Genomic DNA, 144,179 nt, shown 5'->3' on the forward strand with positions numbered 1-144,179 from the left:
TAAAATGCTAACATCACTATACCCCATGCTTCAAGCACTAAAATACACACGAACAGCCAATGAATACTCATTAAATACAGGCATTTGTTTGGTGCTCTGATGAAACAGACAGTGGAAAGCTAACTTAGTGAACAATCAATTCCTCTAAAGAACTACCAATCCGTAAAAAAAGAAAGGCGCAAATAGAATAAGATCAGAAGTCTCCAGGATGAACCACGTATACCAAAACTTAGAGGCAACAAATACATGAATGGGTCAAACAGAATAAGTTCATATGTACCAAAAGAGAATACAGGGGGAAAAAAAAAGAGAGAGCTTAGAAAGCAGATCACTCAGACATCTGTAGTGTAATAATAATTATTACAATGAACATACATAGTTTGTAGGGGCATGCAAGCAGTAATTTTTGAGATAAGGTTGAACATTGAATACTTTTCGCATAATGAAAAGCCAAAATTTAACAAAGCAAATTATTGATTTTCCTGTCATTACGTAGAGGTGAAACTGTATATTTATGTTTCTGCTCAGTTGTAACGGCATTGTGTGGGTCCGTTTTCATAATTTCTTTTGCTCTATGTACTATGACATGCTGCAAAGAGGTCTAGAGGAAATATGGTAACCCCCCCAAAAAAGTGGTTTAGACACTAAAGGCAAATAATAACTCGACGTAGACTGCTTAAACACCCTTCCAAAAACATCACAACACTAGTTCCATGCCAAGAAAGGACTTAGTTTACATCTGAGAAAATTGCATCTGAAGGGTCCGCACAAATGCCCTTTTAGAAATTCAAATCTCCCGCCACACAACCGGGGAAGTGGTGCCGTTGCATATGCCATCACCGCCCGAAGCTGCCATCAGTGAGGTAAACGGCATTCGATAAATGGCGGCAGCACCGAGCCAAGACAGAGCAGTGGATTCGCCGCAGCAGCTGCTTTTTGGTCAAATGGTGCGAACCGTTTGGGCATCCTACGACATAACATGGACGTTATATTCGCTGCTACTTGCAGTTTGTGCAGATTTCGCGAACCAGCAAAACCAGTCCAGCACTGCGCGATAACGAAACTGCTGAAACGCTAAAGTGTGGGCGGTGCAGAGTAGAGCAAAAGCAAACCCTTTCAACTGCCTGCATCGTTGTCAAGGGTAATTTCAATGAGTTCTTTTTTTCTGAAAATAAAATAGAACTGGAGACGTAGCATTTTATTTCGCCTTATAATACAATACAACAATGTTTTTTGCAATGAGTGGTTGAGTACTAGTGACATAATTAAGTGAGGAGTGCTTTCGTCATTGGGCATGTACTTGAATGTCCCGGCAGAGTCAATCATGTCCTGCATTTTCTTTAGTTTTTCAATTATTAAGGCTCTGTTGGCGATAATATTGATGCCTTAAAGAGATTCTCAAGCACTAATCTATCCCTTTCGCTTGGCTTAATATTTGCTGCAGTGTCCCTTCAAGAGCACATGGAGACATTTGTGTTACCTGCTGCTATCCAGCATGCTACACGCCTGTAGATTTTTAATTGGCTCCAGTTCAACATGGTTGTCGACCTCCCCTGAAGTATCATGGTGCTGTGCTCTCGTATGTCTGCTTAAGTGATGAGACTGCTTAAAAGACCTAGAGCAGACAGTGCAACTGTATGGCCGGTCACCTGTATGAATGCGCTCGTGCACCTTCATGGCACTCTTCAACGAGAAGCTCTGGAGGCATGAAGGGCACTGATATGGCTTTTCACCTGTGTGGGTGCGCAGGTGGGATTTCAGGCTGGCCTTTCGTAAGAAGCGCTGAAGGCATGTAGGGCATTGAAATGGCTTCTCACCTGTGTGGGTGCCCATGTGCTCTTTCAGGTAGGCCTTACGTGAGAAGCTCCGAAAGCACGAAGGGCACTGAAATGGCTTTTCACCTGTGTGAGTGCGCAGGTGGGTTTTGAGGTAGGTCTTATGTGAGAAGCTCTGAGAGCATGAAGGGCACTCAAATGGCTTCTCGCCTGTGTGGGTTCGCACATGGCCTTGCAGGTGGGTCTTTTGTGAGAAGCTCTGAGGGCAAAAAGGGCACTGAAATGGCTTCTCACCTGTGTGGGTGCGCATGTGTTCCATAAGGTTGCTCTTTTGTGAGCAACTGTGAGAGCATGAAGGGCACTGATATGGCTTCTGGCCTGTGTGTGTGCGCAGGTGGGATATCAAGTTGGACTTATGTGTGAAGCTCTGAAGGCATGAAAGACACTGATATGGCTTCTCACCTGTGTGGGTGCGTAGGTGCTGAGTTAGATAGGTCTTTCGTGAGAAGCTCCAAGAGCATGAGGGGCACTGAAAAGGCTTCTCGCCTGTGTGGGTGCGCAGGTGGACTTTCAGGTGGGCCTTTTGTGAGAAGCTCCGAGAGCACGAAGGACATTGAAATGGCTTTTCGCCTGTGTGGGTGGACAGGTGTTTCAAAAGGTTGCCCATTTGTGCAAAGCTTTGAGAGCATGAATGGCACTGATATGGCTTCTCGCCTGTGTGGGTGCGTAGGTGGGCTTTCAGACTGGCCTTTTGTGAAAAGCTTTGAAGACATGAAGGGCACTTAAATGGCTTCTCGCCTGTGTGGGTGCGCAGGTGCTCTGTCAGATGGCTTTTTCCTGAGAAGCTCCGAGAGCATGAAGGGCACTGAAAAGGCTTCTCGCCTGTGTGGATGCGCAGGTGTGTCATAAGGCTGCCCTTTCGTGAGCAGCTGTAAGAACATGAAGGGCACTGATATGGCTTCTCGCCTGTGTGGATGTGCATGTGTCTCCTAAGGTTGCACTTCTCTGAAAAACTCCGAGAGCATGAAGGGCACTGAAATTGCTTCTCGCCAGTGTGGGTGCTGGCATGTGTTTCCAGATGAGACAGTTTATCAGTCGTATAGTCACATAAGTGACATCGGTGGAGGTATCCTTGCTTTGAGTTGTCACATTTGGCAGTTGATGGAGAAATAGAAGGCCCAAGTGCTGCACAAATAAAACAAAAGTAAGCAAAAGTTAATATGCAATGCCAAAACACAACACAGAAGCCAAATTTACTGGCAAGCTTTATTTTCTTTTTTTGTTTATTTGGGAAGTCTTCAGGGTCATTTCAAGTATGAAACCAAGAACTCCTAATGGTCCTTTTTAATTTACCCAATATTTCTGCACCTGAATACTTCGTGACCCTGTTTGAGAAGTCCACCAATAAAAAATTATTTTTTAGAAATGCGAAAAATGACAAAGTGAAGGAGTGTTTGAAGACTTTCATGGATTTTTACGACCCTTGCAGAACAGTTTAAAAATACTTTGATTGAGCTCGCTCTCTCGTCCTAAATGAGCACTCGAGGAACAGAAGCCAGATTTGGCACTACTTGCAAAACTTGTTACAATTCGCTGGCACAACAAAATTGTCTCATAAGAGATTTAATCAGTGGGTTTTTTCTTGATTGCATGCTGAACTTTGGCAATGTTTACGTAAGTTGAGAGTGCAAGGAGCCAGCCAGAAAATAGCGTATTTTCCCCCGTATAACCCACCGACATGTAAAACCCGCACCCTCTTTTAGAAAACGCTAAGTGTGGATGGCTGGGCTAGTTGGCTGTGAATAGCATTATGAAGCATCGTTCCAGAGCACAAAAAAACATGGACGAGCAGAGAAGGACAACAAGAACAGGTGTTCTTGTTGCCTTTCTGTGCTCACCCGTGTTTATTTGTGCGCTGGAACGTTTCACATTTTCAGAATAGGCCAGAAAGAAAAAATTTCACCTTCTCACGTCTGCTCTTGCTCCTCCCCCTTACATGAGAACTGCCTCTTCTCCCCCGTCTGCTATACCATTCTATCTAACTTCCCTCTGGACTCGCACATTAGTAGAAAGATAAGCAGTGTAATCTCTGCAATGCTTTTGAGGGGGATCACGGATAATTACAGCTGCTAAGAGGCTAATGTGGCGACGCCCAGGGAACTGCAAAGAGCATTGTTCACATTCGACACGGTGGCGTCGAAACGAGTTTCTTGTGTCGCCTTTCCTCTCTGCCTCGCTCCTGTCAGGCATACGCCCACTCTGAACCACCCCTGATGCAGTGTGCCAAACAACAGCAGCAGCAGCAGCAGTGGAAAAGTCGAAGGAAGAGGCAAAGAAAGCTTGTCATTAAAAAAAAAAAATTGCGCGTATAACCCACAGAAACAACTGCATACAACCCTCGGACAGTTATAAAAACAATATCCATTTGGAGATAAACGACTTGCCCATGTTTTATCTTCAGCCAGTGACTCGGTCCCACTATATTTAAAGGTGCTACTGGACCACTGATCACAGCTTAACATGATCAAAGTTCTACTTTGCTGGCACTGTATGCACTATTCGCTAACTGCTAAATGCAAGATGGTGATGCATACAGAGTAGGAGAATGACCGAAAATGAAGAAGGGGAGAACGGAGTTTCGACACACAGGCGTGGGAAGACAGTGGACTTCCCCAGGAGATAATGAAAGTTTGATTAGTCCAGAACCTTGCCCTGAAGTGTGGCTTTGTGGCAACACACGCTGTGCTGTCATGAAGCCAGACCTCAAACTGAAGTTCCTGTGATCCGCACCCTGGCCCTGACCTTACTGTGAAATTGTTACAATTTTTGGTGTGGTTTATACACACCAAAATATGGGAACTTCTTTACGAGTGATCTAGCCCTTCTTTGCCCAAGAAGACTGCTTGCTAATCTGGGCACTTCTCAGTGCCGTCCTTACAGGCTTAACAAAGTATGACATCTTCAGCTGCAGTTTTGTATAAGGTGAAACAATTTGACATGCACTCTACTCCGCGTGCTCTGCTCAGGTGTTCAATGCGAGAATACCTCATTATTGGTATTGACACATGCACTTATTTATCCTTCTCTCAGGGACTGAATTTCACCCACTAACATAAAGTTAGTAATCGCTGCCTGTTTTTCAAGCAGCTTTTTGGGTGCTTCCATGGATTCTTTTGTGGCGATGCTGCCTTACCTTCCATGCTTCCTTTTCTGTGACATGTGGATGTAGTCGATGGTGTACCTATGGGGCTTTCCCCGACACCTCTCGTGAGCTTCACTTTTGACTGATGTCATCGCCCTTTGACCAGTCGCCATAACCTGTGGTCAGCGGCATCTAAACCGGATGCTATGTCTTCGCAACAGCACCTTCCTTCAGTGGGCAGAACAGCGACACTGGAATGTTGCTAAATCGCTGCCTGTTTTTCATGCAGATAGTTATATTCAAGGTGCCTATAGCTACAGGGCCGATGACTGCCTTTTGTTGCTTCTGTTTTGCCCGAACAGTGTTGTTACTTGCTGTTTTTGTATTTTGCACCGTTACGATAGCCTTCTCTTGAGTGGGGACGTTGTACTTAACCATGGACCTAGTGGGGTGCCTTCAGCAAATACATCAAAGTGAGACTAATAACACTACTACAAGTAGCAGTCACTGCTCAATGAGTTTACCTCCAGAGATGGCTAATCTTTTTGCACAGTTGTTGGCTGGTCAGAAACAAATTGCAAGCGACACTGCCAATATTAAAGGGCCCCTCACCAGGCCCCACAGCAAGTTTTGGTTATATGCTGGAAGTTGTTACGTGTCCTCTAGGGAGCATTCTGCCGCAGAAAATTTTCAAGTCGGCTCATTAATAGCCGAGATAGAAATATTTCAGTGCCACAAACCCATGATTTCTGCAGGCGGGCTTTACTCCCAAGCAAGATGCCCTTTCCACTTGCCTCGTCTAGCCCTCGCAAGCGAAATTCCTTCCCTGCGTTCTCCCACACCAAACCTCGAGGATCGCGTGACGCATTCTTTTTTTCTCTTCACTTTTGTTTACCTGCACTACGCATTTCCGCTGACCGCATTGCGTGCGAGCTGTTGTCTCGTTCACGCAGCGCACTATTTTGCGTGCTGTGCACAAGGAAACATGAGTGGCGGTATAAGTCAGCGCTACACGAATACTGAGGCAGAACAAGCGGATTGCAGAGTGTGATCACGCGCTGGAACACGGTAGAAAATGGCATAGTTTCGGTACCTGCGCACGTGAGCACACGACCGTAGGAACAAGCAGACGAAGTGGAAGTGCATCTCTCTTGCTTCAGTGCCAAGTAGAACAAAAAACACGCAGACATTCCGTTTGTGTGTTTTATTACTTCTCTAAACTTCAATTCGCCAATGCAAGCAACAGATCAGACAGATAACAGATGTTGTCTTGAATAATTTTCGAAGTCACGTGTCACCACAAACGATGTCACACTACAGACACGATTACGCAGGCGCAGGAGCCCGACAACTTCACCGTCTCTCTCCGGGCAGATTTGCCGCGAGTGAAGAGGGAAATGGCGTTCGGATTGAAATTTCAGGCCTTTCTGCGGCGCGTAGTGATGCAATTCTTTGCAAACACGATCGTTGGCGCGCATTGTATGCTCTGCGCTTGTTAGCTAAAAATGGCCAGACCTTGTGAGGGGCCCTTTAAGGAACTTTTTAGTTTGCACTTCAAAGCCCTTGAAACACGTGTACCTTCGCTCGAATCTTCTACAACAGCTGTTGATTGTAGTGATGTGTATGACACGCTTAAATCCGAAATCGTCTCACTTAGGCGAACTGGTCACTAAACTCCACTTTATGATATAAAAAACTGTTCACGCCGGAACAATTCTCTTTTGCACGGTTTACCAGAAACACGCAATGGAAATACTGTCTCCTTACTGTGTACTGTAACACAGGTCCTAACAGAACATCTTCAGATAAAACGTCCAGATATTGAGCGCTGCCATCGTGTAGGCAGATCAAAAGAAGGGCGACCATGTCTCGTCATAATGAAAGTTCTTTAGTTTAAGGAAAAAATTCGAGTTAATAAAATTTTACAAAACTGAAAAGCTCTGGTTCATACATCACCGAAGACTTATCACCAGACGTCCGAGCCTTAGGAAAGAAACTGTGGGACACAAATGCAAGTTTCTGTGATAATGGATCCAGAGTAAAACTACGCTATGACCACGCCTACACTGATGACGCACACTACACATGGGACACTCGTGGTACAGCCAGCTTAAAGCGCAATTCTTGTCATGTTCCTACAACACCCTTTGTTTCTAAAGCCGAAGCAACTTCTTGTTGACTTCTGCCAAGTACTGGTAATCTAAGTATTTTGTATTTCAATGTTAGAAGTACTCGTAACAAGTTTGTGCCTTTATTTGCTCTTGTTACGTCATACTCTCCCCATGTAGTGGCCATAACAGAGACCTGGCTGCATAATGGCGTGTTTGACTGAATTTAGCCCACCCAGCTAGAAGCAATATGGAATGACCAATCAAGTAGCAAGGTTGTGGTCTTACACTGCTTATTCACTCAGACCTAAAATTTTCTGTGTTCCCTGACACACCTAATGTTCAAGTTGCTTGGCATAAGTTCTATTTAAACGAACTGTCTATAATTATTGGTGTATGCTGTCGTGTGCCCGGTTCCTCATTAGAAGTTTACAGAGACTAAGCATGTTCATGCAGGAACACGACTTCGGCACCTCGGACTTTGTGTTCACGGGGGATCTTAATGCACCGGGCATTGACTGGCGAGCCCCGAGTTGCACTGGTCGTGACCTTTCTATTTGTAGGGAACTTCCTTCTCTTTCATTATCTCTCGGTCTTACTCAAATCGTACAAGCTCCAATCCACAATAATTCTCTCCTAGACCTGGTCTTTCTCAGTTGTCAGCTTGTCCAAACTGGTTTTCAGTGCAATATAATCAATGGCATCTCTGACCACAAAGCTGTGCACATTTTCCTTCCCTATTAAACTGCAGTCTAATATTACACAGTTGTTCAACTTCTTTCATGCTGGTGAAACATCTATAACAGACACTTTATATTCTAACTTTGATTCCTTCCAAGTACTTGGTCTACATGGTAATGACACATTAGTCTATGCATTTTAGCGCTCTGTAAAACTGTGCATTGATGATTTTGTTCCCCTGAAGAAAGAGAAATCCTAAGATACCATGGAACAATTGCTGTATACAGCAAACATCACGTTGTGTTTGTCGTCTGCGTCTGTCCCGACAGTATCATTCACTTTAACACTGCTAAGGAAGAGCTGTGTATCGAAATGCAAAGAGCTAAAAACCTTTATTTTCAAGCTGGGCTACCAGGATTATTACACTCTCACCTGCACAAATTCTTGACTTCTATCACACCAACTAAAACTGCTGCAGTTTCCTTTATATTAGATGGCATGGCTAATTCAGACCCCTCCGATATAGCTAATGCTTTTAATGTCTACTTCCAATCAGTGTTCACGCATGACAACAACTCTTTCCCACTGTTCACGAATGCTAATCCTGTGCTCTCTATCAGCGATGTGGTAATTAGTGAAAACAGTACCAGAAACTTGATTCTCAATTTAGACACAAAGAAATGCATTGGTCCAGACAATATTCAAAACAGCTTTCTGGTAAGATACTCTCTCTGGTGTTCATGTTACTTAGCGGTCATCTTTCACAAGTCCTTGACTTAGGCATCGTGTCTCAGTCCTGGAAGCTAGCCAGGGTCCTGCCTCTGCATAAATCTGGTGAAAAGCAATCTTTTTCTAACTATAGACCTATATTGCTTACCTCCAATTCCGGTAAGCTACTGGAGCATATCATACACAAGCATATAACAAGATACCTTGAATTGAACAACCTTCTCTCTAACATACAACATGGATTTCGTCGTGGTTTGAGCACAACACCACTGGTGGAATTTTCACATGACATTACTAAAAATCTTGATATTGGCAATCAAATTGATGCGTTATTTGTACACTTTTCCAAAGCTTCGACACGGTTATACACAACAAGCTACTAAGTAAACGAAACATAATTTGAAACAATCACCAACTGATTTGACTGGATAGCTAGAGTTCTTAATTCTCACTCTAAATTCATTTCATTTATTTCCACTTCGTCCTCAACTGTAAATGTAACATCACGTGTTCCACAGGGCTCTGTTCTAGGACCTTTGTTACTTTTACTATGTATTCATAAATGACCTTCCCAGCGATATTAAGTGAAAAGCCTGTCTTTATGCCAACGACTGCTTCCTATACCAGGTAATTTCGTCTCCTAGTGTCACACCTTAATTCAGGATTCCTTCACCCAAATTTGCACCAGGCGTACGGACTGGCAGATGCGCATTAACTTTCAAAAAACCGTAGTAGTGTCATTTAGGAACAGCTATTTTCCTTCACAGCATGTGTACGCTTTCAACAACACAATAGTTCTTCGGGCACAGGTGTACAAATACCTTAGAATTATCTTCACACACAACATGCAATGGTCACAGTATATTGGGCAGGGAACTCTCGCTCGCATCCCCAGCTCTCACTTTACACCAAATTTTTTAGCGTTTTTTACCGAGTGCTCAACAACAATTGTTTGCATCGGATCCGTGAAGGCATCAGGATTATATCAATACCATATTTGACCACAGTGAGTGATTTCCCACAAATTTACTGTCATTTTCTTCTCCTGAGAGGCGGCACCCTCGCTAACCCTAGGCTTACTTTTGCCTGCAGCTGGCCTTTTGAAGGCCCAGTATGCTTAATTTGAATTAATTGGAGGCCACAACCTCCCATATGAATACAACAATCAAACCCCCGCCCTCAGTCCCCAGCAGCTGTGAAGCATCTGACCACGGCTACGCTCAGACCTGTGACGGAGCAGAGGGTGCTAAGAATCCCTGGATCCGGACAGGCCGCCATTGGAATCTGAACCTGGCAACGTTTAACGCTAGAACATTATCTAGTGAGGCGAGTCTAGCAGTGCTTTGGAGGAATTAGAGGGCAGTAAATGGGATATAATAGGGCTCAGTGAAGTTAGGAGGACAAAAGAAAAGGAAGTCGAAAGCTTCTATGAAGACGTGGAATCAGCGATGGGTAAAGCCAAACAAAATACACTGTACTGATGGGCGACTTCAATGCCAAGGTAGGCAAGAAGAAAGCTGGAGACAAGTCACTGGGGGAATATGGCATAGGCACTAGGAATAGCAGGGAAGAGTTATTAGTAGACCTTGCAGAACACAATAATATGCGGATAATGAATACCTTCTTCCGCAAGCGGGATAGTCAAAAGTGGACGTGGAGGAGCCCGAATGGCGAGACTAGAAATGAAATAGATTTTATACTCTGCGCTGACCCTGGCATCATACAAGATGTGGACGTGCTCGGCAAGGTGCGCTGCAGTGACCACAGGATGGTAAGAACTCGAATTAGCCTAGACCTGAGGAGGGAACGGAAGAAACTGGTACATAGGAAGCCAATCAATGAGCGCTAAAAGGGAAAATAGAGGAATTCCAGATGAAGCTACAGAACAGGTATTCGGCTTTAACTCAGGAAGAGGACCTTAGTGTTGAAGCAATAAACGACAATCTTATGGGCATCATTAAGGAGTGTGCAATAGAAGTAGGTGGTAACTGCGTTAGACAGGATACCAGTAAGCTATCGCAGGAGACGAAAAATCTGATCAAGAAACGCCAATGTATGAAAGCCTCTAACCCTACAGCTAGAATAGAACTGGCAGAACTTTCAAAGTTAATCAACAAGCGTAAGACAGCTGACATAAGGAAGCATAATATGGATAGAATTGAACATGCTCTTAGCAATGGAGGAAGCCTAAAAGCAGTGAAGAAGAAACTAGGAATAGGCAAGAATCAGATGTATGTGTTAGGAGACAGAGCTGGCAATATCATTACTAATATGGATGAGATAGTTCATAGAGATTTGTACGGTACCAGTGGCACCCACGACGACAATGGAAGAGAGAATAGCCTAGAGGAATTTGAAATCCCACGAGTAACGCCGGAAGAAGTAAAGAAAGCCTTGGGAGCTATGCAAAGGGGGAAGGCAGCTGGGGAGGATCAGGTAACAGCAGATTTGTTGAAGGATGGTGGGCACATTGTTCTAGAGAAACTGGCCACCCTCTATACGCAATGCCTCATGACCTCGAGCGTACCGGAATCTTGGAAGAACGCTAACATAATCCTAATCCATAAGAAAGGGGACGCCAGACTCGAAAAACTATAGACCGATCAGCTTACTGTCCGTTGTCTACAAAGTATTTACTAAGGTAATCGCAAATAGAATCAGGAACACCTTATACTTCTGTCAACCAAAGGACCAGGCAGGATTCTGTAAAGGCTACTCAACAATAGACCATATTCACACTATCAATCAGGTGATAGAGAAATGTGCGGAATATAACCAATCCTTATATGTAGCCTTCATTGATTACGAGAAAGCGTTTGATTCAGTCGAAACCTCAGCAGTCATGGAGGCATTACGGAATCAGGGTGTAGACGAGCCGTTTGTAAATATACTGAAAGATATCTATAGCGGCTCGACAGCCACTGTAGTCCTCCATAAAGAAAGCAACAAAATCCCTATAAAGAAAGGTGTCAGGCAGGTAGATACGATCTCTCCAATGCTATTTAAAGCCCCTGCATCCACGCGCCACCGCCGCTTTCTTAAGTAGCGACAACCTTTGTTGTGCGCCGCCTTTTCCCCTCACACCAAATCCGGTTCCGGTATTTCCGGTTCCGGCATTTCCGGTTTAAAAATTTCCGGTTCCGGCGATTCCGCTTTCTGGAGTTGCGCTGCAGGAATTTCCGCTTTGACTGCTGTTAGACGACGGTGAGACGCCCGCACGTGCTTAGCAGAGCTGTGGCAGTCACCTTAAGAAGAATGCAAAGGGGACAAGCTGTTGTATTCCGCTGAAGTAGTAGTTCGCAGTCACGGTTTTCCAAATGCACGAAAAACGGCAGTGCTCTCCAAGCGCCCAGGCACTACATTCCACTCTACGTTGTCGCTCGTGCCACAACCGGTCGCAGGTTGACGTGAAGCAGCGAACACGAGCAGATCGCTGGTTACAATAGGCGGTGGTTCTTGGATGGAATCGCATTCACAGTTTCAACCGCAGCTGGTGCAATTAAAGCCTCTCCAGCGACGCGAAAGTAAACAACGCTAAAAAACAAAACGTCACTTCCACTCGGAACAGGAAGCTGCAGCTACGTAAGTTCCGCTTGGCGCAGGAAGTTAAGGGGGTGAGTGGGAGAGGACCGTAGAGGAGGAGGGCAAGTTGGCAGTACTTAACCTGGTCGGCGGAAACGTGTATGGAGGGGCTTTAATGCTATTCACAGCGTGTTTACAGGAGGTATTCAGAGACCTGGATTGGGAAGAATTGGGGATAAAGGTTAATGGAGAATACCTTAGTAACTTGCGATTTGCTGATGATATTGCCTTGCTTAGTAAGTCAGGGGACCAATTGCAATGCATGCTCACTGACCTGGAGAGGCAAAGCAGAAGGGTAGGTCTAAAAATTAATCTGCAGAAAACTAAAGTAATGTTTAACAGTCTCGGAAGAGAACAGCCATTTACGATAGGTAGCGAGGCACTGGAAGTGGTAAAGGAATACACGTACTTAGGACAGCTAGTGACCGCAGATCCGGATCATGAGACTGAAATAATCAGAAGAATAACAATGGGCTGGGGTGCGTTTGGCAGGTATTCTCAGATCATGAACAGCCAGGTTGCTATTATCCCTCAAGAGAAAAGTGTATAACAGCTGTGTCTTACCAGTACTCACGTATGGGGCAGAAACTTGGGAGGCTTACGAAAAGGGTTCTACTTAAATTGAGGACGACGCAACGAGCTATGGAAAGAAGAATGATAGGTGTAACGTTAAGGAAAAAGAAAAGAGCAGATTGGGTGCGGGAACAAACGCGAGTTAATGACAACTTAGTTGAAATAAAAAAAAAGAAATGGGCACGGGCAGGACATGTAATAAGGAGGGAAGATAACCGATGGTCATTAAGGGTTACAGACTGGATTCCAAGGGAAGGGAAGCGTAGTAGGGGACGGTAGAAAGTTAGGTGGGCGGATGAGATTAAGAAGTTTGCAGGGACAACATGGCCACAATTAGTACGTGATCGGGGTAGTTGGAGAATTATGGGAGAGGCCTTTGCCCTGCAGTGGGCGTAAACAGGCTGATGATGATGATGATGCTTAATTTATTACTCAAGATGGAGTATCATGTGGTGGGGAGAATATCTCTGAATATCTCTGAAAAAAAATCCACATGGGGGATGGCATAGCTGTTCCGAGAAAACTATAATGGCGGGGAGGCCAGTTCTTCTACACACCACGTTCCTCCATCCAGCTTCTGATTGTGTTAACTCGTTTAACTGTTTAACTCTGCTTCCTGCACGCTCTGATCGCATGTTGTTAACAAGCCGCAGCTGTCGGCATTCAAGAATGACACTGCCATAACAAGTGCAAAGAAAGGTCACGGGCGGGAAGTGACATACAAGCTCTGGCGAGGCATCGCTTTAGTTGCCCCAAAAGGCGCCTTTTAAAAAATGCGGGAAGATTGCCATAGAAGCATCTCAGCTTGAGAAATCCAGAAGAAACGCTGGAGCGAGATCGCCACAAGCATCTCGCCACGTACTTCCCACTGGCTTGCACAAGAAAACCGCATGTACGTCAACCTTGCTTGCTTTACGTAAAACTTGCTGACATTCTTCTCTAAGGCAACCAGGAGCTCCACATAGTGAAGTGGAAGGTCCCTCACGAAAACAAGCCCATGAGGGACTGTATGATCTACAGGACCTCCCGCAGGGACAATGTTGAGGCAGCCTGCCCCACCACGTCAGAGCTGCCTTAGTGGCCATCACGTTCGCGACGATCACCTCATTGGTTTGAAGCACTTCGTTTCCAAATCTATAGCAGTGCAATTTCTTTTCAAGAGCAATGTTGTGCATTGCCGATGATCAGCGAGTGGATCAGGCATGTTATTTTTCGACAGCAAGTCAAACGAGGCTGAGAAACAATGTGGCTAGGAACGACTTCGAAGCAACAAACAAAGACAAGCATGGGCGACTTAATCCGTTAGCAGAATTGCGCAGTATGAGGGCCATAGAATAATGAACCAACTGTGAGGGCTGAGTGAGCAATCTGGGAGCAGTGCCATCAGCACAGCTGGTGTGGTCCATTCGTGTTTCGGAGGGTGGCATGGCAGAGAGCTATGGGCGCAGCCCATTCCTGTTTGGAGGGGTGGAAGGGCAATGCGAGAGATGCATGTGAGGATGGTGTGCATCGCTCATGGAGAGAAGCATGCAGTGACAGTTGGGGTGGCGGGCGATCGTGCAACGGCTCGCAGTTTACTTTTTTTCTTTTCAAGGATTTCGCATTTCATCACCTTTTGGCATTAACACCCAACAGCCAGACTTCATCGTTATAACCGATAATGCGGCATGGGTAAATTGTAATAAGCGGGTTATTTCCCCATAGAAAACACACAAACATTGGCGTTGCAGCAGCTTTTTATTGTTATAACAAATATCTTGTTAAAACCGGTATTGTAAGTGGGTTTGACTGTACTAGCACCACCGACGGTGGGCGCGATTCTCAAGGCCGCCTTAACCACTCAACCCTCTCTCAGCCTAGATATGGATAGTGTGGAGCGTTTCCTAACAAGAAGCTGCTTCTGCAGCAAAATTTAAGAACCTTCGCAGCTAAGCACCAAATCATAGCTATTCAGGAAGTTGCATCTGGTACCCCCATCAAACTTGCGGGTTATCTATTAGTATCTTCACCCTCATGAGGTAAGAGAGTTGCTACCCTAGTCAACAATAGGTACAATTGCTTCTTCTGCGACCTCAGTGCAATTGGTGATGGCATCGAGTATGACATGACCGAAATCCTCATGGACCCACCCAGAAAGGGCCTCAAAAGAAACAGCCTCTTTATCTTCAACGTATACTGCAGTCCCAGTTATCACAGAGCAAGAGCAAACTCTCTCCTCAAGAGGGCCGTCAGCCTGGCCAGAGGACGCGCCCTTGTCGTTGTCAGCGATTTCAACGCTCCACACAGGATGTGGGGGTACACCCATAACACAATCAGGGGACGCGAGCTGTGGCAGACTGCAATGGAAGCGGACTTCACCCTTATAAGCGATAAGGATTTCCCCACTAGGAGAGGCAACCCCACATGCCGGGCACTACCCCAGACCTCTCTTTCATCAAGAACATGGCAGAGGTCAAGTGGGTCAACACAGCTCTAGGCCTTGGAAGTGACCACTACGTCATCGAGGTCTCCCTCACGACTGCCCGGTGTAGGACAAGGAAATTCAAAGTGATCAACTGGGACGTTTTCCACAAGATCATCCTTTTCTGCAAGATACCCCTCATGTAGAGCCCCGTTGGGAACCTTTCAGGTTCAAATCAAGATTTTAAAAAATCAGAGCCGAGCATGCACTGACGGCTGAGACACAGATTTTGAAGGTTAGTGCAAAGGGATCAGGGATGATGCTGCGGCGGTGGCCAACAAGGTCGTCACCGACCTTGACGTTGACAAGATGGACAGCAGGTTGACCCACCTGATGGAAGTCAAGCAAGCCCTCCTCACAAGATGGAACGAGAGGAAGCATAACAGGAGGCTCCTCAAGGTTTCCAAGGTTAACAGGGAGATCGAAGAGCACTGCAATAACCTGTGTAAACAACAACGGGAGGAGCTCTGCAAATCTGTCGAGGGCCAGCTCAGATCTGGCAAGAGCTAGGGTCTGCTCAAACACCTTCTCGATGAGGGCAGCACCAGGTCCCAGCCTGAGACGATTCCTCGCGCAAGCCATGCACCTTGTTACCGACTCTACCTCAGATGAGTTGATTGTCAAAAGGCTCACAGGCCGTGGATAGCTCTGCCCCCACCCAGTTCCCAGACTATGCGGGGTGTGAGGTGCCGAAGTTGGACCAGGACTTTACTGCAGCCGAGATCCGACAGATCCTCTTCTACTTCAACGGCGAATCCACCCCTGGCCCGGATGGCATCACTAACAGGATGCTCAAGAATCTCGATGATGAGTCGATTGACTTCCGCACTGAAAGAATTAGTGAAGTTTGGTGCAGTGGACAGGTCCCCACACAATGAAACACGGCCTGCATGACACTCATCCCCAGGAATTGACAATCTAAGACCAATTTCCCTGACATCCTGTGTCGGTAATGTCACAGAGCATGCCCTGCTCAACCAGCTCACCGTGCACATCGAGACCAACGACATGTACACCCACAATATGATTGGTTTCGGAGCCAGCTTCTCGACGTAGGGTGCCATGAAGCTGATAAAGCATTAGATCATCGACCGGAGCAGAGGAGATACCAGAGCCATCCTTGGATTAGACCTGGAGAAGGTCTTCAAGAATACCTCACACGAATTCATTCCCCAGTCTACTGCCGGCCTCGGGCTCGGGAAGAGGGCCTACGAATTTATCCGATCCTTCCTTAGCTAGAGAAATAAATGCAAAGCTCAAGATTGAAGGATACCTTTCACAAGAGATCACCCTCAGTTTACGTGGCACACCTCAGGGCTCAGTCATCTTGCCAACGTTATTCAACATTGCAATGATCGGACTTTCCGAGGAACTTGCCAAGATTCAAGGACTTAACGATACCATCTACACAGATGACATCACCATCAGGTGCATTAGCGGGAGCGACAGCCAAGTTGAGGACACTATGCAGAGCGCCATCGATGCGACCGGGCACTTTGTCCGCCCCACTGGGCTCAGATGTTCTGCATCCAAGTTTTAACTGCTTCTTTACAAGAAAAGAGCCAGAGGCAGTGGCCATCGTGATTGGAAACCGGCATCCAAAAGCGAAATACAACTTTTCATTGATGACAGGTCCCCTGTGCCCAGAGTGGACTTGCTCCGAATATTGGGGATGTATATCGAGTCTAACGGTGCCAATGGAACCACACTCAGACAGATCCCTTCCAAGACGGAGAGTGCTCTCAGCCTCATCCGGAGGCTCGCCAACAGGCAATTAGTCAACAGGCACCACAGAATCAAGGAAGACAATCTCATCCACATTATACATGCTTTTGTGCTCTGCCACCTTTCATACTCAGTGACCATGCATAATTGGCATGTTGCAGATAGGAACAAGATCATTTCCCTCATCAGCAAGGTCTTTACGCTCGCCCACAGCTTACCTGTAAGCACTCACACCGAAAAAGTGTTCAAGCTCGGAGTCCACAACACGCTGGAAGAAATAATCAAGCCGCAAGAGCGCTCACAGCTACTCAGACTATCCGACACCCTGGCGGGCCACAAGATACTCAACGAGATGGGCCTCCACACTGCCAACCAGTGCCCCAACGCCGTGTGGATTCTAAGCGCCATCAGGCCTCAACTGCACATCGCGCCCATTCCCCGCAATATGCACCCTGCACAAGACGTCGGCAGACATCATGCCAGGGGTAGAGCTCTACTCGAGTATGTCCGTAACAACCACATTGAGGCAAGCTTCGTGGATGCCACAACTTATGTCCAACAAGAGGCATTTGCCATCTCCATCGTTGACTCCAATTGCAGGATCACTTGCTGAGCTATAGTACACACATCGAAGCCCGTGCTAGCCGAACAGGTAGCAATCGCATTGGCTGTACTCGATGGCCACAGAGAGACAATATATAGCGATTCCAAGGTGGCCATTAAGGCCTACCGAACCGGGATGGTCTCCCCTCAGGCCCTCTGCATTCTCCAAAGCATCAAAAGTACCTCTCTCCATTCTCTCACTTGGTTTCCCACTCATTTGGGGTTGATTGATGGCTCTCCCTCTAACCCTAACGAGGGCGCGCACAAGGCTGCGTAAGGACTCACTGACTGTGCCGTCTCCGCAGTTCCCCTGCTCTGCGGGGAACCCTTGCTCACATTCAATTAAATCACCAAAGACTACCATCTGCCGAAGCGGGTATTCCCCCTCCCGCACCTTGCCTTATGCAGGGCGCAGGCGGTGACCCTTTGACTTTTACAAGCCAGTGCGCATCCTAACCTTGCGGTTCTTCATGCTATATACCCTTAAAGGTATCACAGTGCGGACTGCCCTGCCTGTGGACTAACGGCAACAGTGGACTATGTGCTGTGTGTGTGTGAAGCCATTGGCTCTGCCTTCAGCAAGAATAGGTGGGCTGTGCTCTTGGGCAGCCCCGAATTCAACAAACAAACCCTGGCCATCCAGAGTGCCTGCGATCAGGCCATCAAGCTAGGTATGGCAGACCCTATGTGGGACTAGCCGGGTGGCGTGGGGTCTCCCCTGCACCTTCTCTGGACCGAAATAAAGTTCTTTCACCCACTCACTTACTCACTAAAAAAATTAGGTTACTCAAGATGAACATAATCTAAATTTCCAAAATACACTGAATTATTAACGTATAAAACACTCATTCATCCTGTATTAAGGTACGCTTCATGGATCTGGAAGGAAGACTGTTTGTTTCATTTGTCATCGCTATAATAGTGATTTTTCGCCCTCGTCCACAATGAATTCTTTTAATTTATTTGTTCTATGCACAAGGCAGCATATTGATTCCATGAAGCCATTACATTCAATTATTGAATCATCTTGTCGAATATCTGCTGATGTCATCGCATATGCCAACGTTTTTACAACTAGACATTGTAACACCCTCAACCTAAGGCTTTTCTTTGCGTGCACTAACATGTTGAACCTAGTTATTTCCCAAGAGTTGTTGACTGCTGGAATGAGTTACAGAAGGTTCTGTTTGTGAAATGGCACTGTCAAATTTCGTAAAGCACAGGTGTGATAAGATTGTTGTCCTTTTTTTTATTTATTTATTATGTTCAACTACCTTTTTGTCTGTTTCGTGTACTTGTTGTACAGTAAAAGCTCATTAATTCGAATTCCACAGGGATGCTACGAAAATTCAAATTATACAAAATTCAATTCAACACAATACAGAATTATACAAATTATCCAAAGTCAGATAAAAAAATGCTCCATTAAGGTGTGTGTATAGTCCGACATAGGATGAGCACGCGCACGCACACACTATGTCATGTTGGCGAGAACGTCTATAGTTCGGAGCACTAGCACAGCCAGCGTAACAAGACGCGGCCAACGTGGCCCTACACGCTCGACGTCGAGATGGCTCTGGCTCCACCCGTGTGCTCGCCGTGCTGACTGCGCCGACCCACAATGCATGGCATGGCCCACGCCGCTTCAACGATGGTTGCAGGCAGCTGTTCAAAGCGGTGTGCGCGTCGAAGTCTGGAGGGGACGGCATTTAGGCTGGCGCAGCGCAAGCACCATAGCGTGACTAGAGCCGCATTCTTGAATGCACTCTCGAAACACATCGCAACCTGCTGCGACGTTGGTCTCCGTTGTACATTCGTAGATGCACCGGCTGCATGCTGCCGAGTTTCAATATACACATAGGTAGGTGGCATCCAAACACGTATCCCAGTGATGCTTTCCTTTGAGTAATAGCCACGAATCTCAAAGGCTATGCTTCTTCGTACTGCGAGCACCGAGAAACATCACGGCTGCCGTTTTATAGACATTACCCGGTGCCGCTTCTCGGCAGAACACCTCATAGATGAAGAGCATAGCCTCCAAGATGTAACATGAAACAAAGAAAGAGAAAGAGACGTAGCCGTACGAAGTATTGATAGTACACTTGCTAACTAAAATACTAAGCATGGTGTCAGTGCACACAGCAAACATGAACACATCACACCCGATGACTAAGGACATTCGCTGTCAAAACGATGGCGCGAGGAAACATGGCCACAGCAGTGAGCGAAGTGACATTTGTGCTGCCTATCGCTTCGACGCAAAGTGAGCGCCGAGAACACACAGCACGCACAAAGCTACGAGCCGCCGACGCAACTAGACTAGGTACGCAACTAGATGCGACGTAACTAGATACGGCTAGAGTACACCCTAATACGGCCGTGCAACTGCATGCATCCACTACATGCACAGTTGCAGCCGAAGGGAATGACCCCCCCCCCCCCCCCCTCTTTGGGCCTCACAACGTTGGGTGCCGCACATGTGGGAGAAAATGGTGCGCTTTCTCTTCACATTCGTTCCTTTCGTGCGGGCGTGGTTGAGCTGCGATGGGTGGCTCCTCTCGCCTTTTTACTCGCACATACAGCGTAGGGCGCCTAGCGACGGTGTTATCGCCCTTGGACTTTATACGGAACCTCATGGTGACGTCGACACCCACACCAACAGCAGAAATGCACTTGGAGTGTCCATATAGTTGCTGTCACAATAAATGAAAAAGGAAAGCACGCAGCACCACATTTTTACCTTGGAGGTCTATTGAGAGAGGGAGAGAACTGACCTGCAACAGATGGTCGCAGATGGAAAGAGCAAAGCTGTGCAGCGACGATCGTTGCCAATGTGCTCGCGCACCACTAGCACTATCGCTATCCACAATGGCGCGGAGTTCGCATTATCGGTGGCGGTGCAGATATTAGTGCAAATTAGCGGGATGTGTTACATGTAGCTTTCAATACATTGTTGGACGGACCGTGGCAGTAACTTCGAATTATCTGAAATTTTCAATTAACGAGTTGTGAATTAACTAGCTTTTACTGTACTCCACTTCTGCCATAGCCCTCAATAGGGCTGCAGTATTTGAAAAAAAAATATCACCCAGTGCAAGACGCGCCTGCATGACTGGAACCTACAGAAATGTTAGTGATGTTTCTATGTGTTGTGTGTTGTCATCGAAGCTTGTCTAATCTGATTGTATACGTGACACGAATTGTATAGTACTTTCAAGTTACTCTGGAAACTTCGATGACTCATGTATAAAAGATTTTCGAGGATCGCCGACTGTGTTCGCTGCTATCGTTCTCTGAGTGCAGCCTGTTTTGAGACCACATGTTCACCCAATAAAAGGCTACTTTCGTCATTCACAGTTTTGCTGCTTTCCTCACCGTCACTACTACGTCACAGTATAAATCAGTGCTACAGTCATAAACACAGAGACAGACATAAGCGAATCAAAGAGCACAATCGTGGATTAGAAGCAGGTAAATAAAAGGCAGATAACTTTCTGCACGAAACGACTGTACAATGTGGGAATTAACAAGCAGACAAAACGGAAGCTATGCCACGGAGCAAAACAAAGACTCACAGACATTCAATTTGTAGGTTTTATAATTTTACTAATCATTTAGTGAAGCAACAGATCAAACAAATAGCTGATGTTGCCTTAAATAATTCTCGAAGTTACGCATCACTGTGAGTGACATCACAGCACTGCAATTGACGCAGCCACACTTGTGAGATTAATGCCAACTCATCAGCTAAGAATGCAGCGCCTGTGAGGTGAAGGGCATACAGTGTTTGGTTTGAAATTTGAGCCCTTTGTGCAGTGCTTAGTGGTGTAATACTTTGGAGACATGTTCGTTATGATGCATTGTATACGCTATTTTTGTCAGTTCAAGAAAACCAGATCTGAGAGGGGCCCTTCAAAGCTGCGCGTGTGCGAAAAGCTCTGTAGGTGGAAGTGCCAATGAAGTGGCTTCTCCCCGAGGTGCTTGCACTTGTGTGCAAAGCGTGCGGACAGGATGCCAATAGCATAGTCACAAGTGTCACAATGGTTGAGGCCGCTCTGCTACAACTACGACTGCTTTTGTTTCCTTTTCGACATGCAGGCTGCCAACATTGGCGGTCAATTTCGGCTTGGCTGCTGCTACTTCATCATAGGGCCCGTCAACTCGAGAATGGCTGCCATAGTGAGCACTTTGGGCCTCACTAAGCTAACACAGTTTTATATTTGTTCTCTTATTTGCATTATTTACCTGAGCCAGATAACCACAATAAACAATGAAACCACATGAATGTGCTTTGGCGTGTAGGCTGCTAAGAGTGGCTGTCAATTTCGCGTTGACTACTGCTTTTTTGTGTCAAGCTGGACAGTGGCTGCCCGAATAAGCATTTTGGGCATTCGTGGTTAAGCATTCAGGGTTAATAATTGTATTTTCATTCAGATTTTCCAGCATCTAAGCACGTTTTCATGCCAGTACTTAAATTGAGCACAATCTGTGCAGGATGTTGCTTTTTCAAAATTGAGCTTCCATTAAAAGGAATATGTCACCAGATGAGCTGCTTATTTATTTGAGAGGTCATGGGAGAATGGTTGGCTGCTGCAAACCCACCGGCAAAATTTTCGTAGCCCTAGGGCTGTTCTTTCGTTATTAAGAAGCTGTTATGCTTTGTCGAGTGGCTCAATGCCGGACAGCTCGTAGTCAGAGTCACTTTCTCCAATGTCATCTTCACCTAGTTGGATGACGATGGGTTGGATGTGGTCATTGCCAGATGTGTCCAGTCTGAACTTTGCATCCAGGTCCATCAAGTGGTGAATGTTCTTCCTCCAGTCTTCCACCGTTACGTGCTTGATTTTCCCCCTCAAGATGTCTTCGACCGTGGACAGCTTCAAGTCTCTGTTTTTTTTCACCTTTGCCCACAGGAACTCGATAGGATTAAATCTGAAGTGGCATGGTGGGAGCCTGAGTACAATGCAACTGGCCCTTTCAGCTGCATTGTCTATGATCTAGCTCAGAAAGCGTGACTTTACAGATGCTACCAACTCAAACAGCTTCTTTTTCACCATCCTTTCACTGTAGGTGACGTTATTGCTTTTGAGCCACTCCTGTATTTTTTCCTTCTTCCAAGCTGTCATCGGCAATTTCTCTTTTTGTCGGGTATGGTAAGGTGCGTTGTCCAAAACAATGATGTTACCAGCTGGCAATTTCTGCAGAGTGTCATTAAACCATCCCTCGAAGCGACTGCCATCCATTTCTTCTTTTCTTTGGCCTCGAAATACATCCAAGCAGCTGTCGACGAAGCCATACTCACTGCCAATGGGCGTCACAATCAAGTGCTGGCCTTTTCCAGAAGGTTGTTTCAGACCCGTTGACAGGCCGTTTGCTCGAGCGTACAGGCGCCCATGCTTCTGCACCACGATGTCTGTCCACACAATCAACCCAGTGTGTCCCGCGATCACCCACGTCTCGTCCAGGAAAAAGATCTTTCAGCCTTCCTCCTGGTAGCACTCCACATCATGAAGGTGGCGATTTCGCCATTCAGCGATGTCATCCCGGTCGATAAGCAGCGAATTGCAGCTCCTCTCCTCATGCTTGAATCCGATCTCGACAAGCAGGCAACGTACAGTAAACCGCTTCAGTGATGGGAGGTCCGTACACTTCGAGAACTCGTTAGTTATCTTTTCGACCGTCGGTATCTTGTTGCGGCTAAAGAAATTGTGCACACATGATCTCAGTGCGCACAATGCGAAGCTGTCATACTTAGTGCTGCATCTTTTTTACTCTGCATTTCGTCGGCGCTTTCGCGAGGGTGTCGACAGTTTGCCACCTGAGATATGCGACGGTTTGACGTCCCTCCTCACCTCGAACACTCTGCTTTCGCCGACACTGAGCGTTTCGGTGACAAACTTGGTCGTGTCCTCCACGCTGCGTTCAAGCTCCCTGTTACGCCAATACGTGTAGCAGTGGAGAATCATGTTGCATGAATCGCTAATCAGGATGTGGCCACTATTGTTCTTCTTGTCGAGGCTTCTTGGTGGTGTGGACATCGAGGCGACACAAGGTTCATTCGGCAACAAAGGATCGCATTTCGATGTCACCTCGCTGGGCACCATGGCGGAAAACTCGCACAGAATGCCTTGCACGAACTGGCGAGATTGCAGGCTTGCAAAAAAGAAAAAGTCAAAAGGAAAAAAATTTGTGGAAACACAAAAGCCAAGACATATAAATTTTATTCTGTTTAAAACCAAGAGTATTTACTTAAAACAATGAATTAAGCATTTTTGTACCTTTCCTGCCTCGACCGTATTCTCGCCCCAGGTTTGTAATGGTTGCGATAAATGCATTGTTTTTCATAAATACTTGTTCAATAGCAATCGATTCATTTTAACTCAAAAAATGTGTAGTAAATGTGCTGTGTACATGTAAACCAGCACAAAAGCCATGCAGAGCTGCTCTTTTTACTTTTGTCACTTGCAATGAAGTTAAAGAGCAGACAACGGGCAGCGTTGTAGAAGGCACGGGGTTATTATTCTCCTACGATCCGGCATGTGCTGTAGCACGCGAGAGTTCTACTAAATCAGTCATCAAAATACAAAAGTCTTTATTTATACCAAGAACTGCTCATTTCAGAAGCACGATTTATTGAGCAAGACTATTTTAGTCGAGGAGGCAATCGGCTGTCGCGCTTTGGTCATCTGGGCGGGGCCTCCCCCTTTTTCTAAAATTGCACCTGACTATACCTCTCTAAACGAAATTGGCAATTTTTATTTTTTTAATTTTGCGTTCTCACAAGGCCGTTATCTCCACATTTAAAAGTCCTTTAAAGATGAAGCATCGGTAATTTTGATAAAAGAAATGCTGCCTATGCACATAGTTGCTGGCATAGCTAGTTTATCTGCTCTGGCAGACAACTTTTCAAATAGAGTTGGCAAACAAAAATGTTTTTTTTATTTGATGATTTACGATATATATTATTTACATTTAAGATTTGAGCGATCATATTGAAGAATGCTAATTTTGTCTGATTCTTCAAGAACAGTTCCCTAACATGTTATAAAACGTTGCGCGAAATAGTAAGTCGTCGGCGTAGTCAGCACAAGTGGTCAGCAAGTGGTCAGCACAGCTGCCACTGCAATTGTCTCTGCAAAGCGGCTCACCTGGCTAACGTGTTTTCTCATTGCTACCAACGGCACTGGGAAAACTAATCGTATTGTCATTTATGAGTGATATAAACGTGCATACGTTGATTGTGTTGATGAATATAGGTGCTTTATTACGAGCTGCGAATGGATCGCAAGGGCCGATGGCCTCAGATCTGACGGCCAGCAAGCTAGGCCTACACCGTTTCCCAGCAATTGCCAGCTCACCTGGCTTGCTCGTTCACTACTGTAAGCATTGATAAACGGCAGAAGTGACCCGAGTTTGTGCGCACCTCTGGATGCTTAGAATAGACCCCACTGAAGAGCAGCCAGACTTGCTCGTTTCATTTAGAGCATGCCTGGTATAAACAAAACCCACCGAGCTTAAAGCAATCCAATGATCTTCCACCAAGACTAAGTAGCCCGAAGCCTGATGCTGTGCCGACTTTTACCCCGCCTTGTGTCCTGCTCCGGAACATGCTTCATTCCTAAAGCTCCCTCGATGAATGGTTTGTACTACTTGTAGCAGTGTGTACGCATCACGAGTTTATAGAGGAGGTCGTGGTGCGCATATTATTAACTGTCGCTGGCTGAACTTTTCAAGTCACTGCTTTGTAGTGGATCCATTCAAAAGTGGTTGGCCATGTCTAAATACAGCGGTGACTCCCACCTGCAGGAAACAGCCGCTGCACTGGAGGACGAAAACGAGGATGACGGTGATGGCGAGGACATCGCAAAGCATGTGCATGCATAGCAGACAAACTAACAACACGAAGATTGTGCGCCAGCGGGCACACGTCACAGTTTTGTGATCGCGGGCCCAGCTGTGTTTACATTCCTTCTATGGCCCATCTCGTTGCTCTCTGAAACCAAAACTTGGACTGCTCGCTAAAAACAAAACTCCAAATAATTACCTGTAGCACTTTGGAGCAAATGATGTTTCGAGCCGTGATTACTGGGCCATTAGCTACTTATTGCAGCAGAAAAAACAAGATAGAACATTTTTGTGTCAGTACTTCTTTAATGCAGCTGCTGGTTGTCGCCATGACGCTTTGGATGGTGCAGAGAAACGGTGTTTGAGCACAAAGCTATCAACACCCAGCACCCAGTCTATCAACACAAAGACTTCGACTTCCTTAGAACCGCAGAAAAAAAAAAATTTTTGAAAATGTGAAATTTGGAGCAAGTCAACCATTTCTTGTACATCCCCTGATATTATCTCAAAAATTTTTTTTCGGGCAATACAAATTTTTGTGCCATCCCAAGAGATTCGTGTAGAGATACTACTGTAGATATTTGCACTGCTGAAATGTACTGCAGCTTTGTTAGATTTTATTTTTGCATTTGTTTATAGTCGTCGACCAATATGAGATTGTCTCCGGAAAATCCGGCATTCCAAAAAAACGAATTCCCACAAGAAAATGTCACTTTATTTACCGAGCGGCTTAAACAACTCGACAACATGTTTCTGCAGGGTGCTATGTTGTCGTGCCAATGGATCAGCTTACACATTAACAAAGCTCATTACGTGGGTTAAATTTCCCGTGAAAAGAAAAACAAATCTTTTTTATCCAACGTTTGCTGTGGGATGACAATGGGTCAACAAATAGGCGGTTGCCCCTGTATGTAGTGTGGGGCACCAAAACAAAAATGGTGGCCGGCGGAGCAAGCCAAACACACCGAACGCGATTTTTTTCTTCTCGTGAGTACATTACGTGCATTGAAATAGTTTCTTCCATATCAGTAATGAATAATATCACTAATATCGGCAGGTTTGTGGCAATAACATAGCCATGTCCACTTTGAGGGGACAGAAACAGATGGGCGCGCTTAGCTGCCAGTGACATAGGAACACATGGCGGGCATGCTGCGGAAACTGTGGCATTTGTCTTCACTGCTATCCTAATACGGCATGTTTCCGCTAAGGGTGGATGAATATCTTAGCTGTGTTATAAGCGTCAGCATATGAATAGGGTACAATTCCAAGGTATCAGTGTAAACGTGGCTACTATTGTAGCCGCTTGCGATTTGTTGTGTGCAAGGGCCAATTGATTCGGTGAGACATTTTTCAACCATGAAAGGTGAAATCATTCTGTCTTTTCAAGGTTTGCACTATGAATTACATGAAATCAAGGGACAGTTTCTTTTCGGTGGCAAAAAAAATTCTACTTTTCTGCAGTGCACCCTCTTTTGTTTAGAGGGCAATCCATCAATCAGAGGAAGGATAGATCCATACATATTTATTTAATTTAGGAGGCCATACCAGCTGTACACCATCGAGCCCAACAAGGGAACGCTACAAGACTCGAAGGAAACACAGACGCCAGCTGTACATAGCCGATATAATACGAGGTGTGACACAAAATAAACGAGACTAAGTGTGTAGCTTGAAAAAAGAGTGGAGTTGGCAACAATTGTTTTGCTGACTTAATCCCACACTCCTTCTCTATTCATGCCTCCAGATTCGACGGAACCGATCACGCCAGTTGGGAGTGCTGCGTCATTGAGTGAACATGTGCAACTGCATTCTGCCAAAAAAATGTCTGATGTAAAAAACCGAGCCATGAATCAGCATGAAGTTTCTTGTGAAACTTAAGAAATCAGCCATGCAAACATTTCAAATAATAAACGAGGCTTATGGAGATGTAACCTTGTCTGGTGCACGTGTGTTTGAATGGCATAAGCGGTTTTCAGGGGGAAGGGACAGTGTGGAAGATGATGAACGCGCTGGGCGCCTTAGGTCAGCGATTACAAACCAAAACATTGCCAAAGTTCGTGATGTGATCAGTGGTAACCGAAGATTAAGTGTTCGTGCAGTGGCGGAGCTGGTTCACTTGGACAGGGAAGCTGTTCAACATATTTTAATGGACGAATTACACATGACGAATATTTGCGCGAAGGTTGTTCCAAAAGTTCTGTCCGTTGACCAAAAACAGTGCCGTAACGACGTGTGTGCGGACATGTTAGAACGCATTGCAAACGAGCCAAATTTGTTGGAATCTGTTGTGACATGTGATGAGACTTTTTTTTTTCCTATGACCCAGAAAGTAAGCGCCAGTCAATGCAGTGGAAGTCTCCAGGATCCCCAAGACCCAAAAAAGCACGCATGTCAAAATCAAAATTCAAGGCAATGTTAATCGTCTTCTTCGGTATTAATGGAATTGTAATGATTGAGTGGGTTCCCAGTGGTGAGACTGTTAATCAATACTACTACATTGAAGTACTAAAAAGACTTCGTGAAAAAATTAGGAAAAAAAAGGTCAGAGTTGTGGAGTGATGGATGGCTGTTGCACCAGGACAATGCACCCGCTCACACGGCCCTATCTGTCAAGCAGTTTCTGACCAGCAAAAATATTACTGTGATGGGGCATCCTCCTTATTCACCTGATTTGGCTCCATGCGACTTTGTTTTACTTCCTAAAGTTAAATCTTGCTTAAAGGTAACCCATTTTATCTCGGTTGAAGAGATTCAGGCAAAAACGGAGAATCTCCTGAAGGGCCTTCCAAAAACCTCGTTCCAGAACTGTTGCCAGCAATGGCAGCACCGAATGCAGAAGTGTGTGAATGCTGAAGGGGACTACTTTGAAGGTGACAATGTCACAGAGAACTGATTCAGTAAGTACAATAAGTTATTGGACCAGTCTCATTTCTTTTGTGTCACACCTCATATAACATATTAGACCTAAGTTTGGATAAACTACACCAGGTAAACCCTTGCTGCCTGGAAAATTGGAAGTAAAACAAAGTGAGTAGAAGACAGGAAAGATTGAAAGTATGAGAGAAAGACGAAGATTGGCGAGGAGGACAGGCAAAGGCAACTACTGATTTCCCCCGGATGGCTCAGTCCGGAGGTCTTGTCTACGTGAAGCCCAGGCCAATGAAGTGTCTTGCCTTCGCCAAGGGGCCTTAAAGATCCAATCACTCAGTATCGGCTCGACCCCCAGGATCCCCTTTTCCGCGGATATGGCTAAGCCACGCACGGTTAGACGCGGGAGGGTCCGACCCTCGTGCACTCAGGTACGCGGTGTCGCAACACACCAAACACTTGCTGACGCAGATGTCTCGGCGGGGTGTCATTTCCATATGCAAATGTTCGATGAAGTCAGCAGATACAGGGGACTGATAAGGCTCGCTAGAGTTGCAATCATTGCATGACAACGGCATTTCATGTTGGATCGTGAAACCAGCGTGGCTCTGAATTGCATTCTCAGTCACAGCCTCTGTGCATCTAAAAGCGTGCCGCCTGCAGGGATCAAGTCAATGTTGTAGCTCTTGCCACTGTCTATGCATAGCACCATGCGCCTAAGCACACATGACCAAGTGAGCTGATTGAGAGTCCGGATCCGTTGGTCCATCTGCTGCAGGAGTGATGTTTCATTTGACTGCAAGAATTCCGCTTGCATAGTTTTGAGGTCCTCGACATGGCCATGCGCAATGCAGTTGCCCATTGTAATTAGAACTGCATCCTGGGCAGTCCAACTTTCTCTCCAGCTTCTGAATACATATTTTGAAATGATGTTGCCTGATCCACACCTTCTTGAGGGCTTCATACAGAGCTTCAACATGCACACTCTTAAAACATCTCGGATTCTTTGATTTACTGATAATAAGTGTCGGAAGGTTTTCAGTTCCTGAAATGTTGCTGCCGACGAGAAAGGTCAGCCATTCCTTGCTGTGCTTGCTACCATGGCAAGGGTCCCGGTGAGTGCAAGGGTTTTTTCAGGTATAAACTGATAAAACAGTCCGGTTTCATCGCAGTTATAAGTGTCTCAGGACATGAACTGCTGGACCAATCACTGTAGCCTACCACAACGATAACTTTCAACAGACGACTCATCTACAGTGACATTTTCACAACACATCTTCTTAAAGCTTAAGTTGCTTCTCTTCTTAACATTTCGGACTCACCCATTAAAAAATTTAAAACCCTCAATGTTCATCTGGAGCGCCAGGATTTCTGCCTTTTGATTTAGAATATCACCGGACACCGGCACTTGCAGGGTGATCATGGCTTTCAGCCACATCAGAAAAAATTCAAGTTCTGGGTGGGCACCTGGGCTGACATTCTTCGGTCGGGATCCAGGAAATTTCTCTGCAGCTTCCCAAATCTTCAGCTTGTTTATGTAGTCTCATATTGTCTGCTTCAAGATTTCTCTCTTATTTTTTGCCACTTCCACTTGCGACCGGCCATCTTGCAATTGCCTGGTAATGGTCGCCTTTTTTTCTATCGTCAACCTGCTATAATTTCCTCCCTTTGACGCATTTGTCAAGTAGGAGGCAGATTCATTGCAAAGGTGATTGAATTACTCACTAGTGTCTCATTTTGCAAAGGGAAAAGGCTTCACTTTTCGCATCAGCAAAGGTGGATGAGCTTGAAGCACATTGTAACAAGAGTGATGAAGAGGAATAACTATCCGCTGGGATAAACTGGCGGTACAGAAGAGGTCCCATCGGCCACTACAGTCTGCAAACACCGTGAAAAACTGAAGCTACCATCGATGGCAGAGGACCAAAACGAGTGTATGGCCAGCGGTCACCTCAAGACACCGACTGGTCCATTGAAGTGATACCAGGTGTGCGCCTCAGGTGCCCAGTGCATGCTGCTCACTGCCCAATGATAGTGTTGCACATGCCTTGCCCTGCCTAGTCATCACCAAAGATGTGATGTGGGATGTCGCAACCCAAAGCTGTCCCAGAACAAGGATCCTGACAGTTCCCGTGCAGTGTTCGGCTCCCTCAATGAATGAGCATGTCAATAAAACAAAGCATGTGTTTTCTAGTTAACTGTATGAAAGAATTTTGTTCACCCTAAACACACAGGTAGACTTACATTCCGCATTGATCAATAATCATGTTCTTACATGTATCACTGATTTAGGCATAGCTACAGACATCAGGGCAAGAGAGCTCTGGATTAAGCCATGCAATCTAAGCTGCTTCAATGTGCTCAGCAGAGTGGAATTTTTGCATATTGCCCCAATCAGTATGCAGACAAGAATCACAAACTTGCTAATTTGTCCTCGACAGCAGAATGTCACACACTTGAACAAGTCGTATCAAGGTAGGCAGACTTGGCCATTTACCACAATCACACAAACAAGCAAATCTTTGTAAGAGAAGTGGCGGTCACTGCCCACCTGGAGTAGAGCTTAACTGTTCCAGAGTCTCCGTAGTCTGTGCACTCCTAGACTCAGTCGTTGCTTTGAACAAGCACTCGACAGACTTGTCAGCCAGAGGCAAGCTGCACTGCATGCCAACCTCGACCTGACAGACGACCTTGGAAAGGGCGTGGCATTGGCATTCCATTTTGGCAGTGATGCTTTCAGCTAGGCTCATCGCATTTGTAAGGCCTGCACAAAATAATTGGGGTGATTGTAGTCCTGTTACATCGAGAAGAGGTAAATACATCAATGAAAAATCTGCAGAGGCAGATTACAATGCATAGCCATGAAACACGAAACAACCCATTCGGTGCCGGATTCCTAAAGGGCTACAAGGGACACTCCACATTGGATACCTGAAAGCAGGGCACCCTCTTTTTCTGTGGAAGGCTTACGACAGCAGAACATATCTTGGACACTTTTTCATGTCATACATGCTAAAGCTATTGGTGTAGTCCAACTAATGAAAGTGGTTGCAAGATCCTAAGGTCATCGCTGTCAGCCTATTTAATGTCCACTGTAGGATACCCAATCGCCCCATGTCTTATGCCAGCTGATACCATCCCGTGCTTGCAAATTTTCTATTTCGTCACACTACCTAGTTGTCTGCTGTGCATAATTGGACATCAATTCCCTTGGTACTCATTCTGTAACCCTGATAGACTGTCTTTTAATGCAATAGCATTCTTTAAGAACTTGACCCTGTTAGCAGTAGGTCTGCATGTATGTATGTGTGTCTACACCTAACCTGGTTTCTGCCAACTTGGGTCACTGGGTTGTCTATGGTAAAACAGGTAGAGCATCTGGCTGCTGTGCTGAGGGAATTGGGTTCAAAACCAACTGTCGAACCAACTTGGGTCACTGAGCGTGTAACATAGTCTATTTGCGGCTCTTCAACAAACCTTTTTGATGCCAAGTTGGGTCACTGGATTACGTACCCCACTTAAATGACCCTGGCGTCCTCTCCCACTGATCTCCAATTACCCTTATTCTGTCACCTACTTTTACCCTGACTGTGTCTAGGTTGGCTGGCCTGTTTCCTCTTACCTAATTAGGTCTTTCTCTCTTCAAATTAAGGACTATCCTCGACCTCATAACATATGATCACTGCATTTGCCCTACCTAACACTTCTACATCCTGCACTACGCTAGGGTCGGCACTGAGCATGAAATCTACTTCCTTTCTTTTTCGCCTATTAGGGCTTTTCCAGGTCAACTTCCCTTTAGTGCGCTTCCGGAAGAAGGTATTCATAACATGAAGGCAATTCCTCTCCGTGTACTCTACCAAAATCTCTCTTCTGCTATTCCCGAAGTTGATGCCATAGTTGAAAGTCGCCCGTCCTGCCGGCCAATTTCCCCCCACTTTTGCATTAAAGTAACCTATGACTACAATACACCGAGTTTGGACCTTTCTGGTTGCTGATTCAACATTCTCATAAAACTGTTCTATTGCTCCATAATCATCACTATAGCTTGAGGAGTAGGCCTGTACTACCTGTAATCAATGTAATCATAAGAGAATCTGTTACAAGTTTGTTAAGATGACTGCTATGCCTTTATTAATGCTGTTGAGTTGTAGTGACGGTGAACAACCAAAGTGGTAAAATGCACTGGGCAAACGCTGTGCCCAGCAAAACCAGTAAAACAACACAATGATAGTGGCACGACCACTCACTGATCGTCAAAATGTCATCTGTGGGTCAAGTGCGTCGGCTTTTATACATGACTCGTCAAAAGTTCCAGTTGTATCACTGGTGCCTTCATGCCTTCCAGAAAGCACTACACAATTTGTGTCACACATACAATAGACAGGTTTAGTTTAGTGCACGCTATACCAGTGCTTGTGCTATAAAATAGCTGGTCATCAGTGCGCATGCGTAGAATGCTGAACAACTCATAGAGTGTAGCATACAGAGAAAGGTGCGTCTTAAGCTGCGTGACAATATTGTAAGAGGAATCCCGGCCACAGCGGCCGCATTTCGATGGGGGCAAAATGCAAAAACACCCCTGTGCTTAGATTTAGCTGCACATTAAAGAACCCCAGGTGGTCGAAATTTCCGGAGTCCTCCACTACGACATGCCTCATAATCAGAAAGTGGTTTTGGCACATAAAACGCCATAATTTAATATTGCAAGAGAGATTGGTCTGTGAAAAAAAGTTATTAAAAAACAAACTATTTATATAGATGCAAATACTGTAGAATTCATTAATGTTTCTTGCTGTTTCTTTATGAATTAGAAACCCTACCCCATATTCCCTCTTATCTGGAAGACCTCTGTAGCAGAGGACGTAGCCGTTAGTCAGTTCTGTATAACCTTCCTGTTTTTCTAACCTCATTATGGAAAATGATATCATGGGCAATGCCTGATACCTCAAAGAGCCCCACTAAGCTAGCCTCACTTGAGAGGGTTCACATGTTAAATGTTGCCAGGTTCAATATGCAGTGGCAGCCTGTACAGATACCGACATTTCTTAGCACCCTCCGCCGCTTTGCAGGTCTGACTGTCACCTTGTTAAAGGGAAGCTGAAAGCGTTTCCAGAAAAAGTGAGTGAAGAGCAGTACGTCACGGTTTTCAACCCTCTGAATTCGAATATCGCGTCGAAATTGAGCAAAAGAAAGTGCAAACAGATTTTATTTTGACGAAAAGTGCAGCAGCAGATACAGGGCAGCTCGCGCGCCTCGTTTCCGCCTGTGATTGGTCGGGCGCCTCGTGACGTCAACAATGGTGTTCGTCCGGACCGACTGCTGTCGCTATACACATTGTGGGGTTCTCCTCCCGTGCTCTTGGGACAAAGGAACGACAACACAGCAGTGCAAACAATCACAAGGGCATTTATTGCACCTTTCATAGATCAATGCCTGCTAGCCGAGTTGCTATCCACAAAACATGCCGATGGGCGCGCAACAAATCTAGAAGTCCGACTCGCTGCGACCGGATAGCGAGCGAATATGTTCGCCCCATGCTGGACCCCAACGCCTGGTCGTTCGCGCGTATGGTCACGCGAACGGTGGCACGTTCCAAAGCGGCCACGCGAGACGGTCTCGCAGAAGCATGGGTCGGCGCATGCGCAGCACGGCACGGCTGTACTGCTTGCTGTCCCGAACCCAAGAGAGAGCGCGTTGTCTTCCGGCGCCCAAGTAGCCCGACCTGTCGGCGGCGTTAGCAGTGCAACACTCGCGCCATCTCTCGTACTGCGCCTCAACCACTCCAACCGCCGCGAGCGCCAGGCCACGCCGCGAAGCCGGATTACAGGAGACGCGCAATGCGGGAAAAACATATCAGGGGACGCGCGAGAGTCGCGCATCCCCACAACTTGAAGCACGGTGCAAGGTAGTTTCGTGCTATTTTGCTGAGACGGTCATGGAAAATTTCGAGAGCTTGTGTTTCTCTGTGGAGTTCGGCGCTAAGTCCAAACCCCACGAGAGCGATTTTGCGTGCGATTGCGACGGCTTCGAGCGACAAAACAGGCCGTCGCTTGAACAGATCGCACGGTGTTGTCGCTCGATCGCTCATTTCTAGAAATCTAGAACTCATCGCTCATCGCCCGGAAGTGCTATGAGCTACTAGCCAATAGTGCGAAGCAGGAACTGCATGTGCATAACTCAAATACTACTGTTTGTCACACGAAACGAGCAAACTATTGAATTTTACATGTGCAAGAATAAGAACCTAGTGCAAGACCTTCAGAAATATTTTATGCTCCTTTTTACAGTATAAAAAGTCAACTTAAGTTGATAAAGCACGCGTCGTGCTAGTTTCGGCGCGTATATTGCTGCCCTCATACCGTGAAGTCGTCGCTCAAAGCCGTACGCTCGTGTGGAGTTCGGCTTGTAGGTGGCGAGTGAACGCGACAGCCATCACCTCGCTTGTCGCTGTCGCATGCAAGATCACTTGTATGAGGTTTATACTTGTACATGTACTTGTCCCTACATGTGCGAGCCGATTACAAAGAGCCGGCCTCTCCAAGAAGCAATAAATGCCGGTGCAAGCAGTGCTTTCCATGCGAACGAAGGCGAAGTGTTGGCATCTCCTTGTGTTGGAAATGTTCTTTGGCGAGTAAGTTTTTTGCTAAGCTGCACTTGGCGATCCAGTGAGTACGTTTCCGGGCTAACAAGTGTAGTGTTATGTTCCTGCGTGCGTCCTCGTAGAACGTAAGCGGTGATACAATCTTCGGCATTTGTGCACAGCCCCAAAGCTGTCTGCGATCTACACAGACGGTTTAAACGCGGTAAAAGTTTACCAGCTGTTGTAGCACGTGTAGTATAGAACCTTCATCAGCGCCCCATCCGCACGCTACTCGTAACCGGCGAATTCCGTCGGCTATGTGAGATGGTCGGTTTCTCTATGTGTGCGAGAGAAGGGGGAGCGCAGCGTCCTGGCGTGAGCCGGCTTTCCAACACATGCAAACTTTACACTTGCACTGCGTTATGGTAGCTGCATGCAGACTGTTTCACAACACACGTGCGAATAGAAAATTCGCGGTGCTTGGCGATGAAACCTGCGTCAAGGGTGGGACATAAACATGCACCTTCCATTCAGCGTGCTAACACGAAGGAGAACCCAAAGCACGCATTACTGATAAACTCTGGTAGTAATCGTCGTCGTGTGAGTGGTTAGAGCACAGCACTGTTGTTCTTGAGCGCTTAAAGTTCTTTCGCTTCAAAGCAGCCTTCCACTTATCTGAATGCTTCTTGTCTTGCGGGAACTAATGAAACATCCGAATATCGTCGCGGCCGCTGGTGTTTGTGCAACCATTGGCTGCACAGAATGCCGGCATGATCGGCCTACAAGTTCAATTGATGCTGCGCTTGTCAACTACCACTCAACATACACACAAACAAAGGAAGGTAGGGTCAAGCGAAGCAGATTAGGACGACGTGCACGCAGAAATAAGCACGGTCAGGCACAGTCGCGGAGACTGTGAAGGAATGGAACACCAGTGTTGACGTCACTACGCCACAGTTTCCAGTCTCCGCTCGTATCGTCAGCGTCAGCAGCAGCGCGCGGCGTTCGACGGGGGGCGGAGCTACAGCGCAATTTTAACCGACGATTACATTGCTCCTAAGCGAAAAATACCCCCCCCCCCCCAAATTTTATCTGCATGGTTTATAAGGTTCCCGCATCCGTATATCAGCATCTTATTGAATTCGACAGACTCTTCAGCTTGCCTTTAAGGTGCTTCGAGGCTGTACTAGGCACGTGCTACGCTTCACTGAATCACTTTGATGCCAACTTGGGTACCAGGTGTGAGCACATTTCATATTATTCATCATACCAATCATATAATGAACAATTATGCACCAATCATAGGGTTGCTAGAGACATTAAGTCACCAATTGTTTTTAAAGGATGAATGCACCACCCCTTTTGTTCCTCCTAATGAAGTATTTTTTTCCGAAATGTGAATCCCCAGGGCCGAATATTTTTACTGTAGATTGAAAATCTTCAGAGTGACCAATTTTGGAGAAAAGTTAGCTCAAATTTTTCAGAGTGTTGATAAAGTGACAAAACATATTCTATGCAAGTAAACAAGCAACATTTATTCAAGAGTACAGATAGACTTGCACAAACACTTATCACAATAAAAAAAATAATAGACGGAAATAGACCTTTTTAATTTGGCAGTTAGGTGGTAGTCAGCAATGAAGCAATCTCCATTCGACTAAATAGCGGCCTAGCAACCAGCGACCATGCCCGTGGCGTAATCAAACTGTGTATATTAGTGCATGCAAGAAACCCCGATGTTTGTCTGCCACAAAATTTTTTTCAAGGCAAATATCAAATAGCAAAATACAGTTAAACCGCTATATAATGAAGTATTTAACCTTTCATAACCTCTTGTCAATAGAACACCATGTATACAGAGCCTTAATATAATGAAGTGTGTTTGTATGCGATTTCAAAATAATGAAATGTCGCTTTCCCCACAAAAGAACGCCGACACAATATATGGAAACTGGATGCAGACGGTCAACTGATCGAATTACAAGTGGCTGCTTGTAAACGCACCTCTGAAATCGCATGCGCAAATAGGGCAACCACTGCGATCAGAGTGGAGCCGCATCATGTTTCGTAAAAAGTCAAAGTGCGATAAGATCCTATCACGCACTGAGCACTTCGAGCGAGGGTGGCTTCACAAGTGCAGCCTTGACGTGCGAGCAAAGAAAAAAAAGGAGAGGGGAGCTCGCTCCCCTCTCCTACGATCAAGCGTGCGCGAGGGGGCAGTTGACGCGCGTGGCAATTTCTGGCACGCATCTCGGCTGTGGCTGTGTATGGCTGTAAGGATGGTGGCTGAGTGCATACGTAGCCGCACACCCTGCTACAGAGGTCATCTCCTGTGTGTGCAAAGCATGGGTGCGCCAAGACAGCGTGGCTCATGTAAGCAGTCTTCCTGTACGTCTAGTATTGGGTGGGGGTTGCATAATCTTGAGTTTCGGTGACCCGTTGGAGCGAGAGGCAGACGAAGCATTCGCTCCCTGCTGCCAGCATTTTTCATGATAGCGTCATGATTACGCCGTGAGCTGCAACCACGGAGTGCACACAAAGGCATGGCTGGCTTCGCTTAATTCGTACCGCCATCGTGAAGATAGTCTATGGGGCATGAAACTGTATCATTCATCACCAACTCCCAATGTCACCAGAATTAATTGTTTTCTCAATCAAATCTCATTTTTTGATTGCCTGATATTGCAGAAAATTCTGTGACCCCTTTCTCTGTAAGAAAAGTTGATTGGCTAATGTACTTGTTTGCATAAAATATTGAATTTCAATGCAACAATATTTCAATATAATGAAGCAAATTGCCAATTTTGCCTACTTCTTTATGTGGACATTTAACTGTATTCAACACCATCAATTGGAAATTCAGATATTTACATGACACTAGTATGTATATTGCACCTTGATCCGGGAGTGCTTTGCAGCAGTCCTCAGAAGTACAAAGGCAAATGTGACGGTTCGTTTTAGCCATAGGGATTACAGTGCAGTCATTACAGTGCAGTTCACTTATAACAGTATCAAAAAGATCAATCTTACAACCGATCATCGCTATACTGGACTGCTATAAAACCAAAGAAAGCTGCCAAATATACCTTTGTACCTCTGAACACAAATACACCACTCACGCTAAAGAATAGTCGCTGCAGAAAGTAGGCTTTGAAAAATAAAATGTTTGTTTATAGCCCTAAACAGCACGTCAAGCATTAGGCGTGCTGAAATAGTCAGAAATGTGCGCCTGCCTTTTCGGTAGTTTCGTGTTTACAACTGCAGTGTGCATCAGATCCAGCAGATGCACATACACTGGCAGCAATCCTCAAGTATGCACAAAATCAATGAGGGCCTTGATTGACAACAGTGCATTTTGCATCGTCAACCTTGTTGCTGCGACTGCTGTAGTTACACAACGCTGCCATTTGTAATGGCAATGATCGCCTCATAGGAGATCTCTTTGCAGAACAAGGCAGCACCATCTTCACTCAGAAACTCCTCCGTTGAAGACCCACCTGTTTCACCGTCAGTAGCAATATAGAGGCTAGAAACAGTGACGTGCTCAGAGAGCTTGGTTATTTCAGTGGCTTTCATCATGTTGGTATCACTACCATGGTCAGGTTGGTATCACTACCATACTATTGCTTTGGCAAACAAAGCCTGCCTTATTAAAACAGTAGCTTATGGTGAAAAAGGGTCCCCGACCCTTTTTTCATTGATAGGCATGGTCACTGGGTCCAGCCTTCATGATCACGGCACTCCCAGTTTTCAGAATTAACATCATCGAATACATCAGCTCGTACTTCTTTGAGGCTTGCAAGATTTGCAGCTTCGTCTCAAGCAACACTGTTTTGTGCTTTGTCGGCACTATCATATACAAACAGGACTGTCCGCTGCTTCTGGCGTGCTTACGCGGCAAATTTCCCACATAGTTTCCGCGCTCACTGAGATAGACAGATATTGTAGAAAGGGGGGCGCCACCACCCTGCTTCGCATTTCACTTTTAGCAATTTTGTTTTCTCACTTTCTCTCTCGACGCGTATAAAGCGCCATCGTGATCGACACAGATGCAAGAAAGATGATGCCACTTGTGGCATCCTGTGCCAAATTGCGATGCTCTCTGTGGCTTTTGCATAATTGGCGCATAATGATGTTGATGCACTGCGTGGAATGGTGGCAAATACCAACTTGCAAAGGCAAACTTTCCGCCCTCTCTCAGCATCGTTTGTTTAAAGGAAACTTAGAAATGAAAACGTCAAGCTCAGTCTGCTTTCAAAGCACCACCCAGAAGACATAACTTTGGTGGTTGTATCTAAACTACGGTCACAACATGTCGTGGTATGTTTTTTTTAAAGCAAAGCTTTCTTTGCCCTTTTCTTCGACTTTCCACCTGCTGTTGCTGTCTTGCAAGCTGCGCTAGGTGGTGGGTGAGAGAATGTATGTACATGACAGGAGCGCAGTGACGCAAGCCTTTCCATTGTGTCGCTTGTGCACAGGGCCCTTTGGAGCTCCCTGGTCATCACCAGTTAAGCTTCTTGACAGCTGTAAGTATCTGCGAGTCCCCGCAAAAGCATTGCAGAAACTGCAGTGCATACTCTTCTATTAACATGCAAGTCCAGAAGGGAGATAAATAGAATGCAGAAGATAGGCAGAACATATGCAGTTGTGACACGAGTGAATAACAATCTTGCCACTCTTCACTCAGTTCATGTACAGAGTGTGTCGGTGAGGGCAGGAGGGAAAAGCTGATGTGAGAAGACAAGGAAACACGACGGCACTTGAGGGCAATGTAAAGGTATGGTATGGTAAATTGACGCTATTTATGAAACATAAACATCACGCGCATTTGCCATGTGGACAACTGACACGGGGCGTGCAGACGTCAAGCCCCAATAAATCACTGTAGTGTGCAGGCGACAGAACGAAAGCAGCAGCACGTCAAATCAACGCTTCAGTACTCACAGCAGTAGTTTTGCGGCTATAGCACCGCTCAAGGTCGCAGGTTCAATCCCAACCGTGGCAGCTGCATTTTGCATACTTTTGCACTTCAATATAGATGCACGTTAAAGGATACCAGGGTCTCAAAATTAATGCATAGTCTGCAACTATGGAGTGCCTCATAACCTGATTGAAGTTTTGACACATACAGCCCCATAATTTAAGTAATGTTTAACACATCTGCCACGATGTGACATGCCATGTGAGGCAAAGATAATGCTTCACTCTCTTGGAGGTTACGAACAATGGCGTACAATGCCTCAAGAAACACATCTCCCTGTGTGTTCTGTGTACTATGCAAACAAACAGGAGTGGTGCATGCAAGGTAATGTTTACCATCAACTCACCACCCTCCCATTGGACTAACTGTTAAAGACATTCAACATTCACAATCAACATCACTGCCAATTATCGTCACGCAAAGCAAACAGCACAGAAAACTCTGCTTACATCGATTCCCACAGCACCTGGGATCCGCATAATTTTCCCGATAGCCCCAAGGCTCTCCAAGGTATCTTGATACCCTAAGTTGAGTCATTGTTATAATTGATATATCATTATATGTGATATCGTTATAAGTGGACTGCACTGTATGTGGCATGTGATCATAGATGCAAGCAACAGGCCAATAAACTCTCGTCTTGAGGCAACAAGGTAGCACCCGAGTCGAGACCTTTGCATCAGCAAGCAAGAACTATCGGGGGAATCTAGGGGCTCAAGTTTTACTGCGCAGCTCTCGAGCGCCCATTCCGGGCTTAAGCGTTGGCGGCATTATGCCTCGTAACCGAGTGAACAAGTGCAAGTGAAAGATGAAAGGGAATGCAGAGCGCAGCAGCAGATGAAAGAAGAGCGCGTGAGGAGGAGCGAAGGGGAAACTCATCAAGCGATCTCATCTGCACTTCCAAGCGGGGCCAGGATGACGCAAGGCGTGGAGGGATATGCTCGTCTACAGCATCAGCTGCTGAGATCAGACTGCGGTACCAACGTTTGTGGCATGCTAGGCAGACCACAAGCGAAAAAGATTTAATTTTTTAAAGTTTAAACTTATAAATTCCCGAGACAAATCGTCGATATTGAAGAAAGGTTTTAAACTTAAAGGCTCGAAATTTGCCATTGGGGAAGATTTTTCTCCTAAAATTCGAGACATTAGAAACAAACTGTGGAACAGTGCCAAAGGAAATCGCAACAAGCACAATGACGTCTTGCTCACCTTCGACAAATTGTACATTAACGGTCACGCTTTTGTTTGGGGTGACGAAACCAATAACAAAGTACCCCTAAAAAAAAACGAAGCGGAAGCAACGGAAATGAACAGCCCGCCACTGATGTGGGGAAGAGCTCGATCAAACAACTAACCATCATAAATGTAAATGCAAGAAGCCTTCTAAACAAAATGGAATATTTTGAAAGCCTGTTAACTGATCGTGAACCTGGTATAGTGGCTGTCACGGAAATGTGGCTTTCACCACGTTTCCAGCCGTGTAATTTACCACGGAACTATTCAGTCATTTGCAAAGATCGGTGTTCCCGTGGAGGTGGCTCTTATGATAAACAAAAGCCCCCCCATTTGTTTTACTGCCAGATGGGTCGAGTGCTGAATGCATGTTTTGCAGGCTTCTTTGTAACAATACTACAATTTGTGTGGGTTGCTTCTATAGAAGCCCCTCGTCAGGTGATCAGAGCATTTCTGCCATTCACGAGTTTCTACACCGATATGTTAACTCAACTCTAACATTATCTTTATAGGAAACATTAACCTTCCTGACGTGGACTGGGTAACTATGCATCACACATCATCTTCTTCAAAAATTCTTTTTGAACCTAATGTTATCCATTATTCTTCGCCAAATAATCCTAGAACCGATGCATTAGCAAGGTTCGGCAAACAACATCCTTGATCTCATAATAATCAGTGATCATTCTTCAGGGCACCAAGCACAGACAGAAATTATTGAAGGCATTTCTGACCACAACAAACCGCTATGCCTGTTGCCTCTAGACTGCCCGATAAACATGTGTTGTAATGCATCTATTGTACTCAACTTTGAGAAGGCAGATGACGCCAGCACATTAACCCTTTGAGGGTCAATGACATGATTATGCGGCGCTGCGAACAAGTAAAAAATGGTTGATGCTGTATATTTACGGCACGCCAATTTCCTAACTTTTTCTTTTCTGTCATGTGCTGCCACTATGTGGGAATACAGGGAATTTTTTTCCCATGCCTCCCTCTCTTGGTTTTCGTTGCATGGCTTGTTTTAGCGCTAGTTCGCTCCCACACGTCTATATAATATCGCTCATGCATTGGCGTGCGGGCGGGCGGGTGGCGGTTCGGGTTTTGTTCCGCGGGCGGTTTCGGCTTCTTGTGCTTGCAAAACTGATGGCTATCTCGTTACTAATCGCTCAAAGGGCGACCGCTTGTTTCTCGCTCGTTTAGTGCTCACAGGGGTGCACATAGGCAGGTTGCCGCTGTGCATGCGTTTCCGTTGCTTTTTTCTTTTTTAGACTTGCAAGAACTAATTGCCTCTGGTTGGCGATAAGATAAAGATTAGCGGAAGTCTGTCACACATTTTACTTTTTTGATGGGCACACAATCACACAGTTTACTTGAGTGCACGCACCTACGCAGTTCGATTACGCTATGGATGTACATATTAGTGTAAGAGCAGGAACATTTGAGTCTTGCGAAATATTGTCGTAAGCGCATTTTCAAAGCCTTGAACTATAACAATGCATCAAATTTTTAATTCTTATAAGTTTATTTCCTTTTTTTACTGTTGTTATTCATGAATGAAGAGTACATATACACCAATGCAAAATATTTTTTTCTCACTTTACGGTCCCCCTAAAAAAATTACGGTAAATTTTTTCCAAAATAAGTCCCTAAGAAGAATTGGAATCTGCAATAAAAAAAATCAACCCTGGGTGGTCGCATATGGCAAAAAAATCAACCCTCAAAGGGTTAAACCATTTTGCACACAACCTTCAAGCCTCCTCCGACCCGTCAATCGATGTGAACATAGTCTGGCTTTGTTTTAAGAATATGGTTTCCTACTGCATAACTAATTATGTTCCGCTAAAAAACAAGCAACCACAAAGAACTAGCTAATGGATAACTCGAGAAGTCATCCATGCAAAGCATCATGTGGAAAGGGTACATAACTCTATTAAAAATCATGGATCACGTTCATCCAATACTAGCAAACTAGCATGCGCAGTAGGACATTTTCAACAGACAGCCAAAGACGCCAAGGAACATTATTTTCATGTAATGCTGCCTAACTTTCTGACAAACAGCACTCATCGATTCTGGAACCAGTTCTGCCCTACTTATCGGACTTCTTATCGTTATCGGACTTGTCTCCTGAAGAAAAAAACTAACAACGCTAATGCGTACAATAACTATTTTCACTCGAACTTCACAAAAGATGAAGGGCAACCTTTCAGACTTTAGTAGCAGTCCAACATTACGCATTGATCCTTTAATCAAGGGTATCCTTAACATGTTGCTCACCCTTGACTCTAAAAAAAAAAAAACAGAACAGAAGACATGCGGACCAAATCACATTCCAAACAATTTCTTAAAGAGATATGCAAAGCGGTGCAGCCGATACTTGGGCCTGATATTTCGACAATCCCTATTGAAACCATCCTTACCGGACGACTGGAAAAATGTGAAAATCGTCCCAATACACAAAACAGGAGATACCTCATTGCCCTCTAATTATCAACCAATATCTCTTACTTGCTTGCAAGATGCTCAAGCATGTCATCATTAAGTACCAAACAAACTTTCTTGACACTCACAACTTTTTAATGCTGCACCAGCACGGATTCCACCATGGATTGTCAACCGTCGTGCAGCTTACGGAACTTGCGCATGATTTTACATTTAACATCAAGAACTGTAGCCAGACTGATACAATATTATTAACTTTTTGAAAGGATTTGATTGCGTATGCCACAGTAAATTATTAGCAAAATTACGACGTTTTATTGGTGATGGGGAAATCTTATACTGGGCAACAGATTTCTTAAAAACCAGCCAAAATTCGTACTATTTCAACATATGGAATCTGCGACAGTGCCTGTCACTTCAGGCATCCCCAAGGCTCCGTGTTGGGGCCACTGTTATTTTTAATTTTCATTAATGACATAACCAGAGATATTGACTGTAACAACAAACTGTTTGCCAATGACTGCATTATCTACCAAACAATTAACACCTACGAAGATCATGCTTCGCTTAGCAATTCACTCGACCAGCTAAATGAATGAAGCAAAAAATGGCAAATGCCGATAAACACATCTAAATCTGTTAGCATGATGGTACTAAGAAAAAGCGACCTTATGATTTTCCATACTTTATTAATGGCACAATGCTAACCAAAGTTCACCAGCATAAATACTAAGGCATCACACTAACTCCTGACCTGAGATGGGATGCGCACATTGCAAACGTGACCTCGAAGGCATTACGCAAGCTATTTTATCTCCGAAGATGTCTCCGCCTCGCACCCATGTTGACTAAGCTTCTTGCATATACTACTTTCGTAAGACCAGTTTTGGAGTACGCTAACACAGTTTGGTTTCCCCACTCAGTAACTAATATAATGAAACTGGAAAAAGTACAGCGAAAAGTGCTACAGGTTATTTACAAGTATAAGCACACAGGCTCACACACTAACCTTGTGGCTATTTCGGGTTGAGCGACACTATCATCGAGAGCGAAACAAGTACGGCTCAAATTTTTATTTAACTTGATTCACAACTATTATAAGATAGACCTAACAAAATACATGTTTTTCGCAGTCACGGTCATCGAGACAAACATGTACAGGCTATAACAGAATATTCATGCCACAATGACACATTTACGTACTCTTATTCCTCCCTCGTCAAAAGGGAATGGAATTGCCTCAACCCTTCAGTCCCTTTTGCCGACTCATTATCTCAGTTCACATCACGGTTAGAATCCATATCAAGTAATCAGTAACGCAGTCTTATTCGTATAATGTGCTCTTCAACTCTTGTAAGCCATGCTGATTATCGTGAAGGTATTTAATGTTATTTTTGTTCGCGTTTGCTATTCTTTTCATGATGTATTCACTGCATTGCTGCGCATGTCTCTTAGACCCATGATGTCACTGTTTTTTTGTGTGTGTATTGTTACCTTGTCCTTTTGTGTTTCTTGTTTACCGAATTACCGGATGGTCAGGGGCGTAAACGTCAGCGTCCAGACTGGTGGCGCCATCTGGTGGTGTAAAGCTCAACCACCTAACCACATAGCCAATTACTATATTCTTCTTAGCTGGGGTGTAAGTTTTCGACAGTGGCGCAATTGTGAACACAATTACGCCGCTGCCGAAGATTTGCACCAGCAGTGAAGCAGAATAAAGTAGGTTACTGCAGTTTTAGCTCTGTGTTTGTCTGATTGAACTCTACAACACCAGGCAGCTGCGCCGCTCCAGCCACTCACGTTTACGCCCTCGACCATCTGGTAATCCGCCCAAACCACCCCGGTTTGCCGGAACAGCGGACACGCTAAATGTCTCTAATGGTGGCATGATTTCATCGAGATGACGGGCCGCTTTCGTTGTTGGTGGAACAAAAATGTGAGACACAAAGCGTAGTGCCACGCAAGACGGGCTGTGCGGCGATGATGGCTACGATATGGCGCCAAAGTAGCACATGTTGTCTGTATGAAAACAAAGCGCGCTACTCACAGCATTCTCTTCTTAATATAAACCCATATATTAATAATGCAATATATTGACTCGTGAAATTGAAACACCTACACTTAAACCTTGTTAACATGTACCCACTTAATATGTAATTGTGGTTTAGACGTAGTCGTGAAGAATCCCCCACCCAGCCCCCATCGAACCCCATGTATTGGCTGACTGCTCAAGCGGGACATTGCTATTAAAATAATTTTCATCATTTTTTCCATCAATATTAACGAAACTTTCCGTACTTGTTAACATTCTTGTGCCGATTTCAAATATGTAATTATTTTTTAATAGTCCATTTAGTTCTGAAGATAAATGAAATTCATTGTTCGTCCCTTGCAGAAACAATAGAAGAAAAAAAACACGCTACAAAAATTCATATTGGAACATGCCTAGGTAGTAGAAAACATAAGGAACACAATGGTAGGGATACTTTTTTTTGATATAATCAAATATTAGTAATTATACAGCAATTCAATCTTCACAGTTCCAATTGTGGGTACCTACTGTGTGACCTCAAGCAGAACTGAAAATTCTTAAAGCATAAATTGCAAAATCTGTTCCTACCATTGTGTGCTTTGTACACTCAGCTACGAGTCACAACAAAAATTATGGCTCTTCCTGCCTTGAAGGCAGAGATATTGCTGCCGCAAATCAGCAAGTCAAAAATCTGTGTTTTGAGAAAACAAGAAAAATAAATAAATTCACTTGTAATCAAAAGTGCAGAAAAAATTATGTACTATTTCGCAGTGAAAGTGGCTAAAAGCCACCAGAAATGTAGTCACTCTGACTACGGCCACCAAAATGGTGTTTTCTGAAAGCATTCTGCATGTCCATAATGCTCTTGCACTTGTTTCCAGATGCAACTGCTCGGTGGTGGTTCTTCTACACCATGCGTTTCATGCTTGGTATTCCAGGGTTGAGGTGCAGCTCTTTCAATATTGCTGCAGAGCTCGTCTCGCAGCCAGCATTGAATTTCACCACTGCCCCAGCGACTGCAGCTTGCACGGTGAACAGCGAAGCATGCTGTTTCTTTGGGAACCAGTGCCCATATCGGGGAGTGGAGAGACTCGTTGCTGCTCTGAGTACTGCCCGTAGGCACCGCTCAAGGAGCCTTTCATCAGACAGCAGCTCATAAATGGGCAACAGGGCTTCGCAGACATGTGGAGGCAAATTGTAGTGGTGCTTAGGGGCTGCTTCACCCTTAGTGCTCGCTGCATTTTGTTGGCACCATGAGCTTGGTCCTGGTGGACAATAGCTGTGGTCCGATGCCAAGTCATCTGATGTTGTGTGGTGATAAGCGGCCATGACTGCTCTTTTCATTCCCTGCACATCACCCTTGTGAGTCTTCAGGGCCCAGTCATAGTATCGTGTCAGCTTTTTGATTGGATCGGTAGTCAGTTTGTCTTTACCACCAAGGCTCTCCAATCCTGGTCTCTTATGCTTTGTGATAAGGTTTGGCAAGATTGTGCTCATACGTTTCTGTGCATGGTTTGTAGTCTTCCTTTTCCATTGAAATGTATCCATACACTCTGGCCTCCTGCACCACAAGAAAAGTGCGACTGCCACCATCCGAGAGTAGGGTGGTGTACCACAGGTTATGTCGTTGCAGTGACCTCTGGAAAAGGATGAGGGCAGCTTCAACTTCCATTTCACCGGTCTTCTTGGAGGTGCTTTTCTGAAAGGCGTGGCTCTCCTTCCAAGCTTTATAAATCGGGACATTATCCTTTGGTTCATGCTCACAACCAGCGCAAAAGTTGCTGAGCACCACATAGTCGATGACTAGCCCCGTAAACAGCGCTTATGACAGCGCCTACGTCAATGTGAGCTGAGTGGCCGTGTGTTGTCCAGGAACCGTCGTATGACACGGCAATGTTTCCCGGCTTTCCAAGCTCCAATTCCATACCTGCCAACCTGGCGAGATCAAACATCGAAAGACCTTTTATTCGCGCCAACAGGGGGGGGGGGGGGGGGGTTTCGTTCAAACTTTCAGGCACTGTTCGACGAGTCCTTTTGCAGGACTTTGCAGCAGCAGACTTCGCTCACTTAAAGAATTCCTCGGAGTAGCTTTGCTCAAAACATGGTCCAGACTGACGGCCCTTCACTAGCAGCAGCTGTTGGAGGGTTGTGTTGCACATTGACGAGCGGAACTCAGTCCTAGTTTTTCGCGCCGTGCTAAAAATCCTCTCACACTCTGCGTTGCTATGCAGTATCACGAGCAAGTCCAGCATCACCTTAGCAACTCGGTGAAACACGGTTTTCATTGGTGTTTTTCATTTTTCCAACCAAAGACCACTGCACGTCCCACCTTTCTTCATTGAGAATGTCCTCTGGCAGACTGTGCACCTGTAGTGTGGCAAACTCAGCGTCGAGAGCATCTAAAGCGTCTTCAGCAGATTCAGTGGAATCTCGGGCAGCTGAGGAAAGCACTGAATAAAGAAACGAAGACTCGAGAGCAATGCCTGCGAAATAAATTTCAGGTTGGCCACCTCCGCATTCTTCAGAGTTGCGTTTCAGAATTGCGTCCACATCCATAGCGCTTCGTTTCATCGCATTTGGGAAATATTTTCCATAGAAGAGGCCCAACGTAGTCGTTGACACTAAGGGGTAGGTTGTGTTCCGACGAGGAATCCCGTAAACAGGCACTCCACACGTATAACGCTGTCATCGCACTTGTTCCGGCGAAAGTTCACTATGTTGCCTTGCTGCTCAGCAGTGCGAACATAGCTTTGATGCTCCATCGTGCAAAAACGCTGTTTCAAGTCGCCTTTGACACCACAAGACACGCTGACGCCGCATCCATACGTTGTACAATATGCAAAATGTTCTCCTTTTCTTGATGTCAAAAAGCACAGACATTCAGAAGTATAAGATCGCAAGAACTTCTGCAAATACCTCTTCTTGGGCTTTGATAGCGCCATGGCATCAAGCACACGAGGATTCTAACTTTACACAGTGCACCGCACACAGACAGCCTAGCCAACACATTTCATACACACAAGCAGCAGCAACAAGATGCACCGTGGAAGAAAGCATGCATGAAATGCAAGAGCTACATTGGCTCTGGCTTTGGTCGGCTTACTAGGCACCGTAGTCGCTGCTTAGTCAATGATACCAATGGTGCTAGTGCAGCCGTTGTTGATGATGCTGACGATTACAATGTGGCTGTACATTCTGCGGTGCCGGTTTTGAAAAAATGGTTATTGCACGAACAGAGGCCACTTTTTGGGAGATATAAGACAGTGATCGCACAATCGGAAAGTTCAGTAAAAAATCGGGAGTCTCCCTGGCAAATCGGGAGGGTTGGCAGGTATGCAATTCGTCATACAGTTCCCGAACCAATTGCGTGCACAGTGCTGTCTGCTTCTCGGCAGCAAGTGCCCCAACGGGTGCCAACTTCGTCACATACGTCTGCCACGTTTTGGTGTGAAGACTGCGGTGGAAAATGTTCATTGTAGCAAAAACATCGTTTAGCGCCGTTCGCCAATTCCCGGTGGCTTGCATCGCACGCGTGGCAAGAACGTTCACAACGAACGGGTTGTTCTTCTGGTTGCTGTTCATGCAGGGCGAGCTCCACGCCGACACGATATCACCGCAGCATGTGTACATGATAACAATCTTTATGGCAAGGGCATATTCTCGTTCACTTTTTCCTGCTGTGACGCTACCACCGGATACATTGCACTTCATAAATGACATCAGTTTGTTCACGGAATCCAAACTAATGATAGCGAAGCCTACCTCCACATCGACTGGTGCGGCCACAACATCGTCGGCACGAGTGAGGGAATCCAACTTCTGTTTTGTTGCTGGAGTTGAAGCAAGAACTTGGGGGCAATTTTTCAAGTTTTTTGGGGGCATTCATCTCCCTCTGTAACAAATCCGCACATTGCAACATTGCACTGTCACGCTGAATGTGGCCACTGTTCGTAACAATTTCACTCGTAGGCTGGCTAGGCCTACTTCGGCATTGTCTACGGCTTCGGCATCATCTGCGGTTGGCGGCGGGCTATTCTCGATGCTTTCGAACGAATGGAACGCTTGTGAAAGTTATAAGCCAATTCCTTCTTCTTTTTGCCGAACTTGTGCGTCATGGCGAACTTCCCCGGTACATTGGACATCGTTGCGCACTTGTCACAAACCTAGGACTGAGAACAACGAGACCCGCCGTCGCATCGCCTGCAGAGTGGAGCAGATGACAGGAACGTCGTGCAGCCAACCACAGCATGCGTTTCTGGTCATGTGCGCTAGTCGACAAATCGGATTGCACGTTTGGACTTTTTTTTCTCCCCAGATTTCAACGTCACCGGCGAACCGACGGAGTAACTTATGGCGGGAAATTAAAGAAGGAAGGCTCCTCTTTCCAACGAGACCAAGATGGCTACAATCGTGTGCGTAAAAAAAGAGCTACGTGCCGTGATAAAAAGGGCTGTTTTTGCGTGTAATTCAGCTCATAGTGATGTTATGAATTGATATTGAGAACAAAGTACTCTTCCACGAGTTTCGAAACTTGGTGAAGTAAAGGAATATTACCTGTAGATATTGAAATCATTTTCAAAAAAATAGACTTTTTCAAGATTTTTTCGCCGCAAAGAGCAGCTCATTGCCCACCATACGGTTAGTGTGTACTATTTTCTTTCTTGTTCAACACACACAAGCACAAAATCAGCAAAATCTCATGTGCGCAGACGTTTAATTCTCGAGTTGCGATGCATGCACAACAGTCGCCAGCTATAGTGACGTTAAAACATGGCCACCGTGACGTATCTCCTGCTAATATAGGTGTTGCCGACTGCAGCACACAAAAGAATGGCCTTCGATATTAGCTTCCAGTAACGGAAAAAAGCTGCCAGTACGGGTGCAAATTTGCTGTCGCCGTCAAATCCAATCTAATTCAAGTAGTAAGTGCGCAGAAGCACATTCTTTTTTTCTTCATTCCGCCAGTGTGTTTGCAGTCGTGGTATTGTAGTGTTCAACGATCTTTGCTGCGGCGTGTCATACTGTTTCTTTTTCTTGTCTCGTGCGCGTGAGGTGCAGTTGAACACTGGATTATGCCAAAGCATCACATTCTGAGTGTGAAAGAAAAACTGGAAATAATTCCCAGTATTGAGAATGGAACAAAGAAATCTGCAGTTCCCCGTGAAGAGAACTTGCCCTCGACAACTGTGTGTGGCATGTGGAAACTCATGAAAAGTTGAGGAGCGGCACAGTGACAAACTTGAAGAGGTGCCGTATCAGGGACTCGGGTGTTGCTTTGGTTGAAGAAAGTGCGGAGCTTGAACTTGCTGATTAGTGGTCCCCTTCTGGATGAGGAAGCGAAAACTTTTGCAGAACAGCTTAACTGCAGTGGTTTTGTGGGTAGCAACGGGTGGCTGTCACAATTCAATGTCCACCATGACATACTCGGAAAAGCCGTATGCAGTGAAACTGCTGAAGCAGGCAGAGACGGCCTCGATGAGTGGCAGAATGACCGTTTGCAGGAAGCCTTGGCACCCTACGCTGCTTCAGACATCTGTAATTTTGATGAATCAGCACTTTTTTACTGCTTGCTTCCTACAGGACACTGGCATTTAAAAATGAAAACTGCAACGACGGTCAACACACCAAAAATCGATTATTGGTCGCCTTCGGTGTGAACATGACCGGTACTGATAAGCTGAGACTCATGGTGATCGACAGGTAAGGAAAACCTCAGTGCTTCAAAGGTGCCCATCGGCCATCCAGTGCGTTTTATAAAAACAACAAAAAAGGCATAGATGACTGCTCAGCTTTTCGAAGTGTACATGCGCCAGCTAGACTGGCATTTTGCCGCCCAGCAAAGGAACATACTTGTCGTGCTCAACAACACGTCGGCACATGTCGATTTAGATGGCAAGCATCAAGCTGCTGTTCTTGCTGCCCAACATGACAGTGCTTGCCCAGCCCCTCAATCAGGGCATCATCCGCTCTGTGATGCAGATATACTGGAAGAATCTATTGCATAGAATGTTGCTCGCCATGGATAGCAACAAGACCTACTCAATAGACCTTCTGGGTGCCATAGACCTGCTTACACACTCCTGAATGCAGGTCCTGCCTGCGACTGTGCAGAACTGCTTCGAGTGAGCGAAATTCATTGTGCATGAAGATTGTGCACATCGCACTTCGATCAGCTTCAAGCAAAAGTGATGATGATGACGGCGATATGGAAGTGGACAACCGCCCCTTATTATCTGACATGGTGCATGCTTTGAGCGTCATGTGAACTTTTGCAGGGAAGTGGGGCCTTATGGACAAACTGGCTCACAGCTTTACTGAGTTCCAAGGTGCTGTCGTCGCGGCAAGGCCACTAAGGCGGCAAGAGATCACTGATTTGCTGCATACCTGCAAATAAAGCCTGTCTGAGTGTGTGCGTTTGAAAGAATCGTGACAGTTTTTCTCCGGCCGATAAGTAGGCGCTAAACTGGCATTGGCGGTTAATTCGTACATCGTTTAGTGCGTACCTAGGCATCATTTCCTGCCGACAACGTATTAACAAGGTTTGACTGTATAGAGCTGCGCTTAAATTTTGCATTAGGGAGTATCGTAGTCGGCGAATTTTTGTTAGTAACAAAGACAAAAGACAATGGAGGCAAAGAAAGCATAAAGACCCTTACTTGTAGGTACCTAAAGTGAAGGTGAAGAATGTTGTATACAAGGTAAATGAGTGCTGAATAAGTGTCACGATCCGCCCGGGTTCGTGAACGAGAGAGGGCTCGAGGCACACTCCGTTAGATAGATGCTTAGCAGCGTGGTGGTGATGAACGATGACTGGCCTCCGAGCAGCTGTGCTGGTCGGTGTTTATTGGTGCAGTGACCAATGTTGCCCACCGAGCCTGGCGGGCCAACTAAGATTATGCCCAAGGGGGTGTTACATGCTTGTTACATCCCCTTACCCCCAGTTTGTTTGTTGACAACTAAAAACATCCACATTAAAGTGCAAGGTTCAGCCGCCGCCCTAGTCAGGTCAATAGTGCCTGCTATCCAGGCGAGTAATGGTCCGGTGGCCTCCGCGGTCAAGTACTCTGCCTGGGCACCGGTGTTGACGGGCTGGGTGTGGCAATGCCGGGTGCTGCCTGAGCCAGCCTCGCTCCATCCGGAGGGTCTGCAGTCATCGGCCTTGCGAGTGGTTCCAGACTTGACAGCAGCCCCAACGCATGCCACACCGCTACTCGCAACGCTTGTCGCCTTCGAGGTGGGTGGTGCTCCACTGGAAGCCACTGATGTTGCCGCTAGTCCTCCCGCGGGCCAGAACTCTGAAGCAGCAGCTGAGGGTGCTAGCCAGGTCCCAAGGCAAGGTCTAACATGGTCAGCGTGTTGGTGCCACGTGGCCCTGTCTGGCATGCAGACAAGTAGGGATGAGGCACTGGCAGGAGGCACCAGCTGTCTGACGGAACAGGGTGGGCCAGGATGAAAGTTCCTGGCGAAAACTGGAGCTCCCAACTCCGGCGAAGGCCCGGGACGCCACCCTCGGTCGGCAGCCAGCTTCTGCTTCAGGAGCACTGTGGATTGGAAGTCCCGATGCAAGACGTCCAAGGGTGTCTTGACCATCTGAGCCAGCAGAAGCTCACAGGGGGCACAGCCAGTGACATTGTGGGGCGCAGTCCAGTACTGCAACAGTACCTGTGCAACCTGCATCCGGAACTCCCTAACTCCCTAGACTGGCTCTTCTTGAGCTTGTTCTTGATGGTCTGCACCACCCACTCGGCTGCACCATTTCAAGCAGGGCGGTACGGCGGAACCATCAAGCGGCGGATTCAGGTCTTTGTCAGCCAGGCCAGGTACTCTGTGCTGGTAAAAGCCGGACCATAGTCGGACACGATGACGTCTGGCAAACCCTGGGCGGCCAATACCTGTCACAACACCGCAATGGTCGCGCCTACTGATGGAGTGGTGACAGGTAGAACTTCCACCCATTTCGAAAAGGCATCCACCACCACCAGGAAGGAATGGCCCTTGAAGGGGCCCCCCCAAAATACACATGTAGGTGGGACCAGGGTCTCTGTGGGAACGGCCAGGGGGTGTCTTCCACATGATGTGAGGCCCGCTGATGCACCTGGCAGACTTGGCAGCTATGCACCATGTGAGCGATGTCCTGGTCCAGGCCGCCAGATGTGGGACCGGGCCGCCATGTTGGTCTTTTCGACGCCAGGATAACCCGTGTGCAGCAACTGCCGGACCCTGGACCGAGGACTCTGTCGGATCACCACCCTTGAAGCCCACAGTAGGCAGCCCTGCTGCAAGCTCAGCTCGGCAACCTTGTGGCTATAGGCCTGCTGAACCAATTCCCACCCACGGGACACAGCCTTGACCACCTGAGACAGGACTGGGTCCTGGCTGGTCGCCTGCGATACCGCAGATCTGGAGAGTATCTCCGGGAATGCGAGTTCCAGCATGAACACTTGAGCAGGTTCTAGAACAGCATCTGGCCCTTCTGGCAGGGGCAGGCGGCTCAGGGTATCAGCAGGTCCCAGGTCCTTTCCCGGACGGCAATAATAATAATCATCATCAGCCTGGCTACGCCCACTGCAGGGCAAAGGCCTCACCCATATTTCTCTGACTACCCCGCTCATGTACTAATTGTGGCCATGTCATCCCTGCAAACTTCTTAACCTCATCCACCCACCTAACTTTCTGCCACCCCTTGCTACGCTTCCCTTCTCTTGGAATCCAGTCTGTAACCCTTAATGACCATCGGTTATCTTCCCTCCTCATTACATGTCCTGCCCATGCCCATTTCTTTTTCTTGATTTCAACTAAGATGTCATTAACTTGCGTTTGCTCCCTCACCCAATCTGCTCTTTTCTTATCCCTTAGCGTTATGCCCATTATTTTTCTTTCTATAGCTCGTTGCGTCGTCCTCAATTTAAGTAGAACCCTTTTCGTAAGCCCCGTAGTTTCTGCCCCGTAGGTGAGGACTGGTAAGACAGCTGTTCAAGCACTTTTCTCTTCAGGGATAATGCCAACCTGCTGTTTGTGATCTGAGAATGCCTGCCAAATGCACCCCAGCCCATTCTTATTCTTCTGATTATTTCAGTCTCATGATCCGGATCTGCAGTCACTACCTGCTTTAAGCAGATGTATTCCCTTACCACTTCCAGTGCCTCACAACCTATCGCAAACTGCTGTTCTCTTCCGAGACTGGTAAACATTACTTCAGTTTCCTGCAGATTAATTTTTAGACCCACCCTTCTCCTTTGCCTCTCCAGGTCAGTGAACATGCATTTCAATTGGTCCCGCGAGTTACTAAGCAAGGCAATATCATCAGCGAATCGCAAGTTACTAAGGTATTCTCCATTAACTCTTATCCCAAATTCTTCCCAATCCAGGTCTCTGAATACCTCCTGTAAACACGCAGTGAATAGCATTGGAGAGATCGTATCTCCCTACCTGATGCCTTTCTTTATTGGGATTTTGTTGCTTTCTTTATGGAGAACTACGGTGGCTGTAGAGCCGCTATATCTTTCAGTATTTTTACATACGGCTCATCTACACCCTGATTCCGTAATGCCTCCATGACTGCTGAGGTTTCGACAGAATCAAACGCTTTCTCGTAATCAATGAAAGCTATACATAAGAGTTGGTTATATTCCGCACATTTCTCTATCACCTGATTGATAGTGTGAATATGCTCTATTGTTGAGTAGCCTTTACGGAATACTGCCTGGTCCTTTGCTTGGCAGAAGTCTAAGGTGTTCCCGATTCTATTTGCGATTACCTTAGTAAATAGTTTGTAGGCAACTGACAGTAAGCTGATCGGTCTACAATTTTTCAAGTCTTTGGCGTCCCCTTTGTTATGGATTAGGATTATGTTAGCATTCTTCCAAGATTCTGGTACGCTCGAGGTCATGAGGCATTGCGTATACAGGGTGGCCAGTTTCTCTATAACAATCTGCCCACCATCCTTCAACAATTCTGCTGTTACCTGATCCTCCCCAGCTGCCTTCCTCCTTTGCATATCTCCCAAGGCTTTCTGTACTTCTCCCGGCGTTACTTGTGAGATGTCAAATTTCTCTACACTATTCCCTCTTCCATTATCTATTATCACTGGTAGTGTATAAATCTCTACAGAACTCCTCAGCCACTTGAACTATCTCATCCATATTAGTAATGATATTGCCGGCTTTGTCTCTTACCGCATACATCTGATTCTTGCCTATTCCTAGTTTCTTCTTCACTGCTCTTAGGCTACCTCCGTTCCTGAGAGCATGTTGAATTCTATCTATATTATACTTCCTTATGTCAGCAGTCTTATGCTTGTTGATTAACTTGGAAAGTTCTGCCAGTTCTATTCTAGCTGTAGGGTTAGAGGCTTTCATACATTTTCTTAATCAGATCTTTCGTCTCCTGCGATAGCTTACCGGCATCCTAACGAAGTTACCACCGACTTCTATTGCACACTCCTTAATGATGCCGATAAGATTGTTGTTCATTGCTTCAACACTAAGGTCCTCTTTCTGAGTCTTCTTCTCGGACGGCAAACCAGCTGGTAACTGTAAGCTGCCAGCCTCAAGGCCCAGCGTACCACTCTAGGTGATGCCTGCACAAGAACTGCCTTGTCAGGCCCCAGCAGCCCCAACAGCGGCTTGTGGTCTGTGGCTGCCTCGAACGTCCGGCCCCACAGATACTGGTGGAAGTGTTCGACCTCGAACATGAGGGACAGGCCTTCCTTGTCCCGCTGGCTGTAGCGTTGCTCTGCAGCATGAAGCCGACGAGAAGCAAATGACACAGGGCGTTCTTGGCCATCCTTGTCCCAGTGTGCCAGGACAGCTCCCGCACCGTACGGCAACGCATCTACGGTCAGGACGACAGGCTTGGCAGTTCCGAAGTGTACCAGCACTGGAGCCTTTTTGATTAGCTTCTTGCTGTGCTGGAAGGCCCGGTCCTGCTTCTTCTTCCAGACCCATTGCTGACCATCTCGAAGCAGAAGATGGAGCGGCTATAGATGCTCGGACAGGTTCGGCAGGAAACTCCTGTAGAAGTTGATGAGGCTGAGGTAGCTCTGATGCTCCGCAGCATGGTGGTGATGAACGATGACTGACCGCCGATCAGCTGTGCTCGTCTGTGTTTACTGGTGCAGTGACCAATGTTGCCCACCGAGCCTTGCGGGCCAACAAAGATTATGCCAGAGGGGGCGTCACATGCTTGTTACAAGTATAAAATTCAATAATGTGTAAAATACAGACCGAGGATGCTGAGGCGAATGAGTAGAATTAATTGGAGAGAGAATCTATAATGACCACATTCAGGATTGCTAGCACCGCAAATTTTCAAGATTGCAAACATAGTAGCCTGTGTACAAAACGGGAAGACCAAGATGATTCAGTAACATAATGGGAACAGACTAAGACTTCAGCTTCGTGGAAGCAATTAGATTAACTGTTGTTAATGAACAGCTTAACGAACAGTGACAAGACACAGTAATACAGAGAAATATCGCTGGACATGGTGGGAGTAGTTGGAGGAGAAGGGACAAACACATATGGCATGAGAACGTAATGTCAGGCCATGCTGTGTTGATAACAGTCGAACCCATTTTGTCATAATCCCTGCTTACAAAAGTTGATGGGGGAGTTCGGGCATTTAACTGCAATAAAAACAGATAGTTTAATGAAAGATTCATAATGACGCTATGTTATACAGAATGAGAAATGGGTTGCTGTAATAACGGAGACGAGACAAAATGTTATCAAAGATGCATTTTGGCCTTCGAAGTTATACCACAATGTTAGCAAGCAACAGTGCATGTTCTTGGTATTTTGGTGGTACCTTTTTCAGCAAATTAGAGTGTGAACTTGTGTGAAGAAAAATGTGCAGAGACCATAGATGATGATTGTCAGTGGAAGCAAATAGCCCCAAGGAACAAACGAGTGGGTTAACAAAAAAAGATAAGAAGCGAACAAAAGAACAAAGAAATTGCGTATGAACATTTTCCTAGCCAAATCCGACCCCCAAGCATCACAGGCCACAAACTAACTATGAAAACATTCAAAAGAGCCAAGGAAAGATATTCGCTTCAGAAGATTCCACCGCAGCCACACGTCCATGCCAGAATGAAATGCAGAGTACACTACACTGCTGCACATAAAAGTGGAAAAATTGCAATATGCCACCACACGAACAATATACCTACACTTGCCAATCACAACTCAAACACTGAGACATTTAAGCATACCTGGAGGGCCATTTCTGATATTGAAATAATTTAAGCAACTGTTTCAGCTGACTGGCATTCCCTGTGTGCAAGACCTAACCTAGTGTAAAATCTAGAGAAACGAGAAAAAATGAGGTGGGCTAACTTTGAGTTCTTTTAATTAAAGCCAAGAGTTTATTCAGGGATGAGTTAACTTTCGGGGATGGGACATGTCTCAGGATTTTATGGTATACTAATACTTTCACTGCCGTTCACAGGCATCGCTCGGGGCACACCAACTGCATTGTACAGATAGACACAGTCTTATCACAATGAGTCAGACATTGAGGACGCAATTGACAAGTGATAGTGCACCAGACACAAAATGATGTTGAAAAGCAGCAACAGTAGTGCCACAGGGAAATTGCTTACAGATGAGGACAATCGTTGGTGATTCGCAAGATAATTATTTCTCTACGATTTATTGTCTCGGTACGGCTGCAAACAAATTTTTTGGATTGTTCTTCCACTGTGTCCTTTGTGATGGTATAAGGCATTAAGTGCTATACAATATTCTAAGCCTTTTAGCCTGGACAATCTTATATGTGCATTTAAGGCGTTGTGGGAACTTCCAAAAGATAAATGGCCAGCCTTAGTGACTTAATCTGAACATGCCTTGCCCCCTGTATAGCACGATAGGCATAGGGTGTCATACATCAATCAAACCACTTTTAATTCAATCCTCCTTTACTGGAGCAGCTCAAGTATCACAAACAGCAGCATGCCTTGAGCAAATGGATATACATACCAGATCTGGATTGAGCAAACCAGCAGCGATCAGTATTTGTGGCTATTTGTTGTCAATGAAGTAGAGATAGGCTAGATCTTGATGGGCACAACTAACATCAGGAGGAACTGTAAGGAGGAACTGTAAAGACAGCAGTAGCACAGTAAAACAAATTAGACAAATGACTGTACACACATCCAGGGATATGGGCCTAGAGCACTTCACCAATAACTGCCACAAAGTGAAACATACGTTCCTGATGCAACTGGGGAAAAAGTTCCTTTAGCTGTAAACATTACAAGTGTGTAGAGTTTGTCTGGGTAGTTCGTAATTGATATCCTAAAAACAGCACACTGAACTAATTACTTAACTAATTAAATTTTTCAAAGTAAAATACATCATAAAATTCGTAAAGTACGACTTACACACAACCTAGAGACACGATGGCATCAGATTGTAATTTGACTATACAAGATAAAATTCTGTTATTCAGAAACTGAAACCCCTTTTCCAACTGCCATTTGAGGACTGTCTTAGTAGGAGCGGCGCGATGTGCTCGGTTCCTTGCAATGCCATCCAGATGGTGCTTGGCCTCGCACATCCGCAGCGCCAGCCGTGGGGGGGAAATGAGAAAAAAATATACAGAAAGCTCGCCTTCGTGCATAGCATTCGCTACCAGCATTTTCAGGAAAACATTATGGTTACATAAGCTGCAGTTGCTGGAAAGTCTAAGAAGCAGTCAGGGGATTTCTTAATGCTATTGCGTCCCACTCAAAGGCAAAGCTTAAGTGTCCTCCAAGTTTTTCTTCTTTTGTGTGTGCAAACATGCTGTTACATGAACAAAGAAAGCAACGAACATAGGTATAATGAGCTCATTTGTGCACTCATGCATGTTTGCCTTTAAAAGTACACATAGGCGACAGCAGGGGTCGTATTCTAAAACGTTCGCATTCCGCAATACTATCACATTGGCCACGCCTCCGGCAACGGTGTGTGCAGATTGGCTGTTTTGGCAAAACCAGAAAATAACTAGCACCATCTAGCAGTCCCTGTCTACGTCACTTTAACATCATGGTGTCATTGGGTGCTCTGGACATATATTGAATAAACAAACACGTCTTTTGCCGTTCGGTTGCTGGTGGAGTATAGTAGAGGCAAGAGAGCTGCTCGTTTAAAGTAGTCTTTTTGGTGGCATCTTACATGTGTTCTTTCGAAGCAATATTTGTTGCTTATTGGTTATGTGTATTGTGTTGCCCAGTGGAAGTGACAAGTGTCGGTGGCAGTGTTTTAGAGCAGCTTTCGTCTTTGCTCAGCTCTACCCATCTTTAAAATAAGGTACCGCGCTTACATGATGCCCCTCTGGCAGTGCCCGATGACTGACACACGCACTTAGAAACAAAGCGTGTAGTTTAATAAATCACCTAAATTGTGCTTCGTAATCGCGTGAGTTATAGCACAATTTATTCATTAAAATAAAACAATTACACTCGAAAACAACACACCCGAGCCGCTCTTCACTCGCACAGTGCGCTCGCTGTCTCATGCGATGTTAAGTGTTCGAAAGCGTGTGTTGGAAGTGCATGCTGACGTCATGGGTAAGCGGTCGCTTGATTTATTGAAATTGACTATCACGGCGGCGAAACTATCGCGAAAGGCGAACGCTTAATAACATGGCCCCATCAGGCAAGTGAGTACCTGCGCGCTCACCACGTGCACATAGCATGACACAACTCCACAGCTCGCACATAAGATCTGCTAACAAGCTTCAAATGAAAGAAACGCACTGTCATTAGAGGAGAGCAACAAATGGATAGTTCTGACGCTTCAGCTGGAACGGTCAGCACAATTAAACAGTAAGGGAAAGAAATGCAGCCATGTGCGTGACCACTGCTGTGCACAATATCACAACCATCCCGTGACATCCACATAAAAGACGCATAGCCTAGAGTAATATCAGATAAAGGTGGAGAAAACATTCGCAGCACTGACAGTTCAGTGCATATACAGGTGTTGGCGCGGGAAGAGACACCTTTTCCCCATCGCGACTAAACACACGCCTGTTGCACATTGCGAACGGTGGTACTCTGTGGTTTCAACTAGGGGCAGCGCATAAGAACTGCAGAAGTGCTCATCGAAGGTACGAATCCATGATCTTGCGATCTCTGCAAGACTGCAGCAACCGTTTCGCGCCATCTGAAATTTCGAGACCACGTTACACCGCACGAATTCGCAAACGCGCTTGTTCCTACAATCTCGTGTGGGCAAAAGTATAGGTAATAGTGACACACTCCGAGAAGTACTTTCACCTTTGTTCCAGATGCGTTGAGGTAGCACGGGCAGCTAGACAACGGGGACTGACAATGGAACAGGCCCTGGGAGGCCCGACGACGGCCCCATAAGATAAAAGTGACGGCCCTAGGCTTCCTCCGACAGCAGTCCTTTATTCTATAAAAGCATTGTAACCAAAGTCGCCCGCCTGCAGACGAGGCGTTCATTTGAGGGATCGCCAGTCGTTTATGCGCAGGCGCGAGTAAGAGCGGGCGCGAGAGAGAAAATCTGGGGGCTTATGCTCCTTGAACATATGACTGCCCATACTCTGCCTAGGTACTGCGTGTTGTAGGCGTTTCTCCCTAGGCGTGCCGGCATCGCACCAGACCACACCACACTACTAACTAAACCTGTATGACGTAGCCTCGAACCAGCATGCCGCGCCGCCCTCCTACTCACACTGGTATGTGTGGATTGTCATTTCTCGCCGCGGCAACTTGGAAAGGTAGCGGTTTAATTGCTAATTAGGGAGATTCTAATGTGTTCTGGCTGGGATTTTTGCGATGCCGGTTGACTCAAGGTCGACGGGCTACCACTCTGCTGTATTCGCCTGCAAAAATAACTTTCAGAAGCAAGCGTGAAGTGCATCTAGCAGCGGCGACTTCGTGGACAAAGCCGCTGCGATAGCAGAGAAGCGTTCGCTTTGCATTGCCAGCATAAACAAAAACGACTTGATGTCATAACGTGTATGTTCGGAAGGTCTTGGTCCCAGTGAGCGCTCAGCGACGAACTCGGAACCCAGCAACCATTATCAAACTGGGATATGAAAAAAGTGCGTTTTTTTAGTCGGTGAACTATATAACTAACGTTCTGGCGCAAGTTGACCGAGGAAGTATTATAAAATCAGTACGTGTCGACTAAGAAGTGAAGGTGCGTTCTTTTACATTCTGTAACCAAAGCCATGCTACTGCATGCCGGCCGGCCTTAGTTCACATGGGCTCTCCCGTGCTTCCGAATCTCTCCGGCAAACTGTCAACGCCTCTCATGGCGCGCTGTATTACTGCAGAAAATAAAGTTGCTGTTGCAAAGAGTAGTTGTTCGTTTTTCAGCTCTCTCGAGTAGGCGAGGGGCCCTTTGCATGCACAGGCACCATACGACACCTAAGAGTGCGCATAATCTTCCAACGCGTCGCGTGCGTCTGGTTGACCGTGGCATATTCACGGCCACTATCACCAGTTCATTTTATCCATGTTAACACCCCTTTCGATCGACTTATATTACAGTTCTTTAATTTGTAAAGGCGTCGGATAAATAATGTTTAGAAAATTGTACCGCGATAATTTTAGGAGCACGAAATCTAGCAAAACGTATTTCCTGGGAGCTTCGCATATACCTGAATTAGGATGTACGCTGGTGCGGCACACCGCATGACACATGGAGACACTTCTAATTGTTGTCGCCTGAGTGGTACCTTAATAGAGTCCAAGGTTAGACAAACAATACTAAAACGTACGTTACATGTATACGTTACGTATCGATAATGTTCAGACTTGACGCCTCCTATTTCGATAGCGGGCAGCGCCTCTAGGCCCGTCGCCTTCGATATTGCAGCTATATCGAAGCTAAGAGCTTGTTGACGACACGTTAAGAAGCTTCGCAATCCAAACAACTTGTTGACAGCTCTTGGGAAAGCGCGAGAACTTGCCGTTCGTCGTCAACAGCACGTACGCCGTGTACCCTAAAGCGTGATCCCTGCCGATCCCACATCCCTCATACCAGCATGGTGGCGGCCTCAATAAAACGGTCTTTAAAGTACAGTAATTCTGGTTAACAAATTTTATTACGATCTGAGGTTTTATAATTTAGTTAAATTGACAACTTCGGAAATTTGGGAAGATTTTGTGGCGGATGGACGGGTTTTTCCACGGCTTCGTGGCGGCGACGAAATGAGCTTTATGTACATGTTTCCAGCTTGCTCCTGTTTTTGATTTGCTTACTTTTTAGCCTTTAAATAATAACTGGGTGGATTTTTTTCTCTTTCTTCGTGTGCGCGGGTGTGTTAATTGCGGATATATTTGGCTTTGCAGGATACTCAGAGCGCCCTTTCGCGCCGCGTGCTTCAGCAGGTGCAAACGGGTAGGACGTTAAAGGGAAGCTGAAACGGTTTTCAATTTCCATGAATTGCTGGGATTGGGAAGAACAAATCTAATAATTTACGGTTCCGAATTTTTTCTTCGTTTTGTTAATATAAGGGGCGGAAATCGCTTTCTAAATCACCCCCGCGGACACGCCCCCATCGCTTCCCGGAGCGCCGGGTGAGGTGGTTGCCAGAGGAGAGAACCGGCGAGAGTGACGTCATTCGCGGCGACCGAGCTGCCGGACCGGCGTGCTGGCATGTACTGGTATGCCTCTTTCCGTCCTGCGCTTTACTGAACGACGCTACGAGAGATCTGCCGCCGCCGCCGCTCACGTTTGTTTTCTTTTGCGATTTTCGTAAAATGTTCTTTCGTGAAGCTGCCCGTCGTGGCAGGTTCACGTGCATGCTCGCGCGAGCAAACGCCGCTGGCACGCTGCGAAGCACAGACGGAAACGCGCGCAGCAATACATTTTAGTGACCGGACTTCGTGCGTAGCTTCCACAGCGTTGCACCTGAGGTATGAAATGGAATATAGGCTTGCCTAGTGACATTCGACGTGCGGTTGCAGTTATAGTGTTTACCACACGGCGGTGCTAAAACTGCATAATATCTTTACGTCAACACTAGCATGGAGCACGCATACCGATTCTTGATCGAGCCACAATCGCAACGTCGTCGAACCATAGTATGAATATTGCACATATAATACCTCTGGCCATCTCTGGACGTGTATGATAAGCAACTTCCATGACTGTACCTCGCAGCACTGCATGTGCGCGGTTTGAAACGCGGCACTTGTGTTCGCGATCGTGTATCAACACTCAAAAAACCACGGGACTTTAGACAAGCAGCGGCAAGGTGCTTGACGTCGCGGAATCGCACCCGTGTTTATAATCTGAGAAGTTAGTGCTTCGGCATTCTTCCAGCAGCAAGTTCCCAGTGACACTTTAGCGCATTTTTTTCTCCCGTCATTGGAACGTGCAGCTACATGAAAAAAAAAACATACGTACCAGCTAAGATTTTCAACGCGCGAGAAGGTGCACAAATAGCTCTTGCTGTTGGCACACTCAACATCGACGTTGCCGCCGTTACCGCCATTGCCGCCATCGTTTTCCGTATCGGCTGTCGGTTCGAACATGTACGGCGAAAATACAAGCTGTCCGAGACATCGAGAACGTTCCATAATGCTTACAACTCAGCTATGAAGCCAGAACAGAACAGCGTGCTACGCTCTGAAACGGCGACGTGCGGCGGCGCCGACCGGCGACTGCCGCGATTGACGCCACAGCGGCCCCGACCAATCACGGGCAACAGCGGCGTTCTCGCGATGCTCTGAGGCGCTGGTGCACGTTTTCTTGAAAAAACAGCCGCTTGCGTTTGTTTCCGCCCTTTTTGAACCAGATATTCGTGTTCAGGAGACTCAAAACTGTAGAATGCCGCAGAGAACTCATTCTTTTCGAAAAGTGTTTCAGCTTCCCTTTAAATTTTTATAGTCTTTAAATAGTAGCTTGGAAGGGGCAAGACTAACAGTGGTTTCACTGCGTGTGCTTTTGCATCGAGAATATTGCTTTGGTAGGAAAGTGCGAGCATGGCCGTGTGGTTGAACACTTGCGAACACGTGTCATACTGTGCGGCATAGATTCCTTTTAAAACATTGCTGATAATTACCTTGCGACATTTTAAGGATTTAGATTTTGTGCGTATTGGTTTTTGCTCGAAGGCACGAGCTCTGAAATCTTCGGTATTTGCATTAGAAAAATCCGTGCACGCAATACATGGCAAGAAAGCCGGGAAAGCGTGCAGTGTGGTGGGGTCCCTCAATGCAGACGAGGGGACGGATGAGAATGGAGAGGGAATCGAGTCAATCGGCAGTCACTGTGGTGTCGATGCTAGGCTAAAGAAAATGGAGGCTTTCCAGGATGAGCTTGTCAAACAGGTCGAAGAGCTAAAAAATGAGCTACATATGGAGCATGATGCATGGAAGGTAGTGGAAAAAAGACTTCAAGCAGCCGAGGAAAAGCTGATTAGGGCCGCCATTGTGAACGAGAATGGTCGTGACAATGGAACGCAGTCTCCCAACGTGACAGGAGAGGGAGTGTCAGTGAAGCATTTGGAATGCGTGCAACGTGGGAGGGGTAGCTGGAAAAAGCGGCACCTACCTCGAGGCCGCCACACACACACAAAAAAAAAAACGCAGGAGCGCAGGGGTCAATGCCCATTGTAAAGTCCGAATCACGCGGAAAAGGACAAAGGGATGCAGGGATAGGTAGGAGAGAGTGAAATTGTGATGCACGAACGGGTCTCCAGAGCGCAGCAGGGTCTCCCAGTCCTCCTAGGTCTTCAGGTGCTCGAGGCCACGCGGGGGAGGATCCGCTGGGCAATGAGAAAGGAGGTGGAGAGCAGAAGCGCGAGGTTCGGGACAGAGATTACAGGCTCATGTGAGGGAAAGTGGGTGATAGTGAGAAAGAGTCAGAGAAGATGGGAGAGTGTGTGTTTGTAATCGGCGCCAAAGGGTTGCTTGTTGATTGCTAAGGAATTTGTGCGATGCGGGGTACAGCTGACGCGCCGCCTTGGAGGCATTCGTCATTTCGTTGAAAGTGTGCGCGCGCTCCTTCGTGAATCCCGGATCGGAGGCCGCAAGAGCCCGGTTTAAAGAACCTCGGGCTAAGAGGTTGGCGGCCTCGTTTCCAGGATTCCCGCAGTGCGCGGGCACCCAAATCAGCTCCACATAACGGGGCAGGGGTGACGGGCGAGTCCAGTATGCAAAAAGCAGGGACGTGGACTCGGCCTCGTGCGAAATTTAGGATGGCAGTTTTGGAGTCTGATAAAACATACCGTGCTTCTGTGTTGATGATAGCTAGGGCAATGGCGGCTTCCTCTGCAGCTTCGGGAGAGGTGTCTGGGGGGGGGGGGGGAGTGTGTGCGTTCCGATCGGAGAAAGAGTGTAATCCACCACGGCAGCGACCGCTTCATCACCCTGGCAGGCTGCGTCTACCCATACGGCGTCCGGTTCCGAGCCGTAACGGTGCAGTGCTGTAGCTCGAGCCCTGTGGCGCTTATCGTGGTGGTCGGGGTGCATATGTTACGGGGGAGTGGCTTAATGAGCAGGTCGCGTTGTAAGGGTTTTGATATGGGGCATAATGTCGGATCGTTGGCTGGTATCCGGATTGCAAGGGAGTGCAGTATGGTACCGGCCAGTGTTGATTTGTGTGAGACGGAAGGTATTGTGCTTGGCGGTGCGCGTCTACAAGTTCCCCGATTGTGTTGTGGAGGCCTAATTGTAAGAGTCGGTCGGTAGGTGAATTTATGGGAAGATGGAAGCGACTCTGTATGCCCGGCGAATAAGAGCGTCCAGGGCGTCAGTTTCACGGCGAGAGAGCTTGAGATAGGGGGTGGAGTAGAGTACACAGCTGAGTACAAAGACGTGAACAAGTCGGCATAGATCACGCTCCCTCGATCTCTGTGGTGGCCCGAGACCCGGCGGATGAGGTGCGAGATCGCCCCTACTACCTGCTTGAGTCTCCGGAGTGTAGTCGGGTGCTTCCCATCACTCTGCATATGCATACCAAGTATCCTGAGGGTTTCAACCTCTGGTATCGGTCTACCGTCCAGCTCGATGACGATGGGGGAGCAGGGCGAGTTGCGGTTCTTGGGACGAATGCACAGCAGCTCGGACTTCTCCGGGGAACAAGAAAGTCCTACGCTAACTGCATAGTTTTGGGTCAGATTGGTGGCTGCTCGGATGGTGTCCTGTATGGCGCCATCACTGCCATGGGTAGTCCATAGCGTAAGTCGTCGGTGTAGAGAGTATGTTTCAGATGACGAACGGTTGCAATTGTTGTGCTAGGGGGATGAGAGTGACATTAAATAAGAAAGGTCAGAGGACGGAGCCTTGCGGGGTGCCTACGCTTTTTAGTGAGTATGTGGGGTAGGTGAGCGGGCCGAAGTGAAGCTCGGCCGTGCGTGCTGTGAGGAATGCCCGAATGTAGGTGTACGTACGTGCGCCCACATTCAGTGGGGAGAGTGCAGTCATGATCGCGTGATGTTCGACGCGATCAAAGGCTTTGGATTTGACTGCCTTGGTGCGCTTGGAATGAGCGGATCGAAGATGTCATGGGTGATTTGCAACATGGCGTCTTGTGTGGACAAATGGGGGCGGAATCCCACCATGCTGTGAGGGTATAAGTCATGGTCTGTCATGTGCTGTGCGAGCCTCGCTGATACCACATGCTCGAAAAGCTTTTCGAGACACGAGGTTAGCGAGATTGGGCGAAGGTTTAGGAGTGTAAGTGGTTTGTTGGGCTTCGGTATGAAGATTACCTGCGCGTGTCGCCAGGACTGGGTGAGGGTTCCCTCTTTCCAGCACTGGTTGAAGTACTCCGTGACGCGAGTAATCGATTGATTGTACAGATTACGAAGCGTTGTGTTGGTGACCTGGTCAGGGTCGGGCGCGGAATTGGTGCGGAGAGTCATGAGGGCTGCTCTGACCTCCGCCTCTGTTATGTCGGTGTCGAGGTCGGGGTTCGGCTGTCCTGTGTATGAGGGGAGAGGAGATGGCATGCCAGGCGAGGTGTATACGTGTCGCGGAGTGTACCCAAGAGAGCATCGGGGTTGTCCATGTACATGTGTGTGTATGAGCCGGGTGACGTGGTGCTGGGTGGTGTTTTTTGTTTTCGATGGATCGATGAGGTGTCGGAGGAGGTGCCACGCCCGTTTGGTGGTCAGTTTGCCGGCGATGCCGTCGCATACTTGCCCCCTATTTGAGCGGCAGAGCTCCTCCGAATGCAGTTGAATTTGGGATCGTAAAGCGGCTAAGCGTTTCTTTAGTGTTCTGTTATGTTTACCCCATTTCCACCTTTCTAGGATGCTTTGGTAGGCTTCCCAAAGGTGGGCGAGTCGGGTGTCTAGTGTTGGGGTGTCTGTGGTGGTTTCAATATGCTGCGTGTGGTGTTGGATGTCAGTCTGAACAGAGTCTACCCAGTCGGTGATGTCGGTGATGGGGTTGTGAGGGAGGGCAGTCCGCGCGGTGAGGACAGCGTCCCAGTTAATGAGTTTGTGTGTCATGTAGGTGTGGCGAGGTGGTTTGAATGGGACAGTGACTTGTATCATGTAGTGATCACTGCCCAGTGTGTGTTCACATCACAGAGGGAGCGGCTGATCACCAGATCCGGACTAGTGTCCATGCTGACACTGTTGCCGATTCGCGTAGGCATCTGAAAGTTGTTGTGGACGGAAAGTTAGAGGTTCTGCATGAACAGCCAGAGCCTGCGACCTCTGTGTGTCGTTGTTTTGTATCCCCAGTCAGTGTGCTGACTGTTGAAATCCCCACCGATTAGTACGGGGTGCTTCCCTGCTAGGTTACAACTCTCGGAGGAGGGAGTCCAAGGAGGCCACCGGTTGGGATGGGGGGTGGTAGATATTGGCAATAAAGATGGATGGGAATGTATGTGTATGATGGATAATTTCGGTGATCACGCAGGGCGTCTCTGACGTGATGTAATGTGTCTTGTGTGTTAGAGTGCGGTGCACAAGTGTGGACGCCCTGGGTCTGTTTGTGGTGTCGGAGTGCGTGGAGTTGTAACTGGGGAGTGTGGCCTGATTGGCGGTATCTTGGAGAAGAAGGACTTGGGCTGTTGGGGAAAGTGTAGGAAGTAGAAGCTGCAGGGACGCTTGCTTGCCCCGGAAGCCGCGGCAGTTCCAGGTTATGCTGTGAAGGGAGTTATTGTTGCCCCGTCCCGCCATATTGGAGCGTAGAGGGATGGATAAGAGGGGTTAGTCTCGCGTCTATTGGGATGTGGGGTTCCATGGCAGTTGTGCTGTGGGGAGAAGGGGGGTAGAGAGCGGGAAGGGGGAGCTACGTGAGGCGTGCTTCGAGGAGGTTGACCATTTTCTGAAGTATAGATTCCATGCAGCGTTCTAAGTGCGTCTCTACTTTAGTAGTGAGGTCAGTGATGAGAGCATTGAATTTGCTTTCGAGGGGAACCTCAATCTCTGAGTTTTTTGTCGAATTGGTCGGAGAGGTCTTTCAATTTGGAGTCGACATCGATCGGCTCGGAGGTGAGGGGTGGGGGAGTGATACGTCGTTTTTTTGAGGGAGGTGACAGAGGGAGCGGTGTCGGTTTGTGATAGAGTAGGAGGTGAAGTTGGGGGAGGAGTGAGAAAGAGTAGGAGAGGGAAGTGAGCTCTGAGTGAGGACTGTGATGCGTCTTACCTCCTCCCGCAGGGCACGGAGCTCCCTTTCGCTGTGGTCCGGAGTTTTCTGGGCGGGGGCAGGCGGCGACCTCCTTGCACGGTCGGCCCAGGTGAGGTCCTTCTGGGGCTTGTGGGTATACGGTCACGTAAAATGGAGCGCGCAGTGCTTGTACTGCGCGATGACTTTCGTGGGGCTGGCTTCTGCTTCCGGGTTCTTGACTGGCAGCCGGTGGTTGGCTGGGTGCGTGGTGGCGGGCGGGCGTACCGGTACTCACATTGAATATTCCAAGTATGATGCCCGTCCCCCACAGACGATGCACTTGGGTGTACAAGTTGGAGGTTCCGTTGGCGTGTGCTTGTCACCGCAATTGTGGCAACATCCGCTAGTTGGGGCGGGACAGACATCCTGGCGGTGTCCGATGCGGCGGCAGTTGTAGCAAGCCTCCATTTTTGGTCGACGAGGAAAGCAAGTGTGAATACCCGCCCAAAAGCGGACAGCTTTGGGCAAGGGGCCGGTGGCGAAAGTGAAAATAATGAATCGCTTTTTCCCGAAGGGCCGAGCGTCAATAATCGGTAGTTGAGAATTGAAGGGAACAAGTCCTTTCAGGATTTCACCGTGCGACTCACCACTGTGGGCCATGTGAATGACGCCTCTCACGGCATCACCGGGCGGAGCGAGGTATGCGGTAACATCAATTGCGCTCGTACCGATGCGGATTGACATTATTTGGGCACAAGCACAAGCTCGAGCCTCCTCTGGAGTGCTGATCGTCAAGGTATTGTTTGTTGGATGCAGCCGCACCTGGTCCTGAGCGAGTGCTTCCTGCAGGTGGATTTTCGTCGCATCACAGATTGCTGCGAAGAGCGTTCGATGGGTCTCCTTGGTTACGTCCAAACCGCCGCGTGGTCGGACTACGATTTTGAAGTCTCCCCGCGGGAGTTGCGGGAGAGGCGCGTGTCGCGTACACAGCGGGCGCTGCGCAACTGGCGGCGCCGCAGCTCGGGATATATCTCGGCGGTTCAACGGCCGTCGCCGCCCTTGGATTCCGTTTGGGGAGAGTGAGTGGCAGTTGCAGGGCGGTACTGTTTGCGGAGACGCAGGGCAGTCTTCCCCGTTTAGGGCCTCGGCGGGGTCGATGTCAGTGCCGTTAACTTGTTATTCTATGACTGAGTGGGCTGTGAGGTCCAGGGACGCTAGGCCTAAAACAGGCGTAGCCTCGGCATGCACCAGGGAGACGGAGAAAAGGCCGAAAAATCCGACCCGGGCGGGAAAGTGACACCCAGGCGGGCTCAAAATGGGCGGCTCACCTTCCCGTATACGATGATGGCGATGTTGAGAGCCTCAAGTCGAAATGTCCGGTGATCGCTGTGGACTTCGAAGGAGGAGCCCATACACGGCGCGTCCGCTCGCAGCGATACCGAAACCACCCTCCCTTTGACGCGTCTCTGTTTCAGATCCAGCCGAAGCTCCAACCCATACGTAGCAGCCATACCGTGCGCAGGGAAGCTATCCGAGAGTTTTGCGACGCATCCGAGTTTCAGATCCAGCGAAAGCCCCAACCCGTACGTAGCAGCCATGGCACGCGCAGGGAGGAAACTTATCCGGAGTTGTGCGACGCGTCTCACTTTCGGATCCAGCGGAAGGTACAACCCGTACGTTTACCAGCCACAGCGCGCGCTGGGAAGAAAGCTGTCCGACAGTTGTGCAACGCCTCTGTTCCAGATCCAGCAATAGCTCAACACGTACAAGCGTGCGTAGGGAAGAAAGCTAACCGAGAGTTGTGCAACGCGTTTCGGTTTCAGATCCAGCGGAAGCTCAACCCGAACGTAGCCATAGCACGCGCAGGGAACCTATCCGAGTTGTGCGACGCATCCGAGTTTCAGATCTAGCGAAAGCTCTAATCCGTACATAGCAGCCATAGCGTGCGCAGGGAAGAAAGCTATCCGAGAGTTGTGCGACAGATGCGAGTTTCAGACCCAGCGGAAGCTCCAACACGTACGTAGCAGCCATTGCGCGCGCAGGGAAGAAAGCTATCCGAGAGTTGTGCGACGTGTCTTTGTTCAGATCCAGCGGAAGCTCCAATTGGCCCATACGTAGCAGCCATAGCGTGCGCAGACAAGAAAGCTATCCGAGAGTTCTGCGACGCGTCTCAGTTTCAGATCCAGCGTAGCTCCAACCCATACGTAGCAGCCATAGCGTGCGCAGGGAACCTATCCAAGAGTTGTGCGACACATCTGAGTTTCAGACCCAGTGGAAGCTCCAACCCTTACGTAGCAGCCATTGCGCGCGCAGGGAAGAAAGCTATCCGAAAGTTGTGCGACGCGCCTTTTTCAGATCCAGCGAAAGCTGCAACGCGTACGTAGCAGCCATAGCGTGCGCAGGCAAGAAAGCTGTCCGACAGTTGTGCAACGCCTCTGTTCCAGATCCAGCAAAAGCTCCAACCCGTACAAGCGTGCGCAGGGAAGAAAGCTAACCGAGAGTTGTACAACGCGTTTCAGTTTCAGATCCAGCGAAAGCTCTAACACATACATAGCAGCCATAGCGTGCGCAGGAAAGAAAGCTATTCGAGAGTTGCGCGACGTGTCTTTGTTCAGATCCAGCGGAAGCTCCAACCCGAACGTAGCAGCCATAGCGTGCGCAGGGAACCTATCCGTGAGTTTTGCGACGCATCCGAGTTTCAGATTTAGCGAAAGCTCCAACCTGCGTACGTAGCAGCCATAGCGCGCGCAGGGAAAAAAGCTATCCGAGAGTTGTGCGACGCGTCTCAGTTTCAGATCCAGCGGAAGCTCCAACCCGTACGTAGCAGCCGTAGCGCGCGCTGGGAAGAAAGCTGTCCGACAGTTGTGCAAACCCTCTGTTCCAGATCCAGCAAAAGCTCCAACCCGTACAAGTGTGCGCAGGGAAGAAAGCTAACCGAGAGTTATGCCACGCGCCTGTTTCCGATGCAGCGAAAGGTCCAACCTGTGCGCATAGCAGCCAAAGCGCGCGCAGGGAAGGAATCTATCCGTGAGTTGTGCGACACGTCGCAGTGTCAGATCGAGCGGAAGCTCCAACCCGTATGTAGTGGCCATAGCGTGCGTAGGGAAGCTATCCAAGTGTTGTGCGACACATCTGAGTTTCAGATCCAGCGAAAGCTGCAACCCGTACGTAGCAGCCAAGCGTGCGTAGGCAAGAAATCTATCCGAGTTGTGCGACGCGTCTGAGTTTCAGACTCAGCGGAAGCTCCAACCCGAACGTAGCAGCCATAGCGTGCACAGGGAATCTATACGAGAGTTCCCACGAAACACGCAAGCAGCTATTTGATGTCTAAAAGATGTCTTGAACGGCTAATTCAAGTCTATTAGCTGTCTTGATCAAGACATTTTGTAGCCAGCGACGTCTAGAAGTACTTCAGTAAGCCCTGCTAACGTTACGTTAAAAGTTGGTTAATGGACAGCTTGACAACCGAAGACTTCGTATAGAGATACTCTAAAAATTTTGCGGCAGCTGTTACAGTAACATGAGTTTTGCCCACAGTTACAATTTATTTTAAATGAGGCACGGACATAAAAAAATTTATATTGTCGGATAGAGTGATGCGTAGGTAGTTTTTCCATATGTGAACCATGGGAATAGTGTAGTACAGCCTCCTTGGTCAATTAGTGCTTTTTACTTAGACCAATGAATTGAATGCCACCTGTCAGAATTACTTTGCAAATAAAACAAGATCGGTATTGTATGCTGATATCATGCCAATGTTCTGCCCATTGATATCATTCCCATTGACCTAAACAAGAACAGCTCTGCATGAAACACGTCATTATTGACAAAACTTCGCCCTGCTGGGTCTCCACCAAATTGAAAGTTTCTAGCAGGGAAACATTTTGTCAGTGATGCTGCAGTTCAGGTAAAAATTACGTGGTTTCAGCAACAGGGGGCACAATAGCCTGAAATCAGTATACGAAACAGAACGCTGTGCTGCAATGAATTGCTAAGAAATAAAGGATAGTACACATCTGGAAAAACTCTAAGAACCACTCGAACTGGCAATATAAATAAATTTTTTGCTGATGTCTATGCTTCATTTAAAAGTAAATTGTAACTTACTTTGTGGATGCCCCTTGTAAGGTAATGCCACATGCTGGTACAGCACTACACAGAAATAATGGCCAGTTCTTCGATACACCATCAATTAGCGAATGCCTTGTACGTTCCATGTTACCGGAACTGAAAGATAAATAATAATATGCTGTTATATTTTTCATACACAGAACGATGAGTTTTTTCATGCATAAAAGATGATTGCAAGTGAAAATGCAGCAAGACATCTACTTCACACCGTGTCACATAGTCATACTTTATTACCTAATAAATTACAAAAGATGTAGAAAGTGTAATTAACAAGTGACAAATAGCAGCAAAGGTGAGCATGGATTAATACTGAAGATGATTGCCGCCGCTGCCAGCCTTCGTAGAAGAGGACTGGCTGCCCACAAAAGCTTGCTGTCACAGGCCACGCGTGAAGGTTCTTGTAGACATAGGCAAGCAATACCTGCACAGAAGAGGGGAAAAAGGCGAGGGAGGAAATGAGAATGTTGACATCGGAACTTCAATTAGCAATATGTGCTGAGAAGTTTGGCTCACATTAAAAATAAATTTAAGCACTCCTTTCTCTTAAATTACGGGGATCTTAAAGTATGTATGTGATGTTTAAAATGACTAGTATATTTCATGGAATACAGTTATTAAATTGCAGATCAGAGTCAAAGTCAGCCTTGAAATTAATATATGGTGTTTTGTGGCTAAAAAGATACTTATCAACTTGTCAAACAATTCTGAGAAGCTTCCTGCAAAATATAATCAGTTTAAAACAATAAAACACCCTTCAGGTAAATGTACTAACTTAATTAAAAAGTTAACTAGCGTTTTATATTGTTAAAGTAAAAGCAAGTTTGGCATTTTGCACTGCCTAGCTGTTGCTTTTTTTTTTCAAACATAAACATGACACAGTCCAGAGCAAGCAGGTAGCATGCAAAGGAGGACTGGTGATAAAGTAGTGTTCCAAAGCAACATTCCTAGCTGGATCAATCACTTTTGTTGACATATTTTCATGGGACTCTAATTGGCTGAGGGCAATCCCTCACACAAATGATGCATCATCTTGGATGATGCGTCATACAACATTGAAATTATCTCATGATGTGATCAAACGATAACACTGCCCACTGTCTTGGAAGTGTTAATCATGCTGTTTACGTGGGAAAGTGCAAAGTGATTCGTATAGGTAGCAAATTCATCAGTGTATCTATAGCCTCGGGTAATTCTTAGCATCTACGTTGACGCGCAATTGAGAAGCCACTGCATACAAGAAGGTGTATTCAAGTAATGGTCCATGCTGAATAATTGCCCACCTAGTGAAAAGTCAAATGTGGCAGGCTAATGGGCCCAGGGCAAATAAATTGCTAAATTCTGATAACACCTCCAATGATATTATTGAAATAGGTCACAAGAAACAGCACAGGTAAAATTATAGTTATGACAAAATTTTAAAAGCACCTCTGCAAACTGCCTGAACTCTCACCATCATGCCTGTTCTACACGCACATCAATGTAGCGGCAAAGCGTACCTTTTACAGCACACATAAATCTTAAATTAGACTGCTTGCCGATGATGTAAATTCCAGTAAAGAAACTAAATCATACAGAAAACATTTAGAATACAGAACTGATCACATACTGGCTTGAATACATTTGTGCATTAGGGAAGCATGGTGCACTGTACACTGTTGTAGCAAATTTTTACTCATGTATAGAACACTCATATGACACAACAGAGTTAATTTGTGAATTCTTAAATAGCAGTGACTATCTACTGGCAAATTTTGTAAGGCTTAGGGAAACTAATTATTAGTAGTACTGTGTATGTACACTGGCACTGAGAAATTGGTTATAGTAGTGGCAGCTTATAAGAGACCAGTGCAAAAAAATGCCCGTTTGTGACACACCAACTAGCTATCTTACCTCGAAGCGCTCCCTGGCCTTAACGCATATACAAAAGACTGGGAGGACCAGAGAGTGTACAATTTGTTGGCTTACACTGATCATGATGAGGTCCCGTCATCCAGCTAGCGCCACGGTACAAGAAGGATGTCCAGCCGTCTACGGAGTGAAAGGAACAAAATAAGAGAACATCAAGTCAGTTGAAAGACAGATTTGCAATTACAAATGAGGTGACCCAGTCACAGTCGTTCATTAATAAATGTCAAGCAGTCGTGATTGCAGTCCCAGATGAAGCACCTACTAGGCTAAACGTTTTGCTGCTTATTTAGAACAAAACACAATTGAAATTTGTACATCAGCAGACGATTGTATTTGGAATTGTATACATAAAGTAAACATTGCAGTTATATTTTTCTTTTACCACAAATTGGGAACGCTACAAGCTGCATAGTCACTGACACGCGCGTGCGCTCGCAACGCCGTAACCCATGCAAGAACAAAAGGACACAAAATAGGGCGAGTTCAGTCTGGTTCAGGATTACAGCCAGCGCGTCGTCTTCGAATGCACTCCCTTCGGTTACTCCCTGCTACATTAGGGAGTTTTAGAATAGGGGCCCCAATAGTTTGGGGCCCCAAAGAGCTTTGCGGGTGTTAGCGTTGGGGCACGTAGGAGTGAAGAGTTTTAGAATAGGGTTTTACGTTTGAGGATAGCGTCTTGCGCTGACAGCGCCACTACGGCGTCAAAGAAAAGCTATTAGAAATAATTAAATAAAATATACCATTTTATGATAGGAATAATAATTTTGGGTTTCGTGTATTCGCCTTTAATTACAACTTAGAGGTTATTCTGTAAGCAGCAAACAATTAGTTGCGCTCAGTTTTGAGCAAACCAACTTTACTAGCCTTCACCAGCCAAGCTTAGCCGTGTTAGGCCTACGAGCCATAAAATACACAATCGAATTCAAAATCAGCGGCGTCTAATGAGTCAATCTTCATAACACACGCTAGTTGAGAGAAAGCGATAACCGCAGTCACTTCTCCTAGCTTGCGAACTTCACGCGTTACCGCGAATCGAACCCAGTTTGGTGCTAGGTTAGAGCCGTCGCTTCGATGGGTGCCGCCATGTTTGCCGACGCAAAACTTTTGGGGCCGCTATTTGGGCTCCCGCTAAATCGGTGAAATAGCGTTCCCAACACAAAACCCAAAGGCAGTTTGCGTCTTGCGCATGGGGCACGTTTGGGGCCCCTATTCTAAAACTCTCTATTAACCACAAAGCCTAACAAGCAGGGCGAAGTTCTGACTAGTGTTGCGGAAGTCGTGGAGCGCGGTAGTGCTGAACTGCTGAAAGCAAGCAGAACCGTCGTATAGATGTAAAGGTGACGAAAACCCGCAGGGAGGGAGAGCCCATCCATCAAGAATTGTCGCGGGTAACACCTAAAAATATTCACATTGTTGACGAAAAACGAAGTACAAAGTATTTCACTTAAATGAAAAAGTGTTATCCGAACGTGCGACGAACAAAGACGCACCGTGACAGCCTGTTTCACATGCAAGCGAAAATGCTCGCGAATCCTGCCGCTGCGCCGCAGAAATCTGTTTCGAGCGGCGGCGGCGGCACTAGCGGCGAGGTTCGGGCAAGTTGGAATTTCATCGCAGCGGCAGTGCGGCGGCACCGCTTCCGAATGGCCCGCTTCGACACGTGACCAGTGGAGGACTAGTGCGGGAAAGCCTGCGCATAGAACGACGTTTATTTAGTTTCTACACGTGGTACGGGCAACATGCCAGGAGAGCTTTTCAACGAATTGCTAAGCGCACGATATGTATTTATAAAATAAAAATTTTAGAGGCAGGGTCAAAGCAATGCTCATGTTGGTAGTCGCAAACTACCGAAACTGGCTGAAAGTCCCTTTTTTTGCCGGCAACATTGCTATTCACAGAGGCGGAAAACGCGCGGCGGCAGTGCATGTGAAACGAAACCTCGCGAAAAGCTTCGCAGCGCCGCGCCGCTGTTCGCTCCATTCGCTCAATCGCTTGCATGTGAAACAGGCTGAAGGCGGCGAACGCAGATTCCGCCATTGTGGTAGTAAGCCGTCGGCGAAAACACGCAATACAGCCGATGTCATGAAGCACTGATGCAAAACACACGGTAAACAGCATCAGCACAGCTAAATGACTGCAGGTAATATCCAGTATAAATGTACAGAACGGCTTAGAATGACACACAACTGGCATAACGAACCCACGACCGAGACTTGCGGGCGGCAGTGGCCGTTTTTTCAAGCTTCCTGCCGCCCAGTGTTTCCAGCACGGAATGAGATGTGTGACAAATTTGGAGCTTGCCTACTTGACGGCCGCCGAAGTGATCGCAGCGCAGTGGCTCTGTGACACCGTGTGGTCAGTGCAACACCGTTTCGCTCCTGCTGCTGTCTTTACCTACGCGAGCATAGAACGGTTTCCAGGCGTCGTGTCCGCGCCCCGTATGGAAAACAACACGCCCTTGATTGTTGAAGCTCTGGTGCGAAATTATTTAACACTAAAGCCAACTTATTATGTTGCTTCCAACGAGTTCGGTTTGTCCGTGGCGTCCTTTATGCGCTAACGCCGATGGCCGACGGTAACCGCACTTTAACACGTCGTTTGGCATTTTATGCACTTTCAGACAAAGATCTTAGAAAGCTCTTGAGTTAGACGTTCTGAATGTGTTTATCAAAACAGACTCTAGTGACACCAGTAGTGGGCTTTGCCACAGATAGAATATATACTAGCATATTCCAAGTGCTGAGGTTATGTTTAGAAGAAATCCTATTTTCACTCTTATCATAGACCAAGACGTCTGTAGCCGTTTCAAGAAGTGTTTAAGAGGTTCTGTGTCGTTGGTTGTGCGACGCACCAGAGTTTCAGATCCAGCGAAAGCTCTAACACGCACATAGCAACCATAGCGTGTGCAAGGAAGAAAGCTATCCGAGAGTTGTGCGACGTACGTGTCTTTGTTCAGATCCAGCGAAAGCTCCAACCCGTGCGTAGGAGCCATAGCGCGCGAAAAGAAGAAAGCTATTCGGGAGTTGTGCGAGGCATATTTTTCAGATCCAGCGAAAGCTGCAACCCGTACGTAGCAGCCATAGCGTGCGCAGGCAAGAAAGCTATCAGAGTTGTGCGATCGACGCGTCTCAGTTTCAGATCCAGCGGAAGCTCCAACCCGTACGTAGCAACCATACGGCGCACAGGGACGCTATCGGAGAGTTGTGCGACGCATAAGTTTCACATCCAACAAAAGCTCCAACCCGTACATAGCAATTACCATAGCGTGCGCAGGCAAGAAAGCTATCTGAGAGTTGTGCGACGCGTCTCAGTTTCAGATCCAGCGGAAGCTCCAACCCGTACGTAGCAACCATACGGCGCACAGGGACGCTATCGGAGAGTTGTGCGACGCATAAGTTTCACATCCAACAAAAGCTCCAACCCGTACATAGCAATTACCATAGCGTGCGCAGGCAAGAAAGCTATCTGAGAGTTGTGCGACGCGTCTCAGTTTCAGATCCAGCCGAAGCTCCAACACGTACGTAGCAGCCATAGTGCGCGCAAGGAAGAAAGCTATCCGACAGTTGTGCAACGCGTCTGTTCCAGATCCAGCAAAAACTCCAACCCGTACATAGGAGCCATAGCTTGCGCAGGGAAGAAAGCTATCAGAGAGTTGTGCGACGCGTCTGTTTCAGATCCAGCGAAAGCTCCAACCCTTACGTACAGCCATAGCGCGCAGGGAAGGAAGCTATCGGTGAGTTTTGCGACACGTCTATTTCAGATCCAGCGGAGGAGGAGGAGGAAAAACTTTATTTGCTCTAAGTGATTAGAAATTAGCGCGGTGGCAGATGTGGTCGGCCGTCTTCACGGTCTTATTCCCCATCTGCGCAGGGTCGACGCCCCTATTCCAGGGCACCACTGAGGGTGGCTACTCGGTGAGCGTACCTTACTAGTCCATGCTGGACTTTCGGGTCGCTGCTGGAGAGCACCCTCTCCCACTGCTCCGCACTCGGGTCTTTTATTTGAAGGAATTAAGGTCCAACCCATACGTAGCAGCCATAGCGTGCGCAGGGAAGCTATCCGAGAGTTGTGCAACACATCTGAGCTTCACACCCAGCGGAAGCTCCAACCCGTACGTAGCAGTCACAGTGCGCGCAGGGAAAAAAAATTGGCAGTGGCTTAGCTCGGCCATATATGCCAGGATATACGTAGCGAAAATTAAGGCATAGCATGGTTAGCCTTGGTTAATCTTGATTGCAAGTCCAGGTTAGTCTGGTTGTCTAGCTATGTTGCGGCGTTAGCCAGTCGTTCGGCGCGCTGCTCGTCTGTTTCCTGGGCGATTCGTTTCCTTTTCATCTCGTTCCGATGTCGATTCCAGGCCTCCTCCTGCTTATCAGAATTGTCGTCGTCCATAAATTCCGCCTCAACTGTGGCTGCGGCGCACGCGAGCTCTCCTTTTCAATCCTCCGACATGCTATCAGGCATGCGACGCAGCTGGCGAAGCGAGCGCAGGCGAGAGCGACGAGGAACGCGGTGTGACGTCATACCAAACGGCGGAAGCGGAAAAGCGCGGCGCTGCGCAGCGGCGGAACATAGAGTTACTGTATATGCTACCGTAGGTAGCAGAGTTGCGCGTAGGTCCGCCATCTTGCCCGAGAAGCAACCAAGTCTATGCGGCGAAGCCGCACTCCGTTTTTGCAGGCGACATGCCTAGCGTATCGTCGATCGACCGTGGGCGCTTTTGCATCGCTTGTGCACCGCTTTTCCGCCAAATCGCAAACAAAGCGCATCGAAACAGCTGACTTGATTAGATTGTGAAAAAAAAGGCGCTGCCGTTTTTTAGCGCGCGGCGTAAGATGCAGCGCGTATATTAGCTTTTTTTGGAGTTGCATTCACCTGTGCACTTTCTCCGCCCTAATAACGTATGAGCACTCGCGTATCTAGAATAGATTGTGTATTCTATATACGCCGACCAGATGCAGCATTCGTGAACCGCGACGGTAACGATTAGATCGCACCGAATAAACTTAGGGAATATGGTGATGTTATTTTATAGATTCCGGAAATCCTACAAAATTTTCGTGCGAGAAAGCTACTTCACAAGGTAGTATAAGGTTCGAAATAAGATAGCGTATTAAAAACTGGACAAACTTTAATAATTGAGGTAAACAATCAGATACTTTAATAACTTTCCTTCGCTTGAATACTGCTTGGCACTCAGGTTTTGTTTCAACAGAGATAAATACGCTACTAAGAGCAGTGCAGTGCTCTTTTAGCATGTAAACAGTAACAAAAAGCACCGAGCCGCAATTGCCCCTTTTTTTGGCAATAAAATCACAATGCGAATTTCAGAGAAAAAAACAAAAACACGTGTATGTGCGTGCAAATATTTTGATGTAGTGAGCTTTATCAAGTGGTGCTCTTTTACAAAGGGAACTGTACTAAATATAATGAGGCCCATACTTGCTTATGTGCCATAGCTCTCAACATGTAGCCAGTCTAAAATATTACTGGTCAATCAGTGACCAACCATTGATATGTCGACTCTGGTACCCCATTAGATATTGTGTAGGAACATATCCATCTACCAGGAAGCAATGGATATCAGCTACACCTGCAAGTGTGATTTCTTTATGTGCCTTTTCACTGCAGGGATTCCAAAAGTAGCCTTCTCTGGGAGTGTAGCGAAAGTTTTTCTCGCAGGATTGACATAGCTACATTATAGGGAATAATTCAAAACACAGTTAGGCCGTTACCGTATGTTAAATGACGACATTCATTCCTCTTGCATCCTGCTTCACATAAGCTGTGGCAGATTAAATATATTTACTTAGTAGTAACCTATTTCATATTCAGAAGCAACCCAAGCAGTGCATAATTATGAAAATGTGAGCTGGCTTTTTTACGACACTTCTGTGAAAGCAGTGTGGTGCATCACATGCAGAAAACTGGTAATTCCAGCTAAATCTCCTGTATAACTCTACGTGCTTCCATTAACGTTAAAAAAATCCAGACTTGCAGAATATTCCAGCTGTGAATTTTTTAGCACAGCCCAAAAAGCACGTAGTTGTTAATCAAGCAATTTCATCTCATACACACTTGACGCAATAGGCAGTTGACTGAAAATTTGTTCGTTCAGGTGTCTTTACCTGAACACCGTTCACTAGTTTTACAAAGGAAGAAAAACAATTACTGCAGTAAGGCGTCACGAGGCAGGCCGACGAAACAAACGTGAGATACGCTGCGCACGTTGCGTTGTTGCTACGCAGCTAGCACGCACGTGGACAGCGAACGGCAAGATCGGCCGGATTGGATTTGAATTTGACTGGCGATAACTTGTGTCAATCCAGTTCGCTGCAGCGGTGGCGTCGGGAAATACAAAAATTGTCCCGAACATCTGCTTCTCCGCAATGCACGGTTGCTTGGCTACCACGTGATGACGTTCTGCCAATAGAGGCGCTAGCGGCGTGATAAAACAGACGCGCAACTCTGCTACCTGCGGTAGCACATACAGTAACTCTAGCGGAACACCTGTGGCTCGGTGCTACTAGTGGCGCATGCGCAGTAGTGACTAGGGAGCGAGAGAAATTTCCCCGGCGAGGCGCGCGTTGTGACGTCATGTGCCTCCTCGGAGCACTGCCACGGCGAAATTGCAAGTTCGCGGCCAGTAAAGCTTTTGGTTTAAAACGTGACCAACGTTCCCCATACCGGAAAATGGGGTAAGCTAAGCTTGTCTTGCGTGCACCTGACCTTCGCCACCATTAAGTAACCCAGAGGCAACGGTGCCGGACGGCTTCGGCGTCCTGCTCCTTTAGCTCGAGATCTTCTCCGTGCTGTCGAATTGCCTAGGCTTGGGTGGCTCTAACAGCTGGATCGGCGCGCCGATGGAGAGCCCTTTCACGGGCGAGTTCTCGTCGCCGCTCGTTGAAGGCTGCCAGTTCCTCGCGGGAATGCACAACGCGAGACCGTCCCACCTGTTGCCCTATCATTGCACGCCGTTGACTAGTCAGAAAACTCAGTGCTCAGTTTTTTTAACTTATTCCTTTGTTTTGCGTCTCTCCAAATTCTCTCCCAATTCCCTTCCCCGCGCAGAGTAGCACGTCAGCGATGTCTATACGCTGGCTAAAGTCTCTGCCTTTCATTAAAGGGTTCTGTCTTTCACATCTGTTTCTTGAGAATGCACTGAATGGAAGAGAAGCCGACGCTGTGTGCGCGAAATCCTTTCCTGCCCTTTCCCTCTTCGGCGGAAGCGAAACGTCTGAGTGGTTGTGGGTGTGGCATGAGCTATGCAGCTGGAACCCTTGCTAATGACTCGCGCTCCAGGGCTGCTGTTGATTCATCCAACTGCCCTTTCCCGCAGCTGCTCTGCTCTAAGAGCAGCTGTGTTATTTTGCGTGACCACAATGCCACCAAAACTTTCGAGCCAATACAAGCTTCGCTTGAGAAAGCTAACCGCGAATTGTGCGACACGTCACAAACACGTGCAACGAATTCCCGAAGTTATACTACCCGACTCGAAGCAAGGCAAAGCAATCGCTTTTCTCTCGTTTTAGCCATCGCACACAATGATGTTCTACAATACGTTCCAAAAGCTTTATCCCGTGTGTAACAGCCATAGCGCACGCAACAAAAGAAAACTCTTCATACCGTTAGAGAACGGAGCCTGCCACTAGAAATCGATGCCATAGCGCAGGTTATGCAGCAACCTTACGGTACAATCTGGAGGTGAGAGAGCAACTGTGTTGTGCTCCTGGCATAACCTGGTAACTCTGTGCGCCTCGGAAAGGGCATTGTGGCATTCGATATATTTGACGCGTTGTTTTCCGCATCAAATTTGGTGGGCAGTCTGACAACCTTGGCCCCGAAGTCTGGCAATAGGGTTTTACCACAACATTCAACTCTGTATCAGGGCACCCAAAATGTGGAAAGTTTCTACCAAACAGTGCCATTAAGTTTGTGGCCACAGAGGTTGCGCAGAGTGGAAAGCAGCATGTGGGAAAGTCATACGAGGAATATGTCAGTGCTCAGTGGGATCATGCAATGCCACAAGACACGAAGAAACGGATGGTGGGACAGAGAAGTTGCGGAGGTGTACGTGGCGTGCGAGACGCCTGGCAAGCCAAGAGCATCGAAGACCACAAAGGCAGAGTCCTCCCAAATCACCTGGAAACTCTATCTACAGCTCAAGCAAGTAATGGAGGCGATGGTGCAGCTTGAACTTGCAGACGCAAACTTGCACCAAATGCAGAGCCTCTGGCCAGACGACAAATCGACTGCACGGAATTTCTGGAGATATGTGCAGTCCTTGGATAGACAGAACCTATCCTATGTGCAGGTAACAGATATAACAGGTCAGCCCGTCGCAAACCTCCAGTAATGCACAACTCACCATCTCGAGAGGCTCTACAGGTCAAATGCAGCGGAGCTTTTAAGCACACCAGTGCAATCAGAACTGGTGGACCAAGACAAGGATAGCAGGAGAGTAAGATGGGAGTTCACACTTTGCATCATTGATCATGCAATATCGAACATCCACTTCCAAACAGCGGCTGGTCAAGACAGCATCTCGGCCCACCTCATGAAAAGCCTTGGTCCAAACTCAAGGGAACAGCTGGTCGATTTACTCACTGGAATGACAGTACCTAGTGACTGGGGCCAGGGCAGAGTGTCTCTCACTATGAAATGCGGAGGGAAAGTAGAGAAGCTCCTAGACTATGGACTCGTAATGGTAACAAGCGTCCTCTACAGAGTCATTGTACAGGCTTTGAAGGGATGGATTAAAGGCTGGGCAGAATCTAAACATCGTTTCATGGAGTTACAAAACAGTTTACAAGGACGGCGCTTGGAGGACAGCATCGTTGTCTTCGCCCAGTGTGCCGAAATAGCAACAAAGGAAGACCTGTCCTTGATCTGCTATGCACTGGACAGAGAGAAGGCCTACAATAGTGTGCCTCACTCAGACCTATTTGAGCATCTAGCTGTTTTGAGCCTCCCCGCAAAACTGCTAGGCACCATACAAATGTCATACTCCAATAATGTGGTGGTCACTAGATTTGGCACAATAGAAACTGGGATGATCAGGACTGCATCAAAGTTGCCCCCTTTTGTGTCTGTTGTACTTAATGTATGTGTCGGGCGATAAGAGAGCCCTCCTGCAATATGTCCTAGGCTTTGGTCGGAGATACACAACAAGCGGTATTGACGATAACCACCGTATCCTAGGCCTGGCATATGCAGACAAGCTCCTCCTGATGGCAACCATTCCCCACTACCTGCAGAGCTTATTGGACATATGTGGAGCTCAGATGAGGAAACTCGGCCTTTGATTCAATGCTCAGAAAATTAGTTGTTCAGTTGGCCGGGAAGTTGGCACAAGGCACGGTTCTACGACTGGAGGAAGAGGTCCTACCAATTGCCTCACCTTGGTGTTGTGCAGCAAGGGCTTGTACGGGCTTCACGAAGAGAAACAGGGATAAACTTCTCTTAGAGCCTTGTGCATGTTGCGACACAGATGCCTATGGGGATGTAGTGGCTTTGTAATGATCAGACTTCTGGAAGGTGGTTCACGTCCTTGAGAGGCGACAGTGCGAAGTTGGCCAAATAGTGGTTGGATGCCATTGAACTATGGCTAACGAGGCGCCCAGGGTGATGTACTCTAGACCTATACCTCTCCAAGCAAGCTGGTAGCTCAGCTAATGCTTCCTACACAAACGGCTAGTAGTAACCGTGAGAAGCATTGCAGTAGTTGTGGTGTAGGCATTCAATGTCCAGGCTTGCTTCATCTTCGCATGTGCTACAGTAAGCTCCACTTACCATGCTTACAATCCTGGGAGGTTGAATTCTTATTTTACATGTCACTACAAAAGTGCAAGAAAGGTAACAACCAAAGTAAGATATTCATTTCGACTGTGGTCAGTGTCTTTCTTGTGCCAAGTTAATTTCCAATCAGATGTGTTGTCACGACCTTGATTTCATGCCACTGTAATATTGCACAAATATCAAATTAACAATAATTTAAAGAAGTAGAAATACAGTGAAACAAAAATACCTTTTGTCAACACATAGCGCCAGCACTGATATAGTTATGTCAATGTTCATAAAGAAATGTATTTGTGTTCTACGTATTGTTGTCCCACTCCTTGTAAACTGAACACCAGTTTTTTATTTTTATCCATCTAAGCTCTTGCAAGTATGTGCATTTCTAGTGATCAAATGGCATCAACACTAACCAACATTAATGTGTACCAAAGTTGGTGATGAAACATTATTGGATGTTTTCATACAAAGTATGACATCTGTCTCTACGCATGTGCAGCAGAATAACCGACTTTACATGTGGTCATGACCACAACATAATTGACCTTGTGTTTCACATTTGCTCTTTCTCAACCTCCATAACTTCTCTTTCACTTCCCTTTACCTGCGCTCATTTTCAGTGCCCAAAAATCCATTATACAGTATGACATGCTTGCTCGTATCCCCTCAAGTGTCTGCTTCATTCCCCACAATCTTTCTCGAGTGAAAGAAGTCTGTCCAGAGACTTCAAGCCAGGGTGACCATTACACCAGCCATCACTTCCGCCTGGGATCAGCGATACAAACACATTGTCCGGTGTCCGCAGTGCTCTGCTCCTGCATCTGATGCCCGCCATCTACTTTAGACTTACCCTGGGCCCCTGGTACAAAGATATGTTGTGAAAGTGTGCTCAAAGGTGTGAAACTGAACAATGATCAAGCAGAAGACCATGAACAATGGATTATAGACAACACAATTAAGGAACCTATTAGTCTGTTGCAATATCAATGAAACGAGCCTGCATGCAAATACCGGTTGTTTCAGCCAACACTTTAAACATTTTTTAAATGTTGTCTGTGGGAGACGGCACAATTCTAGTTCATGAACTGGTCTACTCTAAGAGGTGGACATTACTTGCACAAAGAATTGAAATGCATAATGCACTAATTAACAAAACATCATTTATTAGGTTTTTAACTAATTACTTTATGGCCCATATTCCAATTTATAAATTCTAGTCGTAAAGTTCTCCATGCAGGTCCACTTGCAATAAATTCTCAGGATGAAACCAGTTTTGAGACATTAATTCGTGAACTTTAAGGAAAAATGAATTGGCATCCCAATTACTTTTGTGTTTGAATGCATAAAATGACGTGTTGTTAATAAAGTAACTGGAACTTCACCGGACAAAGTGCATTAACACAGTACTGATCTGTCAGTAGATGAAGGAAAAAGCATTGCGAGCACGCATGCTCAGGGAAGCAGCAGAGGAGGCCCAGTCTGGCCTCGGTAACTGCACTGTTTCGGTGGCAGTCTTAGGTGGCAGAGATAATTAGAGCCATCCATTAAGCGAATGGAAAGCATATCACCTTCCCTCCCACCCTTTCTCGCAACTACGCTCCCCTCGTGCTACCTCTCAACTCCTCGTAGCTCCCTCACACTTCATGGTCTTCACATCAGCGCCAGCTTAGCCTGCTCCTTGAAATTTTGTTTTTTGCCATTATTGAGAAGTGAGCATTTGCCAGTGTCAGCAGTTTCTGGTCCACGCTTGCTCTGCGCTATAGCGCCACAATATTTCACGAATCGCACTGTTCATGCATCGTGTTATGGTGCACATATACTTCAAGAACAAGTCCTTTCTTTAATTCGAACAAATTTCCAGGCCTCTTTGAGTTCAAGTTATCGAGATTCGACTGCACTTCACTGTTGCATCAAAGGATATCACATGGTCATGGCCACTAATATATGAGCTGCAAACTGATTACTAAAAATGTCTCAGCAACCTTCAACACATTGGTCTAATATAACTAATGAACTTGTTAATATATTTACTTCCACAATGTGTGTCTATATACCTATCTGGTACCACACTTGAAAGTGGCATCGTGGTGTTGTCAGTGTCGTGTCACATCATATCAGCATTCAAAATTGTGTCATTGCATTTTTAAAGCACAATGAAACAGCTTTTCGCATTATGCTGCGAAATGCTATGAATAACCCTAGCAGCTCAACATATCCCAGTGTACGATAACGCTTGTGCAACAAAATGCTATGCAGCATACCGCAAACATGTGCATTTTCCCATTTCATATTGTACTGTTATTATTACATAGAGACCTACATGGCTTGACTGTGTGGATTCTCTTTGAGTTCACAAGTTACAAAAAAAGCTTTAAAAGGAGAATCTGTAACAAAACGGCCACATGTTGGCTTTCTGTGCTAATAATGAGCTTCCCAACTGCCACCCCTCAGCTTCTATTGCAGGCCTCCGATACAATAAAATGCTAACACCACTATATTGCATGCTGTCATTGAAGTAGTAAAATAACAAGAAAAGACAATAAATAGTCATTAAATAAAGGCATTTATTAGGTGCTCTGATGAAACAGACAGTGGAAGGCAAACTTATTGAACAATCAATTGCTCTAAAAAAGTACCCATTTCAAGAAAATACAGAAAAAAAAACAGGTGGGCAAAGAATGAGATAATAAGAATCTCCAGGATGAACCACATAAACCAGAACCTAGAGGCAACAAATACATGAATTGGTCTAAAAGAACAAGTTCATATGTAGATTACAATGCATACACATATGTAGTTTGTAGGGGCATGCAAACAGTAATTTTTGAGATAAGGATGAACACTGATTACTTTTCGAATGAAAAGCCATAATATAACAAAGAAAATTGCGGACACTTTACCGCCTTCATTATATTGAGGTTTACCTGTATCTTTACTTTTTCTCAGCTATAATGGCATTGTGCAGGTAAGTTTTCATAATTTATTTTGATCTACGTTCTATGACGTGCCGTGAAGAGATCTATAGCAAACATGGCGACCTGAAAAAGTGTTCCAGAACTCCTTTAAAAGCACAGGGAGACATTTATGCTACCTGATGCAGTAGAACACTATGCAACATGCTACATGTCTGTAGGTTTGTAATTGACAGTCTAGTTCAAGATGGTTGTTGACCTACTCTAGTGTGTCATGGTGCTGTGCTCTCTTATGTCTGCTCAAGTGATGAGACTGTGTAAAGGACCTGGAGCATACAGTGCAACTGTATGGCCGGTCACCTGTATGAATGCGCTGGTGTACCTTCATGACACTCTTCAATGAGAAGCTCTGAGGGCACAAAGGGCACTGATATGGCTTTTCACCTGTGTGGGTGCGCAGGTGTTCTTTCAGGTGGTTCTTTCGTGAGAAGCTCTGAGAGCATGAAGGGCACCGATATGGCTTCTCGCCTGTGTGGGTGCGCAGGTGGGATTTCAGGCTGGCCTTTTGTGAGAAGCTCTGAAGGCATGAAGAGCAATGAAATGGCTTCTCACCTGTGTGGGTGCGTAGGTGCTTCACAAGGTTGCCCTTTTCTGAGAAGCTCTGTGAGCATGAAGGACATTGATATGGCTTCTCACCTGTGTGGGTGCGCAGGTGTTTCATAAGCTTGCCCTTTTCTGAGAAGCTCCGAGAACATGAAGGGCACTGATATGGCTTCTCGCCTGTGTGGGTGCGCAGGTGTCTCATAAGGTTGCACTTTTCTGAGAAGCTCTGAGTGCATGAAGGGCATTGATATGGCTTCTCGCCTGTGTGAGTGCGCATGTGGATTTTCAGGTAGGTCTTTCGTGAGAAGCTCTGAGAGCATGAAAGGCACTCAAATGGCTTCTCACCTGTGTGGGTGCGCAGGTGCTCTTTCAGGTGGGTCTTTCCTGAGAAGCTCTGAGAGCATGAAGGGCACTGATATGGCTTCTCGCCTGTGTGAATGTGCAGGTGTGATTTCAGGCTGGCCTTTTGTGAGAAGCTCTGAAGGCATGAAGGGCATTGAAATGGCTTCTCACCTGTGTGGGTGCGTAGGTGCTTCATAAGGTTGCCCTTTTCTGAGAAGCTCTGCAAGCATGAAGGGCACCGATATGGCTTCTCACCTGTGTGGGTGCGCAGATGTTTCATAAGCTTGCATTTTTCTGAGAAGCTCCGAGAACATGAAGGGCACTGATATGGCTTGTCGGCTGTGTGGATGCGCAGGTGAACTTTTAAGTTGGTTCTGTAAGAGAAGCTCCGAGGGCATGAAGGGCACTGAAATGGCTTCTCGCCAGTATGGATGCTGGCATGCGCTTCCAGATGAAACAGTTTATCAGCCTCGTAGTCACATGTGGCAGTTGATGGAGAAATTGAAGGCCTTGGTGCTGCACAAATAAAACAAAAGTAATTAAAAGACAGTATATAATGCCAAAAAAGAAAACAGATGCTAAATTTAATGACAAGCTTTCTTTCTTTTATTTGGGAGATTTTTAGGGTGATTTCAAGTATGATGAAAGAAGGAACTTCTAATGGTCCTTCTTAATTTACTCAATAGTTCTGCTTTTGAATGCTTAATGATCCTGTTTGTGAAGTTCGCCTATAATAAAAGTTGTTTCTGAGAAAGGTAAAAAATTACAAAGTGAGAGAATGTGGCGTGTTTGAAGACATTCACGGATTTTTACAAACCTCAGAGAAGAGTTTAAAAATGCTTTGAACCAGCTTGTTGTATTTGGCACTAGCAGAACTTATGATTCACTGGCACAACAAATTTGTCTCATATGAGACTTCATCAGTGGGTATCTTGAACACACGCTGAACTTTGGCAATGTTTCCGGACGCTGACATTGCAAGGAGTCAGCTAGAAAACACTGTATTTTAATGTGATAGCATTAAGAGCCCTCTGTTGCAGAAAGCCCAGTGTCGGTGTCCAGTGCCGGTGTCCCAGTGGGTGAAAATTCTAGTATATGTTAAGGTGTCAGTATATGCAATGCCTAGCTATACGACAAGCGGTATATGCGGGTTATATTGCCAAAACATTCTATCACTAATGTTGCCCATATGCGATGTCCGAGGTCCTGCGTGGCACGCTGCAGGTAGAAGTTAATTCACAGCTTGGGCGTGACCTCCTCCCCCCCCCCCCCCCCCCCCCCCCCCGAGATTACGTCGGGAAGGCCTCCAAGGTCCTGCCCAACTGTGCCTGCCGGCGCGACACACAACAACAGAAGTGAATGCACTAACCCTTCGTGCTGCCATGCATAACCATGCAGCCAAGCACCCGCAAGAGAGAGAGAGAGGTCAGTATAGAAGTACAATAGTGAATTGCTGCTTGTGCTCAGCTACGCATGGCAGTGAGAAAAACCAGTGTTGCTCAAATACATATCCAATGTGGAGATGTGAGAATTTTAAACCGCTGCAGTGAATGAGTGCTGAACCATGCAGAAAACGATGCACTTGGCTCGCAATGGTCAGGTATTTTTGTGATTTGGGGACGAATCTAGTTTGTGATATCCTTTGGTAGGACAATTTCACTTCGTTAAAATAAATTTTCAAATAAGTAGATCTCTATGGGGATTTCAAGGGGAATTTCATTTACTTCATTATATCCATTATTTTGTTATATCCCGTTTCATCCTAAGGAGGTTCAAGCGTGTTCTCGAACTACTAAAAGCAAAATGGCGACTCGTACAGAGGAGGAATGAAGAACAATGAATGTGGGGAGGAAGGAGCTTCAACACATAGCAGTGGAAAGACGGAGGGGTTCCCCAAGAGTTATCGAAAGTTTGAGTAGTCGTGAATGTTGCCCTGGAGTGTAGCTTTCGGCAGTGCACGCTGTGCTGCCAAGAATACGCACCTCAAATCAATATTCCTGTAATCAGCACCCTGGTGCTGACCTTACTCTGAAAGGTTTACAATTTTTGGTGTGGGCTATAAGCGCAAAAATAGAGCAACTTCTGTTTGAGTGATCTCGCCATTCTTGATCCGAGAAAACTACGTGCGAATTTGCATTTTTCTCAGTGCTGTTCTTATAGGCCCAGAGTATGACATCTTTAGTTGCAGTTTTGTCCAAAAAGGAACAACTTGACATGTACTGTTCAAAGCGGAATAATTTGACATGCACTCTACTCCTTGTACTCTGCTCATGTGTCTTCTGCGAGAACACTTGTTTAATGGTACGTTAGTGCCACAGTCAAGGGGATTGAGGCAGACACAAGTGAATCAAAAAGCACAATTGCACATTGGAACCAGCTAAAAAAAAGGTAGATAGTTTCATTTCCTACAAGAAACGACGGCACAATGTGGCAATATGCAGACAAAATGGAAGTGTGTCTCTTTTACTATGGCACAGAGTAAAACAAAGACTCGCAGACATTCAGTTTGTAGGTGGCATAATTTCTCCAATCGTTAAATCATTTATTGAAGCAACAGATCAAACGAATAGTTGATGTTGCCTTAAAAATTCTCTAAGTCACATATTACTGTGAGTGAAATCACAACACTGCACTTGACGTAGGCACACCAGTAAGATTAACGTCGACTCACCGGCTGAGAATGTGGTGCCTGTGAGGCGAAGGGAGCACAGTGTTTGGTTTGAAATATGAGCCCTTTTCATGGTGCTTAGTGGTGTAATACTTTGCAGACACGACCGTTAACCTGGATTGTGTGCACTATTGTCAGTTAAAAAAACCTGACATGAGAGGGAGCCTTCAACGCTGCACTTGTGTGAAAAACTCCCATGGCAGAAGTGCCAAGGCTCCTGCCCAGGTTCTTGCGCTTGTAGGTAATGAGTGCAGATAGGATGCCAATTGCATAGTCACAACTGTCACAATGGTTGAGGAGGCTCAGTGGCAACTCCTTGTTCTTTACAGTTGGTAAAAAGTCATCATGCTTCCCTGTCCACAGATGCATAAAAAGTAATGGGATCGGCCAATTGCACGTTTTTACAACACAAAATTATAGCAAAATTGCCATACTATCTTAATATCAGGCTCATTCTTCACTTCAGCCAAATGAGCAAGAGTCGCAGTGTCATGGAGGAAATTAAGTTTGTTTACTACAAGCATGCATGGGAGAAAGAGATAATTGAAGTTGCATCACTATACTTCTCTTTGGTAGCATTTGTTTAATATAAGATGCCAATACAAAGCAAAATTAGACCTCTTCACTGCACAGTGAGCTTTTGGTACACCACAGTTAGTACGGTTCAATTGCTTTTTTTAAATGAATCTTCCGCTTCACTCCCTAGTTATAAGATGCGAAAAGTTTTTTTTTTTTTTTTTGAAGTCCAGATAATCCCTTGATCCATAGGCTGTAGGAGTGATGTTGCATTTGGCAGCAAGAATTCCCTTTGCATAGCTTTGAGGTCCTTGACAAGACTATGCGCAACGCAGTGGCCCATTATTATTAGAACTTTGTGTCCTTGGCACTCCAACTTCCTCTCCACGCACATGCACTTTTCGAATAGATGTTGCACTCTCTACACTTTCTTGTTGGCTATGTGCAGCACTTGAACATGCGCTCTCTTGAAATACCTCGGATTCCTTCATGTACTGATAACAAGGATGGGAACCTTTTCAGTTTCCAGAATACTGCTGCTGAGGAGAAAAGTCAGCCATTCCTTGCTGTGCTTGCCACCGTAGCAAGGGTCCCCAGTGAATGCAAGGGCTTCTTCAGGTAGCAATTCATAAAACAACCCGGTTTCATCACAGTTTACTGTTTCTCCAGACACAAACAGCTGGAGCAATGACTATAGCCTATCACAACAATAACTTTCAGCAGCCGTCATGTCTGCAGCCTTAAAGCTGATGTTGCTTCTCTGCTTAACATTTCGGACCCAGCCATCACTAAATTTAAAACCCTCAACGGTCATTTGAAGCGCCAGGGTTTCTGCCTTTAAATTTAAAATATCTCAGGACATCTGCACTTGCACGGCGATCATGGCTGTCAGCCACATCAGGATAGCTTCCCCAAGTTTTAAGTGGTCACCTTGGCTGACATTTTTCTGCCAGGATCCCGCAGATTTCTTGGCAGCTTCCAAAATCTGCCCCCCGTTGTTTATGTAGTCTGTATTGTCTGCTTCAAGATTTCAAATTCTTTTGTGAAGTACACTTTGCACTTGCCTGATAATGGTATCCTTCTTTTCCATCATCAACCTGCTATAATTTCCTCGCTTCAAATAAGTTGTTGAGCTGGAGGCAGATGACGAAGGCGATGTCGGCGCCACTGTTAGCAGCTCGCGATGAAATCACTGAAGATGATCGGTTGTTGAGGCAGCTAAGTCTAGTGTCACAGTATGAAGCTCAAGCGAACCACAATGCACGTGAGAGACAATACAAACAGTACCACTGACCATATACGATTGATGTGTCCTGACAGCAATGACAGCACAAAGGCTCACAGGAGAGTGCAGCAAGCAATGCCTCCTATCGAGGTTTGCCAGAAATGAAAGCTCTGAATTGATATGTGAGATGCGTGCAACACTGGTTTGTGCCTGCAGGGAAAGAAAATGACGGCAATTTTCTTTGTGTTTTCGCTAGCTCTTGAATCAAGATAATAAGAAAAAAGTTAAAAAAACATCGAATGAGAAGAGCTTGAAACATGCGAAAGTTTGGTAGTTGTTATACAATGACTTATATTATGCTGTAAAAAAGAAAATATTCGAATTCCACTTAATGCCACTAAATATTTTGTAAACCATTTTGTAACTCTTATGCTGCAACCACATGTGCCTGAATTACCAAAAAAAGAAAGGAAGGAGAGGTTGGGCCTTGGTCAGGTGTTCATTGCAAAATACCTTTCGCACAATCTTCCTGTGTCTGTGTTTGCGTACTGTGAAACAAAATAAAGTTTTCTTGTTTATAGTTGTCAAAAAATGGAGGCAGTGTCACCATTTTTGTCGTTATTATGGCGAACACGCCAACTTTGCAAACACATTTTAATACTGCTCGGACTTCAAAAATACCATGTCGGGGCTTGACTTTATAACCGTATTTGAAAACAATGTGAGAAACTGGGGGAATCATAAAGCAGGATTGTTGCAGTGCAATTTGTGAATAGAAAGCAAAACAGTGCAAATGTCAATTTTCATCGGAAGCTTTGTTGTGCAATGGCTACTCTGTTGAAAGCAAGGGGCAATGACCCCCATAACGAGGTGCAGCTTAGTGACGGACGGACGCTACATCGGCTCCCCGACGAGAATGCCGGAGGCGTGATGTGAATGGCGGAAGGAATGAAGAGTTAATGTTCAAGATAGGCTGGTTTCATGCGGTCACATGACACTGTCCGTTCTTTGCTGCGAACGTCTATCTCCAAGGTTAGCTATGAATGCAAAACCACACAATAGGGGCTTTCATAGGAAGGAGTAAATGGTGGCTTGATAGAGTCGTGCCACAGAAAGACGTGCGTGGTTGAGCCCATTGTCAGGAAACTAAGCAGAGGCTGCTCGTAGGCAATACATGGTGGGTGTAGGTTGAAGCTGGTTGAGCCAGGAATGTAGCCTCTCCATGTGCTGTGTGGCCGCTGGCAGAATGCCTTGCTATGTGTAGAAAAACTGGCCTGGAAAGCGGACTGCTGACCCATAGAACATCTCGGCTGTGCTGATTCCTAGGTCATCCTTGAATATTGTTTGCAGCCCCAGTAGTATTAGGGCTAGTCTCTCCTTCCAGTGCTGTCTGTCGAGCGTGGCGGTCAATGACGCCTTCAGTTGTCGGTACAGATGTTCCACTGTGCCGTTGCTCTGTGGGTGGTAAGCAGTGGTGTTATGAAGGCGCTTTGAAATTGTCGGCTTCGGTCAGTAGTTATGAGCAAAGGGCAACCATACCCCAACACCCACTTAGCAAGAAATGCTTCCGCCACTGTTTCGACCGTGGCATCTTGTAGAGGCATCACGTCAGGCCACTTTGAGTACCAGTTGACACACGTGAGAAGGTACCTGAAACCTTGAGAGGGCAGAAGAGGCCCCTTCAAGTCTAAATGCATGTTTCAATTGGCTCGAAACGTATCGAAACGGCTCTCTGGTGGTCAAAACGGCTGCACCACTGAATGCATGTGCCGGGTCACTTTCACGGCTTGACAGACTTGACACTTTCTTGCCCAGCTTCGAACATTTTTGTTGATTCCTGGCCAGATAAAGTGGTCTGTGATAAGCCCCTGTGTCACTCTGGTGCTGGAATGGCTTAGCAGGGGCAGCGAATCAAATATTGGCTGCCGAAACTGATGGGGCATGAACGGACGAGGAGCTGTCTGCAATGTGTCGCACATAACTAATGCTGCTGTATAGGGAACCAGCACCTAGGCAAGCTGGAGCGACGAAGTCTTTTTCCCGCAATTGGTGCAGCTTGGGGTCATTGTGCTGGGTTGAGGCTTGAGCTTGGAAATCCACAGGGCCAACAGGCATACTGAGCTAGGGCAGTGTGTTAGCTGCCTGATTTTCTGTCCCAGAGACATGGCAGATGTCTGTAGAAAATTTGGAGATCAAAAAAAGTTGCCGAGGCTCACATTCAGAGTATGAGGAACTGTTGTTCTTGAAAATGAAGGTGAACGGCTTGAGGTCAGGCAGAATGCAAAAGCTACAGCCGTCAAAAAAAAAAAAAAACGGGAATGCTTGAGAGCATAATAGATGGGCAAAATCTCTCTCTCGAAGGTGCTGTAGCAAGCTTCTGTACGTTTGAGGCGCTTTGAGAAGCCCAGAAGCCACCGGTCTGAGCCATTGTGCTGCCACAGTATTGCACCCACTGTTGTGGTCGACGCATCTACCATAAGGCGAGTTGGCATGTCGGGGAACGGACGAACAGCAACACTGCAGTCGCCTACCACGTTTTGGCTTCCTGGAAAGAGTGTTCGTGCTCCGAGGATCAATAGAAGGTAGGCATTTTTTTGGAGTGACAATGCAGCAGGTTAGTAAGCGGCTGAAGAACTTGCGTACAGGATAGTATGAAGCACCTGTGAAAATTGATGAGCCCCAGAAATTTGTGCAACTTTCAGAAGGAGGTTGGAGAGGGGAAGTTCTCGATTGCCTGCACCCGTGGTTCCAGTGGCTTGATGCCTTGATGTGAAATGCAATGGGGGAGAAAATCTAGGGCTTCAATTCTGAAAATGCATTTCTCTGACTTTTGGACCAGGCCACATTCGTCCAGTCGCTCATATAGACGGCAAAGGTGCACTTTGTGCTCTTTGTCTGTGCAACTTGCAACAAGAATGTCATGAAGGTAGACGAAAAGGAACAGGAGCCCGCATGAAACCTCGTATATGAACCTTGGAAAAGTTTGCGCCGCTTTCGTCAAACCGAAAGGCATATGGACCAATTCAAATAGGCCAAATGGAGTAGTGACTGCTGTCTTTGGAGTGTTGATGGGTTTGACAGGAATTTTGACAGGAATGGTTTGACAGTCACCAAATTGACCTTGCTGTATATTTTGGTTCCTGCGAGACAGGTGCTGAAGTCATGCATGTACGGAAGGGGTTACTGATCCGGAGTGATGACATCATCCAAAGCTCGGTAATCACCACAAGGCCACCAGTCGCCACTGTCCTGGTTTAGAATGAGATGGAGAGGTGAAGATCAATTGCTGAAGGACGAATAACGCCAAGCTAAAGCATGTGTTTGAACTCACGGCGGGCGACTTCCAACTTCCATCCAGTAAGCCACCGTGGCTGTGACAGGTGGGCCGATGATGTTGATATTATGCGTCACCTTGTGTTTCACTGGGAGCGCATCGTTTCAGGGCTTTGTATGTAGTGGGTACTCAGCAAGTATCTTGTTGTACGTTGAGGTGCATCAAAACGTAAAGATGCCACATGAGGTTAGGTTGGACTGCAAGCCAAGTGCATTGAGGGATGTGACGTTATCTTTTAGGCACTGATTGCGAACACTTAAATCTAGGTTGAAATGGCTGAGGATGTCTGCCATGGCGAAACTGATGTCAGCAATCACAAACACCCATCTGTACAAGTGCTGGAGTCCGATGTCTAGCGTTATTGACTGAAGCCCATACGATGCAATAACAGTGTTGTTCACTGCATGGAGCATGTGTGTGGACTTGCCACCTTGGCGATCTTCAGCCATGGCGGGAACGATACATAGGTCAGCTCTGGTGTCGAAGAGGAGGCAGCTGCCGGTAATGTGCTCGACTACAAAAAATAGGTGGCTTGCTTGAAGACCGGTGTCACATGCTGCTATTAGCCTCTGGCCGGTGCGTTTCCCACCCATGAACAGGGCTGAGTGTAGCAACTTCCTTGTTCGCGAAAGCGACAGTGGTACGTGCACAACTGTGGCGGTGAGCCTCTAGTTGACACTGCGAGGCTGTGCAGCTGAATTATGTGCCGAAGTTGGTTGTGCCTGTTGTCACCAATCGTCTGCTTCTACAGTGCAATGGTAAAGAGGTTGATGTTTTTCTACAGGTGCGAGAGTCAGTATCATGGCTCAGATACTCTTGCAGCAGCAATACGTAGACGAAGACAAACAGTCGCATATGCAGTCAATGAGTACAGCTAACCGATCGAGACTCACCTCGTTGGAACCCCGCAGTACCATGCATGTAGACTGTGGGAGGTGTCGCAAGAACAACTCGCATAATTGGAAGCTGGCTCTCGTTTGCGAAGTCTCACCCAGTAACTAACGCAACCGGTGCAGCAGTTGTGAGGGTCGTTGGTCGCCGAGTTTCTCGGAGAGGAGCTGTTGGAGCCTACCCTATTGCGATGGCTCGAGGAGCTGCAGGAACATGCGCTTCAGGTTTTCGTAGGCAGCAACCGAAGGCGTAGCCACTAGCAAATCATCTGTGGCATTGGCGATGTAGGAAGGTAGTGCGGCAACGACATGCAGGTACTTTTCTGTCTGTGAAGCGATGCGCTGGATTTGAAAACAGGCCTCTACTTGCACAAACCAAACTCGGGGATTCTTAGGCCAGAAGCTGGGAAGCTGAAGCTCTGCAGCGATGGCAGGAGATGTAATCGTGCCGTCATCGCTGTCAGCAGGAGCAGGAGCAGGGTTGTCTATGATTATTGTTAAAAAAAAAGTAATGTTCTGTATCACCACTTGCTGGGGGCTGATTTTAGGGGAGGCAAGGGATACACATTTGAACAGCTTGAGAACGGAGAGTCGACTGCCTTTATTCAAGAGTAAAAGCAGGTTTGCTGAGTGGCTGTGGTGGTGCCCCAGTTGGGCAGCCACCTGGGTTCCAAGAAAGAGCAGGGGGCAATGACCCCGACGGCAAGACAAACTAGATTTTTGAGAATCAGGGACAACAAGGTGACGTACGGTCGCTACAACATTGTTGCGCATGCCTAGTCCTGCTTAGTCATCACTGATGACGTGCTGTGGGATGTGACTCAAAGCTGTCCTACAAAAAAATCCAGACAGTTCCCGTGTGGTTTTCGCCTCCTTCGATGAATGAGCATATTGATAAAACAAAGTATGTTTTGTTGGTAGTAGGCTTAACTGCATTAAAGAATTTTTATTTTATTCACCCTAAACAAAGAGGTCGAATGACATTCTGTGTTGATGTATATTCATGTTCTTACACTAATGCACCAATTTAAGCATAACTAAGAGACTCAATGGGTGTAACATCATCTCAGAGCAAGGGCTACAGCAACACCAGGACAAGAGGGCTCTGGATTAGGCTATGCTATCTAAGGTGCTTCAATGTGCTCAGTAAGGCAGTATTTTTGCATTTTTGCCCAAATCAGTATGCAGACAAGAACCACAAACCTGCTAATATGTCCTTCGCAGAACAACACTATACATGTTTGAGATAGTCAAAGCTAGGCAGACTTGGTCATTTACCACACTCGCACAAGCAAGCAAATGTAAGAGAATTGCCGGTCACTGCACACCTGAGGTGGAGCTTAACTCATCCAGAGTCTCCATAGTCTGCATGGTTCTCGACACGCTCCATGCTTTGAAGCAGCACCCGACAGACTTGTCAACCAGAGGCAAGCTGCACTGCATGCCAACGTTGTCCTGACCGACGACCTTGGACGGGGCTTGGAATGCCATTTTGGCAGTGATGCTTTCAGCTAGGCTCATCGCATTTGTGAGGCCTGCAGAAAGTTGGGGTGATAGCAGTCCTGTTACAGCATCAAGAACAGGGGGTAAAAAAAATTAGATTATGGGGTTTTAGGTGCCAAAACAACGACCTGATTACAAGGCACACCATAGCGAGGGCCTCCGGAATTTATGACCACTTGGGGTCCTTTAATGTGCACCTAAATCTAAGTAGACAGGTGTTTTCACATTTTGCCCCCATCGAAATGTGGCTGCCATAGCCAAACAAGAGGTAAATACAATAGAATAAATGCGGGGGCATTTTACAATGCATGGCCATGAAATGCAAAACCCTTTCAGCTCAGTATTCCCAAAGGGCTACAAGCGACAATCAACATTGAATACTTGAAAGCAGGGAAACCTTTCTGTAAAAGGCTTATCAAAGCAGAAAACACTTTCCATATCTCACACATTTTAAAGCCACTGGTGTAGTCCAACTAACGAAAAGTGGTTGCGAGACCCTAAGTTCATCGCTATCAGCCTATTTAATGTCCACTGTAGGATACCAAATCTCCTGATGTCTTGTGCCAGCTGATACCATCCTGTGCTTGCAAATTTTCATTCTCGTCACAGTACCTAGTTGTCTGCTGTCTGCAATTGCACATCAGTTTCATTGGTACTCATTCTGTAACCCTGATAGACTGTCGGTTAGCTGCCCTACACATTACATTGTTTGACAAAGTTCACCGTTAATGCAATAGCATTCTTCAGGAACTTTACCCAGTTATTGGAAGGTCTGTATGTATGTGCATCCACACCTAACCTCCTTCCTGCCATCTTGGGTCATTGGGTAGTCTATGGTCAAATAGGTAGAGCCTCGCTGCTGCGCTGAAGGAACCGCATTCAAAGCCAACCATCAGCCCAACTTGGGGCACTGAGCATTAAACATTGTCTATGTGCCAAGTTGAGTCATTGGGTATGGGCTACTCTTCAATGATCCTGGGTGGTCCCACCCACTTAAATTATCCTTACCTTGTCACCTACTTTTACCCTGACTGTGTCTAGGTTGGCTGGCCTGTTTATTCTTAACTAATTAGGTCTCTCTTCAAATTGAGAACAATCCTGGACCTCCCTAACTTAATTTCACTGCCACTTTCCCTACCCAACACTTCTACATCCTGCACTATGCTAGGGTCAGCACAGAGTACGAAGTCTATTTCCTTTCTTGTTTGCTTATTAGGGTTTTCAAAGCTGACTTTCTGTTATTGTGCTTCTGTGAACTCTACCAATATCTCTCTACTGTATCTGAAGTTGATGCCATACTTGCCAGTCACCCATACTCCCGCCCGGTTTTTTTCCTACTTTTGCATTAATGTCGCCCATGGCTAAGTACATCTTGCACATTTTTCATTGTGAATTCAACATCCTCACAAAACTGTTCCACATAACTGGAGGTTGGAGAATAGGTTTGTACTACCTGTCAGCGATAGCTGCTACTAAGTTTTATTAGGATGACTGCTACCCTTTTAGCGCTACCGTCATGTTTTAGGGACAGAGAACCAAAGTGGCACAATGCATTGGGCAAACCTGTGCCCAGAAAAACAAGTAACACTCAACACAATGACAGCGGTGAGCATGCTCGTCGACTATCGAAATATTGTCTGCGGGTCAAGCACATCGACTTTCATACATGAGTCGTGAAAAGTTCCAGATGTATCGTTGGTGCCTTCATGCTTTCCAGAAAGTACTACACAATTCGTGTCGTGCTTACATCCCCATTAAACAAGGTTTGGTGACAACAGACACAACCAGTGATAACATTCGAGCAACTTCCGATACAGAAAGGTGTCTCTTGTGACAATAGTCCAAAAGAGACTGGTCCGTGAAAAATGTTCACCGAAAACAAGCTACTTAAATGCATGCCATTACTGCAGAACTCATCAATGTTGCCAGCTATGCACTTATGATTTAGAAGCCCTACCCTGTATTCCTTCTCATCTGGAAGATCTCTGTAGCACAGGACATGGCCGTTGGTCAGCTCTGTACAAGCTTCCTATTTTCCAAACTTCATTACGGCCAATGATATCTCAGGCAATGCCCGACAATACCTCAAAAGGCCCCACTAAGCTAGCCTCATGTAGGGTTCACATGTTAAATGTTGCCAGGTTCAATTTACAGTGGCAGCCTGTACAGATCCAGAGATTCTCAGCACCCTCTGCCGCTTTGCAGGTCTGACTGCCGTCTTGTTCAGTTCCTTCACAGCCGTACTGGGTACGTGCTGCTCGACTGAAAGACTATGACGCCAACTTGGATCACAGGTGACAGCACTTTTCATATTATTCTTCATAAAAATTATATAATCAAGAATTGTGCACCAATTATAGGATTGCTAATGACATTAAAGTCGTCAATGATCTCTAAAGAATGGATAAACCACCAATTTTCTTCCTCTCAAAGCTTTGAGAGTATGTTTTTTCCCCAAATGTGAACCCCAGTGTGGAGTATTTTTACTGTAGATTTAAAATCTTCAGACTGACCAATTTTGCAGAAAAATTAGCTCAACTTTTTCAGGGTGATGATGAAGTGACAAAACAATTTCTGCAGGTAAAAATGCCTTGTTTATTCATGAATACAGATGGACTTGCATAAACACTTATCAGATTAGACAAAATATATGGAAAAAGATCTTTACAATTCTACATTTGGGCAGTAGTTGGCATCAAAGCAATTGTCACTTGACTCGCTAGCAGCAGAGCAACCAGCGTCCATTTCTATAGTGCAATTAAACTGTATATATGAGTGCACACAAGAAACCTCGATGTTTGTCTGCCACTAATTTTTTTTTTCAGGGCAAATGACTGTGCTTCTTCACCAATCCCAAGGGGTGGTTCAGGAGCCCTTTAAAAAGTGCCACATACAGACAGTTGCAGTGCTTTATTCCTATTCCTAAGGAAATTATGCCATGATTATAGGAACCTGGACAATCTTGCACCTTGGAATTATACATATATAGCCATTCAGAAGACAACAAAAGCTCAAGTTCAAGATCCCAACAATTGAAATGACTATATACCTATGGGATGCTGTGTGATGCATGCAGATGTGGCCGTTAACTCGAGAAGAGGACAAATAACTTTCTCACATCCAACACACCCCTAGATGCAAGCCACTTGGAGCTATGAAGGGGACTTTTCAGATTTTCAGACACCTTATTATTTGAGCTGCAGATTATATATTATGCAACAGAAAGCCTTGCCAACTTGTCTAAAATTAACAGAACCTACGCATATACTGACAGGATCAGCGCGCTTAAGAAAAAACATTGCGTATTTGTAAGCAGATACAAAAACTTCACAATTTTACACGTGTGAACAGTACTCTCCACTGGGTGCAGGCACATATGGTCATCACAACATTACTGACTGTGTGGTTCCCATTTACTTTTTCTTAACCTCCATAACTTTTCTATCACTTCCCTTTAGCACCGCTATGTTTTCAGTGCCTGAAAATCCATTATACAGTATGACACGCATGTTCTTATCCTCTCCAGTGTCTGCTTCATTCCCCACAATCTTTCTCGAGTGAAAGAAATCTCTGTGCAGAGACTTCTAGCCAGGGTGACCTTTACATTAGCCATCACTTCCGCCTGGGGTCAGTGATACAAACACATTGTCCGGTGTCCGCAGTGCTCTGCTCCTGCATTTGATGCCCGCCATCTACGTTAGACATACCTTGGGCACCTGGGACAAAGACAACTCGCGAAAGTGTACTTAAAGGTGTAAACTGAACACTGATCAACCAGATGACTAGGAACAATGGTTTATGGACAACACATTCTTTAAGTCTGTTGCAGTACCTCAATGAAACGAGCCTGCATGCATATACTGGGTGTTTCAGCTAACTTTCAAAATTTTTTAAAGGTTGCCTGTGGCAGATAGCACAATTCTAGTTTATGAGCTGGTCTACTTGAAGAGGCGGACATTATTTGTACGAAGAATTGAAATTCATAATCGACTAATTAAGTTTGTAACTAATTACTTAATGTCCCATAATACAATTTGCTAATTCCAGCCATGGAGTTCGCCATGTGGATCCACTTTTAACGAATTATCAGGATGACACCAGTTTCAATATATTATTTCGCGAACTTTGCGGAGAAATGCACTAGCATTTCGGTTACTTTTGCACTTGAATGCAGAAAACAATGTTTTGTTAAGAATGTAAGTGTAACGACTATGCATTTCCCTGTAAAGTTTGGGAATTAACATCTCGAAACTGGTGTCATCCTTGGAATTCGTTTTAAATGGATCCGCCTTGTGAACTCCACGGCTAGAATTTTTTAATTGTGATATGGGCCATAAGGTAATTAGTTGAAAATCTGACTAATTATTTTTGTTAATTTGTTGATATGAGTAGTGTCTGCTGCTTTGAGTAGACCACCTGCTGAACTAGAACTGTGCTCTCTGCCACAGGCAAGCTTTAAGAATTTTTGAAAGTGGTCTTTAAAACATCCTGTACATGTGCATAGTTTCATACTGACGTTATGCCGGGTGACAACCAACGAGAATAATAAGCGTTTTGTTGAGTGCAAGGGTCACTGATACACTCTTGGCGATGCGGGCATTTATGGCTAGCACTGCGACTGATACATTAAAGAACTTCCAGAACACGAGTGCCACGTAACATTTCTTTGGAAAATACTACTATAGGCTTTTGAGTGAGACATTTCAGTTTGTGTGAACGTGCCATTAATTGCACACTGTGCGTCGGGTGGGAGCCACATGGTCTGCCTGCACAGGGCCTTACGCAGTGCGGAAAAAGAATTGCTGGTCCATAATAACTGTACATACCTCACCAAGACAAATGGCTCTTTGAAATTCACATAATGGCGGGCGGACCAAGAGGCTCCCCCCCCCCATCCTTCTCCAGAGACATGCTGCCTCCTCTGCACATTGAGTGTGCATCAAGACTCTCTTCCATCTTTATTGCGTGCTCTGTAAGCATTATTGAGCCCTTATGTTAAGCCTGTGTGTAAAAAGAATAGTGGAAAGAGGAAGGGAGGGGCACTACGGAAAAGGTGGTGGGCTTTCCCAAGTTTAGGAGCCCCTGCCTTTTGCAACTGTGCACCGTTCTATCTAAGAAAGGCCTAGTGAGGCATAGTGAGTAAGCAAGTACTATACTATTCAGCTGTCACATCAAGGAACATCACATTGTCATCGCCACTGAAATATGTGCTGCAAGATGATTACCAGAAATGTCTCTGCAACCTTCAACACACCTGACCTCAATTGTATCTTAATATAACGAAAGAATTTGTTAATAATGTATTTATTTCCACAATGTGTGCCTACATACCTATCTGGTACCACACTTGACAGTGGCATCGTTGTGTTGTCAGTGTCGTTTCACATCATATCAGGGTTCAAAATTGTTTCATTGCATTTTTAAAACACAATGAAACATCTTTTTACATTATGCTGGGAAATGCTATGAATAGCCCTAGCAGCTCAACGTATCCCAGCGTACAATAACGCTTGTGCAACAAAATTCTATGCAGCATACCACAAACATGTGCATTTTCCCAGCTAATATTTTACTTTTATTAATACACACGCACCTACATGGCTTAACTGTGTGGGTAGAGAAATGCTATACGAGTTCACAAATTACATAGAAGCTTGGAAAGAAAAACCTGCACTGTCACATGTTGGTGTAGGCGCCTCTTCACATGGTTGTAACATGCCCAAGTCTGAAGGCATAGGTGTTGCCAAAATGGCTGAGTGGGTGTGGAGGTAATTCTTAGAAGTGGCACTTGCCAGAAAGAAAAAAAAAACTCTCTCACATGTTTATTTATTACATGTCGGTACATTGTTGTCTAAAATAGATTTAAACTAGTGGTGAGCAAAAGTACAATTTTTCGATTGAATGGAATATGGATCGAATAGGGCCAGAAGTGAAACAAGTCAAATGTAGAATATGTTTCAAACAGTTTCCGAAAAATGAACAGCTATGATCAAAATATGTACAAAACAATGTGCACATCCTGGTGCTTATAACATTGACAAGTTTCTGTCATTTTGTGCGATGTTATGAAGCACTGCTAACTAAAAGCACAAGTGAAGCATAAGGAACAAATGAGGAATTTGCTTGCACACAATGGGCTCATCAGAGAGCACAAATGATCTCTGTAAGCTAGGAAAGTGTAGCTCCCTTAGCAACGTATACACCCCCTATTACGCACATTATCATATTTTAAGCCTATGCTATGGCCATGGGGGTGAACGGGGGTGCACACGTAATGCTTAAACTGTTCGAAGGCTACTAAAAAATATTTCAATTTACGAAGTGCCCATTCAAAAGCGTCAAATATTCACACGAAATTATTCAAAATAAAAACAGTAACTTCATGAATTTATGATCTTAAGAACATGCCCTCTGCACAATCTTTTTAGTGAGGAAATTCCTCATGAGAGACTGGGACAAATGGAATTGACAAAGAAGCTTTACAAATGTTGAAAACATTATTGGATCAATATCTCGCCTTCTGTGCACAAATGTATGATACAGTGCAGGTGTCTTTGTATGCTCGATTCAAAATGTAAATTTTATACAAATATTTCTACAGATATATGTCTGTCCCATCAGTGCTTATACAAACGCTGATACAGTTCTAGAAATAAAATGTAGGAATGAATTAGGCATAGGAGACTTGACATTTGACTCAAAGCTTAAATTACTCATGTATATTATATAGTTATAACAAGTGCCTTCTGTGCTAATAATTACCTTCCAACTTTCCCCATTCAACCTCTCTTGCAGTCCCTGATAGATTAAAATTCTAACATCAATATATTTCATGCTGTCATTCAAGTACTAAAATGTCAAGAACGGACAATGAATACTCATTCAACAGGCATTTATTTGGTGCTCTAAGGAAACAGACAATGGAAAGAAAACCGATTAAACAATCAATTGCTTTAAAAAAGTACCCATCTGAAAAAAAAAGAACTGAAAAAAAAAAAGCAGGCGTGAACACAATAAGATAAAAATAATATCCAGGATGAACCACCTAAACCAGAAGCTAGAGGCAACAAATACATGAATTGGTCTAAAAGAACAAGTTCATATGTATATTACAATGAATATACATAGGTTATAGGGGCATGCAAACAGTAATTTTTGAGACAGGTATGAACATTGATTACTTTTTGAATGAAAAGCCAAAATATAACAAAGCATATTGCTGACACTTTACCGCCTTCACTATATCATGGTATAACTGCATCCTTTAACCCTCTATTGCAGAAATTATGAAAAAATCATTTCAAAAATTATTTTTTCAGCTTTTGTTATTGATTTAATGAACAAACACATATACAAAAAGTTTCAGAGTGATAACGACTGTACTAATAAAGATACAGCTTTGTGCCAAATATGGCACACCATGAAGATGGCCGAGCGGTCTTGCTGCCATGGGCGGAAAACACAGCTTCACGGATGGTGGTTTTTTTAGCACGATATGTGGAATGAAATGTAACGGTTGTTTGCTGCGTTCAGGCACAGATGAATGTTTCACTTCTTCTATCTCATCGACAACATGTTTGTGCAAGATGGCCGTGTACATCTTTGTTTCTTCTCATCAAATTCTGGCGAGTGGCTGACTAGGTCAGATCGGACGTCTTTGGGTAGCATTGCAGCCGCTGGTCCCTGTGCTTTTTTTACTTGAACCTAGAATTCGATGTCTAGACTAGAAGGCCTTCCTGGTCGCTTGTTGGGTAGGCACTTGTTATGCGAGGTAAGGCATTCTACAATTTCTGCTTTGAATTGAGCCAGCGGTAGTACTTGTTCCTGCCCAAGCTGCTCCTGCACCCTCCTGTACAGTAGCCATGCTGCTACTACCGATAAGTCTAGCATATGCGTAAAAATTCGAAAGTTCCATTTCTTCGACTTGATATGTATGTGGTAAAGTCCAAGCAGTGAATCCAGCAGGTCGACCCCGCCCATGTGCCTGTTGTGGAACTTTACTACACTGGGGCAATCAATTTCGCAAAACTCCTTGGCGGAGCTAAACCAGCGCTTAGTCTTTTGGCCTGGATCTCTCCCAACAAAGCTTGACAGAAATGTCACGGCACAGTTATCGTACCACCGCACTCACGATAACTCCACGTCATTTATCGCGCTTGTGAGTACCTCTGAAGCACCACGTCCTTTACATTTCAGTTCCTTTTCGCTTTTCAGGCGAGTTTGGCAGACGATTCACCCTGACCATACCGATCGACAAAATTCCGTCTTGTAATAGAGTGACCTGCAGCTTCGGGCTATTGAACAGAGGGCAGCACGTTACCATATTCTGTCTTTCAAGTTCATACTGTGCCAAATATGGCACACATTGATTTCGGGTTCTCTGCTGTAGTTGCAGACGAAATTGAGAAAAGTAATAACTGGCTTGAATTGGCGAGACCACAAAATACGGCAAAATAATTTTTCTATGTTTCTGCGGTGGAAATTTTCAGCAAAAAAGAATACCAATTGCTCGTGTTTGCCCCGTCCGAGTTTCACGTCGCTTCCCAAAATCTACTTCACATCTGTTTTGCGCATCGCTCAAGAGATGGCAGCACCTGCCCATAATAGGTGCGCATAACTATGAGAATTACTCTGATGGTATCACATTCTCAACTGGGCATCTCACACACGCGAAAAAAAATGGTAACCTGTATGTGTCAAATATGGGATGCCATGCAATAGAGGGTTAATTTTCTCAGCTATAATGGAATTATGTGGGTCAGCTTTCATGATTTCTTTTGATTTATGTTCTATGACATGCTGTGAAGAGATTTAGAGCAAATATGGTGACCTGAATAAAGTGTTCCACGACTCCTTTAAGAGTACAGAGAGACGTTTACGCTACCTGATGCAGTACAGCACTATGAAACATGCTACATGTCTGTAGATTTGTAATTCACAGTCGAGTTCAAGATGGTTGTGGACCTACTCTAGTGTCTCATGGTGCTGTGCTCTCTTATGTCTGCTCAAGTGATGAGACTGCGTAAAGGACTTGGAGCAGACAGTGCAACTGTATGGCCGGTCACCTGTATGAATGCGCTGGTGTACCTTCATGACACTCTTCAATGAGAAGCTCTGAAGGCATGAAGGGCACTGATATGGCTTCTCACCTGTGTGGATGCGCAGGTGTTCTTTCAGGTGGTTCTTTCGCGAGAAGCACTGAGAGCATGAAGGGCACTGATATGGCTTCTCACCTGTGTGGGTGCGCAGGTGTTGCATAACCTTGCCCTTTTCTGAGAAGCTCCGAGAGCATGAAGGGCACTGATACGGCTTCTCACCTGTGTGAGTGCGCAGATGTCTCGTAAGCTTGCCCTTTTCTGAGAAGCTCCGAGAACATGAAGAGCACTGATATGGCTTTTCACCTGTGTGGGTGAGCAGGTGTCTCATAAGGTTGAACTTTCCTGAGAAGCTCCGAGAGCATGAAGGACACTGATATGGTTCCTCGCCTATGTGGGTGTGCAGGTGCTCTTTCAGGTGGGCCTGTTGTGAGAAGCTCTGAGAGCATGAAGGGCAGTGAAATGGCTGCTTGCCAGTATGGGTGCTGGCATGCGTTTCCAGACGATAAAGTTTATCAGTCTCATAGTCACATAATTGATATCGGTGGAGGCATCCTTGCTTCAAGTTGTCACATTTGGCAGTTGACAGAGAAATAGAAGGCCTCGATGCTGCACAAATAAAACAAAAGTAAGTAAAGGTTATTGGGAAACGCCAAAAGAACAAAGATGCTAAATTTAATGCCAAGCTTTCTTTTTAATTTATTTGAGATACCTTCAGGGTGGTTTCAAGTATGATGAAACAAAGAACTCCTAATGGCCCTTTTTAATTTACCCAACATTTCTGCATCTGAATGCTTCGTTTGTGAAGTCCACCAATAAGAATTATTTTTCGGAAAGGCAAAAGAATTACAAAGTGACAAAATGTGGAGTGTTCGAAGGCTTTCATGGGTTTCTACGAACCTTAGAGAAAAGTTTAAAAATGTTTTGGCCCAGCTTGCTCTGTCATCCTCAATGAGCAATCGAGGCCCAGAGGCCACATTTGGCACTTGCAAAACTTGTTACAATTTGCTGGCACAACAAATTTATCTCATAAGAGATTTCATCAGTGGGTTTCTTCTCAATCACACGCTGAACTTTGGCAACATTTTCACAAGTTGATATTGCAAGGAGCCAGCTTGGAAATACCGTATTTTTTCCCATATAACCCGGCAACATGTACAACTGGCGCCCTCTTTCAGAATAGTCGCTCAGCATGGACAGTTGTGCTAGTTTGCTGTGAATAGCATTATGCTACATCGTACTAGTGCACAAATAAACATGGACAAGCTGAGAAAAGACAAGAAGGCTGGTTCCTCTTGTCCTTTGCTCGTCTGTGTTTAGTTGTGTGCTGGAACTATGTTTCATATTGCTTTCAGAACAGCCTAGAAAGAAAAGAAAGATATGTGCGTATAACCCACGAAAATAACTGCACACAACTCTCAGATATTTACAGAAACAGTGTCCATTTGGGGATAAATGACTTGTCCATGTTGTATCTTCAGCCAGTGACTGTTCCACCATTTGCAAAGACAATGCTGGGCCTTTGAGCACAGCTTATCATGATCCTAGTTTTACTTTGCTGGTGTCGCGTGCACAATTCGCTAACTGCTAAACGCAAAATGACGACCCGCACAGAGGAGGAGAATGACTCACAAAGTAGAAGGGAGCATCAACACACAGGGCTGGAAAGATGATGGGGTTCCCAAGAGATAATGAAAGGTGAGTAATCGAGAACTTTGCCCTGAAGTGTAGCTTCGTGACAGCGCACGCTGTGCTGACAGGAAGCCAGGCCTAAAATCCAAACTCCTGGGATCCGCCCCCCAACCCTGACCTTACTGTGAAATTTTAGCAATTTTTGGTGCAGGTTATTATGCGTCAAAATACGGCAACTTCTTTATGAGTGATCTAGCCATTCTTCACCCAAGAGGATTACTTGCTAACCTGGGCTTTTCTCAGTGCCATCCTTATAGGCTTAACAATGTTGACAACATTTTCAGGCACAGTTTTGTTCAAAGTGAAAAAAATTGACAAGCACTCTGCTCCTTGTGCTGTACCATCAGAAAATAGTGGCAAACAATTGCTGGAAGTGGCAAGGAATGCTGAAAACAAACTGCTCCCTCTGCAAAGCACAATGCATTTTAACACACTAGTAGGTGAATGCATAACATACCGTAGAAACCCACGTATAATACAATCTTTTTCTAAATTTTACCATGTGAAATTTCTGCCTCCTATTCTGTGTGCTTCCCAGAGCTTTCTGTCCAATTTTTGCAGTTCCGGTGTCATTGTTGCTCAGTGCTATTATCATCAAGACTCGTAGTGGAGGATGCATCATCTTGTGGTGGTGCCATTTTGACCACGCCATGAATCGGCACTTTCACCTAAATTCAATCCCACACGATGTTGGGACTGTGAAAGCAGTACCCAGCTGCCTTTAAGGGAACACTAAAGGCAAATGCTAAGTCGACAAGGACTATTTAAATACCATTTCAGAAACCTCACAATACTTCTTTCGTGCCAAAAAAAGTCTTACCTAGTTTACGAGAAAATTGCACCTGAATACTTTTCTTGAAATTCAAATCTCCCGCCAATGAACCGGGGGAGTGCTGATGTTGCATATGCCATCACCACGCTTTGCTGCCGTTGGATAAGTAATATGGTGCCCGACAGATGGCGGTACTGAGCTGAGGCAGAGCAGTGGATTAGCCGCTGCAGCTGCATTTTGGTAAAGTTGCATAGACCGTTCGGGCATCTCGCGACATTACATGGAAGTTGAAGTCTCTGCTACTTGCAGTTTGTGCAAGTTTCACAAGTCAGCAAAACCAGCGCAGCACTGCACGATAACGAACCCTTTCAACTGCTCGCATCATTGCCAAGGATAATTTCAATTAGTTCTTTTTTCTAAAAATGAAATAGAACTGGACAAGTAGCATTTTATTTTGTCTTATAATATAATACAATTATGTTTTTTGCTACGAGTGGTTGAATACTAGTGACAGAATTTAAGTCAGAAGTGCTTTCGTAATCAGGCAAGTATTTGAATGTCCTGGGGGGGTCTCTAATCATGTCCTGCATTTACCTCAATATCTCGATTATTAGGGCTCTGTTTGCGATAATACTGAGACATTAGAGATTCTCGAGCACTAATCTATCACTTTAGCTTGACTGAATATTTGCCTTGAGTGTCCCTTTAAAACTAAAGTTATTTTAGCTGCCGAGACCATCGGTAATTGGGCCACGGAGTGGCCCTTTGGTGTCACTGAAAGCAGTGTTCGCAGCTGGAGGAAGCAAAAGGGCGCAATTTTTTTCGTGCTGTGGCCTGAGAAGAAGTTTCCGGGAGATGAAGAATGGAGTCTTTCCCGAGACTGACACCGCTTTCATGGCACCGCCTTCGTGCGATGCCAACGGGCTGCTCACCTGGCTGTGAACATTGAGCTGCTACAAGCTAACGCATGACAAATTGCCCCAGAGAAAGGCATTCCACGGAACGACTTCAAGGTCAACAAAAACTGGGTATTATGTTATATGCGCAGGGTGCACTGGATTTTCTTGGAAATTAGATGTGCACTTGTCTCCTTGTGCTTTGCTCAGCTGTCCTCAGCAATAACACCCGATTAATGGTATAAGTCAGTGCCAGAGTCACGAGCACCGAGGCAGACACAACTGAATCAAAGAGCACAATCGCGCATTGGAACCCGGTAAAAAAAGGCAGACAGTTTCGTTTCCTGCACAAAATGACTGCACAATGTGGGAACAAGCAGACAAAATGGAAGTACGTCTCTCTAGGTAGGGCACAGAGTAAAACAAAGACTCGCAGACATTCTCAAAGGTTTTATAATTTTTCTAATCATTATATTGTTTTCTGAAGCAACAGATCAAACAAATAGCTGATGTTGCCATTAAAATTTGTAAGTGATCAATATGATGGTATCACTACGAATCTCCAATGCCATTACGCTAAATTTTTTCATCTATGTGTCGGTTATCTAAAACTTGGCTCGTAGATTTGTCATTTGTTAACTACAATATCCCTGGGTACAACCTTGCGTAAGAAAGTCAGCGATCCGCTACAACCGCTTCTTTACATGGAGGGGCAGCTCTATAAAGATAGCATCAAATATACGGTATGACAGGGCCTATGTTTTACTATGGAGTAGTGTGAATCACTATTTATAAAAATTTCTTCTAGTGCCACTTCAAATTGCTATATATATATATATATAATATATATACAGTCGATCCCGGACATACAAAACTGGAAAAGGATAGCGAAATAGTTTGATATATCGATAATTCGAAATATAAGATATGCATGTCAAAAGCTTATCTAACAACTCCACACATCTCAAGGCAGTTTCCCGATTTTGTGACTAATGGGAACTTACCGATCTGTGCCTCCAAGGCGCGTAAAAAAACAAAAACACAGCACAATGACCAGAGCACTTTATTTCGGAAGAAAAAAATCTGTGACCTTTGCTTGCTTTTATTCTGCACCATCAAGTTCATTAAGCTGTCCTCAAGCTTGTTGACAGTGTCCAAATGAGAGAGGCCAGCTCCTTCCATTGTGCCACAGCAGCAGCGCCGATGCATGCCATTGTGCCACACAAAGCTGATGCAAGCTCAGCTGCAGTGCATGTTGGTTGGTCCTTTTCGTCGGAACCTTCGCCGCTTCTCGAGTCTGCGTCCTCGTCACCCATGATGTCAGCTACAATCTCCACATCAGCGCGATCCGCTACAGCTTGCACGCCGTACTCAGGGTGTTGCAAGGAATTCCAAACGCCGCGGGGACCAACAACTTTTTGTCACCAGCCTCCACGGGTCGAATGATGTCCACCTTTGGTGAAAAATCCAAATTCTTGAGTTTTTTTGCGGCCATGGCTCCGGAAGACGTGCCAAAAGCGGAAAGAAAAACGCACTGTACCACATGAGTCTCAAGCATTCACGTTGGCCTCATGAGTAGAAGGAACAAAGCGAATTGAAAGACGCACCGCTCCGCATCTCCGCACTACCACAAGCCCAAGCTGCACTGACCTCGTTTGGCTTGCTGTGCCAGCGGTGTCAGGCAACCAAAACACAGGAAACGGGTGCCTGCGGTCAGTGTGGGTTCTCCCTCCTGCTTCTCTTTCACACCCAATTGCACTCCAAGTGCTCCTCGTAATGTGCCTTTTACCCACACGCCCCTTCCTCAGAGTGCGGGGTGGTGTGCGTGCGATCACGGAACTTTGTGAGAAGCTCACTTGCAGGGGTGGGGTATAGTGGGAGAAGCGCACTTGCCGGGGCGCAGCTCAGCACGGAGTTCGATACATCAATACGCCGGTGCAGGGGAGTTCTATATACGTGAACAATAGCGCTATACTTTTGCATGGGATTCCCGAGGGGATTTTTCAACTGTTTGATATAGGCAATAATTCTATATATCCGGGATCGACTGTATGCATGTATGTATGTATGCATGTATGTATGTATGCATGTATGTATGTATGTATGTATGTATGTATGTATGTATGTATGTATGTATGTATGTATGTATGTATGCATGCATGCATGTATGTATGTATGTATGTATGTATGTATGTATGTATGTATGTATTGCAAAACTATATCCGCAAAGTAAATGACCACAAAGCCATCACATTGAAATTAGGGTTAGAAACATGGGACAGTGTTTATAGGGTCACTACCGCTGATGAAAAGCTTGAAGCCTTTCTTAAAATAGATCGTGGTTACATGAGCAGTTCTTATTGTACGATATCCAATAGAAAAGGTTTGAAGAGAAAACCGTGGATAACACAAGGCCTTTTAAAATCGATAATTCATAAGAATAATCTACATAAGAAACTTAAGCCCTGTCCTTATACAATAGAACCAGAGACAAGATATAATATGTATAAGAAATGTATTGAAAAGTTATCGTATATTTCAAAGGCTGGTTATTATTATTCACAAATTATGTGTGTAGCTAGTAATACTACTGAAACATGAGAAGTTTTAAACTCCGCTATGAATCACGTAATGCACCAAACTAAAGTGATAGTTATTACTGATGGAAACAGTGTCATAACTGAACCATATGCACTTGCGCAGAGATTTAACAGTTACTTTGCTGAGGATACTGCAGCTCTTACCTCAAAACAACAACTCGCGAACTTTGAGCACCCTCATGATGTACCTATAATAAACTATCACTGCAGCTCCTTTTACCTGGTTCCTACTAATCCTACTGAGGTTCGTAGTGCTGTGCTTTCATTAAACAACACAAATTCTGTGGGACATGATGACTTACCTTTAGTCCTGTTGAAACCGTCAGTGAATTTTATAGCGAAACCTTAGCAGACATAACAAATACAGCCTTATCATCTGGTGTATTTTTGACAGCTTTGAAACTTAGCAAAATAACACTGGTATTTAAACATAACAACAAACTATTAGTCAAAAATGACCGGCCTATCACATTGCTTTCGCCTCAATCCAAGATAATCGAGAAACTACTTAAACGAATTAGACTTTACTTCAAAAACAACAGTATTTCATCAAGCACACAATATGGCTACATGAAAGTGAAAAGTACAGAAATAGCCTTGCTAATCTTGACTGGAAAAATCAGGCAAAATGCTGAAAATAAGATCCTCACAGTGGGGATATTTTTGACCTGACAAAAGCATGCGATGTTAACAATAAAAAAAAAAACTGCTGTATAAATGAGAGGATTATGGTATTCGTGGCACTCCTAACAAGTTAACAGAAAGCTATCTGATGAATAGGAAACAGTATGTTTGCATCAATAGACAAAGTTCTCATAAAAGAACCATTAATAAAGGTGGCCCACAGGGGCCAATATTAGGTCCTTTCTTGTTCATTGTATTCATAAATGATCTTACATCGTACATACTAGAAGAATGTGTCCTGTACGCAGACGACACAAATGTTTTCATAGTGGCTGAGAATGAGAAAGATTTATAGAAAAAAGCAAATCACACTCTCAACTGGCTCTTTACTGGTTACACAGAAATGAATTGATGCCCAATCTTAGGCTCTTCATTTAGTAATTTTATAATTTTTTTTCTGCTAAAAACACGTCAATTAGTGAGGATGGCGAGTTGATATTTAATGCTGTTGCTCTCCAAGAAGTTAGTCATAAGAAATTCTTAGGATTAGTGATATACAAACATCTGACGTGCCACAAACGTGTACATGAGGTAATTAAGGAAGATGTACAAAAACGTACCAATATTTTATAAGCTACGGTATCTGTTTCCACTACAAACCCTTCTAATCCTTTACCGTAGTTCAGTCGAAACATTACAGCCAATTGAGGTAGCTCAAAATACCGTTTTACGAATAATAAGTTTTGCCTAACGTACTGAGTCTACATCAGTTACTTATCCTCTATTAAACAGTTTAACGTTGCATAATAACATTTACTTCTGCATTGCAATTCTTACGTAAAAATTTCTAAAAACTATTATACAAAGTCCATCAGTTTGATTTCATCAACATGAAACACAGTATCCCCAACACTGTCCTCATTATTAATGTTAGGAGTTTCACTTCTGCATTGCAGTTCTTATGTAAAAATTTCTAAAAACTGTTATACAAAGTCTGTCAGTTTGATTTCATCAACATGTAACACAGTATCCAACACTGTCCTCATTATTAACGTTGTTAGGAGTTTCACATACATGCAGAAATTATGGAACATTTTACTTTATAAACACTGCAGCCAAACTTTGGAATACCCTTCTAAAAGACATGACTTCTTCATCATCCATTCAGTAATTTTCAAGCTCACAGCACCAGTACTTCCGGTACGATTCTTAAATTCACAAAAAGTTAGTTTCCCTTTTTTGTATTGTATAATGTTTTCCCTTAATTTTTAAGGTATACACCTTAAGCTTTGTGCAAACACGTGTTAATACTGCTCAGGCTGCAAAAATAGCATGTCAGGGCTTGACTTTATAACTGCATTCGAAAGGAATGTGATAAAATCAGTAGAATCATACAGCACGATTGTGGCAGTGCGTCCTGTGAATAGAAAGTAAAAAAGCACAACTGTCAATTTTCATTGCAAGCTTTGTTGTGCAATGCAACCCTGTTGACAGTGAACTTGAAGACATTGTGGTGGAATTTGTTTCGTGAGCACCCTGCATGAGTTCTCCAGTGACAGGAGATTCAATTCATTGCAAAGGCAATTGAACTGCTCACAATGGTCTCATTTCTCAAAGAGAAAAGGCTTGACTTTTTGCATCAGCAAAGGTGGATGAATTTGTAGTGCATTGTAACAAGAGTGCTGCGGAAGAATAACTACCAGCTGGGACAAACTGCCAGTACAGAAGAGGTCCCGTCGGCCACTGCGGTCTGCAAACAATGCGAAAGACGCGAAGCTGCTAATCACGAGAGAGGATCAAAATGAGTGTATGGCCAGCAGTCACCATGCCTACAGGTCTACAGCATGCCTACAGGTCGATTGAAGTGATTGCTGGCGTGCAACTGCTCAATGCTGCTCATTGCCTGATGACATTGTTGAGAGCTCGGTTTAGTGGTGGCATGGAATATGCGTTTTGTCAGCATGAGAATGAAGAGCTGACAGGCTTTATTCAAGAGTCAAAGTAGGTTTGTTGAGTGGCTGTGGTGGTATCCCTGTCGGGCAGCCACCTCTGTTCCAAGAAAGAGCCGGGGGCAATGACCTCCACAGCAACGCACACTTGATTTCCAGAGCAAGGGGCAAAGACATGCATGGAGAGGCATGGCTTAGTGACAGACGGTCAGTACAAAGGCTTCCCCCCAAGAATGCTGGAGGCTTAGGTGTAAATGGCGGAAAGAATGAATGAGTTAATTTCACGATAAACTGGTTTCATGCGGTCACACGACATTGTTCTTTGCCGTGAACGTCAATCTTCAATGTTTTCTCTGAACGCAAAGCCACACGAAAAGGGGCTTCATAGGAAGAAGTCAATGGTGACATGATAGAATTGCGCCGCAGAAAGACATGCGTGGTTGAGTCCGCTGTCGAGAAACTAAACACAAGCTGCCTGCGGGCGATACGTGGGGGTGTAGGTCGAAGCTGGCCGAGCCAGGAATGTAGCCTCTCTAAGTGCTGCGCGGCCACTAGCGGAATGCCTTGCTAGGCATTGAAAAACTGGCCTGGAATGCACAATGCTAACCCACAGAATGTCTCGGCTGCCCTGACTCCAAGGTCATCCTTGATCATTGTTCACAGCATCAGTAGTATTGGGGATAGCATTTACACCCAGTGCTGTCTGTCAAGTGTGGCGGTCAATGACGCCTTCAGTTGGTGGTGGAGACGCTCAACCATGCCACTGCTCTGTGGGTGGTAAGCCATGGTGTTATGATGGCGCATGGTGAGCAGTCTCGCCAGGGCAGAAAGAAAGCAAGCTTTGGAATTGTCAGCTGCGGTCAGTAGCTATGAGCAAAGGGCAACCATACCACAACATTCAAGTAACAAGAAATGCTTCCGCCACTGTTTCGGCCATGATGTCTTATAGAAGGAATTGTCTCAGGCCACCTTGAATACCGGTTGACACATGTGAGGAGGCACCTGAAACCTTGGCAGGCCTAAAGAGGGATCGAAATGGCTCTCGGGTGGTCGAAACGGCTGCACCGCTGAACGCATTTGCCGGGCCACTTTTACGGCTTGACAGGCTTGGCAGTTTCTTGCCCAGCTTCGAACATCTTTGTTCATCCCTGGCCAGATGAAGTGGTCTGTGATAAGCATCTGTGCCACCTGGATGTTGTGACGGCTTAGCCCATGCAGTGAATCAAATATTGGAGGCCGAAACTGATGGGGCACGAACAGGCGAGGAGCTGCCAGCAATGGTGTCACACCTGACCAATGTTGTGTAAGGAAGCGGCACCTCCAAGCAGCATGAGCCTTCTTCCCGCAATTGTCGCAGCTCGGGGTCATTTTGCTCGGTGAAGGCTAGAGCTTGGAAATTTAGAGGGCCAGCAAGGACAGCGCCGATCCGCGACAGTACATCAGCTGCCTGATTTCCAGTCCCAGAGATATGGTGGATGTCCGTAGAAAATTCGGAGATAAAGAAAGGTTCTCGAAGCTCATGTTCTGAGTATCAGGAACTGTTCTTGAAAAGAAAAGTTAACGGCTCGTGCTCGGTCAGAATGTAAAAGCCTTAAAGGAAAAAACAGCGCAATAGATGGCCAACATCTCCCTCTCGAAGGTACTGTAGCGGGCTTCTATAAGTTGGAAGCGCTTTGAGAAAAAGCCCAGTGGCATCCAGTCTATGTCATCATGCTGCTGCAGTACTGCAACCATGGTTGTGGTCAATGCTTTTACCATAAGGCGAGTTGATGTGTTGGGCAACGGATGAATCAGCAACACTGCAGTCACCAGCCACGTTTTGGCTTCCTGGAAATAGTGCTAGTGCTCCAAAGACCAGTAGAAAGTAGGCATTTTTTTTTTAGTCACGACGTAGCAGGTTGGTAAGCGGCTGAAGAACTTGCACACAGGATGGTATGAAGCACCTGTGAAAATTTATGACTCCAAGAAACTCGCGCAACTTTCAGACTAAAGTTGGAGAGGCGAAGTCCTTGATTGCCCGCACCCATGATTCTAGTGGCTTGATGCCCTTTGGTAAACCCAACGTTGGTGTTCACAAGTCCAATGTCTAGCGTTAATGACCGGAGCCCATACGATACGATAGCAGTGTTGTTCACTGCGTGGAGCATGGATTTTGCATGTTGGCGATCTGTGGCCATGGCAGGAATGATAAACAGCTCGTCTCCGGTGTCAATGAGGAGGCGGGTGCCGATGATGCGATCGACTACGAAGAACATGGTAGATGGTAGATATCGCATGCTGCCATTAGCGATTTGCCAGCGCGCTTCCCACCCATGAATGGGGCTGAGTGCAGCAACTTGCTTGTTCACGAAAGTAATGGTGGTACTAGCACAACTGCCATGGCGAGTCTCTAGGTGCACTGCGATATTGTGAAACCAAATGGTTACGCTGAAGTTGGTTGTCAGTGTTGCTGCCTATCGTCACCTTCTCCAGTGCACTGGTAAAGATGTCATGTTTTTCTACAGGTGCGACACTCAGTATCTTGGCTTAGAGGCACTAGCAGCGGCAATAGGTAGCTGTGCTGAAGACAAATAGTTGCATATGCAGTCAGTGAGTGCAGCTAGCCAATCGAGACTCATCTCACCGGAACCCAACAGCACCATGCTAAGGACTGTGGGAGGTGTCGCAAGAAAACCTTGTGCAAAATTGGAAGCTGGCCCTCGTTTGCAGAGTGCTGTCCAAGTAATTAATGCAGCCAGTGCAGCAGTTGTAACATTTGTTGGTCGCCGAGTTCCTCGAAGAGGAGCTCTTGGCGCCTGCTCTGTTGTCACGGCTCGAGGTACTGCAGGGCCATGTGTTTCAGGTCATCATATGCAGTGACCGAAGGCGTACCCACAAGCAGGTCACCTATGGCATCGGCGATGTAGGAGGGTAACGTGGCAGTGACATGCAGGTACTCTGCTGTCTGCGAAGCGATGCGTCGGAGTTGAAAACAAGCCTCTACATGCATAAACCAAACTCGGCAATTCTTGTGCCAAAAGCTGGGAAGCTGAAGCTCTGCACCGATAACAGGAGACGTAATCATGGCGTCGTCTCTGTCAGCAGGTGTAGGAGAAGCGTCGTCCATGACTAGTGTTCAAAAAAACAAATGTAAAGTCTTGGGTCACCACTTGCTGGAAGCTCATTTTGGGGAAGGCAAGGACTACGCATTTTGACAGCTTGAGAACGGAGACTCAACTGGCTTTATTCAAGAGTAAAAGCAGGTTTGCTGAGTAGCTGCGGTGGCACCCCAGTCGGGCCGCAGCCTAGGTTGCAAGAAAGAGCAGGGGACAATGACCCCCACTGTGAGGTAAACTGGATTTCCGGAGCAAGGGGCAGTGACTCAGACATCGAGGAAAACTGGATTTCCGAGAAGCGTGGACAATGAACTGACAGACGATCACTACAACATTGCTGCATATGCCTAGCCCTGCTTAATCACCGATGATGTGCTGTGGGATGTCATGACTCAAAGCTGTCCTAGAAAAGAATCCTGACAGTTCACATGTGGTTTTTGCCTACTTCAATAAATCAGCATATTGATAAAACAAAGTATGTTTTGTTTGTAGTATGCTTACCTGCATTAAAGAATTTTGTTTTAATTTCGTTCACACTAAACACAGGGGTCGACCGACATTCTGCATTGAACTCTATTCATGTTCTTACATTACTACACCGCTTTAAGCATAACTAAGACACTCAATGGGTGTAACGTTCTTGCAGAGCAAAGTAAAGGCAACAACAACATCAAGTCAAGAGTCCTCTGGGTTAAGCTCTGCCCCCTCTAAGGTGCTTCAATGCTATGTAGAGCATTATTTTTGCATTTTGCCCCAAACAGTATCCAGACAAGACTCCCATACCTGTTAATTTGTCATCAGCAGCAGAATGTAATACACACTTGAGCTAGTCATACCAAGCTAGTCAGACTTCGCCATTCACAACACTAACACAAGCATGCAAATGTAAGAGAAGTGCCGGTCATTGCCCACCTGAGGTGGAGCTTAACTGCTCCACAGTCTCCGTAGTCTGCACGCTCCTAGACTCGCTCCATGCTTTGAAGCAGCACCCAACAGACTTGTCAGCCAGAGGCAAGCTGCACTGCATGCCAACCTCGACCTGACCGATGACCTTGGAAGGGGTGTGGCATGCCGTTTTGAGAGTGATGCTTTCAGCTAGGCTCATTGCATTTGTGAGGCCTGCAGAAAATAATTGGGGTAATTGCATCCCTGCTACAGCATCAAGAACAAGAGATAAAAACAACAATAGAATAAATGCAGAAGCAGTTTACAATGTGTAGACATGGAACAAAACCCTTTCAGTTCAGGATTCCTAAAGGGCTACAAGGGGCAATCCACATTCAATACCCGGAAGCAGGGCAACCTCTTTTCTCTGGAATGCTTATGACACTATAACATATCTCGGACACTTTCTCATCACATACATTTTAAAGCTATTGTGTAGTCCAAGTAATGACAAGTAGTTGGAAGATCCTAAGGTCATCACTATCAGCCTTTTTGATGTCCACTAAAGGATCCCCAATCAACCCACGTCTTGTGCCAGCTGATACCATCCTGTGCTTGCAGCAAATTTTTAATTTCATAACCCTACCTAGTTGTCTGCTTTCCACAATTGCACGTGAGTTCCATTGGTACTCATACCGTAACCCTGATAGACTGTCGGTTACCTGCCGTACACATTATATTGTTTTATAACGTTTCATATTTAATGCAATAGCATTCTTTAGGAACTTCACCCAGTTATCGGTAGGTCTGTATGTATGTGCATCCACGCCTAACCTCTTTCCCGCCATCTTGGGTCACTGGGTAGTCTATGGTCAAATGGGTAGAGCATCTCGCTGCTGTGCTGAAGGAACTGTGTTCAAAATCGTCAGCCCAATTTGGGGCACTGAGGATGTAATATTGTCTATGTGCTACTCGTCAATTAACCTTTCTGACGCCATGTTGGGTCAATGGGTATGGGCCACTCTTCAGTGGGGCATCTCCCACTGATCTCCAATTAACCTTACTTTGTCACTTATTTTCACCCTGTATGTGTCTAGGCTGACTGGCCTGTTTCCTCTTAACTAATTAGGTTTTTCTCTCTTGAAATTGAGAACAATCCTAAACCTCCTTAATCAATGTTCACTGCCATTTACCCTAGCTAACGTCTACATCCTGCACTATGCTGGGGTCAGCTAAGTGTACGAAATCCATTTCCTTTCTTGTTTTCCAATTACAGCGTTTCCAGGTTGTCTTCCTTTTATTACACTTCAGGAAGTAGGTATTCACGATTTGAAGGCGATTCCTTTCTGTAAACTCTACCAACATCTTTCATCTACTATTTTTAGAGTTGATGCCATAGTTACCAGTCACCCGTTCTCTGCCTACTTTTTGTACTAAAGTCACCCATGACTACAGTACACCTTGCACATTTCTCATTGCTAATTCAACATCCTCACAATACTGATACATTTTTCCATATCACTGGAGGTTGGACAGTAAGTTTGTGCTACCTGTCATCGATATCTGCTATTAAGTTTTATTAAGACGACTGCTACCCTTTTATTAATACTGTCACATTGTAGGGACAGTGAACAACCGAAGTGGCACAAGGCGCTGGGCAAACCTGTGCCCAGCAAAGCAAGTAACACTCAACGCAATGTAGCAGCGAGCACACCCATCGATCGTCGAAATATCATGTGCAGGTCAAACACATCCGTTTTCATACGACTCGTAAAAAGTTCCAGTTGTTTTGCTGGTGCCTTCATGCCTTCCAGAAAGTCCTACACAATTTTTGTCGTGCTTACATCCCTATTAAACAAGGCTCAGTGACAACATTTAAGAAACTTCCAATAGAGACAGGTGTGCCTTAGGCTGCATGGCAATAATCTAAGAAAGACTGGTCCACGAAAAATGTCCACTGAAAACAATACTGTAGAATTTATAATGTTGCCTGCTGTGTACTTATGAACTAGAAGCCATACCCTATATTCCCTCTCATCTGGAAGACCTCTGTAGCAGAGGACGTGACCATTAGTCAGCTCTGTATATGCTTCCTGTTTTTCAATTTTCAAACCTCATTACGACCAATGGTACCTCAGGCAATGCCCGATGCCCAATAAGCCCCACTAAGACAGCCGCACGTGAGAGGGTTCACATGTTAAATATAGCCAGGCACAATTTGCAGTGGCAGCCTATATAGATTGGTGCTACCTGTGCTAGAGATTCTAGCACAGGTAGCACCAGGTAGCAGGGGGTGCTAAGAATCTAGAGATTCTTAGCACCCGCTGTCCCTTCGCAGGTCTGACTGCCGCCTTGTTCAGGTGATTCGCAGCAGTACTGGGTACGTGCTGCTTTTCATTGAACCACTGTGACACCAACTTGGGTTTGATATGCGAGTACTTTTCATATTATTCTTCATACAAATTATATAATCAAGAATTGTGCACGAATCATAGGATTGCTAATGACATTGAAGTTACCAATGATTTCTAAAGAATGGGTGCACCACCAATTTTCTTCCTCTTAAACCTTTGAGAGCATGGTTTTCCTCTAAATGTGAACCCCTAGGGTGGAGTATTTTTACTGTAGATTTAAGATCTTCAGACTGACCAATTTTGCAGAAAGAGTTAGCTCAACCTTTTCTGAATGATGACAATGTGACAAAACATTTTCTGCAGGTAAACATGCCTGTTTTACTCATGAATACAGATGGGCTTGCATAAACACTTATCAGATTTTTAAAAAATTCTGAAAATAGATCTTTACGATTCGGCATTTGGGCAGCAGTCAGCATCAAAGCAATTTACACTCGACTCACAAGCAGTAGAGCAACCGGTGTCCATGCCCACATTGTTATCAAACTGCGTATATGAGCGCACGCAAGAAACCCTGATGTTTGCCACCAAATTTTTTTTCGAGGCAAATATCGAATAGCAAGATATTGAAAACCATTACTATGAAATTCAGACATTTACACGACACTACTGCATGTACTGAACCTAGACCTGGGAGTGCTTGCCAGCACCCCTCAGAGGTATGAAGGCAGATGTGAGGGTCCATTTCAGCCATAAGAATTATAGTGCAGTCCGCTTACAACAGTATCAATAAGATCAATCTTAGAACTGATGAGTACTATATGTGAATGGAGTGCCATAATAAACTCAGAAATAAAAAACCCCTGCCAAACATACCTTTTTAACTGCGAGCACAAATTTGCGACTCACACTAAAATAATACAGATTGTATAGAGTAGGCTTTGAAAAACAATATGTTTATTTATAGCCCTAAAGAGCATGTCAAGCACTTGGCATACTGAAATAGTCAGAAATGTGCACTTGCTCTTGAGGTAGTTTAATGTTTATAACTGCAGTATGCATTACATGCAGCTGATTGATGACATTTGCATGAACATCAACGTCGAGGCGAAAGACACTCCATTGTCTTTCTTGTAATTTTGGCTGCAGTCGTAACACAACGCTGTCATGAGTAATGAGAATGACCACCTCATAGGAGATCTCTTTGCAGGTCAAGGCAGCACCATCTTCACTCAGGAACTCCTCCATTGAAGCAACACCTGTTTCACCATCAGTAGCATTATGGAGGCTAGAAGCAGCAACGTGTTCCCAGAGCTTGGTCAAGTCAGCGGCATTCACCAAGTTAGTATAACTACCATGGGTGTTTCACTTTGGCACACAAACTCCACCTTTTCTAAACAGTAGTTTATGGTGAAAAAGGGCCTCTCACCCTTTTTCCATTGATAGGCATGGCCACTGCGTCCAGCCTTCATGATCACGGCACTCCCAGTTTTCAGAATCAATATCATCGAATTCATGAGCTCATACTTTGAGTATTACAAAATTCACAGCTTCATCTCAAGCAATACACTTTTGTGTTTTGTTGACACTTTTATTAAAGTTTAACACATCTGCCACGATGCGACATGAATGGGAGGCAATGACATTGCTCAACCCTCTTGGAGGTTATGAACAACTGCGCACAACAATGCCGCACGAAACACGTCTCCCTGTGTGTTCTGTGTACTACGCAAACAGCAGTGGCGCACGAAAGGTAATGCTTGACATCAACTCACCAGACTCGCATTGAACTAACCGTAGAAGAAATTGAACATTCGCCGGCCACATCACTGCCAATTATTTTTGATCGCCAAGGTAGCACACGAGTTGAAACCTTTGCAGTCAGTAAGCAAGAACAATCAGGGGAACCAAGGGACTCAAGTTTTTGTTGGTAATGTCCTCTTCATAGCATTTGGCAGAAGTTCAGGGCAACGACTCATAAAGGAGCTTTGCAGTGGCTGCCGCTTTGGCTCTTCCCCGATGTCGCAGGAGATGGTGCCTAGTTCGGCAACGCCTGGATTGACTGTCGTGCCCACGCATCCGCGTGACCTAGGAACCTTCCACGGCACTGATAACGCCAACATCGACGACTGGCTGGAAATGTATAAGCGGGTGAGCAGCCACAACATAATGTTTTACTTGGTGGGAACTGGGTGAGTGTGGTTACAAAACCACAAAGAAAAAGTCCGCGACTGGGATACCTGCAAGAAGAAGCTGCGAGACCTCTTCGAAAAACCACTGGATCGGAAGGTCGTCGCCACAGAAGAGTTGGCATCACGAGTTCAAACGTCCACTGAGGACTATGTCACCTATATACAATATGTGCTGGCACTCTACCGCAAGGCCAATGCTGAAATGCCAGCGTCTGAGCAAGACAGGCATGCTTCAAAAGGTATTGCCGATGACACCTTCAATTTACTCCTTTGTAAGAACTGTACTTTCACTAATGATATTATCATGGAGTGCAGCCGTTTTGAGTAGGTGAAAAGTCGTATCAGTCATTTGCACAGCTTCCCAATACAACTGCAACATCCTCTTGTGAAGACCGACAGGACTCTCCTTTATGGCAGCGGCAGCCTTCAGAACAGCTGATGATAATTGTGCGGCGGAAGCTAGAAGCCATGTGTCCCACGGCTTGGTACCCACCTGTCAACGATGCGTGCATTCCTATGGTTCCCACTGTTCAGACTATTGTGCGCCAAGAACTCGCCAGTTTTGGCTTGCAGTCAGTTTGTGCAATGGCCAGTTCCAAGCCAACTGCATGTTCTTCAATCGTGCATATACAAAATCAATGAATCCCTCAAGGCTCTCACAACATGGCAGAGTGGCGAACGCCGTCTGACAGACCTACTTGCTTTAGTTGTCACCGCGCATTGGGCACGTCGCCTGATACTGTCGCAAATGCTGGTCCTTATGCCATTCTCAAACAGGCCTCGTCCAGACAGCGGTTTTTGCCATTTCCAGCCACAAGCCAAGACAAAACGGCACGACACTTGACAGTACAACCACATGGCACTGTCGATCATCATCGCCGAGCAGCCACCAATTGCGTTCGCCACATAGTCATTGCCCGTCGTCCAGGTCACCCCAGTCCCATCGCCGTCCTTCCGACCTGAGCATGTACCTTTGGAAAACAGCATCACCTCCGGAGCTCCCGGAGGTGATGCGACATTGTCTACCTCTCCGCCAAAGCCTCTCACCATGCCGACCAGACGCAATATGGTCGATGCAGAAGTTGACAGTTTATTTGCCCCAGCGCTTGTTGATACTGAAGTCATATATCGGTGATGAGCAACTGCCTTCATTGCCACCTGAAGGAAGTCCTTACACCCACCACATCTCATGCTATCCGGGTCGCTGATGGAGCAATGACCATTATCCTTGATATGTCCACTGCCCGAGTAACTGTTGCTGGTTTCAACACTTCCGTTTTATTTGCTATTTTTGAACGGTGTTCCCATGACTTGGACCTTGGGCCTCGAGTTTTTATCGGACCATTCAGCACTGACTGACTGCATTGCTGGCCTCCTCCAACTCAACCTGGCTATTCACTACTGTACTCGTAAATTACCTGAGCCTTGTTTATGTTCTGCAGACTTCGTACGATTGTTGCCTCAAGCCGCCATGTAAATGCCTTTGGCATGCTTCACATCTGATTCTGACGGTGACTTAATGCAGACTCCTAATCTCAATGTTCTCCTGCTAAGCAGCGTTGTCATTCCTCATACCACCGTGATTATCGCCGATAACTTCATATTTCTTCCCATTTTAAATTTTAGTTTAAGTACACAAGTTGTTCCGAAAGGCACATCACTCGGCAACGCTTCTCCAATCGACGATACTGCCATCTCTCTATTAGATGTTCCGTGCTCGTCTTCATTCACTGGCTGTCTGGTAAGTTCCGCAACGTCCGATCCTGGCATATCTTCAACGATTGCTCAAGACCTGCTTACCAAACAGGCTATGGATCTTTGTCACGGCCTGATGCCTTATTAATTCCACGTCTATGAAGACGTGGGATCCGCAATGGGTAAAGTCAATACAAAATACACTATACTGATGAGCGACTTCAATGCCAAGGTAGGCAAGAAGCAGGCTGGAGACAAGTCAGTGGGGGAATATGGCATAGGCACTAGGAATAGCAGGGGAGAGTTATTAGTAGACTTTGCAGAACAGAATATTATGCGGATAATGAATACCTTCTTACGCAAGCGGGATAGCCGAAAGTGGACGTGGAAGAGCCCGAACGGCGAGACTAGAAACGAAATAGACCTTATACTCTGCACTAACCCTGGCATCATAAAAGATGTGGACGTGCTCGGCAAGGTGCGCTGCAGTGACCGAAGGATGGTATGAACTCGAGTTCGCCTAGACTTGAGGAGGGAACGGAAGAAACTGGTACATAAGAAGCCGATCAATGAGTTAACGGTAAGAGGGAAAATAGAGGAATTCCGGATAAAGCTATAGAACAGGTATTCGGCTTTAACTCAGGAAGCGGAGCTTAGTGTTGAAACAATGAACGACAATCTTACGGGCATCATTAAGGAGTGTGCAATAGAAGTCGGTGGTAACTCTGTTAGACAAGACACCAGTAAGCTATCGCACGAGACGAAAGATCTCATCAAGAAACGCCAATGTATGAAAGCTTCTAACCCTACAGCTAGAACAGAAACGGCGGAACTTTCGAAGTTGATCAGCAATCATAAGACAGCTGACATAAGGAAGTATAATATGGATAGAACTGAACATGCTCTCAGGAACAGAGGAAGCCTAAAAGCAGTGAGGAAGAAACCAGGAATTGGCAAGAATCAGATGTATGTGTTAAGAGACAAAGCCGGCAATATCATTACTAATATGGATGAGATAATTCATGTGGCTGAGGAGTTCTATAGAGATTTATACAGCACCAGTGGCACCCACGACTATTATGGAAGAGAGAATAGTCTAGAGGAATTTGAAATCCCACAGGTAACGCCGGAAGAAGTAAAGAAAGCCTTGGGAGCTATACAAAGGGTGAAGGCAGCTGGGGAGGATCAGCTAACAGCAGATTTGTTGAAGGATGGAGGGCAGATTGTTCTAGAAAAACTGGCCACCCTGTATACGCAATGCCTCATGACCTCGAGCATACCGGAATCTTGTAAGAACGCTAACATAATCCTAATCCATAAGAAAGGGGACGCCAATGACTTGAAAAATTAGACCGATCAGCTTACTGTCCGCTGCCTACAAATTATTTACTTAGGTAATCGCAAATAGAATCAGGAACACTTTAGACTTCTGCCAACCAAAGGACCAGGCAGGATTCCGTAAAGGCTACTCAACAATAGACCATATTCACACTATCAGTCAGGTGATAGAGAAATGTGTGGAATATAAACAACCCCTATATATAGCTTTCATTGATTACGAGAAAGCGTTTGATTCAGTCGAAACCTCAGCAGTCATGGAGGCATTACGGAATCAGGGTGTTGACGAGCTGTATTTAAAAATGCTGAAAAATATATATAGCGGCTCCACAGCCACAGTAGTCCTCCATAAAGAAAGCAACAAAATCCCAATAAAGAAAGGAGTCGGGCAGGGAGACACGATCTCTCCTATGCTATTCACAGCATGTTTACAGGAGGTATTCAGAGACCTGGATTGGGAAGAATTGGGGATAAGAATTAATGGAGAATACCTTAGTAACTTGCAATTCGCTGATGATATTGCCTTGCTTAGTAACTCAGAGGACCAATGGCAATGCATGCTCACTAATCTGGAGAGGCAAAGCAGAAGGGTGGGTCTAAAAATTAATCTGCAGAAAAGTAATGTTTAACAGTCTCGGTAGAGAACAGCAGCTTACGATAGGTAGTGAGGCACTGGAAGTGATAAGGGAATACATCTACTCAGGGCAGGTAGTGAGCACGGATCCGGATCATGAGACTGAAATAATCATAAGAATGGGCTGGGGTGCATTTGGCAGGCATTCTCAAATCATGAACAGCAGGTTGCCACTATCCCTCAAGAGAAAAGTGTATAACAGCTGTGTCTTACCAGTACTCACGTATGGGGCAGAAACTTGGGAGGCTTACGAAAAGGGTTCTGCTTAAATTGAGGGCGACGCAACGAGCTATGGAAAGAAGAATGATGGGTGCAACGTTAAGGGATAAGAAAAGAGCAGATTGGGTGAGGGAACAAACGCGAGTTAATGACATCTTAGTCGAAATCAAGAAAAAGAAATGGGCATGGGCAGGACACGTAATGAGGAGGGAAGATAACCAACGGTCATTAAGGGTTATGGACTGGATTCCAAGGGAGGGGAAGCGTAGCAGGGGGCGGCTTAAAGTTGGGTGGGCGGATGACATTAAGAAGTTTGCAAGGACGACATGGCCACAATTAGTACATGACCGAGGTAGTTGGAGAAGTATGGGAGAGGCCTTTGCCTTGCAGTAGGCATAACCAGGCTGATGATGATGATGATGACAACAATATTCGAAGCACAATTGGTTTCAAAGCTGTATGAAGCGCATCCCTACAAGCGTCTGCCGAAGTGCCTGCCTACACTTGAGCAACTCTTGGTGAACTTCGCTTTGGCATCACATTTCTTGGCTTTAAGATGTGTACGTGAAGACCGGGAATAATTAAGTTGTGGAATTGCATAGGGAACCAGCGTCCATTTATCTCACGAGGAATCAATATATATTTGTTCTCAAGAATAAAAATATAGATTGTCGTACTCAACGTGACGTGCACACATGTCCTACTTGTCTGCGAGGCATTCTTTTTTTTTTGGTGCAGCACGTGTTTCCATACATTGACCCTTTTTGGAGAGCAGTTTGTTCTAGACAAATGAGATTGCACTTTTGGCATCACGCCATGCGTGGCCTCAGCAACAGTGCAGAAATATGAAACCATTACCGCTTCTACCTTGCTTCTGCTCTATCAGCTGTGGGAAATGCAACCGAGTTTTTGCTAACGCACTGCGCTCCAATCATGTCGGACTGATTCACATGGGTTGAAGACGTGTTCAGTTATCATCATCATCATCATCATCATCAATCTGGTTACGCCCACTGCAGGGCAAAGGCCTCTCCCATATTTCTCCAACTACCCGGTCATGTACTAATTGTGGCCATGTTGTCCCTGCAAACTTCTTAATCTCATCCGCCCACCTAACTTTCTGCCGTCCCCTGCTACGCTTCCCTTCCCTTGGAATCCAGTTGATAACCCTTAATGACCATGGGTTATCTTCCCTCCTCATTACATGTCCTGCCCATGCCCATTTCTTTTCCTTGATTTCAACTAAGATGTCATTAGCTCGCGTTTGCCCCTCACCCAATCTGCTCTTTTCTAACTTCTTAACGTTACACCTATCATTCTTTCCATAGCTCGTTGAGTCGCCCTCAATTTAAACAGAACCCTTTTCGTAAGCCTCCAGGTTTCTGCCCTGTACGTGAGTACTGGTATGACACAGCTGTTATACGCTTTTCTCTTGAGGGATAATGGCAACCTGCTGTTCATGATCTGAGAATGCCTGCCAAAGGCAACCCAGCCCATTCTTATTCTTCTGATTATTTCAGTCTCATGATCTGGATCTGCGGTCACTACCTGTCCTAATCAGATGTATTCCCTTACCACTTCCAGTGTGCAGTTGTTGGCTGCAAAAATAGTGACTGGCATATCAAGGAATGGAGTGAATATGTGGCCAAGTTCGTGTACTGCTGCTGCAACTATTTGTACGTCTTACCAGCACTTTTAAATGTACAGCTTTCCTCGAGGATACAGAAACTTGCTCATCCACCAGTGTTGTACCTCTAACCATAAAATAAAGGGCTTCAGCCCTGGAACAGTGGCAAGAGTGGGTCATCATCATCATCATCATCAGCCTAGTTACGCCCACTGCAGGGCAAAGGCCTCTCCCATACTTCTCCAACTACCCCGGTCATGTACTAATTGTGGCCATGTTGTCCCTGCAAACGTCTTAATGTCATCCGCCCACCTAACTTTCTGCCGCCCCCTGCTACGCATCCCTTCCCTTGGAATCCAGTCCGTAACCCTTAGTGACCATCGGTTATCTTCCCTCCTCATTACATGTCCGGCCCATGCCCATTTCTTTTTCTTGATTTCAACTAAGATGTCGTTTACCCGCGTTTGTTGCCTCACCCAATCTGCTCTTTTCTTATCCCTTAACGTCACACCCATCATTCTTCTTTCCATAGCTCGTTGCGTCGTCCTCAATTTCAGCAGAACCCTTTTCGTAAGTCTCCAGGTTTCTGCCCCATATGCGAGTACTGGTAACACACAGCTGTTATACACTTTCCTTTTGAGGGATAGTGGCAACCTGCTGTTCATGATTTGAGAATGCCTCCCAAACGCACCCCAGCCCATTCTTATTCTTCTGGTTATTTCAGTCTCATGATCCGGATCCGTGGTCACTACCTGCCCAAAGTAGATGTAGTCCCTTACTCCTTCCAGTGCTTCGCTACCTATCGTAAACTGCTGTTCTCTTCCGAGCCTGTTAAACATTACTTTAGTTTTCTGCAGATTAATTTTCAGACCCCCCCTTCTGCTTTGCCTCTCCAGGTCAGTGAGCATGCATTGCAATTGGTCTCCTGAGTTACTAAGCAAGGCAATATCATCAGCGAATCGCAAGTTGCTAAGGTATTCTCCATCAACTTTTATCCCCAATTCTTCCCACTCCAGGCCTCTGAATACCTCCTGTAAACATGCTGTGAATAGCATTGGAGATATCGTATCTCCCTGTCTGACGCCTTTCTTTATAGGGATTTTGTTGCTTTCTTTGTGGAGGACTACGGTGGCTGTGGAGCCGCTATAGATATCTTCCAGTATCTTTACATATGGCTCATCTACACCCTGATTCCGTAATGCCTCCATGACTGCTGAGGTTTCGACTGAATCAAACGCTTTCTCGTAATGAATGAAAACTATATATAAGGGTTGGTTATATTCTGCACATTTCTCTATCACTTGATTGATAGTGTGAATATGGTCTATTGTTGAGTAGCCTTTACGGAATCCTGCCTGGTCCTTTGGTTGACAGAAGTCTAAGGTGTTCCTGATTCTATTTGCGATTACCTTAGTAAATACTTTGTAGGCAACGGACAGTAAGCTGATCGGTCTATAATTTTTCAAGTCTTTGGCGTCCCCTTTCTTATGGATTAGGATTATGTTAGCGTTCTTCCAAGATTCCGGTACGCTCGAGGTTATGAGGCATTGCGTATACAGGGTGGCCAGTTTCTCTAGAACAATCTGACCACCATCCTTCAACAAATCTGCTGTTACCTGATCCTCCCCGGCTGCCTTCCCCCTTTGCATAGCTCCTAAGGCTTTCTTTACTTCTTCTGGCGTTACCTGTGGGATTTCGAATTCCTCTAGGCTATTCTCTCTTCCACTATCGTCGTGGGTGCCACTGGTACTGTATAAATCTCTATAGAACTCCTCAGCCACTTGAACTATCTCATCCATATTAGTAACGATATTGCCGGCTTTGTCTCTTAACGCACACATCTGATTCTTGCCTATTCCTAGTTTCTTCTTCACTGTTTTTAGGCTTCCTCCGTTCCTGAGAGCCTGTTCAATTCTATCCATATTATAGTTCCTGATGTCCGCTGTCTTACGCTTGTTGATTAACTTAGAAAGTTCTGCCAGTTCTATTCTAGCTGTAGGGTTAGAGGCTTTCATACATTGGCGTTTCTTGATCAGATCTTTCGTCTCCTGCGATAGCTTACTGGTTTCCTGTCTAACGGAGTTACCACCGACTTCTATTGCGCAATCCTTAATGGTTCCCATGAAATAGTCGCTCATTGCTTCAACACTAAGGTCCTCTTCCTGAGTTAAAGCCGAATACCTGTTCTGTAGCTTGATCCGGAATTCCTCTAGTTTCCCTCTTACCGCTAATTCATTGATTGGCTTCTTGTGTACCAGTTTCTTCCGTTCCTTCCTCAAGTCTAGGCTAATTCGAGTTCTTACCATTCTATGGTCACTGCAGCGTACCTTGCCGAGTACGTCTACATCTTGTATGATGCCAGGGTTCGCGCAGAGTATGAAGTCGATTTCATTTCTAGTCTCACCATTCGGGCTCCTCCACGTCCACTTTCGACTAACCCGCTTGCGGAAAAAGGTGTTCATTATCTGCATATTTTTCTGTTCTGCAAACTCTACTAATAATTCTCCTCTGCTATTCCTAGAGCCTATGCCATATTCCCCCACTGACTTGTCTCCAGCCTGCATCTTGCCTACCCTGGCATTGAAGTCTCCCATCAGTATAGTGTATTTTGTTTTGACTTTACCCATCGCCGATTCCACGTCTTCATAAAGGCTTTCGACTTCCTGGTCATCATGACTGCATGTAGGGGCATAGACTTGTACCACCTTCAATTTGTACCTCTTATTAAGTTTCACAACAAGACCTGCCACCCTCTCGTTAATGCTATAGAATTCCTGTATGTTACCAGCTATTTCCTTATTAATCAGGAATCCGACTCCTAGTTCTCGCCTCTCCGCTAAGCCCCGGTAACACAGTACATGCCCGCTTTTTAGCACTGTATATGCTTCTTTTGTCCTCCTAACCTCACTGAGCCCTATTATATCCCATTTACTACCCTCTAATTCCTCCAATAATACTGCTAGACTCGCCTCACTAGATAGCGTTCTAACGTTAAACGTTGCCAGGTTCAGATTCCAATGGCGGCCTGTCCGGAGCCAGGTATTCTTAGCACCCTCTGCAGCGTTACAGATCTGACCGCCGCCGTGGTCAGTTGCTTCGCGGCTGCTGGGGACTGAGGGCCGGGGTTTGATTGTTGTATTCATATAGGAGGTTGTGGCCAAGTACTGCACCAGGGTGGCCAATCCTGCTCTGGTGAGAGAGTGCGTTACCGGTTCTGGTCACCGGGATCAGGCCGCACTCCAGGCCTGTTTGTGCAATTTCTCAACACACGGTTTCTTTTTTCTTTTTTTTTTTGTATTTCCCGGAGGAGAATTGCGCGGCACCGGGATTTGAATCACGGTCCCCTTGCACTGGAGACGGATACTCTACCGTCCCCGCAGGAGTTAAATTAAAATTTGAATTATGGTGTTTTGCGTGACAAAAACCACTTTCTGATTATGCACGCCGTAGTGGAGGACTCCGAAAATTTCGACCACCTGGGGTTCTTTAACGTGCACCTAATTCTAAGTACACGGGTGTTTTCGCATTTCGCCCCCATCGAAATGCGGCCGCCGTGGCCGGGGTCCGATCCCGCGACCTCGTGCTCAGCAGTCTAACACCATGACCACTGAGCAACCACGGCGGGTCCCGCAGGAGTTGTACGCCTCATTTAACCTACAGTGGCGCCCTATTTGATCAGTCAAGTTGGACCAATCTGAGCTCGGTTATACCGCATGGATGGCACTCGGCTAGAGAACCTGGTATTTATGACCTGCACATGTGTGGCCACACATAATTGAGGACATAGAATTTTTTTTTTTTTTAGGAGGGTTTCCGTACTATGATAAAAGGAAGGAAAATACCTTAAAAAAGAAAAAGGAACATACCATGTGATTTGAACTCGTGATCCTTCAATGTTGCCCGGAAAGGTAGCTCAGTCGGTTGGTTCGTCAAGCCAGCGGTTACTTTCAAGCGCTATAGCTCCTGCTCCGAGCCTCATACTTATGTGGAAAGGGGCTGGTGTTGTCCGCGACAGTCGATTTTTGCTGATTCTGAGTGGTTGGAAGGCATAATTTCTTGGAAAAATGGCCGCCAGAGGAGCAGCGTGAACTCGAGCGGCTTTAGAGACTAGGAAAACTGCCTTAAGGTATTTAGAATTGAGGGGTAGTTTCGTTAACAAACTATAACACGGCAATCAGCACTTGAATATAATTATAACCCTAATAATAATTGTAAATATTCATCTCATCTATAGTATCTAAAGCGCGCGTTGTTTCTTGCCTCTGCGTGTAGTAGTTAAGAGAGCCAGTTTAAGGGCGGAGAAGAGGGAAGGAAAAGAAAGCAAACTTGCAGCGCCGTGGTTTTAAGGCGCAACCGTGGTAGAGAAACGGAAAGGCGATATAAGCATGCGTGGCCATGATACGCACACGACAAACTGCCTTACAATATTTAGACTTGAGGGGAAGCTTCGTTAACAAACTATAACACGGCAATGAGCACTCGAATACGATGAGAGAAATAATTGAGACGTGGAAAATTCCCTTGAAATAAATCTGGTTTGCGAGACAAATGCTTGTATGTATTGAATCTCTTAAAAGATGAGGGGGGAAATATGCGCTCACCGAGAGGGCATCGTCCGCACGAGACCACCGCCAGGCTCCTTACGGGGATGTGGAGAGAGTGGGTACCACTCGTTAAACAATTGCAAAGGGAGTAGCACCGCTTCCTGTTACAGTATGTTTTGCGCAGAGTATCTACACACACTTACTGCAAATGACATGGAATCTCATGCCCACTCTATCGTCAACAATGGGTGTGCACTTGAATATATATACGACATATACATACAATAAATTACGGACTACACCGATAGCACATGAATGGTTGAAGCCGAATGTTTTGTCACTGTTCACAAGAGAAAGAGTGCTAGTAGCGGTATCCTTGCTACAAGGTATTAACAATGTACAAAACGGCTACATTTCAAGCCGTGTGCGCAGGTATAACAAAGCTATTGCAACTGAGCACACCCGCAAGCGATTCGGCAGAAAATATACAGATAGTGACCGCATCGATTGACTTTAAGGAGTCAGAAATATATGTCAAGCTGCTGCTTCAAAATATGTTCCAGACAAAGTACGATAAGCAAAACAAGCTAATCCTGATTCAATTCATGAGCGGGAAATTTGGATAGCTTGGAATGCGTATTTAGCCCCACTTTCAGAACAAGCACCATATACGCTGCTCGCGCCGTTTGGGCAGCTTCATCAGCGCCGAAAGCTCTTTTTCACGTTCTGTGAAGCTGCGGCCAAAGCTTCGTGTCGTTCACCCAGTCGCCGCCTATGCAGTCTCTCAAAACAGTGGTTTGTTGAGTCATGCGTATCCATTGTCAACACGGAGGCAACGGCGGCAGTTTAGGCAAGCAATGGACGCGTCACCACGTGATCAAACATGGCGGCGTCCACAGGATCACCATGAAAAGGGTGAATATAACTCTCTGCTGTCGTCACGATGCGAAAAAGACATATCGAGCACCAGAATCACGTTGCATCTGGCCGCTCGAACAGCCGTGGAAACTTCTTCCTATTGTGAGACGCCGAAGCACTTCTGTGCGAAACATTTCACCGGAAAAGAACCGCCGCACGCCACACGACACCAACACTGACACCAACATGACCACAGTAGCGACAGACAAAGCAGCAGCACCGAAGAGGCGAAAAACGGTAATGCAGCACTAGTAGTTCGCGTGACCACCACAAAAAAAAAAGAAAAAAAAAACCGTCGCACATCACACGACACCAACATGACCACAGTAGCGACAGACAAAGCAGCAGCACCGAAGAAGCGAAACCAGAAGCGGCAGAAGTGACGAAAAGCGGTATTGCAGCACTAGTAGTTCGCGTGACCGCCACTTCGGGAGTTCCCTCTTTTGCGAGTGTCGTTTAGATTTGGCAAAGTGCACGTACCGAGTGACGTCGCCGTAACACTGGCAGTTGGGCAAGCCGCCGTCTACCTCGGCACCTGAATGTCGCCCCCGAGGGCTCCGTGGTAGCATCGCATGCATCTGCGCACGCGTTAGCAGCCTCCTATATGATCTATGCCTGCCGGATGAGCGTGAAAAGGCCGCCGTCTATGGCGGCGCCACCTACGTAGGATAAGAATAAGCATATTGAATGGAGCGGCAAACTCGTCACGGAGATGTCGCAAATGCCACATAATAGCAGTAGCAGATGACGAAAGCTGTTCGCACTCTGGTTATAATAAAGGTTTGAATGAATGTTTCGCTTCTTTCCCTAAGGATTTCCTTGCAGCTATATGGCCGAAAATGCAAAGTTTACTTTTACGACGGCAGGATTTCATGCTGGAGCGCTAAAACTAAGTAAGTATGCACGATTTGCAGCGTATTAAATAGGATGGAATATCACAGTGAAGTTCGCTGAAGCTGTATCACCGTTACATTTAATTGTTTGTCCAAGTGAAAGTTAAACCTTTGTGCTGAGGCAGTATTTCTCGCACGCAGCTCATTAAATTATGGTGCGATCAAAGTTTACAATTGTATATGCCGTTTTAAGCATGCATTATGTGCGTCGACGAAGTAATTTTTCTGTAAAGCGTAATATGGCTGCGGTGGGGTGCAAAATGCATCGATCCGTTAGCATTAAGCTAATTGTAACTGTAAAAAAAAATGTCCTGGTATATGATTTTAGAAAACAGGAAGGGCAAAACGATGTATATATATATTTCTTACAGACCAAGATGGCGTACTGCTGCGTGCCCAACTGCAAGCTTAGTCGGATGTGAAAAAAAGGTACCAGGTGTATTTTTTCATGAGATCCCTGCCGAGTCCACACTGTTAGAAGCATGGATCAGGGAAATTTATAGACGTGACTGGACCCCAAATGTATCTTCTAACTATTCAAGGGTCTGCAGCAAGCACTTTAAGGACGAAGATTTTACGAATGGCCAAAGGCGTCGTCTAAAGAAGGGCATAGTGCCTGCGCTCTTTCCGGAGAGATCGTCAGAAGTTCTGCGTGCGCCTGCAGCAGAATGCACGATTGAACACATTGATCTTTCAGAAAGCAAAGATACACCGAACAAAGAAATGAATAATTCAGCCAGTGTGACAGAGACGCCTATGGAGGTTGAAAGATCCACCGAGAAAGAACAACGCGCACCGTCTTCTTCAATTGCGGTGCAAGCAGCTATGTGCGCCACCTAGGACTTTTGATGAGAAATCAGACAATAACTTAGAGTTCGGAACACCTGGTTCAAAACACGCGAGAACGCTTGGTCAGGTAAAATGACATCACTAAGCACTACCAGCTAGGCAGGCGGTTACTGCCCCCACCTCACCCCAAACTGAAACTGGCAGTCGTCTGGCGACAACTGCAGACACAAACTTTCCCCAGTCCGGTGCGATTGCTGCACATTTTAACGGGACAGCGTTAAGAGCTCGTGTCGCAGAAAAGCCAGTGTCGTCGGCGTCGTTGGCCGTGAGCGGTAAATCCCAGCAGGCACTTCATGAATAAAAAGCAACTTGCAAAATGGGCTGGGTGGGAATCGAACCAGGGTCTCCGGAGTGTGAGACGGAGAGGTTACCACTGAGCGACGAGTTCGATGCTTCAGAGCGGTACAAAAGCGCCTCTAGTGAACGCGGTGTTGCCTTAGAAACGAGCTGTTTCTAAGGCTCAGGCGTGCGTCGCTTGCTCAGGCGCACATTTCGTTGTCGCGCCGAACGCTGCGTTGCTCGACGCTCACCGCGTCCGATGCGGGGCGCGTAGTCGCTGCGCCGTAGCCCATTGTCTTACACCCCTTGGCGGGTCGACGGGAACGCTGTCGCGTTCCACTCTTGAAGGCGAAGCTTAAAGGGATACAGAATAAAAATCGAAGAATATAGAGAAAACCCCACAATTGCACTCCTAAGACACGATTGCTATAGTATATAGTCATTATTCGGGTTACTTTTGAGCGGATGGCTTTATTTTTCACTCTCTATGAGTGGCCACCGCGTCACTCGCAAAGCGCTCCCGCCAACAAGCCGGCGGATCTGACGTCACACCTACCCTCAGCAGCCGCGGAGTGAGCTGGCCGGCTGCGCAGTTTTGTTTTCCTCGCGCTGCGCAGTGCAAAATGCGAAGTTCTAGAGAGAGCGATAGCATGAGCGGAACTTATGACTCCGACTTGGATGAGCGGCCTACTGAACGACCACGAACGATAAAGGCGTATGCCTACGATCCGTCCGCGTCGTCAAGCGAAATTGACGACGACCCGCCGCAGCAGTCCCCCTCCGCGGTGCCGAGAGAGTCTGAACCAGCAAAGTGGTGTTTACACTGTGCATTCCGTGTACACGCGTTCGCCTCGAGAGATCATGGGCGGCATCATAGGTGGAAACCAGATTTAAACCCGGTTCCTGCGGCTTGGATCGCAAGCTCGCACCTGTCACGAATGAGTTAGCGAGACGAGAGGCGCACGCCTCATTGACAGTGTTGCATCCGAGGCGGTGCGCCCAGCGTGATTCACTCACGCAAACGCTTTGCCATGTTTGGCTTCAACAGAGCGAGGACGCTTATGCCTCAGGCTATGCAATGTCAGGCGACGTAAGGAATTTACTCTGCGTTCTGCGCAAAGCGGCTTGCTCCGCCCGCTTGGATGGGTAGCTGCTAGCGCGTAAGACATGAAAGCCATCAATGCACAATACAGGTGCCGTGAGTACACACTGTACAAAAAAAAATAATTGGAGGACGCTTAAGCTTCGCCTTCAAGAGTGAAACGCGACAGCGTTCCCGTCGACCCGCCAAGGGGTGTATAGACAATGGGCTACGGCGCAGCGACTACGTGCCCCGCATCGGACGCGGTGAGCGTCGAGCAACGCAGCGTTCGGCGCGACAACGAAATTTGCGCGTGAGCAAGCGACGCACGCCTGAAACAGCTAGTTTCTAAGGCAACACCGCGTTCACTAGAGGCGCTTTTGTACCGCTTTGAAGCATCGAACTCGTGGCTCAGTGGTAACGTCTCCGTCTCACACTCCGGAGACCCTGGTTCGATTCCCACCCAGCCCATCTTGGAAGTTGCTTTTTATTTATGAAGTGCCTGCCGTGATTTATCGCTCACGGCCAACGCCGCGGACGCCGACGCCGACACCGACGCCGACGACACCGGCTTTTCTGCGACACGAGCTCCTTAACGCTATCGCGTTAAAACGTAGAAATCGTTGAAGATATTGACGCGTGTAGATCTCCCTGTACCTACGCCATCGGAGCAGGTGTGGCCGGCGGCGTGAGCATAACAGTCGGCTGCCGACTCTCGCGCGGCAGGTGCTTGATGCGCGCAAGTAGCTGTTTTGAGAATAGATGCGATGAAGCAACGGGTGAGGATTGGAGCCAGGCATGTGCAGTGACTGAAATGCGCCTCTGTAAGCAAGGAACGTCTTGTTATTCACGGAGTGAACGAGTACATGCGCAGCGGTTTCAGCGTCCCGTTGTTTCATCGCAGCCGAGCACTCCTTCCCTTGGTGCACACGAGATGGCGCCACCAGTCTCATGTCGGCGAATTTTTTTTCGTCAGCCGTCGCTTCAGACGATGCGGATTTCGATTTATTCTGGCAGAATTGGCCAAACATTTTGCTCAGAACGTCATACATACGACAAATTACGGTCAAACGGCACCTGTGCGCAAAACTACAGCGTGAACAAGTACGCGAGAAAAAGACTACCGATGCCTGCCGTTTTCACATGCGCACAGCAGACCCTCGGCATTTTGCGGCGTTGACACGGCTGCTCCACGCATCAAACCACAAATCCACGAGATCAAAGACGAGGTTTTCGAACAGCTCACACGAGGAAGCGGTACGAATAGGACGGTCGAACAAAGAAAGCGCGTTGCTGCAAACGTCAACTCGCCCCTACGCGCGCTCAGTGTGGACGATCGCTCGCAATGGGCCTCGAGGTGGGTAAGCGTGACGTGATATCCGGTTTTGCCAGAGCTTTCGGAGGAGGCCGGTAGGTGCTGTGATTTGAGAAATATTTACTAAAATAATTACTTTTTGCTCACTTCTCCTCAGAAAGAGTGTTGTTTTGGTCGCTCTCGGTGCGACAGCTATCACTGGAGACAGAAATCTCGGCGACAAATTTTTTATTCACTATCCCTTTAAGCGTCCTCCAATTTTTCCCCGCGCAATACCGGAGTGCTCTTTGCAAACTATGTCAGAAAACTAGAGCAACGCTCTCGTACATGTTGTGGGAGTGTCGTGTTGCATCAGCTACAATGACAGTAGCTCCGGAGGCTCTTGCGTCGAAGTGGGCCTGCGCAGCTCCAACATCAAGACGCAAGTGAGCTGTCCAGCAGGCCCGAGAGGCGGCGACGAGGCAAGGCCTCGAAGTCCCTTCATGAGAGACCTGAGCCTGGGTCGTCAAACTTTGCCGGATTTAAAATAAAGTTGTTTCCATCCATTGTCCAAGAGGCGCAGATGGACGAAGAAGAAGAAGAAGCTTCCAGTCTTTACGCGAACGAGAGAACAAACTTTTTGAGAAAAGAAAGAGAAATGAAAAGAAAAATTGATAGACTCCAGAAAACAATTGACGCTGCAGATATAAATCACAATTAGAAAAGGTCAAGGAAGACTGCAACTTTGCGAATATGTCATACATAAGGCAGCAAGCAAAGCAAAAAGACACATCGGCTGTCTTCCTTTGGAATCAAATAATTTCAGACGAAAATAACCAACATGGTCGGAAGATGTTGTGCGTCACTGCATTATATTGAGGCACCTGTACACCGAGGCCTATGAGCATGCCAGGATAGAAGGACTGCTCAAGCTGCCCGGCAGGACCACCCTTCAAGAATTCCTCGGGGGCACGAGTGGTGAAGCAGGCTTTAATTCATTGATAAAGCTACGCTTAAAAGCAGAGAATGAGAAACTGACTTCGCCTGCTTCGAGGCATTGCTCCCTCATGATGGATCAAATGCGCACAAAGCCAAAGCTGCCGTACAACAAACAGCAAGATTGTTTTGTTGGCCATGCTGATGTAGGTGAAGTGGACGACCCAGCGAATGAGCCCTTGCTGGCAAATTCGTTGTTGTGTTTCCTCATAAATGGCCTGTCAACATCTTACAGGATTTCAGTGTCCTATTTCTTTACGAAGAGCCTCTCTGGTCTATAGCTGGTGCGATCAGTTATCAAAAACGTTGAAGAGTCTGGCTTCAAAGTAGACAGACTCGTGGCTTACAACCACAAAATAAACGTGAGTGCCACGAGAAGCCTCTGCGGTGGATTTCTGACTCACAGAATTGAACACCCGGCTGATTCCGACAGAGTTTTATTTCTCAGCTTCAACTGCTGCCACGTCCTGAAAAATGTAAGATCTCAATTTCTGGAAAGAGAAATTGGCCCGGACGGAGAAATATCTTCTATAATTACTTGAAGAAAATATACGACTTGCAGAAAGAACTGATCGTTTAACCCGTGAGAAAACTTCATAGAAAACATGTCTTCCCGAACAATACATCGAAAAAAAGGATGTCAAGCGTGCGCTGGAAATTGTTTCTGCACGCGTAACGGCGGCCTTGGAATTTTTAAGAGGACAGGCAGGGCACAGCTGTGACTACTCCTTCGCCGCAGCATGCCATTAGTACAACTTTCATGAAGAACACCTACCGTTGGTTCATACTTCACGATACCAGCAACACGGCACAATACATCCCCCAAAACAATCCCGATTTCAGACACTATGATGACCCCGACGATAGCCGCCTCGAATGGCTTGAACTAACTTTTCCCATGTATGTGGAAGAATTGAAAAACAGATCGCCTTCCGCGCACAACTTTCTCACGGCAGAAACATACGAGGCGCTTCTCCTGTCGACCTACTCCACGGTCGCTTGCGTTCGGCACTTGCTTGCAAGAGAAACATGTTGCTTTGTGCTGACAAGGAAATTGAATAGCGACCCCATCGAATCCCTTTTTGGTACGCTGAGGCGATCCTTGGGCTATAATGACCAATTGGACATGCGCTCCACGATGAGTGGCCTTGAGAAAGTGCACTCAAAACAGGCATCGTAGCCGTGCCTGAATGTAGCAACATCCTACACGAGCAAGAGCTCGTACAAAGCAAGGCGCTCCCCTCTGCAGTTCGCACACGCAAGGGACCGTCCATTCTGCTTTCAGCTGCCGTTCACATCCTGGATCGCTTCAAAGTGCAAACCGTGCAAGCAAGCTTGCCGAACCTGCAAGTAACAGCAGCAGTCTACATGCGCGGATACATAGCGCGAGTAAGAGAGCACATGGAATGCGATAATTGCGGTGAACTAACAAGCAAAGTTCCCAGCAGCCAGCCACTTCAACAGCTCACCAAGAATCAGGACAGAGGCGGACTGCTGTACCCCTCAGACGAACTTCTTTACGTCGTAGAGACGCTAAAAATGGCCACTAACAGTGCACTGGAGACACCAAATCTCCGAAGGCCCCTGGCATCGCTACTCAATGCAGCTGTATACCAACGCTGATATATTCAACCCTCCTGCGATTCACGATGGGTGACGACCAGCACCGTCAAAAATTGGTTGGGCTTGTGTGCTCCCGATCCATGAAGCCCCTGCTCAGCAACTACGCCTCCGCTGTGACCGACAAAAGCGATGTATGCAAAAACTTCGCTCGGAAACCGCTGTCGAGGAAGTACCTGAAGTAAATCGAGCGGACACAGTGAACACGGGTGTCCGTGGTGCGAAGTGAGCAACTTCGACGATCGACCTTGTAATAAAGCATACTTTGTACAAATGGTTCAGTCACAATTTAGTTCTTGGTTACTATGACGAGCGGTGAGTTTTTAATTGGTATATAACAGTGAATAAATATGTTTCAAAGCTTCAGAAGTAGACGATCGACGCAGTCGCGTGGTACATCTGTGCAAGATCACAATTAAATACTAAGGAGGATATATGGGAGCTCTCGTGCAAAATCCACGACATGATCAAAAGGGATGCAGTACGATAGGGCTCCGGATTACATTTGACCGCCTGGTGTTCTACACCATATGCACCTAAACTTAAATTCACGTATATTTTTAACTTTTCTCCCCAGTTGAAATGCACCCGCCGCTGCCGAGAACCGGATTGCTTACGGCGCCGTTTTTAGAAACACACAGGCTTTCTTTGCTGATGACATTCTGACCGGCGAAAAAAAAGAAAAGATTTCGTCTTCATGCCAAGCACAACAATCACTCATACTTTGTTTTAATAGAGAAGCGTGACGAGTGCGCAGTTCGCAAACTTTCAAAAAGCGCGCCTTAGACCCGTACGTAAGTGGCACCCCTATCACATGGCATGGCATGGCAAGAACTTTATTTTAGTCCAGAGAAACTAGGGTTTTGACGACGACTGCTTTCTATTGCTGTATTATTACAACACTAACATATATATGTATTCACACAATTTTATTTACCTTCAGGTTTTTTTGTCACCTATGAGCACCAAAACGGTAAAAGGATGCGTGCCTCTAATATGAATAAATATTTAGCCTCAGGCGTCGCACCGAAGGGTATTCAGGTAAAACAGAAGCTGGAAATGGATACATTTGACGAAAAAGAAAGCAGTGGAATGCTATACTGCGGGAGGCCTTGCTTGGGCTCACTCGGCTGGTGACACAACATAGCGTGCGTAGAGCATCGCAGCTTAAAAATGAGGAGCAGCTGTTATTGTGTCAGTCAAAGCTCACAGAAATGTAAGCGCTGGAACTGGTAAAATACCAGGGAAAGAAAAATGTAAACATCCAAGAACAACAAAGAAATAAACGGCAGCGTGAAAATATCCC

General features: G+C 46.0%; 2 protein-coding genes across 5 annotated transcripts; both read right to left on the minus strand.

Annotated features, from left to right (window-relative positions):
- Positions 1-1,172: 1,172 nt before the first annotated feature.
- Positions 1,173-60,855, minus strand: LOC142590472 (uncharacterized). Of its 4 annotated transcripts, none has more exons than XM_075702620.1 (4): positions 60,635-60,848; positions 58,350-58,456; positions 30,647-30,859; positions 1,173-2,960 (listed from the first exon to the last, which is right to left on the minus strand). In XM_075702620.1, exons 3-4 carry the CDS (start codon positions 30,843-30,845, stop codon positions 1,477-1,479), a joined length of 1,683 nt encoding a protein of 560 aa, XP_075558735.1. In that variant the 5' UTR covers positions 30,846-30,859; positions 58,350-58,456; positions 60,635-60,848; the 3' UTR covers positions 1,173-1,476. The 4 variants fall into 4 exon arrangements, 2 of the variants coding, with proteins under 2 accessions (XP_075558735.1, XP_075558734.1); XM_075702619.1 differs by having other exon boundaries at positions 58,350-58,469; XR_012830158.1 differs by lacking the exon at positions 1,173-2,960 and adding an exon at positions 19,954-20,072 and having other exon boundaries at positions 58,350-58,469; positions 60,635-60,855.
- Positions 60,856-87,283: 26,428 nt separating this feature from the next.
- LOC142590473 (uncharacterized) lies at positions 87,284-136,464 on the minus strand. The gene is made up of 4 exons (XM_075702621.1): positions 136,342-136,464; positions 120,368-120,574; positions 98,558-98,764; positions 87,284-89,112 (listed from the first exon to the last, which is right to left on the minus strand). The coding sequence occupies exons 2-4, from the start codon at positions 120,558-120,560 to the stop codon at positions 87,911-87,913; spliced, it is 1,602 nt and encodes a 533-aa protein (XP_075558736.1). The 5' UTR covers positions 120,561-120,574; positions 136,342-136,464; the 3' UTR covers positions 87,284-87,910.
- Between the last annotated feature and the right edge of the window lie 7,715 nt (positions 136,465-144,179).

The sequence above is a fragment of the Dermacentor variabilis genome, chromosome 8 (genome assembly GCF_050947875.1).
Source record: "Dermacentor variabilis isolate Ectoservices chromosome 8, ASM5094787v1, whole genome shotgun sequence".
Taxonomy (NCBI): domain Eukaryota; kingdom Metazoa; phylum Arthropoda; class Arachnida; order Ixodida; family Ixodidae; genus Dermacentor; species Dermacentor variabilis.

Coding starts and splice junctions, on each gene's coding strand:
- LOC142590472 (XM_075702620.1), bottom strand. CDS start 30,845: ATGAGCCTAGCTGAAAGCATCACTGCCAAAATGGAATGCCAATGCCAC. Junction 2,961..30,646: donor ACAGTTAAGCTCTACTCCAG/GTGGGCAGTGAC, acceptor TTATTTGTGCAG/CACTTGGGCCTTCTATTTCT.
- LOC142590473 (XM_075702621.1), bottom strand. CDS start 120,560: ATGAGCCTAGCTGAAAGCATCACTCTCAAAACGGCATGCCACACCCCT. Junction 98,765..120,367: donor GCAGTTAAGCTCCACCTCAG/GTGGGCAATGAC, acceptor AACTTTCTGCAG/GCCTCACAAATGCGATGAGC. Junction 89,113..98,557: donor TGAGTTAAGCTCCACCTCAG/GTGTGCAGTGAC, acceptor TTATTTGTGCAG/CACCAAGGCCTTCAATTTCT.